A 132894-nucleotide genomic window follows, 5' to 3' on the forward strand; every position below is an offset into this window, starting at 1 on the left:
TCCTCAACTTATCATCGTTAGTGCTCTCGTTAGCAAATTGGACTTGATGAGTGGGGATTTGCAGCTCGACTGGGACTACGGCCTCTGTGCCAAAAGCGAGTGCAAAGGGCGTTTCCTTAGTGGACGTTCTGGGGGTAGTTCGGAGTGCCCACAGGATGCTGTTGAGCTCTTCCGCCCAGTTCACCTTTGCCCCATCCAGCCGTTTCTTCAATCCCTGGAGGATAGCTCTGTTGGTGACCTCTGTTTGGCCGTTGGTCTGAGGATGGGCCACTGAGGAGAACTTGTGTCATATGCCCATGTTGGCCGTAAATGTTCTGAAGGCGTTGCAGTCGAATTGCCTGCCGTTGTCTGAAACGAGCACCCTAGGTATGCCAAATCTGCAGATGATGTGCCCCCATACGAAATCTATCATCTGGCGGGCTGTGATTGTAGGAATTGCCTCCGCCTCTGGCCATTTTGAGAAGTACTCTACAGCCACTACCACGAATTTTCTCTGCCCTGTGGTCTTGGGAAAGGGCCTTAGGATGTCTATTCCCCATTGTGAGAACGGCCACGGGCTGGATATGCTGGATTGAGGAGTGGCCGGGATATTGATGGCGTTAGCAAACCTCTGGCATACATCACATTTCCGGACGAACTCCTCTGCCTCTTTTTTGGCAGTGGGCCAGTAGTATCCTTGCCTGAATATTTTATTAGCCAGTGTTCCTGCCCCTTCGTGAGCTCCGCATATTCCTCTGTGTATCTCTTTCATCACCCTCATTGCTTCCTCCAGGCTTACACACCGGAGCCAGGGGCTGGACTTCCCTCTTCTGTATAATGTCCCCCTTACTGCTTGGTAGTTAGCGGCTCGAGCTGCTATCTTTCTCGCTTCATCCTTGTCTTCAGGGAGCTTTCCTTTTTCTAGATACTCCAGGTATGGGGTCATCCAGGTCTGGCCTTGTTCTACCTGCAACACAGCGGCTGTTTTATTAAAAGCAGGTGTGTTGACATGCTGTATGTATACTTCGTCAGGGAGCTGTTCTAATTCTTTCTTAGACAATCGACTAAGCAGGTCCGCTTCCTCATTTCTCTCTCAAGGTATTCTTTGGTATTTGATGATGGTTCCCCGTCCCTTGAGTTCGGCTTCTATGGCTTTTACCTTTGCTAAATAATCCTGCATGGTTGGATCTCTGGCCTGATATACCCCAGTTACCTGATTGATCACCAGCTGGGAGTCACTATTCACTTCGAGGTCGGTTACCCCTACCTCCATTGCAACCAGCATCCCATTTATTAAAGCTTCATACTCTGCCACGTTATTGGAGGCCTTGAATTCCAGGCATAGGGCGTAGCAGACCTTAAACTCTCCAGGTCCTTTAAGCATTATCCCGGCGCCACTGCTCCCGGCGCTTGATGCCCCGTCTACATACAACTTCCAGTCAAATTCTTGGAGAGGCTCTTCTTTTCTCCCACTCCCCGACGCTTCAGAAGATGGCTCTCCCTGTTCCTCGTTGAACGAGCATTCCGCTATGAAGTCAGCAAGGGCCTGAGATTTTATAGAGGTCCGAGGTCGATATTCTAGGCAGTAAGGGCTGATTTCCATGGACCAAGCGAGCATCCGACCTGATGTTTCTGGCCTACATAGAACCTTCTTCAGAGGTTGGTCCGTCATCACTATACCTTGATGGCTTTCCAAATAGACCCTAAACTTCCGGACTGCTAGCAGTAGAGCATACGCCACCTTTTCAATGTTCAGGTATCTGGTCTCGGCACCCTTAAGTACCTTGCTGACATAAAATACCGGCTTTTGTTCTCCTTCATCTACTCTTACCAATACTGCACTGATCGCTTGTTCAGAGGCTGCCAAGTATATCAAAAGTTCCTCTCCTTCCAAGGGGCTACTGAGTACATGGGGGGAGCTGAGGTAGCCTATAAGCTCTTCGAAAGCCTCTCGGCAGTCTTCCGTCCATTCAAAGTTTGGTACCTTCCTCAACTTCTTAAAGAATGGCAAGCATTTCTCTGCCCTGGACATAAAGCGATTTAACGCCACTACTCTCCCAGTTAATCTCTGAACATCCCTTACACAGGTTGGCTCTGGCATATTCAGTATAGCTTCTATTTTCTCTGGATTGGACTCGATGCCTTTCCCACTCACCATGTATCCCAGGAACTTTCCTCCTCTGATGAAGAAAGCACACTTTGCTGGGTTCAGCCTCATTCTATACTGTTCTAACACATCAAATACTTCCCTCAGATTTATCATATGCTGTTGGAAAGTGGGGCTTTTGACCACCATATCATCTACATACACCTCTACATTTCTGCCGATCTGATCTTTGAAGACCTTGTTCATCAGTCTTTGATATGTTGCCCCAGCGTTTTTCTGCCCGAAAGGCATGGCTTTATAGCTGTAATACCCGGCTAGACTCCGGTATCGGAATTCCTACCGTCCGGTGGAATCTCGGATGCCGGAGACCTCTAGAAGGATAGAATCATGTTTTATAAAAATGTTTTAATGTGTTTTATGGTTTTAAGTATGAAATTAAATGAGTTTTTGCATGAAAAGTCCTTGGAGGAAAACCCAGGTTTGGCCGCCGAAAGTCAAGTTCGGCCGCCGAACATGCATGCGTTTTGGAGACACGTTAGGCCCCCGAAAGCATGAGTTAGGGAAGTCCAGTTTCGGCCGCCGAAAGTCAAGTTCGGCCGCCGAACATTGCATGGATGCAGAAGCGCATTCGGCCCTCGAACGTGGCCTGGCCAGCCACCTATAAAAGGGGCACTTAGCCGAAATGGGCGAGTTTTCTCCCATTTTCGGCCACAGCAAGCTTCCGACCTTCCCTTTGCAACTCTTGTGTTCTTCCTCCAAATCTCTTCCATTTTTCTTGAGTTTTAAACTCACATTGCAAGTTTTGAGCATTTAAACCAAGTTTTGGAGCTTTGGGAACTCAGGAGCTCATTTTCGTGGATTTCCAAGTTTAGGTCGTCTCCCTCTCGATCTTCAAGAGGTAAGAGCCGATCTTAAGCTCCTTATGTGTTTTTAAATAAGTTTTATGCAAGATCTATGGGTAGAAATGGATGTTAGGTTATATGTTGAGTTATGGGTTAATATTGATATTTTGAACAATGTGTGTTGATTGTGTGTGTTTGAAGTGTTGTAGTTGGGGTATATGACTGTTTGAGACCCCTAGGAACTTGTATGCATGTTTTGGTTGAGATTTATGCATGATTTGAGGTTTTGGGAGGCAAGGGGTTCATGTGAACCAAGTTTCTGCCCTTCTGGTAGAAACCAGGTTCGGCCGCCGAAGGGAGTTTCGGCCGCCGAACCCCCCTTGTGGAGGCAGCATTCGGCTGCCGAAGCTTGCCCCCGAAAGAAGACTTTCGGATCTGTCTGGGAGGTTCGGCCGCCGAAGGTGCCGCAGAACCTGCCTGACTTTCGGCTCTGGAGGGACTTTCGGCCGCCGAACCTGCCGCCGAAAGTGCCCTGTTCAGCCATTTGTTGCATGTTTTTATGTGATGTTTTCAGGATGTTTTAGGGGGTTTTTGGGGAGTATTTTAGAGTTATGTTCAAGTATGTTTGGTCCCTCATTTGAGTCCACATGTGTAGGTTCGGACCCGAGGAACCGAGGACCCCAGCAGTGAGGTCAGCTGCTTCGGTGTTGTCAGAGTCAGCCAGAGGTGAGTGGAACTAAACTTAATCTTTTAAATTAAATGTTTTATCATGTTTCATGCATCATGATCATGCAATAGGGTGATTGCATTAGTTTCACGAATATGCCGCATTGCATCATGTGTTGTTGATGTGGGTGAATGTTGGATGACCCAATTAGTCCATGACAGGAAGACCAGGACCCCATTCTACGGCCTGGCACGGAAATGAAAGACCAGGACCCCATTCTACGGCCTGGCACGATTGTGGACTCGAAGACCAGGAGCCCAGAGGAGGCCTTGGAATAATGGTAAGTAATATATGTATGACAGGAAGACCAGGACCCCATGCTACGGCCTGACACCATGTTAGCTTGGACTAATTGGTGACAAGTTCACCCAACCCTTATGTGAATTGTCTGTGTTATGATGCATTTCATTAAAGCATAGTGTTAAAATGTTTTATAGTTCAGCTCACTGGGCTTTTAGCTCACCCCTCTCCCTTTACCCCCAGGCTTGCAGGTACAGTATAGTGCGGGAGTCCGGATAGAGTAAAGAAGTCATGCTTATGTAATAGCTAGCAATGGACATGATCAAATTGTAATGTAAAAGTACAGTATAGTTATGTAATGAGGTTTATGGATGTTAGTGTGTGCTTGACCATAGATTGTGCTATCCCTTTAACACATGATCTTAGAGATTTTTACGATGTTTATGTAAACCAACTCAACGTATGTTATGTCACCCCTTGGGGGCACTGATGAGATCCCACAGAGGGATCAATGTTATGTTAATGTTTATGCACAGGTTGAGTTTGGTTGATGTTCATGTAAAGAAAAGTTTTAATTTTTATGTATGTTGTGGATCATGTATGCGATTATACAGGTTTACAGGTTATATGTCAGGCTTGCTACGGGTCCCGGCGGCCTTAAGCCGATCTGGATCCTAGCGCCGGTAGCGGTCCGATTTTCGGGTCGTTACAGAATGGTATCAGAGCCCTAGGTTCATATGGTCGGACCTAGAGTGTCGGGCTCATAGGTGTTATAGAAGGTCAAGCACAATAGGAAAGATCATGTCCACTAGGATAGGATGTGGAGTCCTGTCTTGCATGATGAAGTGAAATGCCATGATTTTATGCATGTGCATTAATGATATGCTATGATATGTGATGTATGTGATGCGGGTTCATGTGTGCCCACATGAACCATATGATGCTAATGTTTGTCCTATGTGTACTGTTTTTCAGAAAAAAGGATGAGGGGAACTCGTCGATCAGCGAGATTGACTGGAGTGCCACCTGAGGATGAGGGCATGAGCGCCCGTCCTCCTACATTGCCTAGGGCAATGTCAAGCAGGTCCAACCGGGACAGAGCAGTAAGAGACCCTAGAAGGTCTCTGGATCTGGGTAGAAGCAGATCAGTCAGAGGAACAGTTCAGGGAGGAGCGTCAGAGGATATGGGGGATGATATGGATGTAGAGCAGAGAAGGGATGGCAGTCTGGGAGTTGGCATGTCAGAAGAGGGAATGGGAGAGTCCCAAGGAGGCACTCAGGCCTCGGGATTTGTACAGCCACCTCACTACCCACACTTCTCACAACACCCCGGGTATTCGATGGGAGGTACATCGGATTACCCTAGCTTTACCCCTTATCCCACACAGATGCCGTACCCACCTTACTACCCACCATACTCTCAGTACCCAATGTATCCACCTCCGCCCTACTATCCAAATCCAGCAAACCCTACCTCAGAAAATGTTGCACCATCTCCACCACCAGCAGAACCAGCAGCCCCAGTTACTCAACCTTCTAGACCTAGCTCAGCCAGTGGGAGCAAGGTCAAGATGACTGACTACATGAAACTGGGTGCTCCTCAGTATGAAAAAGGGGATGACCCATTTGTGTATCTTGAAAGGGTTAAAGTAATCACAGATGAGATTGGGGCTGATGATAGTAGAGCCATTCAGATGGCTGGGTTCACGCTTAAGTGCAAGAAGGCACGAGAGTGGTTCAAGAATTATGTGAACCCGAGAGTGGACAGCATGACTTGGGAAGAGTTTGCAAACGAGTTTGCAGGATGGACTTTTCCCGATAGTTCAAGGGAGCTGAAGATGATAGAGTTTGAGCAGTTGAGGCAGACGGAGGAAATGAGTGTAGAGGAGTACACCGACAGATTTATGGAGCTGTTGCCTTTTTCTGGACAGAGTCTGGACACAGATTCAAAGAGGTCAAGGAGGTATGTCATGAAACTCCATTCCAGGTATTCCTCCTTGATTCAGTCAGTGGACAGGGAGAGCTTCCATGCCATAGTAGATATGGCCAGGAAAATGGAGGCCAGTGCCATTGTTCAGGGGACAGTTAAGCAGTCAGTGGCACAGTCTTCCGGTTCTAAAACTCCGGGTGGGGGAAGATTAAATCCCTCTACCTTGAGTGCAGCAGCTTCAGGCAGTAAGAAATGGGGTAAGCCCAAGGGTAAGAAGAATAAGTTCTGGAATAAAGTCAAGTCTAGTCTGGGATTTGGGAGTGGCTCAAGCTCTGGTGCGGATAATGCAGTTTGTGCGAGGTGTGGTAAGCCACACAGGGGAGTATGTCGGTTTGGGACGAACACCTGTTTCAGATGTGGTCAAGAGGGGCATATGGCTCGAGATTGTCCAAGAGCAGTCCCGATGGCTCAGTCCCAGCAGACAGCTTCAGGCAGTGTAGCGCAACCAGCAGCTCCAGCCATGACTCAGGCCAGTGGCAGAGGCAGAGGGAGAGGGGCAGCCTCTTCCTCAGCGGGTTTCAGAGGTGAAGGTCCATCAGCTCCAGCACGGATCTTCACAATGACTCAGCAGGAGGCAGATGCATCTAACACCGTGGTGGCAGGTAACTTAATCATTGGTTGTTCAGATGTGTATGCCTTGATGGACCCTGGTGCATCTCATTCTTTTATTGCTCCGAGAGCCGTGGGGAGGTTAGGTCTGATGACTTCTGGGTTAGAGTGTCCTCTCTGGGTCAGTGGACCCAAGTGTGATCCATCAGTGGCAGAGTCAGTCTGCCAGTGTAGTCCTGTGTTTGTTGAGGGAAGATGCTTGTCCGCCGACCTAGTGATTCTAGATTTGACAGATTTTGACGTTATTCTAGGGATGGACTGGTTATCTACCCATGGTGCTACCTTGGACTGCAGGGACAAGGTAGTCAGGTTCAGAGGTCAGGATGGGTCTGAGGTTGTCTTCAGAGGAGACAGGAGGGGTACACCTAGAGGTCTGATATCAGCTCTTCAGGCTCGTAGGTTGCTTAGGAAGGGATGTCAGGGGTATTTGGCTCATGTGAGAGAGCTTAGCAGTCAGGTTAGAGAGCCCGCCTCGGTGCCAGTGGTGAGAGAGTTCTTAGATGTGTTCCCAGACGAACTGCCAGGTTTACCACCTGCTAGGGAGATAGAGTTCGAGATAGAACTGATGCCTGGAACCCGACCGATCTCTATCCCTCCCTACAGGATGGCGCCAGCAGAATTGAAAGAGTTGGAGCAGTTGCAGGAGCTGGTAGACAAGGGCTTCATCCGACCGAGTACCTCACCCTGAGGTGCTCCCGTTTTGTTTGTGAGAAAGAAGGATGGATCCCTTAGACTTTGTATCGACTACAGGCAGTTGAACAAAGTCACTACCAAGAACAAGTACCCATTGCCAAGGATCGACGATCTGTTCGACCAGCTAGCAGGAGCAGGTTGTTTCTCCAAAATAGATCTGAGATCTGGGTACCATCAGCTGAGGATCAGAGAAGAAGATGTGCCAAAGACAGCTTTCAGGACCAGATATGGGCATTTTGAGTTCCTTGTGATGCCGTTCGGGTTAACCAACGCCCCTGCAGCATTCATGGACCTCATGAACAGAGTGTTTAGTCAGTACTTGGATTACTTCGTTATTGTCTTCATAGATGATATCCTAGTGTATTCCAGGAATGCAGAGGAGCATGCCCATCATCTGAGGTTGGTTCTACAGATCTTGAGGGAACATGGCTTGTATGCCAAGTTCTCTAAGTGTGAGTTCTGGCTGAGGAGCATTTCGTTCTTGGGGCATGTAGTGTCAGAGAATGGAATTGAGGTAGACCCCAAGAAGATAGAAGCTGTGGCTAACTGGCCTAGACCCACTTCAGTGACGGAGGTCAGGAGTTTCTTGGGTTTAGCAGGTTACTACAGGAGGTCCGTTCAGGACTTCTCGAAAATTGCAGCTCCTCTGACCAGACTGACCAGGAAGAATCAGAAGTTTGTGTGGACCGACCAGTGCGAAGAGAGTTTCGAAGAGCTTAAGAAGAGGTTGACTTCAGCACCAGTTTTAGCTCTGCCATCTAGTGATGAGGACTTTACCGTCTTTTGTGACGCGTCCCGAGTGGGACTGGGTTGTGTACTGATGCAGAATGAGAGGGTGATTGCTTATGCTTCTAGACAGCTAAAGAAGCATGAGTTGAATTACCCCACACATGACCTAGAGATGGCAGCAGTGATTTTTGCGCTCAAGATGTGGAGGCACTACCTCTATGGGGTAAAATGTGAGATCTTCACAGATCATAAAAGCTTGCAGTACATCTTGAGTCAGAGGGATTTGAACTTGAGGCAGAGGAGATGGGTGGAGCTGCTAAGTGACTATGATTGCAAGATTCAGTATCATCCGGGTAAGGCGAATGTCGTGGCAGACGCCCTAAGCCGGAAGTCACTAGGCAGTCTATCCCACATCACGGCAGAGAGGAGACCAGTGGTGAAGGAGTTTTACAAGCTCATTGAGGAAGGTCTACAGTTGGAGTTGTCTGGTACAGGTGCCTTGGTCGCTCAGATGAAAGTGACACCCGTGTTTCTGGAGCAGGTGGCTCAGAAACAGCATGAGGACCCAGAGTTAGTGAAGATTGCCAGGACTGTTCAGTCAGGCAAGGACAGTGAGTTCAGATTTGACAATAGGGGGATCCTCCGCTATGGGAGTCGATTGTGTGTACCAGATGACATTGGGCTAAAAGGAGACATTATGAGATAGGCTCATAATGCAAGATACAACATTCACCCCGAAGCCACCAAGATGTATCAAGATATGAAGAAAGTTTACTGGTGGCCAGCTATGAAGAAAGAAGTGGCACAGTTTGTGTCAGCCTGCGAAGTTTGTCAGAGGGTGAAGCTGGAACATCAGAAGCCGGCTGGAATGCTTAACCCGCTACCTATTCCAGAGTGGAAATGGGAGAATATAGCTATGGACTTCGTAGTGGGGTTACCGGCAGCGTCCAACAGATTGGACTCCATATGGGTGATTGTGGACAGACTCACCAAATCTGCTCACTTCATCCCTGTCAGGAGTGGCTACTCTGTGGACAAGTTGGCGCAGGTGTATGTAGATGAGATAGTCAGACTGCATGGGGTTCCTGTTTCTATAGTGTCAGATAGAGGACCCCAGTTCACCTCTAGGTTTTGGCGGAGTCTACAAAATGCCATGGGTACTAGGTTGGATTTCAGCACTGCCTTCCACCCCCAGACGGACGGACAGTCGGAGAGGACCATCCAGACTATCGAGGATATGCTTAGAATGTGTGTGTTGGACTTTGGCTGTTCTTGGAGGCAGCATCTACCTTTGGTGGAGTTTGCCTACAATAACAGCCATCATGCTAGCATCGGGATGGCTCCATATGAAGCTTTGTACGGGAGGAAGTGCAGGTCACCTGTTTGCTGGGAGGAAGTTGGAGAAAGGGCCTTGGCAGGGCCTGAGCTAGTAGAGATCACCAGCAGGGTGGTACCCATAATCAGAGAGAGAATTAAGACGGCTGCAAGCAGACAGAAGAGTTATGCAGACATCCGCAGAAGACTAGTAGAGTTTCAGGAGGGGGATCTGGTATTGCTCAAGGTGTCTCCAATGAAAGGAGTGGTTCGGTTCGGGAGGAAGGGTAAGCTGGCTCCGCGGTACATCGGACCCTTTGAAGTCTTGCAAAAGATTGGGAATGTATCGTACAACCTAGATTTGCCTGCTTCAATGGAGAGAATCCATCCGGTTTTCCATGTTTCTATGTTGAGAAAGTTCGTGTCAGATCCGGGCAAGGTTCTTAGTGAGCCTGATGTGGAGATCCAAGAGAATCTCACCTATGTTGAGCAGCCAGTACGGATCATAGACACCCAGATCAGAAAGCTAAGGAACAAGGAAATCCCGATGGTGAAAGTCCTTTGGAACCACCACAATTTGGAAGAATGTACTTGGGAGACACGGGAGTCTATGCTCCGGCAATATCCTCATCTCTTTTAAGGTTAGTCTCTATGTATTTCATGTATGTATGCTATGTTGTTTGCTATGTATGTACTAGTTGAGGAACATTCGGGGACGAATGTTCTTAAGGGGGGAGAATGTAATACCCGGCTAGACTCCGGTATCGGAATTCCTACCGTCCGGTGGAATCTCGGATGCCGGAGACCTCTAGAATGGTAGAATCATGTTTTATAAAAATGTTTTAATGTGTTTTATGGTTTTAAGTATGAAATTAAATGAGTTTTTGCATGAAAAGTCCTTGGAGGAAAACCCAGGTTCGGCCGCCGAAAGTCAAGTTCGGCCGCCGAACATGCATGCGTTTTGGAGGCACGTTAGGCCCCCGAAAGCATGAGTTAGGGAAGTCCAGTTTCGGCCGCCGAAAGTCAAGTTCGGCCGCCGAACATTGCATGGATGCGGAAGCGCATTCGGCCCCCGAACGTGGCCTGGCCAGCCACCTATAAAAGGGGCACTTAGCCGAAATGGGCGAGTTTTCTCCCATTTTCGGCCACAGCAAGCTTCCGACCTTCCCTTTGCAACTCTTGTGTTCTTCCTCCAAATCTCTTCCATTTTTCTTGAGTTTTAAACTCACATTGCAAGTTTTGAGCATTTAAACCAAGTTTTGGAGCTTTGGGAACTCAGGAGCTCATTTTCGTGGATCTCCAAGTTTAGGTCGTCTCCCTCTCGATCTTCAAGAGGTAAGAGCCGATCTTAAGCTCCTTATGTGTTTTTAAATAAGTTTTATGCAAGATCTATGGGTAGAAATGCATGTTAGGTTATATGTTGAGTTATGGGTTAATATTGATGTTTTGAACAATGTGTGTTGATTGTGTGTGTTTGAAGTGTTGTAGTTGGGGTATATGACTGTTTGAGACCCCTAGGAACTTGTATGCATGTTTTGGTTGAGATTTATGCATGATTTGAGGTTTTGGGAGGCAAGGGGTTCATGTGAACCAAATTTCTGCCCTTCTGGCAGAAACCAGGTTCGGCCGCCGAAGGGAGTTTCGGCCGCCGAAGGGAGTTTCGGCCGCCGAACCCCCCTTGTGGAGGCAGCATTCGGCTACCGAAGCTTGCCCCCGAAAGAAGACTTTCGGATCTGTCTGGGAGGTTCGGCCGCCGAAGGTGCCGCCGAACCTGCCTGACTTTCGGCTCTGGAGGGACTTTCGGCCGCCGAACCTGCCGCCGAAAGTGCCATGTTCAGCCATTTCTTGCATGTTTTTATGTGATGTTTTCAGGATGTTTTAGGGGGTTTTTGGGGAGTATTTTAGAGTTATGTTCAAGTATGTTTGGTCCCTCATTTGAGTCCACATGTGTAGGTTCGGACCCGAGGAACCGAGGACCCCAGCAGTGAGGTCAGCTGCTTCGGTGTTGTCAGAGTCAGCCAGAGGTGAGTGGAACTAAACTTAATCTTTTAAATTAAATGTTTTATCATGTTTCATGCATCATGATCATGCAATAGGGTGATTGCATTAGTTTCACGAATATGCCGCATTGCATCATGTGTTGTTGATGTGGGTGAATGTTGGATGACCCAATTAGTCCATGACAGGAAGACCAGGACCCCATTCTACGGCCTGGCACGGAAATGAAAGACCAGGACCCCATTCTACGGCCTGGCACGATTGTGGACTCGAAGACCAGGAGCCCAGAGGAGGCCTTGGAATAATGGTAAGTAATATATGTATGACAGGAAGACCAGGACCCCATGCTACGGCCTGGCACCATGTTAGCTTGGACTAATTGGTGACAAGTTCACCCAACCCTTATGTGAATTGTCTGTGTTATGATGCATTTCATTAAAGCATAGTGTTAAAATGTTTTATAGTTCAGCTCACTGGGCTTTTAGCTCACCCCTCTCCCTTTACCCCCAGGCTTGCAGGTACAGTATAGTGCGGGAGTCCGGATAGAGTAAAGAAGTCATGCTTATGTAATAGCTAGCAATGGACATGATCAAATTGTAATGTAAAAGTACAGTATAGTTATGTAAGAGGTTTATGGATGTTAGTGTGTGCTTGACCATAGATTGTGCTATCCCTTTAACACATGATCTTAGAGATTTTTACGATGTTTATGTAAACCAACTCAACGTATGTTATGTCACCCCTTGGGGGCACTGATGAGATCCCACAGAGGGATCAATGTTATGTTAATGTTTATGCACAGGTTGAGTTTGGTTGATGTTCATGTAAAGAAAAGTTTTAATTTTTATGTATGTTGTGGATCATGTATGGGATTATACAGGTTTACAGGTTATATGTCAGGCTTGCTACGGGTCCCGGCGGCCTTAAGCCGATCTGGATCCTAGCGCCGGTAGCGGTCCGATTTTCGGGTCGTTACAATAGCAATAGGTCCCCTCTTCTGTTATGAACGAAGTCTTTTCTTCATCTGACCTGTCCATTGGAATTTGGTGATAGCCAGACATAGCATCCAAAGAAGACATGTAATCAAAACCGGCCGTAGAGTCGAGCATTTTATTAATATCGGGGAGGGGGTAACAATCTTTTGGACAGGCCTGATTCAGGTCGGTAAAATCTATGCACATCCTATATTTGCCATTGGCTTTTTTGACTAATACAGGATTTGCTAACCACTGCGGGTACATGACTTCCCTAATAAAGCCTGCCTCTTCTAACTTCTGTACTTCTTCCCTAATGGCCTGTTGCTTCTCCCTTCCTACCACCCTCTTCTTCTGCTTTACTGGTCTGGCGTCGGAGAGAACGTTCAGCTTATGGGTCATCACCTCAAGGTCAATCCCGGGCATGTCAGAGGGCTTCCAGGCGAAGCTCGATGCGTGGCCTCGGATCAAGGTCATGACTTCAGTTTTTTATTCTTCAGTGAGGCTAGCATTGAGACTGAAGATTTTATCTGCTTCTGCTTCTGATAAAGGAAAAGTCTCCAGTTTTCCGACCGGCTCTGTTCTGGTTTCTTTTTCCTCGTCCCTGACCTCTAACACCTCTGAGTCGAGTCTCTCTGCCGCCGGGCTCGGCTCCGCCACTGTGGCTAAGTATACTGCTCTCGCCTCCTCCTGGCTTTCCCGGACTACTCCTACTCCTGCCTCAGTGGGAAACTTCAACGCCAGATATCTGATACTGATGACCGCCTCGAAGTCAAACAAGGTAGGCCTCCCCAAGATGGCGTTGTAGCTCAATGGGAGTTTGACCACTAAGAACACCGCATAATGGGTGCGAATTCTTGGTGCTTCGCCTAGGGTGAGAGCCAGCTTCACTTTTCCTTCTACGGGTACTGGTACCCCTCCAATCCCCTTGACCGGTGCCTGATCTCGAACTAGCTGTTCTTTGGGGATTCCCATCTGTTGGAAAACCCGGTAGGGTAATAAGTTCACCTTGCTCCCATCATCCACTAAAATCTTCTTGACTCGATAGTTGTGAATGATGGCTTCAATGACAAGGGCGTCGTCATGAGGCATCTAAACACCCTGGGCATCCTCCGGAGAGAAGGTGATGGTTACTGGAGAGTGCTCGACTACCTGCATGACCTCGGCGCTGCTGCTCTCTCCCTCTCGACTCCTCTTTTTTCCCCTACGGCTCATCCGACCTCCTATTCCCCCAACAATCATGTTGATGGTCCCATTAGTCCCATCATTCACCGGTCCAGTTCCTGTCTTTCTTGGCACTTGTGCTGCCGGATTGGACTGGGGCCTCTGTCCCTATGGTTTCCTCACGAAGTTCTTGAGGTGTCCTCTTTTTATCAACCTTTCGATCTCCGTAATCAACTGGAAGCAGTTATTGGTGTCGTGGCCGTGTGTGCGATGGTATTGACAATATTTGTCAGGATCTCGCTGACTTGCTTCCGTTTTCATAGGCCTAGACCATTGGAGGAACTCCTTGTCCTGGACAGCCATGAGTACTTCAGCTCTAGAGACGTTGAGGGGGTCGATGTTTTCGGAACCCACGGGGGGAGTGACCCTTGTTCTGAGGCCCGAGGAGGGAGAGGTCTTTGGTCCCTGCGCTCCCAGGGTTGTCTATACGGCTCCAGTCTCTTGCTATGTTTTTTCTCGTGCCTCTCCGGCCTTCCTTCCTCCAGTGCTTTCCCTGTATCTGTCGCTCCTTTGGCGAACCTGCTTGTCACTAAGGCATCGTCCTGCCTTATGTATTTTTCAGCCCGCTTCATTAGCTCGGCCAGTGAGGTCGGAGGCTTCCTGCTCAATGAACCAAAGAACTCGGCTGAGGTCGTCCCCTTCTGCATGGCTTCTACAGCCCTTCCCTCATCGAGCTCGAAAATTTGCAAGGCCTCCGTGTTGAAACGAGCGACGTACTCCCTGAGCGATTCGTCTCTCCTCTGCCTGATTGTTTTCAGGTAGCTCGTCTTTCTGTCTGCGGGCACTCCGGCTATAAACCGGCTGATGAAGCGAGTGGCCAGATCTCCAAAGCTACTAATACTTCCAGCCTCGAGGCTGTTGAACCACGCCCGTGCTGACCCCGAGAGCGTCGTAGGGAATACCTTGCACATCAGGGCATCTGACAAAGTTTGCAGCTCCATGAAGGTCTTGTAGTTCAAGACATGCTCCCTGGGGTTCCCGGCCCCATCGTATGCGGCCATAGACGGCATCATAAACTTCTTGGGGACGGTCTCTTGCTGCACCCACTTCGAGAATGGTGAAGAGGTGGGTAGGAGGGCCTGGTTCTGGTCCTTCATTCCTAGTTCGGCCAAGAGTTGCTCTCTCATCTTTTGCAACTTCTGGTCTACACTTTCTTCTTCCCGCCTGGGCTTCCTTTCCTGGCGGCCCTCCTCTTCCCACGTCTCGCTCCCAGCTCTTCCGGTGGTTCCGGCGGAGTAGCTATCGACTTCATCATTCTCTATCAGCTCCCTCACTCTCCTTCCGTGAACTCGAGCTTCCGGCTCTTCCTCTTCTCCGGCTCTCCTCCTCCCATCTCCGGTTTCTTGGCTGACAGTTCTGGGGTGGTTGAAGGTAAGCTGCGGTTCATTAGTCTGGGGTTCTTCTACCACTGGTGACACGTTTGTGGGGGTGCTAAGGCCCCGCTGCTGCATTATCTGCCCCAACCAGTGGGTGGTGTTTTGTAATTGGAGGGTCATAGTTTGAAGGTCTTAGTTGGATAAGGTAACGGTGGAAGCGTTCCCCACCATGCTTGGCGAGGAGTTGAAAGGGATGGGTGTTTGGTTGTTTGGTGTTGTAGGACTAGAAAAAGAGAACTGCTGCCCCTCTTGGGCAGAGCTCAGGTCATTCAGGGTGTTAAGGTTGTTATTTTCATTGTGATTAGCCATCGTGGATCTCAGTGGGTGTTGTAAAAGTGGAACTCCAGTGATGAAAAGATCTCCTTCGTTCCCACAGACGGCACCAATTGATGATCTGAGATCCAGAAAATAGGGTTTTACAATGGGTTCTGTAAAACTGGAAAAACTTAGACCTAGAGGAGAGTATTTCTCCTTTTATATGTTTCCTTTTGTCTGCTAGTGACGTGTTAACAGAACGTGTATTATTGGACCACCTATCCCTGCTACGTTGATACGGACGTACGAGGGAATCAGATCTTTGTCCCGTGCGTAACGGTCCCTGATTCTCCCCGGGAGTGCATGCGGATGGTCCCATAAGGCGAAGGGGTTGGACTCCTTCCTGATTCTGCACTGGGCCGGCAGATGAAATTGAGACTAGGCCCAAAGAGGATCTGTCCATCGGGCCGGAAGAGCTAAGCCGGCCTGTTTTGAAGAAACGGACTGAAACCCGGTCTTTGAACGGAATGGAGTGGACCTGATTCTTGGAGGGGGCCTAGAAACCTTCTTAATGGGCCTGGTCTTAGACCGGGGCGAAGAAACCCAGTCAATTTTATAATTTTATTTAAATTTGTATAAAAACTTAAATATTAAAAGAAATTTTTATCCGAAGAATATAGTGATTGATCAGCTGTGATGGAACAGAAAGAGATAATATTCTTAATTTTTAATTAAGTTTTTTTCCTATTATATAGATTAAAAAATAGTATTTTATAGATAAAATAAAAATAATATAAATATTAATGTAGCTACAGTTAATAATTACTGTACGTTTTATATATTTTATTTTTTATATAATGTAATCTACATTCATTTAATTAGTTACAAATATATAATTAAAATTGAATTATTTAAATTAATTGAAAGTTAATAAAATTTAAAATTTATATATATTTAAACTTATAAGTGAATGATAATTTTATAATTAAAATTAGCTTTTAAAATAGATAATAATTTTATTATTTAAATTAATTTATCATTAACAAAAATTCAAATTTTGAATTGTATATAAGGAATAAAAAGTTAAATTTATGGCATAAAATTATTAAAATAATAAATTTAAACATTAAATAATATTAAAAATAAGAAGTGACTATAAAAATATTAGATAATTATATATATATATATATATATATATATATATATATAATAAAACAATGTACTAAATTAATAATAATAATAAAGTGAAATATTTCTTTTCATAATAAAAAATATAATAATATTATTATTAATTTTAAATATTTTATTATATTTATCATAAGAAATATTATATGTTTATATTTTTATAGTGTTATTATAATTTTTTTAATTTAATATTTTCAATAAAATAATTACTTTATGAAAATATGTCATTTTACAATACATTTACAAATATAGCCTAATTCTTGCCTACGCTGAATCTGCATTAACCCATAATATAAATAAATAGGATTTCATGTGAACCCCACTAGCAGTTTAGACTAACACACACAGAAGATCTCCTAATCAGAGTTTAAGCAGACGTTAATACTACAATATGTTTGTTCAGAGAACTTACAGCAACTGAGTCGGTAAATTTGATCCTCGATGGCGCTTAGGAAGATCAAACAGCTGATTCTACATCATCAGTTTTCATTTCTTCTCTGTATAACTTAGTGTGCAGATGCCGGGTAAAGCTAGTAGTCGTGTCTAAGAAATAAAGAATAAATGACATCGTGCAGCAGCACACAAACATGGGTATTGGCCCGAAGATCCATAGAAACAGAGGGAACGACAGATAGAAAGCGCGTAAACCAAGGGACCAGAAGAAACTTCCTCTATTCAAGTTTCTGGCAACATACTCAATGGAATCCTTTTTGCCTACTGATGTAGGTACAGTAGCCAAGAAACTAACATGAGCATAGTATCTAATTGACTGCACATTGCAAAGAAAGGCGACAAGGAAGCATAGCAGAATAGAGAAGTACTTAATTGAGGAAACAATGGAGTTCTTATTTCCATATACTAGTTGTGAGGCTGTGTTCCCGGAGTTTGATGTGCTGCTTACAAACACACTGATCAATGAGCTGAGAGTGATTGCTGTTGTTGCTAAAAGTGTAGATGCCATTATGTTGTTACGTATTGTTTGAACCGCCAAAACTCCATTCTTCAGGGGATCCTGAAATTTACAGTCAATATTGTCAAATTGGAAGTTTTATCTGTAACAAATTCTAAAACAAAATTTCAGGTAAAAAGAAAAAAAGTAGTGTATGACGAACTATAAACCACTACTTGCTCAAACAACAAGTAACCAAGCCTTACATATGGATTATGGGCTAATCTCCTCGCTATGCATCAACTCTAGTCTGTGTCATGCATACAAAGTTGATACAATCATTGGTTTTGCATACATGCCAAGCATGTATTTCAATTGAAAAGAAAGGAGAGCTTGAGCACTTCAAAAACTATGGTTCATTTGTTTTTCCAAGAAAACCTTAACAATGAGTTCAGTGACAATGCTAGATTCTTGTTATCAACCATAAGCAATCAACAGTCGATGAATGCAGCAGCTTTAATTCTAACCAATGGAAGTTAAGCAATAACTTCTTCAACCTAAGGAAACTGAAGAAGTTGAAGTTACAAAAGGTGATAAAGAAGATGTTATATAAGAGTTCCATTGCAGAACAATCAGGATTGGAGGAAAGCAAATCGAGAAACCCAAAACTGAATCCATATAGAGATGTAGTTTACAGGCTACAGCCGTTAGCCTTTACATAGACTTTACTGAATCAAAATTACAACCCAATTGTAAGATAAACATATGTAAAATTTTCACCCAAGGATGCTTCTAGTTCTACATAATGATTAAAACAATTAATCCTGATTGCCTACAAAATTAGCAAGGAACTTCACAAACTCTCTTTCAGGACTCGGAATGAAAGAATCAACCTAGCTGAGCTTCTAGCAAGCGCCCACAAAAGGGGTTTAATATCTCTAACACATGCAGCTTGGAAATACACAGCCCTGCCACACCTCATGTTCACATATAGTAATAAGAAGAAACTCTAAAATCATGTCAAGAAACAACTCAACCGGTGAGATAAAATTTGCAAATAAAGGGATAAAAGTAGGTTTTAGCATATTTAACCCTTTCAATAATTAACCATACAGCTCTAACCCCCACTTAGTCATCATCATGACCGCCAAAAGAAAACCACCCAAAAAAAATAAAGATAAAACACAACTACATATCCATATTCTATCAAAAAAATTCTCATGAATCAACCTTCTGTCCGAGGTGAACCTCCATTACCAACTGTCATGAACACTAATGGAGATGAGATTCACTTTGCACAAATAACTTGGTCAAAGTTCTCTTCTGTTTTGTTCATGACACCTAAATATTGTTCAATTCTTATAAAATCTGGCCATGGGCTATAGCCAATCTCTACTCCTTAACATACTGTCTTGAAATACCACAGTTGGTCTGCAAGGCACCATTGACTGACGTAACATGACACATCTCCAAACATAACACAACAAACTGATATGACATACTCAACCTTCAAAACACAGATGTATCCTCAAGATAATACAACCAATCTATATAATATATATAGAGAGAGAGTGATCACAATAGATTAAAACATACTAACCAACATAAAGGGTGGCAATGGGGTGGAAGTTCCCCATTCCGTATAGATATCTGCTCCAAAATGGTAGGAAACCTCAGTTTTTTCTCTCATGCGCCCTACGCACAGGAAACCATAAACACTGGAAACACAATACCTATACAACTCTTGTTTAGACTTTAATGAGTATTATATTTCAATATAGCTAAATTAAAAAAATTATAATGAAAAATCATGAAAAAGAAATGGGGAATAGGGATCCCTGCAGAGACAAATATGGGGATCCCACTAGAGGAACACTGGGGAGACATGAATTACGACTGTACACTGCCAAACTAATCTACTTTAGTAAACAGTGACCCCTGGTCACCAAGCAAACACTGCACAAGAAAATAAATTAGCCTAAAGCAGTAGGCTTCTTACGGCTCACTCGCACAGTTATGATAATATGTTGGTTTAGTATTCAAAGATCAACTCTTGAACCACATTCCTTGTCACATAAAATTTCCTATCCAAAACCCACCTGTCACCCTTCTCTTCTTTCTTAAAAAATAAAATAATAAAATAAGGTAAAATTAAATCAATAAATATTCAATCACAAGGATTCTTCCTGGTATTAGAAATGTATTCTTGCTAGCTGAAACACACAATTAACTGTTAAAATACACGTAGAAAGAAAAAAAAAAGGGAGAAAAATCAGAAACTCCTTAGAAACAGCCAAAAGTATTTATATAGGCAAACGACAGCAGATGCTATTGGACAAGTCCAAAGAAGTATTCTTCCAAAGTTCAAAACATGTAATTAGTAAAATCACAGTGGAAGGAAAAATTAAGAACAGATTCTAAGGCATAATATAAAGTAACTAAAATTAAACAGGAAAGGGTTTACATTTCCACTAATAATTAATGAAAGGAGAATGATCCAAAAGGATTCCTGGAAGATCATGATAACCAACTTTTTGGGAAATCAAGAATTCCTCTGAGAGGAGGAAAAAAGAAGAAGAAAATGAAAGAAAAGCGGAGAGATGGAAAAGGGAAGTTACAGTCATAATAGAAAGGACCCATTGATGACGGGAATCAGCATTGATGCCAATGACAGTGCGGCGAGGGTATCTGAGAATGGTGAAAAGAAGCCAAGAATGGTATAATCCCATCACCAACATGCCCAAGGGCACCAGCACATAGTCTAAACTCTGCTCCTCCATCGTCATCATCTCTCTCTCTCTCTCTATCTCTCTCTTACAGGAGAAAACAGAGTCGGTTCCATTAGATGAAATCGTTATAAGTGGTAATAAATAAATAAAAGAATGGAAGCTGTCGGGGCCCACACGCTCTTTCCCTTTTCCTTTATTGGTCAATTCGTTTTAAAACCCAACTAAATTAAATTAATTTAAAAATAATAACATAATCAATCAAATTAAAGTACGAATTATATTAAATTAAATTAAATTGTTGAAATTATACAAAGAATTGAATTATTAAAAGTTTTATTCAATTGTGCGTAAACCCTCCTCCTCCCCTTCCTCTGATGTACATCTACGTATTTGAAACTGTATATGGTTTTTTCACACACTGACATGTTTTTTCCTGAAATCCCTACATGCATTGAATTGGGTTGTTGTTTTAATTTATATTTATAGAATTGCATATGAATTCCTTAACCTGTGAACTATGAGATTTGAATTTGATATTATTTTTAAATAAACTTCAATTAAATTGATTGTAGTTGTGTAGTTGTATAGTTGTGAAGTTGTACAATTGAATTGATGAATTCCCTAACCTTCAGTTAAATGTAGTTGTGAATTGGATTGATTGTATACTAGTATTAGGGTTTATGGTTCTTGATTGGGGTTTAAATTGGGATTTATGCTTAATTGCTTATTTTATATCGTTATTAATTAAGCTTATATTCAATTGATTAAATTAAATTCAATGGTATAATTAATTATTATTAGGTGAATTATGGAGTCACAAAATAATCGGCTACTCCTAAAGAATACTAGTGGTTCTAATCAAACTGGTAATACACTTCAACAGAAACAACTACATCATTAATAGCGAAAGAGCAAACCAATAAGGGCAAGGTCTCTAGTTCGGGATGACTTCACCAAATTCAAGAATGACAAAGTGAATTAAAAGGCTAGTATAATTACTATAAAAAGGAATTTTATTGTGACCAAAAAAGAAATGGAACCACTGCACTTACGAATCATATGAATTTATGCAAAAAGTACCCACAGTCCATTAAGACTAGACACGCATAATTATCATTTCAAAAAAATACAAGTGAGAAAAATGTGGATGATTTAGACACATTTACTACTTGGACATTTTTCTACTTGAAGTATGATGAAAATGCAATTAGAGAAGCTATTATCCATATGATAATCATTGATGAATTATCTTTTAGATATATAGAAAGAAAAGGTTTTAAAAGATTAATGAGAGTAATTTGTCTAAGATTTAGGATTCCCTCTTGGTGGATAATTTCACGTGATTATTATCATTTGTTTGTTGAGGAGAGATCAAAATTGAAGTCTTTCTTTAAGAAAAATTATCAAAGAGTGAGTCTTACTATAGATACTTGGACATCATTTCAACAAATTAATTTCATGTGCATCATTGCTCATTTTATTGATAATGATTGGAAGTTGCATAAGAGAATCATTAATTTTGATCCTTTTTCAAGTTATAAAAGTGAAGCAGTAGGTAGGACAATTAAGACTTGCTTGCTAGAGTAAGGGTTAGATAAAATATTCATTGTTACAGTTGATAATGTTAATTCTAACGTAGTCATGTCTTATTTGAAAAAGTAGTTTGCAAATTGGAGTGCTAGTGTTGCTAACTCTACTTACTTGCACTTGATATATATGACACATATCATCAATTTAGTTATCTAGGATGGCTTGAAAGATGTGAATGATTCAATAATGAAAGTAAGGGAAGTAGTAAGTTATATCAGAAGTTTCTAGCTAGGTTGAAAAGGTTTAATGAATATGTGCTTCATGAAAAAATTGAAAGCAAATATTTATTATATTTAAATGTGCCAACTAGATGGAATTCAATTTGATATTGAATACAACTAAAAAATATAAAAGGGCATTTAGGAGGTACGAATCATAAAATCACATGCTTAAGATTGATATGGAAAGGATGCACTACAAAAAACTTTCGAATTACGAATGGAATTTTCCGTTGTTAATCCAGTAAAAATGTGTTGGTAAAAGAATTACCAATGGATTATAATCCGTTGTTAAAAAGCTCATTATTAAATTTTTACCAACGGCTTTCAACTCCGTTAGTAATACTAACGCATTTACTAATGGGGTTTCTGTTATTATTACTAAAAAATTTAAAATCCATTAGTAAATTGAGAGAAAAATAATTTATTAACATATGTGAAATCCGTTGATAAATCCGTTAGTAATTTACTAACGGAACGGATTGCAATCCGTTAGTAAATCCATTAAAAATTTAAATAATTTTAAAATAATTATTATTTTGATTAAATAATAAATTTTATTAGTAATATTTTTTTATTAATTCAATAAAATTTAAAATTATATTATTATTGTTATTGAATTTTTAATTTATGTCCAATATTTATTAGAAATACATAGAAAGTGAAAATAAGAGAAAAGTAAATGAGAGAAAATAATAAAAAAAGAAAGGAAAAAGAGAAAAATAAATAAAATAATAGAAAAATAAAAATTATGCAAATGAAGGAAGAATGAGGGTAGAGTAAAAGCTTATTAGAGAAATGAGAAAAAAGAAAAATGATTAGAGAAGAAAATAAATAAAGGGAAATAATAAAAAAATATAAATAAAAAGAAAATGATAAAAGAAAATAATATGAGAGAAAATAACATGAATGAAAATTATAGAGGAAATGGAAGAAAATTAGAGGAAATGGAAGAAAATGATGGAAAAAAAATGGAGAAAGTGAAAGGAAAACTATGGAGAGAAATGGAGAAAAATGAAGAAAATAATAGAAGAGGGACGAGAATGAGAAAAAATGATCGGAGATAGAAAGAAAAATAATAAAAAAATGATTTAAAAAAATTGTGAGATATAAAAGTGAAATGAAAGAAAGTCATAAAAAAAAGAACGAAAATGAGAGAAAGGAAAAGAAAGTGGAAGAAAAGTAAATGATAAAATGAATGAATGATTAAAGAAGAGAATTGTTATTATATTTATAAATGTGGATTACTAACGGATTCACAATCCGTTGCTAAATTTAAAAAAAAATTGGGTTTTTTCCTCCAAGAATTATCGACGGATTTGAAATCCGTTAATAAATCCGTTGGTAATCGAAAAATATGGATTTTTAAAAAGAGAACGCGGAACTTTTACGGGAGATTTCATTTTAAATTTACCAATAGATTTACTAATAGATGACATCTGTTGGTAAATTCAACACTTTTTTTACTTACTAATTTAATGATAAAATTTAGTAATGAATTTTCAAATGCGTTAGTAATTTTTTAACATATTACTAACGAATTTGGAGTCTGTTAGAAATTTAAACATGTTTTTAATTTTACTAACGGATTGAAATCCATTAATGAATTACCAATAAATTTTAAGTCCGTAAATAAATTTTAATACTAATTATTTTATATAGGGAAAATTACTTCTTAGTCCCTGAGGTTTAACGTAATTAACACTTCTGTCCCTCTATTTTGGCGACCCAACACTTAAGTCCCTCACTTTCTCTTCCGTCCAAATTCGTAGTCCTTCCATCCATTTAAACTGTTTGGTCAAAGAGTCAAAAGTGAGAGGTGATAATTTTTTCCAGAAATACCTTTCTCTTAATGTGAAATTCCTTTTTTTTTTCTCTTTCATGTTTTCTCTAGAAGCAGAAGAAGAAGAAGAAGAAGAAGAAGAAGAAGAAGAAGAAGTTGCAGAAAAGGGTAGGAAGAAGAAGGAGAAGAAGAAGAAGAAGAAGAAGAAGAAGAAGTTGCAGAAAAGGGTAGGAAGAAGAAGGAGAAGAAGAAGAAGAAGAAGAAGAAGAAGAAGAAGTTGCAGAAAGGAGGGTAGGAAGAAGAAGAAGAAGAAGAAAGAAGAAGAAGAAGAAGAAGAAGAAGAAGAAGGAGAAAGAAGAAGAAGAAGAAGTTGCAGAAAAGGAGAAGAAGAAGAAGAAAGAAGAAGAAGAAGAAGAAGAAGAAGAAGGAGAAAGAAGAAGAAGAAGAAGAAGAAGAAGGAGAAAGAAGAAGTTGCAGAAAAGGAGAAGAAGAAGAAGGAGAAGAAGAAGAAGAAGGAGAAGAAGAAGAATGGGCATTTGGGTTTAGGTTTAGTGAGGGTTAATTTTGTCAATTCACGTGTCCCAAACGGCTATTTTGGACGGAAGGACTACGAATTTGGACGGAAGAGAAAGTGAGGGACTTAAGTGTTGGGTCGCCAAAATAGAGGGACAAAAGTGTTAATTACATTAAACCTCAGGGACTAAAAAGTAATTTTCCCTTTTATATATTATAAATTACCAACGAATTTTGAAATCCGTTAGTAATATCAATAGATTACCAACGAATTTCAAATCTGTTGGTAAATTTTTACACAATTTTTTATATTAAGAATTACTAATGAATTTTTTAATCCGTTAGCAAATCCATTAAAATTACTGATGGAAATAAAATTCGTTAGTAATTCGAAACTTTCTTGTAGTGATGGCATACTTAACTATTATAATTGGTCACTGGTTAGGAAGATGGCAGATGTGTCGGCTCATTTTTATGAGCTTTCTTTGTATATCTCAGGTTCCAAGTATATTACATTAAATCTATTCTTTAGTGAGGTAAGTGACTTGGCCCTTATAGTAAATCAATGGATTAGTAGTAATGATCTTGAGATAAAATCTATGAAATAAGGGTTAAATTTGAGAAGTATTAAGGAAATGTGGATAAATAAATAAATTTATCTATTTTATTATTGTTCTTGACTCTCGTGACAAATTTAAGTTTATGGAGTATATTTCTCTTAAATATATGATAAAGAGAAGGGTGTAGAGTTTCAATAAGGTCAAAAGTAGTTTGGTTAACTTATTTAATGAATATAAAAAAAATGTATAACCTCATATTGAGTAATTCAGTTATAGTAGTTCATAACAATCAAGTAGGAGTTGCACTACTACCGATTCAATAAATCTCAAGTCTAAATTCTCTTTTGAAGCATCACTACAATAAGCAGGAATTGAAAGAATCTGGTGGATTTGATTCAAAGATTGAGTTGAAAGTATATCTAAGTGAAACAATTCAAGAGGACAACGAGAATTTTGATGTTCTGAAACGGTGGAAAATAAATTCTAAAAGATTTTCTATTCTAAAAAAAATTGCTAGAGATATATTAGTAATTTCAATTTCTACCCTTGTCTTAAAGAGTGTTTTAGTACTAGTGGAAGAGTGTTAAATTGCTTCAGGAGTTCCTGACTCCTAAAATTATTGAGGAACTTGAAAAGTTTAAAGAGAGTATGTTTTATAAATTTTTATGTTTAGTTTAATTTTAATATTTTCATATTATATATATATTAATTTTTTAGCTTATTATTATTTACGGGATTACTAATGGTTAGAATTACTTATGGTTTAGCAGAATCATGTTATTTTATGAGATTTTTTTTTTTGAGAACTTAAATTTATTTAATGACGAGAAATCTGTGATTTTTATTTATATTTTATTTGTGCAGATTTCAGTCTTTCAGGGTATGCTCCAAAACTTTATGAGATCAAATATAATGTTAAAAGTTGTTATGAATTGATACGTTGTTGTGGATTTGTTATCATGGATTTGATATGTTGTGGTGGATTTATTATGTGGAATTGTGATTTTTATATGTACTTTTAAATTTTATATGGATTTATATATATTTTTTTGGCATTGTTATTATGTGTGGAATGCTTATGGAATTATTATACTGCAATTGGAAGTTGAAAATTAAAAAATTTGTAAACTTTGGTTTGTTCCTTATGTTCGGTTTAATTCAATCTGTGTTAAATATTTATTCATTTTTTCAATTTTTCTGAACAGAATCAAATGAATGCTATGCCCTATTATGATGTGGCCTTCCAATCTATAGAATGTGAAACTGATTCTGCAATTACGCATGCTACTCTTCGAAGTACACCAACTGTAGCTATTTTTGATATTTTTTCACAAATTCGATATGTATTCTTCCATCGGATCCCACATCAGGTCAATGTTCTTATTAATATGGTAGCTAAGTTTTGTTTAAGAAACTTATTACCTCCAAATTGGCATCAGTATAAGTAAGCGATTTGCGATCATTTTTATAATTATGAATTTGTTGTGTAAGACAGTCACATGCATGCAATGCAATGTTTTTATTTTTTCAAAAAACAAACAATTGGATGTATTAATTTAAGCCCATTTTTATCCGAAATTTTAATTTAAGGAGATTTATAATTTAGTTTCTGAATATTGCCATCATTAATAAGTTAGTCCCTTTATTTTTAAAAATTTATTAAAACGTCCTTATCTTATCTTTTCTCTCCGTCAACAAAATAATCGTTCCGTTTATTTTTGTTGTTAAAAATATAGCAAAAAATCAAATTATCCCTTGTTTTTCCTCTTTCTCATTTTTTTCTTCTTTTCTCTTCTTTTTTTCCTTTTTCTTTTTATCCTTCATCATCATAATTTTCTTTTTTTTCTTCCTTTTTGAGAAGAGGAAGAGAGACTATTTTATTGACGAACAAAATGATATTTTAATAGATATGAGAAAAGATAAAAATATTTTAATAAATTTCTAAAACTATAGGGACCGACGTGTAAATAATAGTAATATCTAATGAATAAATAAAAGGTTTTATTTAAGAGTAAAATTAGATTTTAAAATTTTTTTTTTATTATTTATTTTTTTTAACGAAAAAGAAGATAGAAGGACTATTTTGTTAATTGGGAAAAAAATATTTTAATAAATTTAAAAAATTATAGAAACTTAAAGTTCGTTGATCTATCCACTTTTAGTTTATTAAAAACTTCATAAATAAATATAGATTATTTCGAGAGTTCATAAAACTTGGAAGGGGATGGACTGTGAAAGGGAGATGGACGAAATAAGGTCAGAGTGTCAAGATGATTTTTCATCCTATTAGAAAGCATATGGTTTTTTGATTGACACAGCTTCTCAATAGGGACAGTGAATTAATCACGTGAACCGGGATGAATTGATGGAGCAGTGTGCTTGTGGTTGAAGGTCCTGTAACAAAGATGGATTTGACATCTGCTTTGTTTGTCTTTCCTTTTTGTTTTTTTAGTTTGTGTGTATAGTCTGTTGGAGTTTATAGTTCGATTCTGTTTTGGCCTTGCATGTTGGGTAGCAAGTAAGCTATTATTTCTGATGTCTACCACCTGTTCGTTGTAATGTCACAATGACATTTTCTGGCCTTTCCAGCTTTTTTAGTCTATTTTTATGTGCCATCTTCACCAATGTATATATCTTTGGCCACGTTTGCCCCCTTTTGGTAAGTTTATGGGCTGAGCATGTGAAATAATACAAACTGCTTCTTGTGTTTAGTTTGAAAGTTTGAGTTTTCTGTTTTTGAGCCTTTCGTATGAATTAGTTTGATATTTCTTGAGCCATGATATCCTTAGTTTGGAACAGCCAGGGAATTGGGCAACCGCGGACAGTGCGAGCCCTACGTGAGCTCCTTTGTGAATATCGCCCTTGTATAGTTTTCCTTATATAAACTAAATAGAGACGGGAGTATATCACAATATTGCAATGCAGTGTGGATATCCTCACTCATTATTTGTTGATCCTGTTAGTATTAAAGGTGGTTTATCTCTTTGGTGGGCTAATTAGATTGACTTGGATCCTCTCTATTTATACCAAAATTTTATAGACTGTTTTATCACTCTGCGGATACTAAGTAGTGTTGGAAAATGATTTGTTTATAGGTGTGCTGATAAAGTACATAGGGATGGCTTATAGGATGATTTAGCTGCTTTAAACCAATTATGTCTCTGCCGTGGTGTTGCACCGGTGATTTTGATGCTATTCGCTCCTCTACAGATAAATTGGGCAGGTGTACCATGATTGCTTCCTAGATATTGAGCTTTAATACTTTTGTCTCGGATTGTGCTTTATTGGATTTGCCATGTACTAAGCCTTCATTCACTTGGTTTAATAAGCGTTTTGGCACCCATTCTATACAAGAGACATTGGATAGAGCCTTGGTATCAATAGAGTGTCAACGATGTTTTCCGTGAGCTCACCTTATAAACAAAGCTCTAGTCGGGTCAGATCACATGCCTCTAATTTTGTTTTTGGATCCACCTCCAGCTAAGCATAATTTTTTATTTCGCTTTAAAGCTAAGTGGTTACTCCATTCTCAGTATTCTGGTTCTTTGATACTCTTTTGTGCAACGTTTGAAGGCTAGTCGGTCCTCTCTGAGCTAGTAACGTAGTAGCGTCTTTAGAGGTGATAATTTAAGGATGCAGTCTATTCAGCAATAGTTGGAGAATCTTTATTCCAAGCCTTTTGATGCTCAGAATGCAGTTTTAGAATCTTTTTTATTGTCTGCTCTCCTTGACTTGCAACAATGAGATGAACTTCACTGGAAATAGAGATCTCAGTATAATGGTTGCAAGAAAGTGATCGCAATTCTAATTTGATCACCCTACATAAACGTCAATGTAATACTACATTGCAGAGTACCCTGATTTGTGGATTGAAGGTGATTTTGCGATACAATCTTTAGTGCGCAATTTTTTTCAACAGCTGTATATTGTTGGACAACTTTCTGGCAGTAGTGACATGGTCAGACTCATTCCCCACCTAGTCATGGATGAGATTAATGCTACACTTTTGACGTCTATTTCAGATGATGAGGTTAAGAAGGCTGTCTTTTGAGTTAAGCAGCACTAAAGCTCCTGGTCCCGATTGTTTTTCAGGTTCATTTTATCAAAGTAACTGGGATTTAATTACACTTGATTTGTATAATGTGGTGCGCAATTTTTATATCAAGGGATATCTAGTGAATGAATTTAATAGAATCAATATTGTTCTCATTTCAAAGTGTGTCAATCCAATTGCTTTCTCTCAATATAGGCCTATTAGCCTTTGTAATTTTATTTACAAAGTTATTTCCAAGTCTCTGAACAATCAGTTGAAGCTGTGGATGACTTCTCTTATCTCACAGACCAAGCTGTTTTCATTTCACATTGTGCCATTTAGGATAACATTATTATTACTTATGAAGTGTTTAATTACCTTAAAACTTCTCACAGTAAATTTTATGCCATGGCAATAAAGCTGGATATTCACAAAGCATATGAGAAAGTGGAGTGGTCTTTTTTGCAACAGGTCCTACAACATATGGGTTTCGCTGATCAAGTTGTGTAGTTATTAATACAGTGTGTCACTACAATTTATTTTTCTATTCTCGTGAATGGAGTTCCTACTCCACCTTTTTCTCCATCCAGGGGATCAAACAAAGGGATCATTTATCTTCATACCTTTTTTTGTTTGTATCTCAAGCTTTTTCTTATTTGATTATGACTGTCGGGGCATATGGTCGTCTTTAGGGTTTGTAGATTTCTCACTATGCTCCTCTTTCTAATATTTTGTTTGCTGATAATACTTTGCTTTTTGCTAAGGCGACTAGAAGAGAGACTGGTTATTTATTGGATATTATAAAATCCTACTCTTCAACTTCTAGTCAATGCGTTAACTTAAGTCTCATATTTATTTTAGTCGGCTAACACCATTGTCTCTCAAACTTGATCTTTCCCAGGTTTGCATGCCAACAATAAGAGGGTATGATTAACTTGCTTTCGATGTAGGAAACTTATCCTTTCTATAACCAGTGTAGATCTTTCTGGAGGTGGCTTTATTGCGCCCAAATGGTGGTGGCAAGGAGCGACTGAGGAAGCTTCATCCTCCCTTTCTATGAGCTGCTTCTTTCTCAGCTTCATCTTCCCTTTCTATGAGCTGCTTCTTTCTCAGCTTCATCTTCCCTTTCTATGAGCTGCTTCTTTCTCCATTGATCTACTAGATCCGGAGCTTGCATGCGATTTTCTCACCGATTTCATCTCCTCTTCGTTTCTGAAATCTTTAGGTTCAATGTTGAAATTGGTTTGCTCCTTGCTCTTCAATTGGTTTTAATTTTAACTAATATGATAGATTAAAATATATTGAATTTTAATGAGCTTCTCATGAATAATATGAGCAGCCAAAAACGTAGATTAATATGTAGAACAATGTTGTGGTCTCCGTTGCCACAAGTAACATTCCTCTTTTAAGTTTCATTTTGGTTAAGAGCAAAGAAGAAACCAAAATCAAGAAGGGCTTCCTTAGATTTGCCTGTAGACAATACCATGATAGTGACCTACCACCTCGATTATTCCCAGGTCACTTTCTTTCAGTAGCACCAAATCTTTGTGTACAAGCATCAACAGCAGAAGGAAATGGAAACCAGACTAGAATAAGCTTTCAATGTTAATATTTATAAATTATAATAAATGGGGAGATTTCCAAATTCAAGATTTATTAACTATTAGGATGCAATTACAAATAGGGGTTTTTTCCTTTTAATTCTGTCCCAATACATAACAATAATAATAATTGAAAAAAAAAAACCCTGAGACTAGTTGCTCTAGGTGATACTAGACCTCCCTTTATGTGCTTCTGCCACTGGCTTTACCTAAAGAAGTGAAGTTCAACCTGCCAGTACATAGAAAACAAAAATATATCCAATTGCCATGTGAAAACTGAGAAGAAAATAATAGTAAAACGTGGTCAAAGACAAGGACGTATACTCTTAACATTTAATAGCAACACAAATTTCTTTTTTAATTATAACTAGCTCACATTGAGAATCAAACTCGAGAACTCATGGTACTTGAGGTGTGGCAGTTATTGCCACATGAATGACCTTCGCTCATTGGTTAATTGCAACACAATTTTTATTGCTGTTTTCCCGTACTAAAGTAATGTAAGTTACCTGATAAGCGGCTTCGGCTGTGCCACTGAAGCAGCAGAACGGAACCCATTGGACAATGGTGCCACAAGTTCAGCAGGCTTAAATACAGAAAATAGGAACACCGTCAACTCAGAAGTATCGGAAAGTTTAGCTAAACCTATAACAATATGCAACAAAACTAAGCTACTTTAATTAAGAGAAGATACCAAGTAATTGTAATTGGCCCAGTGAAACCTGTTGATGTTAAGTTAGAATTTTGATTCTAGATGTCTCTAAATAACCCATATAAAAGCCTCAAACTTTTAGTACCAAAGAAGTAATTATAATTGGCCCAGTGAAACCTCTTGATGTTAAGTTAGTATTTTGATTCTAGATGTCTCTAAATAACCCATATAGAAGCCTCAACTTTTAGCTTAACACTTGTTTAGAATTGAAAATTTTAGAAGGATTCAATTCAATTGGTTTTATTTTTGTTTATTCGTGTGTGGAATACAAGCATTCAATTCTTTTAACTTCAAAAAAAAAATCATTTTAAAAGAAATAAAAACCGTGCATGCTTGTATAAGAATTCAATTGAATTGTATTCTTTTTTTGCAAATAATTTATTCCAAGCCAAAGGGTAAAACTAAAAAAAAGAAAAGAAAAGAAAGAAAAAACAAATATTACATATATATTTTTAATTTTGACCTATTGAGTTCTTGAAGTATCCTTGATCCTAAGGTCCATATACATGCATAAAAGGTTAAATGACAAATGTAACCCAGAAAAAAAAAATTGATACAACACATCATCATGGTTTGTTAGCATATACAATTAACAGAACGTGAAATAAAATTGATTATATTTCAACAAACATATTTCTACCAATCCTTGGAATCTTGGTATCCTCATCTCAATAGGTAAAACAGTCCTCCTTCGCCTTATGATTTTTTATTCATTTGTAATAAAATATTTAACAATCTATCACTAATTTTAAACAGAGAACTTGGTAGGTCAAAATAAAAATTGAACAGCTTTTAGTTATTTTGCTGCTTTGAAGTTCAAGGTTTGGATTACTCCTTGCCTTAAACTACATAGTTCAACTTTGGGACATTAATATTATCATTGTCATGGTACAACAACTTGGTAAATACTAACACTCTACAACCTGAAATTGATCCTTTTTCTTTATAAAAATTGTTACAATAGCAGAAACCAGCAGGTAAACAGATACTGAACATCTTATATTAAAGGAGTATTGGCATTAAAAATCCAAACCTTTTCGCATTTTGCATTTTAATCCAAACTTTTTTTTTCTTGTCATAATAATCCAAATTTTGAAAACATTTTGCAATTTTATCCAAATTTGAATTTGAGATGGGTGAGTGTGTCGTTGAGTGACGTGGCATGCTTTGCTTTGTGTATTTTTTTTAAATACTTTTTTATGGGACCCACGAGACATGTAGGATTGCCAGAGTGACTGAACCTCTTCCTCCTTTGCTCATCTATCTTCTCTTTCTATTCTCTGTTTTCCCTTTAACATCTCCTATCACTATCACCATCCTCTCTCTCCCACCACCAAACAATATCTTCTTCAGATCCATGGAAAATCCTTCAATCATCTTTCTTCCCTCTCTCTCCAAAGCCCACCATCTAAAGTTTCCCGATTCCATCTCCTCTCTCATTTAAACACCTCTCTTCTCTCGCAGCTATGGTGGGTATTCAATGTCTTTGAGCTTCGGTACTCCTCCGCACACCGTCAACTTCATTTTTTACACTGGGAGTACTCGTCTAGTTTCCCAGTACCTCTCGCTATCTTTGTTTCGGATGTAACTTCCCAAACGTTGATATAACAAAAATTCCCAAGTTTATCCCAAAGTTATCATATTCTTCCAAGCTTCTTGGCTGCAAAAATCCCAAATGTCCTTAGATTTTTGGATCCAATGTGCAGTCTCAATGCCAAGATTGCGAATCCAGTAGCCAAAATTGTACTCAGACATGTCCTCCGTATATAATTCAGTATGGGTTAGGCTCCACAGCAGGACATTTACTATTAGAATCTCTTGGTTTTCCAAATAAAATCGTCCCTGACTTGTTGTGGTTGCTCCATCATCTCCACTTGCTGACCTGAAGGAATTGTTGGGAAGGATTTCCATGGATCCGAAGAAGAAGGGTATTGTTTGGTGAAGGGAGAGAGGGATGGTGATAGTGGCTGGAGATGTTAAAAGGAAAACAGAAAATAGAAAGAGAAGAAGGAGGAGGAGTGAGGTTCAGCCACTCCGGTTACCAGCTATGACACCTTGTGGTCCCATCAAAAAGTATTAAAAAAAAAACACAATGCAACCCAACGACACAAGCTCACCCATCTCGAATTTAAATTTGGATAAAATTGCAAAATGTTTTCAAAATTCGGATTATTATGCCAAGAAAAAAAAGGTTTGGATTAAAACGCAAAAAGATTTGGATTTTTAATGTCAATACCCCTATATTAAACAGAATGAAATATTTATCAGAAACTCCCCTGTAAACTGGGGGGGGGGGGGGGGGGGGAAATGAACTTTCCCTCAAATTCTAATGGTATACTCTTAAGTTTCTACTTTTCCTCATGCCTCCTCAAATTCTAATGGTAGAATCTTCAGTTTCTACTTTTTCTTCATGCTTCACAAGAAGAGTGTAGGACACATGCAACATAGCAGAAGACATATGGCACACAAGTATATGCAAGCTAAGTAACCACCCAAAAACTTGGAAAAAAAATAAAAATAAAAACATATAACATGATCTTATCTAGGATCCTAGTAAAGCAACAATCTAAAACTACTAGTTAGAGCAGAAAAGACCTCAAGCTCCTCCAAGCCTCCACTAGGACATAAAGTAGATGGACCAGCTCCACTGCTGGATGTTAGTGGTGGTGATTCAGGTGCATTAGCAAATGATGTTGCTGTCATAGTTGCCAATGTAGATTCCACTGTACTGTCTTTTGCATTTGCCCCCAAATCTTTGACCTGATTTCTACATTCAAAATCATCTTCAAGATCATCAAGCTCTTGTGGTAAAGTATGGTTAGTAACATAAGGACCAGACATTATTTTTTCAATTGCCAGCTTCTCAGCCTCCTTAGAGAAAGGGGCATCATTGGAGGCAGACAAATCTTTATTTTGTGAACTAAGCTCCCCATTTTGAGCAAGATTCCCACCTAAGCTTCTTGAATTGTTTATGCTGTCTGTTATATTGCACACTGTTTTTCCTTCCCTTGGCTCCCCTATCACATTTGTACTAGCAAGGACACCTCCTACAGAAACATTGCCAACAGAAGGACTTCCCTTATTATCTTCCCCATTCAAAGAAGAAGCAGCAAAGGAATTGGCACCTTTCAGGGTATTTGCTCCATTAGCATCCATTCGCTTTCTCTTCCTTCCATCATCCAACCCATCTGAAACTCCTTTACATTCAGATGATTTTTCAGCTGAACTTCGCCTGCTATCCCAAGTTGCTTTTGATGGACGAGGAGGACGAATACCACCAGGAAAAACAAAGCTAGGTATGTTCCTCCGTTTTACATGGGTTACATGAATCTCCATTCCAGGCTTCCACAAGGTATACATATTAACAGAGTGTTTAAATTCCTCAACAGTTAACCTTATATCAAACTGTTCACCTTCACTTGCAGGGACCCCTTGTTTACGTTGCAATCCCATAAAGAAAGAACAATGTAGAGGTCTAGATTTGTCTGTAAATTCACCTGGATGAGGATGGCACTGAAGCATATTGAAAGTGTGCCTCTCGATCTAGTTTAGAAAATAAATAACTGGATTGAGTGTCGCAATACACTAAAAATATAAATACATCACACATTAGAGAGCTGAAAACTGGCAAAATATCAACTTTTTCAGAAGAGGAAGGGGAAGAGGGGCGCGAGAAAAAGGAACTTCACCTTCAACGTAAGCTGACGGAGACGGGATTCAACCCACCCTTTCCAGTTTCTTAAATCATCTTCATTTTCTGCATTAATATCTATTTGTAGATAATTCTTGTATGCTTCAAAGAAAGAAAAAGGCTCAAAAAGTGTATCCCAATCAGCCTTGTTTGCCTCCATAGCCTGCAAGTACCAGTAAGCATGAAATTCATGCGAATGATGATGATGGAAAAAGTAATGTAACAATGCCTAATGAAATACATGCCACATAAAACATAAACCACGAAACGAACTGACCCTTCTCTTTTATAAGTCTCCAAAAATAAATAGACAAATAAGAAGGGCTCGCTTGTCCACCCTTGACCAATAATAGAAAGCAAAAGAAAGAATTATACTCTAATTGGATCCATTTGGGAAATCAGCAACCGCCTAGTTGTTAGAGATAAAGATTTTAACACCCTCAATTACTAAGACTGGGAAACAAGCCCAAAGTTTAAAGCATAAAAAAAGAGCATAATGCACAGGTTGATATATATATAATAGTTCAATATGAAAAACATATACGCACAACCACTGGTAAAAAGTTTTAGCAATGAAGAAAGTCAAGATTCCATGAGAAATTAATTGGAAAAAAAAATGGGAAGGGAAAAAAGAAACAAGAAAAGGGAAACAAAGAAAGAAGACAGTAGAATACTTTTTGAAACCTAATTTCCATGTTATTTACTCTGAATGGAGACACAAGATATTATAAATCACAAAATCATACCTCACAAATCTCATTCCCCCTTTGAAACTCTTCTGTCATTATGCGCAAAGTGCTTGATGAAACATTGTAGCTAGAATTCATGCAAGGATACGCAGGAGTAATAATGGGCATCAAATGGAACCTATCTTTTGGATTTCTTCTAGGGTCCCAGACCTGAAGACCAAGAGATTTTTCTTCAATGGCACAGAGCATGACAGGATTTGGCCAACGCCACTGAGTATATACCCTGAAGAACCGAGATACTAACATATTTGGCAACGCATTGGGGAATAGCTGGCATATACGAGCAACTAGTAATGCCCAATTTATGCCACCAAGAAATCCTGCAACCTGAACATAAGAAAAAGATGACCAATTTCACAAACATTAAACAAAATGGCAACACACAGCATAACAATCAACATCTGAATATGGAACCATACATTTGAATAAACACCACGTCGTTTTGCCCAAAACCTCATGCATCGCAATGTTGTTCGGAAATTCTGCAACTCAGGAAAAGAAACAAAGTTAGAAACAAGAAATATGATACAGGATCAAACTGGAAAAGCAAAAGAGAGTGTAAAATACAAATCAATGTCAAAACCTTAATATTTGGCACCAAACGTAAAATCTGATCAGTAACTCTGCAACCATTAAGACTGCGGACGGTTTGTTCATCAGCATTTTGCAGTATTGAGTCCTGTGAAATATCTAGATCCTGTAAAAGATAATCAAGTTGAAAAAAAGAATACGTCAAAATCTAAGTTTGAAAAATTTACAAAAAAAAAAAAAAAAAGAAACAAAAAAGAAAAGGGCAAGAGATGCTTATAACAAGACATCAAACAAAGAAATTGACAAAATGGTGTCTCGGAAGGCAACTATCAGCCAACAAGCATGCAAAACCTTTATGCTTTGAACTTGAATATTTCATTATATATACTCCTCAACAAACAAGGAAAGAAGCCTGTGCCAACATTCTCATGAAGCACAAATAACTCCCTGGTTCTAATATTAAGAGAATAAAAAAAAAACACAATAATTTTGTTATTAATTGAAATTTTTTATTAAATACAGGTGTCAGGAAATGCAAGGAGAAAAGGAGACAAGGACTAATAAGGAGCTCTCTAGAACCTAGTAGAAGGAGAGGAAAAAACTATAAAAAATAATATTGAAATTACAGGAGGATTAAAAAGTTGGTCTGTTGGGAACATTCCACAGAGAGCAGGTCCTCCTTGACACAAAAAAGGACAGAGCAGAAGAGAAAATTGGTCAGCTCAACCTTTTCCCAGCCAAAAATTCCAGTAATTCTCCCTTGGAAAATCCCCATCTAGTCCTCCTTTCTCCAATGCCCAGCTGAATTTTCTTGTTTTTCCAAAATTATGGGTCAAAGAATCAAGTCTTTGTACTGCTGTTCTCACCACTACAGCCTCTCTGACGTCACCCACTCACTGGATTCTTTCATTACCTTTTGATAATGCTTGCATGCAGTAACTACATTGAGTTTGCATTTGACTTTCTTAGGTATATTCTGTTTCATAATGGTAGACCTTAGCCATGTATTCCAGTTTTTGGTACATATACACATGTTTCATTCCCGACTTTGTTTTCTGCCTTGATGCTTTGGTGTTTCTTGTGCCTTCAAATTCAGGATACTTGTTGAGTTTTAAGTTGCAGCAGTTTCTATAATCTTGTTTTGGAGATGTGCTTAAGTTTTGCACTGCTAAATTGGGGTTCAGTTTGTACCATGTTACAACTGTATGTATTTCTTTCTTTCCTTTTCTTTTTGGAAAATTTTCTTCTACGACCCCCTTTTTTCTAATTTAATTTGTAGTTAAAACCATTTCATTTGTATACAAATTAAATTATTGATTGAAGCGGCTTGATGCAAGTTTAACATGGATGTAGATTGCACTAATCATTTGTGGTGGGTTGCTCAATGATACTTTTGATTATTTATTTATTTATCTATTTTTCATTTGATGTGCAATGTGGAAAACAATTATAATATATTTATCCCTACAATGAAGATATGATATTTACTTGGCTTAAATGTTTCTTAGCACTTTCATTTATTTTGTTTTTATTAAATGGCTGCAGTAGTACTTGATATTATTTTGGGAAATAAATTTCCTTTCAGTTGCCAAACGTAAAAAGATCCAAATATTTGCTGCAGTTACTACTTTCATAAAGTTAAAAAATCAGATTTTTTCTTTTATTGGCTTCAGTATAAACAACCTTTTCCTTTTTTTGGCTACTCACTATGATTCTAGCATTCATGTCACTCTGAAGATTACCTGTTTTTATGTTTTGATCAAGGTTTGGTGTTTAAAAAATTTTATAGCATGTATCCTGAAAACTATCTAAATTGATACGTTCCCCTTTTTTATAAATAAACAAGGAAAACTTACATTCGTGTATATGACAATTTACACGAAGTTTAAAACTTTAAATCTGTGCAAATAGTAATCTGGAACCCATATATATAAGCTGATATGAATTTATGAATACGTTTGTCTAAATCTGAAATATGATTAAACTATAAAAATATATATGTACATATATATATCACTGGGATTTAAATGGTCTATACTTGTGACAAAAGCTTAAATTGAAATACATAAGCTGTGCAAGTAGAAAAAGATATATCTGTATGCTTGTAAAAGTGTAATGAATTTACAATTCTGAGTTGTATGATGAGGAACAAAAAGCTTTTTATATTGGAAGCTCAAGTTTCAAATATTAAATAAATGAACTGACATTGTTGTGGTCCCATAGAGGGATGTGGTATATGTACAAGTATTTGTTTGGCTTTAGAAGGGAGGAAATGCCCTTTTTTAAGGGAATTGCCAAATGTTTGGTAATCTTTCTAGAGTTACGAGGACCTAATCCTCCTTCCTCGGAGATTTGTACCAAAGTAGGTAATTTTATTTTCCATGTTTTCTGTATTCTTCTTTATGGTTTTCTTTTAATTTTTCCCTTCTATACATTGTGGTTGGAGGTACATTTCACTCTTGGGATTTTGTTTTCTAGAAACATTGTCCGCATTATTGAAGGTGAGTGTCTCGTTGCAAGCAACAGGGGACAGGGAGTCGGGGACTGCCTGTTCTGGTCAGAGGCAGGTGATATCAAATAGGCACACCTCAGTTATGCCAGCTCAAAAAGAGCCAGTGACCCATACAATTTCCCATAAGTCATGACCCATATAGAGCCAAAAGAAACAAAGACACAAATAAAGAGAGAGAGAGAGAGAGAAGGAGGAGGATGAGGAGGATATATGTGAGCCACCATGACCTGGTCCTCAAAGACTAAGAAGAAGAAGAGGAAATAAGATCTTATCTACTTGCTTCATCTCTCTAACATAGTACCCAACTTCATTTGATCCTGGGCTTGAATTTTCCTTTTGTTTTCGTTCCTTCATGCTCCTTCCCTCCACCCACTTGGTTTTCTTCTCTCTCTCTCTCTCTCTCTCTCTCTCTCTCTCTCTCTCTTGCATGAATTCATGCTGTCATGCTGCCCTTTTTTTATACCGAACCTGGAAATATTTATGTGCCAATCCTTTTTGTATGCTGTTTCTTCAATTAATCCTAAGGAACTACAGGATTGGTGTATTCTTATATTCCCTAGTTTCAGTCATGGGTCAAGTCTAGTATCACAACATGCTTTTTTTTTATGTCAAGAATTATGCACAAGTTGCTCTTTTTTCTGTGATTCAAACTTTTAGGATTTAAATTATTGTTTTAACAGAAATTTCTTGTCTCTACCATTGTATCAGATGGCAGATTCTATAACTATGAAAGTAAACCAAATATATATACATAATTTGTTACTGCCATTAAATTAACTATTATATTGTTTAAAAATAATACATATAAGTTTTAATTAAATGTATGATTTATAATAAAACTTTATGATACCCCTAAAATTCTATAAATACGGAAGTAGATAAATACTTATGTTATTTGAATTTTAATAAATTACTCTTTTTTCTTTTTTCTTTTTTTGTGCCTCACTCTGCTCAGGCACGCACCAAATGCTTGTGCCTTGTAGAACCCCTTGAAGCCTTAAAGCACTTTTAGCCTTTAATAATTATAATACTGTTTATATAGAAAATGCCAATTATTAATTACATACTTTTATTTGTTTCTATGTCTTCCATATGCTTAATGGTTGATTTTGATTATTGGTTTCTTAGAGAAATTTTCAGGAATTGCTTAAATTATATGTATATATAATAGAAGAATATTTAGGAAATCAGGAATATGTGATGACATATCCAGATTGCTCTTTTCATAAGTATTAAAGATTTCACTGTTAGTGCCTTAATAGTTAATATGTATTGATTTATTCATCCAACTCGTTTGTGAAATCTAGATTCTCCAGTAGATCCTTGTGTGTAACAAGTCCATTCTTCTGGGAAACTCTACGAGTCTAACTTCAAATTATCATACTCCACTAGGGGAGATGAAGTGTAACAACAGAGCTAGCTACCTACCTGCCTACCACTCTCTCTCTCCTTTTCCTTTCCTTTTTTCTTTCTGTTATTCCAAATCCAAGCAACAAAGCAGCACATATCATGGAAAATTAATAATAATATTATTAGGAAGCCATCAGTACATGAAATAGGGAAAAAATCAATCAATGCACACCTATTTTGTAACTTCTGCACGTACCATGGCAGCAACAAAACAGCAAGTCAAGCATGTCATTGGTGTACATTAAAAGGAAACAAAAGAAGTAACTGAGAGAAAGAAAATAAAGTGCATCTAAAAGGAAAACAGGAAATTTCCAACATAAAGTGCATAGGAAAAGGGAGGGGAAAAAAGAAAGATGTCAAGTTAAACCAACACTTACTTCAGGAATTACCCAAAGGGACAACTTTGCATAAAGAAGATCTATAGAAACACCTTTAAACTTGAATTTCATTACTGGAACATGAGCATCAGGAACGGGATGCAACTCTGTCACTTCAGGCATCTCCAAAAGCATTCTATATAGCTCGCCGAAAAAATCATCCTGCAACCAACATTAGAAGCATTATTTAATTCATTAAATATCACCACAGCTGAAACTAAAATTTGCTGCACCATAAAGAGGCAGGAAATCGCACTTCTCGTGTTGCATGTCTAGGTCCCACACAGAGCGTGTCTATATCTGCTCCAGGGCCATGCACCTAAAGAAAAACAGAGAGAGAAAGCTAATCTGAGAGCCAACCACAATCAATAAGAAATTCACTAAACTCATATGGTTGCAAGTTACGAATGCACAATCAAAACTATACTTCCATATGTATTAACAATTAAACATTTCTTCCAGTGTTCTCTTTTCTCTCTATTGTTCCCCTTTTAGATCTTTTTCTCATTTAACAATAGATTGCATAGTTTGCTAGCTTCTTAGACCAAAAACATGCTTCTTTCGTCCATTCAATTCCACATATAAATTTCATAAATAGACCATCACCTTATCTTGAAACAATCAAATACTCTGATCCCTTCATCTACCAAAATTCAATAACAGGAAAAATAATTGCCTACTACTCTACTCGAATACTCAACCAGAACATTTCCTATAGTCTCACCATTACCTAGTCAACCTCTTGAGAGAAAAATATTAAAAAGTTTAAAACAGAAGGAAGATGATGACAGCACAAATGCTTCCACTTAAAGGAAAAATCCCAAAATTTATGATCTAGAGAAAACCCAACTGTGAAGGTAAAGAGGTCAATAGCAGAACCTCAACCTTTTTTTTTGTCAGAGATAAAACACACACACACTAAGCTCAGGGACAGGACCTCAACCTTTACATGTCAAAGGTGCAGGAATCGCATTAACATTGACATGGTAGCTTAACAAACTGTTAAAATAATGACCATGAATCCACTTAGTGCACATTCCCTAGATATGATTTCAATCTCTCACATTTATATATTGCAGTTACCTTTCAGAAACAGGGATTTATAAGAGATTGAATTACACACATCTCAAAAATATGTCAAATGGAAGTTCACAATCTTAAGGCTTGAAGATGGAATAAGGGAAAATGAAAATGATATTAACAGTATCACTAAAAAACTACACAACCAGCTGACATCGTGAGCAGATTGCATGACAATAGCTTTCTATCTAATCCATATACATACAAACAAAGGTGAAATAAATCAGCTAGCTCAATATAGAGCATCAAATGACAGCATCCTTCTTTTCTCCCCCTCAAGATCCAAGCCAGAATTCATGTATAAGAAAATTGACAATTGGAAATGATTTCTGAGAATGAAAAGAGTGGAAGAATACCCCTAGCCGATAAGAACCAAAGGTGAAAATCTTAGCATTTGCTTCTTGTACTAGTTGCTCATTCAAACATTTTGAGCGGCTAATCGCTTTGACCCAATTCTTCACAATCTGTTCCATTTTATATTATCAACAGAACATATTTTAGAAAGCAGAAAAGAGACAAATTAAAAGTTGCTTTATTAAATTCCCAAGAGAACATAGTGAACTTCAACAAACGAAGAACTATATATATATATATTTCAACCTGGTCCAGCCTCCCAAGCACTTCCTCTCTACTCACAGCTTCCTCCCTACTCTCATACAGTCCCACATCCTGCAAAAACTGGACAGGCAAAACATACTCAAATATTTTTAGAACTACTACTTTGAAAAGATCACAATAAGGAAACAAAATAAAACAAACCACAAATGAACCTTTTCAAGTTCTCGGGTCTTTATCTCATCGTACTCTGTTGGACCACCCAAGGAAATGGGTTCTGTAATGCCTAATCGCTGTTGCTGTCCACCATTATTTCCAGTGCTTAATCCTGGACTCCCCATACGCAACTCTTTTCACAAGTTTTGTTACTCTTCTGTTTTTCCCTTTTTCTTTTTCTTTTAATTTTCTACTTTTCTCTCTTTCTCTTAGCTTTTGAATATGTGTATATCAGGCACAAAATTTATTCATGATATCTTCCACACACATGTTAAAAGAAAAGGAGAAACAAAATAAGAAAGGGGACAAAAAACTAAGAATGAAAAAATAATTGTTGACTGTACAGTACTTGGGAGAAGACTGCTACCATAATTTTGGACCATAACACAAGCAACCCCGAAACTCTCTTAAAGCATACACAAAAAAAGAAAACAGCAAACCCTAAATTCAATTGTATTATAAATATAATATAACCATAAGAACAGAATACAGCAGAATTTAGGGCGTCCCGAATGGGGAAGAAAACCCTAAACCTAATTTAATTTAAACAGCAGAGCTCAAATATACACAGAAAAGGGGGCGAAACTAGCGCTGTCACTTTATTAAGGATCTGTTCCTGTTCTGGTGAAATTTTCCGACCATGGCGAACAATTGAGTCTCAGAGCTTCAAATGGAACCTGAAAATGATACACTGTCAGATACACATACACCTATCCATAACACGCAGAGAAAGGGGGAGACGCTCACTCTGAGACGCGGAAAGAAATAGCCAATGAGTTGATCGGGAGAGGTTGCCCTTAATGATTTTTCCTTTTCTTTGGGCAAGTATAAAAAACTCTTGGTTTCTTTGGTTTTTTAAGTAAGGTATGTGTTCAAATTGAAATGCTTATAATCACTAGCATCTATTTTAATATAATTTTTGCCTTTCTAATTAACAGTATTACTATTTTTTTTATAGCATTTAAAAATTATTATTATTCATTAAAAGTGTACTATTTCATATAAATTTAACTAAATATATATATATATATACAATATAATAAGTCTTACTGTTACGAGCGAGCATTATTCAGTTCAAATCGAAAAATTGACCAAATCAAATTGATTTGAAAATTTGGTTAGAATTTTATATATTTCGATTCGGTTTGATTTTTAATTTCAGAAATTTTAATTATTTCGGTTTGATTCGGTTTTGATCAGAAAAAAATCGAAAAAATTGAACCAAACCGATTAGTGATAATAATATATTTTTTCAATGAGAAATTAAATCATATTAAAATTAAAATATTTTAATTAAATTTTAAAATATTAAAAATAAAGTGTAAAAAATAAAAAAATATTAAAAATTAAAACCGATCAAACCGAACCGAATCGAACCGAATCAGACCGATTTGATTCTATTCGATTCCTGACCAAAATCGATTCGATTCGATTTTCATAAATACTAAAATTTTAATTTTCAGTTTATTCAATTCAATTCAATTTTGACCGAACCGACCAAATGGTCATCCTGCTTACCATTTCAGAAAATATATATATATATATTATAAGTCAATTACTACAGTTGCAAAAGTAGCAATCGATAACAGTGTTTTGACTCCTTTACCCTCTACCTGCATCTCCTCTCAGGTATCTTTAGCTTCTGCCTTAATTGATTTGAAGTTTCTAAAATTACCCTTCCACTAGCCTTTTCACAGTGTCCTTTTGTCCGGTTCAATCTTCTTTTCCTTTCACCGAAACGGCAATGTTTCATAGAAACTATTTCAGAGCTTTTTGCTTCTTCTCTCGGCGGTGCATGGCCATTCTCTCGCGGTTCTGTCATCTCTCCGTGGGAACTATGGTCGCGTCCTTGCGCAGGTCTATCCGTTGCGCAGGTCTACCCGTCAGCGTCCGCCTCTACAATGTCTCACCTTTGCGCCTTCTGAAACCCCCTTTTCTCACTTCTCCCCGTCCAAGTATTTCAACGTCTTTGCGCGCGTCTACATGGAATTCTCCTTTGCAATATCTCACTATTGTGCCTTCAAAAACCCATTTCGTGCTCGCTACCCCAGATTCAGCCCGTACCATGTTTCTTTCTTCTTTTCATTAATCTATTTTAGCGTTTTCACGCGCGTTTGTCCGCGCGGTGTTCTTCTCAGTGGTGTCTCGTTGTTCCGCCCTTGAAAGTCTCTTTCTTGCTCGCCGCCACAACTTTCAGCCAACATGTTTTTCTTTTCTCCCCGTCTATGTGTGAGAGCGTGGCTGACTTCGTCTATGCACTGACGTGAATTTGTGAGGGCGTGGCTGTCTACGAGTCTATATTTTGCCGTCCATTGTTTTAATGACTACATATTTCAGTTCTTTTATATTCTTTCTTGCTTTAACCATTTCGAACGAAACTAGTTTTATAATAAAAATAAGTGAATCCACCCAAATCAAATAAATAAAACTATACACAAACCATGTTGAGAGATTGTGATGACTTGCATAATCTCCTGCAAGCCAACAAAACATAGAGGAAATCTAAAAAAACGCTTGGACTGAAACTCAAATTGAGAAAATCACTTGCAAACTAAGAAAGGATTTTCTCGCTCTAGCAGATTAAAGAGAGTCTTCTTATTTTTTATATGTTAAATCAGTCAAATGGTTGTTTGGGTTTTCTTTGTTCATGGCTTGATGAGAATCTCACTGTATTTATAAAATTTTAAAATTGTTGGATTGTTATTTCTTCTTTTCTTTTGGCTCTATGAACAATGATTGTGTTAATTTGGTAGGGGAATGGACAGAGTGACTAGGTGTGGGATCACTAAGCATTGTTTGGGGAAGTAGAGACTATGACTGGGAATTAGGAAGAGGAAATGGAGTCTAGAATGACATCTTAGTAATAGTTGACCAGGAACTTTCCAGAATCATGTCCACCACTCCAACAATCCATGGGCACCAATAGCCAACAAGACAGCAATAGAAAGGAAAGAGCCATTGTCGGCAACCAAGCTTTTCTAAGACCAAAATCCAGGTACCAACTATCACAACTAATAAAGAGAAAATTCCAAAATCAAAGCTCAAGGAAGCAACAGGGAAAGCAAGAGAAAAAAAAAAAGAACAAATCAAAACAAAACTAACCCAAAGCAACCCAAACTAAAGCCTACAGCTCCAGTATCCGCAATTGAGATCAGAAATGAAAATACGATACTATGATATTTTCAGTTTCATATAGTCATCTGCAATTTTAAAGAGATATCTTGCACTTTGGTATGGAATTATCCATATTTCTCATTATTTCTAACAAAATTAACTATGGGAGAATTGAGAAACAATTCATATAAATCAGAATATCAACACTTCATACTTAAAAGTTTAATAAAATCAAACTATTTGTGAATTATTTGATACTCGACTTAATAAAAAATTTAATCGAGCTCAGTTTATTTTTTTAAAAAATTGAGTTTAAATTTAATTTTTAAACTCGTTTAGTAAATAAGCAAAATTTAAATTTAATAATATTCGATTCGTTAATACGTGTGAGCTCGACTCATTACTAAATTTATAAGTAAATTCATTGAAAAAAGTCATGATTGTAAACAAATTCAATTATATGCTCAAACTCAATAAATAAGCTTGTGGGTTTGGGTTAAATTATCTGTAATTGACCCAAATATTCATATTTGTTTTTATTTTATAAATTTGAATTATATTTATTATAAATATGATTTTTATAAAGATAATACAATCTAAATGATAATAGTTAGTGAATAAAATTATTTCTAATTTAATTTTAAATTTATTCTAAAAAAATTAAGTTAATGTCATGACGATACAAGGAATAACTCTAATATACTAAATAATAAATATGTTCTTAATAATAAAATAATAAATACCATATAGAACATTATAAATACTCTTTGATAGAAAAAGTATAAATACTTCCTTATAATTATAATATAGGTAATATTATCTTAAATATTCAATCAATTTTAATATATATATATATTGTTGATTTATATATTTCTAACCTTGATGCAGTAACTATAATATTAGTCTATATAGTTTTCTCCCATAATATATTTTTTTACTTTCACACTCTTTTTGTATTTTTAAATTAATTTTTTAAAAAATTTCTTTCTTATTTTGCTATCGTTAATATATTTAAATATGTAACTTTTGATTATTTCATATTTGTTATTGTTCAATTAAATTTCATAAAATTAAAATGTACCTATAATTTAGATATAAATCAATATAATAAAATTTATATATGATTTATGTAATTAAATTTATTATACTTATATGAATATATTTATTCCACATATAATATTTTGTAATTGTATTATATATATAGTAATTTTTTTAACATATATAATAATTTAATATAAATAATATATTTGAATTAAAAGTAAATGATAATATATTAATAATTTAATAATTACTAATTGAACTTGTTATTAAATTCAGTTGATTTGTATTATTTAATGGAATTATTTATTATTTAGACGAGGCCGAACCCAAGAGAATAATGCTGGCCCAAAACCCATGAAACATCTCTTTAGCCGACTAGTCCAGCATCTCAAGCCTTGACCTAGATACGCAGGGCAGGCTGGATCCACCCCAAGCCCAAGTCTGACGGGAGATAATCCAGTCCGGTGATATGACGTGAGGAAAAATAGCTGGCCCAATCACTTCTTAGCCCTACTCGCATGCGCGCTAAGGGAATTAAATGATCGCCTGGCGTGGAAAGGGGCTCTAACACACCCGTATGTACGGATCTGAATGACAGAGACAGGTGACACTGTAGCAGAGAGACGGTTAGACGTCACTAGCAGGCAAAAGGGAAAGAGATAAAAAGGAAGGAACATCTTCCTCTCCAATTAAACTTACACAATCACTGTAAAACCCTTTTTCTGGATTTTAGAACATCAATTGCTTCTGAGGGTTTCCCGCTCCATCGTACATTGCCATGGATAGCATCATGAACTTCTTGGGATGGTCTCCTGGAGATCCACCCTGAAAAAAGGTGAAGATGTTGGCAGGAGGGCCTGACTGTGGTCTTTTGCCCCCAGCTCAGCCAAGAGTTGCTCTTTCATCTTCAGCAACTTCTGATCTACATCTACCTCCTCTTGCCTCGGCCTCTTCTCCAGGCGATACCCATCCCTCCATTCTTCACTCTTCGTCCTCCTTGCTGTTCTTGCAGAGTAGCTCTCTGCCTCATCATTCTCAATGAGCTCTCTCACCCTTCTCCCTCGAGCCCTGGCTGCTGGCTCTTCTTCTCTATCAGCTCCTCCGCTCCCTTTTCCAGTCCTCCAGCTACTTTGCTGAGGGATTTGATGGTTGAAGATGGGTTGAGACTCGGTGGTGTGGACCCCTTCAGCTACAGGGGTATACTTAGTGGGGTATTAAGACCCCTCTGCTGCATTATTTGCCATAGCCAGTGGGCAGTATTCTGTAGTTAAAGTGACATGGTCTAAAGCTCTTTGTTGGACATGGTGGTTCTAGGTACATTCCCTGCGAGTTCGGCGAGGGATTAAACAGCACTAGTGGTTGGTTGAAAGGGGTTGTAGGACTCGAAAAGAAGAACTGCTGCCCTTCTTGAGCAGAGTTCATGTCGTTTAGGGTGTTAATGATGTGGTTTTCGTTATTGTTTGCCATGTGGATCTCAGTCGGTATTGCAAGAATGGAACTTCGATGATGAAAAGATCTTCTTCATTCCTACAGACGGCGCCAATTGATGTGCTAAGATCCAGAAAAAGGGTTTTACAGTGGTTGTGTAAGCTTGATTGGAGAGGAAGATATTCCTTCCTTTTTATCCCTTTCCCTTTTGTCTGCTACTGCTACTGATGTCTAACTGCCTCTATGCTATAGTGACACCTGTCTCTGTCGTTCAGATTTGTATGTATAGGGTGTTAAAGCCCCTCTCCACGCCAAACGACCATTTAATTCTCCTCAGCACGTATGCGAGCAGGGCTGCGAAGTGACTGAGCCAACTATTCTCCCTCACATCACATCACCGGGTTGGATTATCTCCCGTTGGACTTGGGCTTGGGGTGGATCCAGCTTGCCCCGCGTGTTCAGGTCAAGACTTGAAATGCTGAACCCATCAGCTAAAGGGAGGTTTCATGAACTTTGGGCCGGCGTTATTCTCTTGGACCCGGTCTCGTCCAAAGTAAAAGAAGTCCGGCGATCATCACATTATAAAAATAATTCGATTTAATTTTCAAACGAATCTTAATTTTTATATTATAACTCGAAATCAACCATTTTAATAAATTCATTTTTGAGTTTAAATGAATTTTAAAAGAATTAAATTTAAATTGAATTTAAACTTAATAAAATTTAATTGAATCAACGTAAGTAAAATTCGTATAAAATTTCATGAATTAAACTTAAACTTTCTAAATCAGCTTGATTTAATTACATCTCTATCTATACCATACGCAAGATCCTAAAAAACAAACACCGGAGAGACACTCCCACACACACAATCAATATTACGTAAACAATCATTTCATAATGTTCCAAGACAACAGTGAATTAGTAGGCTTCTGTAACAGTCCGGACGTGATCCCCGACACTGTTACCGCTCACGGCCCAGGGCTATCCCTCGCCTGGCCCTCTCGCCACCTCGGGCTTTCCACTGGCATCATGAGCAGCTCTTAACATCCCTTCACCCTCACGGGTTCCAGGCAGGATTTGTCCCCTTGGGTTCTCGTCAAACGCATCCTTCCCCAAGTGGATTTGGCCCAAATTTCCCTTTGGAAATTAGGTCGCCTCCCCCACTACTCGAACCCTTGACCTCCCACTTTAAGGGAATAGTCTGGTGAGAGTGAGTACCAATTGTTCCATTCTAAAACTACTAAACTGTAACGTAAACATAAACTACCACATTACAAACATACGTCACTTAATCTTTACCCTGCTGACTTCTGAGCTCTGACTTAAACCTGCAAACCTGGGGTTAGGGGAGAGGGGTGAGCTAAAAAGCCCAGTGAGTAGAAACATAGAAAACAGTTCATTTAACACCATAAAATCAGTAAAAACCTTTTAGAAAACACATTTTACCCCTCTAGAAGCCTCTGGCATCTTCAGAAATCCAGATTCCAACGGAGATTCCGCCGGAAGGTAGGGATTCCGATGCTGGAATCTAGCCGGGTATTACAGCTTCAGGCATTTGGGGAATTAAACAATAGCTAACCCTTAACCTTAAATCAGATGAAATCAATCATATTGATCTTTTTTGGCTATTAAGCTCAAATTTTTAGGTCTCAATTTCCCTCTCACACCTTCTACCTCTAGTTTATCATCTTTTATAATACGACATTTGATGCTTAATGTTAGACATGAACTCAATTGATTTTTAACTAAATATATATTTCCAGCTTTAAATTTTTCTAAAAAAAGTTTATAACACTTTAAATTTTGAAAACTGATAAACTTTAATTATTTAAAAATGTAAATAAAATAATTTCGTAATGTTAATATAAGATATTGTAAACTACAACCGCGTTGATATATATCTACAATTCTCAAATGACTGCTTAAATTCACCATTAACAATTAATAACTTAACAATAGTAATCATATACAATGTATAAAATTTCAAATTAAAATTCATTCTATATTTTCTGTAATAAAAAATCATTCAAATTGATTTAAGAATATTTCAGAGATCCATACTACTTGCTAAAGATTTTAGTTTCACTTTTAAATTATTTAGGTGCATCATGAGACATCTTCTACAACCCTTTTAACAAAATTCATGTGTGAAAATGTCTTCATAGTCCATTTGTGCTACATGTATTTCCTGTCGCATACTATCATTCATATCCTTACACATTATCTTGATACTAAATATCCATCTTAACATCCACATTTCTGCCACTTCATTTAGGGTAAAATCAAGAAAATAAAATCATCCAGTTTGCAACTAAAATAATTGGTATTAAGGCATTTGTTCACGTATCATGCAATTGCCTATAATGAACTACTACTCTAACCATACAGCACAAAGATCCAGTGGCCAAAACCATTAAGAAAAATAAGAGAAAAATAAAAGAAAAAGCTTCATTTGAGATCATATAAATTACAAGTTAGAAGTTACAGACTTATTGACAATGCAAAAGCAGCCTGGAGTACCAAATTTTCCCCCAAGTACAATGCCAACTAGTGTGGTACTAAATCTTTTTACAAGCATTCCAGGCATGCCGCTACAAACAATACTATCCCATTTACCTGACACAATTTATACATACAACCATGTCATGTTCAGAAGCTTGAAAGCGAATTTTAAGGTTAAAAATACCAGTACTATGCCATCTCAGTGAATTCTGCTGCTACATAATTTTACAATCAACTGAGAGTACCTAAATTGTAGAAGCTCATGCTGTGGATTCACCGTCCTTCCTAAGTAATTCCTACAGAAAAACAACTTCAATGAGTATCAATTTTGATCGTGCCCCCAGAAAGAAAAGAGGAAAAGAATGGGTAATCACGATTCATTAAGGCGGTTATGTCACAGAATTAGACAGTTATGTCTCACCACTTGATGGAAAAATGATTTACTTTCAGCTAACAACAAAAATCATCAGCTACTAAAAGCCATTGTCCTAAATACTAACAGTTAAATCATTGTGTAACAAAAGAGTTGATTCTTCCATGCCAGAGAAATTACAAGTCATGAAATGCAATTTGATCTTTGAAGTATGTTGTGTGTGCACTTAACTCAGAGGGAAAAAAACCATCCTGGGAGGGAATAATATGATCTTTTGTACAGATAAATATGAACGAGTACTCGAACCAATCTCCACACAGGTCCCTTAAGAGCAACCCATGCAGTGTCCAAGGAGCATACTTTTAAGCTTCATTCAATAAATTACTTTTTTGTTTGCACGCTATGACAACTTGAATAAAGCAACATACTTTATTGAAATCATATTTGTCAAATAAGCAACATAAACTATCCTGAATTCCACAGAAGGTAGTTTTTTTTAGATAAATATATATATATGTATAGAGAGAGAGGGGGGGGGGGGGGAACTGGGGAGAAAATTACTGATTTGGCAGAAGCAATGGACAGCCGTTGCCTTTCTTTCTTCTCTCGCAAGCACTCTCCACACCAATTAGAGAAATCCTTTTGATATTTCTTCATTTCCCTAAAAACTGAACTGGAAAAAGACAACACAAACGTATGTGTAAAGCCAGTAAAAAATTCTAAGCTTGCAAGTTCAAGATGAGTTCAATATGGAAGGCTTATCAGTCTGTTCTGTGAAAAAAATTACAAGATAAATAACTAAGACATCAATAGGATTCCTATCAAATAACAGGCAAAAAGAAATAGAGGTAAGTATGAAAATTAATTTTAACACTCCACACATATTGACCTAGTTTTCTGAAAATTTAATTAAAGGGAAAGGCTCTTGCTGACAGGAGTAGCAAATAAAAAACAGAAAAATTACAATTGCACCAAGTGGTCAACCAATCAAATGGTTGGGAAATCCAAAAAGAAAAACGATGTAAAGAAACTAGAAAATTTTGAAAAATGGACCAAAGTTAACTTTTTGCCTAGAATCAGAACAAACAGCAACTTTATTAATTGATTAGCAAGTAGTGCAGGACAAACATGAAAAATCTACCTTCTACACCAAAGGAGTAGATTGATCCTATGACCAGAAGTAGTAGCCCTAGCACCATGCCTGTGACGACCACGATGAAGCACAGCTCCGCCAGGGACGTGAGAATAGTCAAAGATCTCCTATTTCACAGAAAATACTTCAAAAAAAGTGAATGCTACAAAATTTATATGCAAAAGAGAAAATTATCAATAAGTCTAGATTGCATAAACTACATGTAAAAACCATGCAGTTTTACCAAACAAGTTAAAATAGCAATGCTGTTCCATAATCGTAGATTGTGATCTGATGAAACACTGATTTTGAGAAAAAGCAAAACAATCAACACTTGTCTGCTTATCAAGTTTTTACACAATCAAGGGTTCAAGCAGCCTCATGCACAAATGACATTTTCAAGTTTTCCAAAAAGGGGAAAGGAACTTTTGAAAACAAAAGGCAAAACCTTTTGCTGTCTTCTTGAGTTGATAGTTCTACAGAGAAACAAGTTTTTACTCTGGTTGCACCCATTAATTGTTCATGGAAATGAGTGAAATAGCATGAGAATAGAGTTGTTATTCCCCATATGGAATAGCTATCTTAAATGCAATAGATATTCCACATTCACAGAATCAAATTCTACTTGAAATTTGTAAATGTGAAATATTTAGTACAAAGAATAGATATTTCACAAAATTATGGAATACAAATTCTACACCAAAAAAAGAAAGAAAGAAAAGAAAAGCTATTTAACAGCCATGGAGTGGCTATACCATCTTTACCCTATTCTATTTTGCAAACCAAATGAAGCCATAAAGCCGTTACAGAAAGACATTACTAAACCATTTAACCAATATTGACAGACAACCAACGTCCGCAATAATACTATTAGAAACAACACAATTATCCACTCTCATGACTAAATGATTATTTCATAAGAATATTCACAATTAAATTAGAATACATTGGCTGTACACGTTGTAAGTATACTAGAAAAAAACTTTCTTCAAAAATAGTAACAATATAAGTCTTGGCTTTGTCTTCTGCTTGAGAAAGCTCCACCTTAGAGACTAACATACCTCTGACTGACTTCCAGTATTTACATGTTTATCACATCGTGTTCCCCGGAAAAACAATTCTCCACCAGAAAATTGCTTACCCAAGCAAACGTTCAAAGTTACTTCTGAATCATCCACATGAAAGCCTACAAATGCAAAATTACTTAGACCATCATTTTGATACAACATGAAATTCAAATAAACATATTTTGTGAATGAAAATTATATCTTGCAGATGTTATACTATTATTGTATAGAAAAATCATAGAAATTTTGAGAAGGATGGAGCATATTTGTGAAATTACCATCAATAAATAATTGAAGAAGCATACATACTGTTATGAACTAATTAATATTATATTTGATAATTAATTTTCAAAGAATCATCATGCCCAAATTTGATTGGGAGTTGCTAGTTGAAAATTAAGTACAAGCTAATAACTTCCTACTACACAAAATAAATTAGAAGGGATTTTTCTATTTTTATTTTTACTTGATATATTGGTACTTTGATTCAATTCACCATCAGGATATCCAAACCGGATGCAGGGGCAAGGATACATAAAATATATCCGGATCTTACATCCTAAACTGAATCCGTAACACCCTGGCTCATGCGAAGTCCTAACTGAACCGCAAGAAGTCCGGGACAAATTAACAATAAGGATTCAAGCAATAAACCCGAATCTCGCATGCGGTAAAAAGGGGGAAAGAGGAGTATTTGGATCCAATGACAGTACCCCCAACATATATGGGACCAAACAGCTAGACAATCCCAGAATTTAAGGAATCCTACACCAATTCAACTACTAACGAAGAGAGGACATCAAATCCTACTCAGGTTGGGTGTCCACACCAACAAAGGACTCCTAGTTCATCTCCCATTAAGACAATCCAAGACCAAGATGGGTTCCACAATCTAGTCCTACAAGTATTTAACTAATACAAGTATTGGAGAGGCCCACAATGAATCACCCGATGTTCTCTTATCTTGCAAATCCAAACTCCAAGGAGATCAGGACAGCATCACTGCTATCTCCCATGGATAAATGTTCTTTTTTTCTTTCTCCTCTTCTCATTTTGCTTCCTCTTCTTCATTTCATCATATTAAAATATCATTTTATTTACATATCTTTAAGTAGATAAAATTAGTGATCTCAATCCTACTATAAATTTTGGATTGATCAATTTAAATATACCTATATGATATATTTATTTGATTATTTTACTAATCTTCAATCTTTTATATCCTTTTAGTGATTATTATTACTTTTTTCTAATTTTATGCTATTAGCTACTGCTATTTGGAGTTAATATCTATTTTTTGGCTTCTGAACCTATGATTATGCAAATATTTGATATAATAATTTGATATTGACCTCTTTTAAAATAATATAATTTGTACTAAGAAGTTAACAATAATCAAAACTATAATTTTATAATAATTATATTTATTATAGACATTTGCAAATAATTTTTTAAACCGACTAAATATTCTGATATTTGATATACACTGTTATATATATGCGTAATCATTTTATTGATGTATTATCATTGGCCTCCTTATGAAAATTTTCTAGCTTTACACCTGTATGACCAGCTGACTAGCATAAGTTAGGTGGCATACCAGGTCAACCAAAGAAATCTAGGCCTAGGTCATCCCCGTGGGTCAATCAGGATCCATGTCTTCTATATTTGTGACATATTAAAATAAAAATAAAAAAGAAAAAGAAGAAAGATCCAATGGTACGTAATTGCATAGTAGTTACGTGCCATGCAAGCATATTAAAGGCCAAATGGCCATTTCTTTGACGACGAAAAGAAAATTAAAAGAAAAGAAAAAAAAAAGCTCAAAACATATTAAAAATACACGGTGAAGAAGAGGCATTTGTGGGTGATTTTTTTTGTGCATTTATTGGTTTTTGTTTTTAAGGAAACTCTCAATTTCCACCAAGAGAAGGAGTAATCAAATTCTACAAGGTATATTTATATTGTGGTAATATTTTCCATGTTAATTATGTGATTGCATTAAGGCTGATGGAACAAGTATAGTTATTAGAGTTTTGGTATGATCATGGATTAGAATTCATTTCTTTAACACTATGTTTCAATTCTAGTTCTTAAAATTTTGTAAAATTCAATGGAATTTCATGTTGTGTGTTTGGTTTGAATAGAAATTAGAATTCAATTCTAGGAATTGAATTCCATGGAATTGGCTATGACTAAAACCAATTCCTTTCAAATTTGATAGAATTTGAAATGATTTCCACATAAATTACATAATAATATTTTTGGACTAAAATGCTCTTATCAAACAATTATCTCAATCATCCATTTTCTTATCTTTAAATAAATTATATTAATTTAAAAAGATAAAAACCTGTTGACCAACATAGAAGATTCTTAATTAGGAGGATTCATATTTTTTGCATCCTAATTAGGCTTGATTATAGGAATTTTATTTTTATTATAAATATTCCTAAATTAGATTGATTTTTTATATATAAATACTCAAAACCCTGTAAAAATCAATTCAATTGAAATAAAATTAAAAAATCCTTCCAAATTTCTTCATGGTATCAAAGCTTTTGCTTGATTTAGGATTCCAATTCAATTTTAGACTTTCAAAACCCTGGACAACCAAATTTGATACTCACCTACGTAGACCCATTTTTCTGCATCACCGCCTACCCCATTAGACTCGCAGCCTCTTCACTGGCCATCCGCCATCCTCCGATGACCGAGATCTTGGCTTGTGTGACTCACGCGCCACCCTCCCTCTGCGCATGAGCTTGTTTCCTGCGTAGATCTTCACGCCCGAACTTCGTTGCTGCCTTTGGACCTCTCTTTCCTTGGTGTTGATTATATGTTTTATTGGTGTGGGCAGCCTCCAACCGTTTGGGTATTCCTTGGCTTTGTTGTTGATCTCTATTATGGCAGAAGCAAAAAGGATTTTTTGCTAAGAAGAGTATTGATTGAGTGTTTGTTTTAGTTGGACAATCTCTTTCCCATTGTTGTGGTTGCTTTGTTGTTGTTTTCTAACATGTTGTCTCTTGATAGTGCTCCATATATTATTGATTCTGGTGCAAACAAACATATGACGGGCTTCTCTAAACGCTTCCTTAATCACCTTCCGTGTTTACAAAATGATACAATCTAGCTTATGGTTCTTCCGTTCCTGTCTCTGGAATTGAATCGATTGTTTGTACTTTCAATATTAAGCTATCCTCTGTTCTCCATATTCCTTATTTTCCTATTAATCTTTTATATGTGCTCTTAGCAAAGCTCTTAATCCTAAAATTGAGTTTTTTTTTTCTAACCATTGTGTTATTCATGACCTTCAAACTAGGAAAATGATTGGTTATGATAGACTGCACGATAGCTTATATATGTTGGAAGGGAATATGAGTTTGAATTCAACTGAGCTCTTTTTAAAAGAAATTAGAATGTCAACCAGAAAATCATATAGTGGCATCGACGGTCAGGACACCCAAAATTTATCCTGATTTATTATTCAAGACCCAATATGGTTCTTTAGTTTGTGATGCTTGTGAGTATGCTAAGTATACAAGAACCTATGATCCCTTTTGTGACCTACTCAAACGGTCTCACTATCTGATAATCGTTTATTACTTTTATTAATTGATGCACTCAGCATGACTTGGGTTTATTTGATAGAGGCAAAGAGTGATATGGTTTTTTACTTTCAATCTTTTTAGAAGATGATTTATACTTAATTTGATACTAAGATAAAAGTTTTGAGAACTAATAATGGCACAGAGTAGTACATAGATGGTTGTTTTTTCTGCTTATATGGAGTCTAATGGAATACTACATCAAACTAGTTGTCTTTATATTAGTGCTCAAAATGGTAATACTGAAAGAAAAAATAGGCACTTGTTGAAAGTAGCCCGATCTCTCTTTTTCATCATGAATCTTCCAAAAACTTATTAGGGACATAGAGTCTTAGCAGCAGCTTATCTCATTAATAAAATGTCTCTCAAAACTCTTGCCTTTAAAAGCCCTTTAAAGGTTCTACAAGAGGAAAATACTTATAATGTTCCACCAAAGGTATTTAGGTGCACGTGTTTTGTTCATATTAGGATAGGTGGGAAGCTCGATCTGAGTGCTCTTAAATGTGTGTTTGTTAGGTACTCTCCCACATAGAAAGATTATCATCCCCCATCTAAAAAAAGTATAGATGTTACGTTTAGAGAGACTAAACCTTACTTCAATATTATCACATTACCTCTTCAGGGGGAGGATAATAGGGGAGGACAATAGAAGAGAAGAGATTATTCCTCAGACTCTAGAGCGTTTTACTCACTACTATACACGGGGAGACTATTGGAGATCAGGAAAAGATAATTGGGCATTTGAATAAATTAAATTTAAGGAAATACTCAAGAAGAGACACAACAGAAGCAGAAAAAGCTATTGTACAACAGTCTACTCAGTGTCATGAATCTTCCTCATCTCCATCTGGTGAGTCAACTCTAAACCTTAAGCCCATTGATGATATAGATAAAGCAATTGCTAAAAAAAAAAAAAGTTATGTCTTGCACAAAACACTCTATTTCTAACTTTCTCTCTTATAATTCTTTGTCTTTATCCTACAGAGCAATCGTCTTGTCTATTTTCTCTATCTCTATCTCGCAGGATTGGATGTAAGCTTTTAAAGGTTCTAATCGAAAGGAACCAATGATTGAAGAAATTTCTTAGCTGAAAATGAAAATGAGACTTGGGAGTTGGTGCCTCTTCTACCTTAAAAAAAAAAAACAGTTGGCTACAAATGGGTATTCACTGTGAAACACAAAGCAGATGGGTCAATTGAAAGATTCAAAGACCGACTAGTTGTCAAGGGATACATTCAAACTTATGGAGTAAATTATCAAGAGACATTTGTCCCCTATTGCCAAAATGAATTCAATTAGAGTGTTACTATCTTACGCTGCCAATCTTGACGGAGACCTATAGCAATTTGATGTGAAATATGCATTCCTCCATAGAGATTTAGAGGAGAAAATATAAATGGAAATCTTTTCTAGATTTGCTGATGAAAAATACAAAGGTGTGCAAGCTAAAGAAACCTTTATGTGGGTTAAAACAGTCGCCCAAAACTTGATTTGATCAATTCAGCAGAGCTATGATTTTCTTTGGCTATCAACAGAGCAATGCTCACTAGACTCTATTTATCGGACATTATAAGGGTAAATTAATCTTCTCATAGTCTATGTTGATGATATAGTAATGAAAGAGGATGACATTGAGATGACTCGACTGAAAAAACTTTTGGCTAAGAGTTTGAAATTAAAAATCTAAAAAAACTTTAATATTTTCTGGGAATCGAGGTTGCCAGATCAAAGAAGAAATTTTTTATTTCTTAGAGGAAATACATTCTAAATTTTTTGGAAGAAACTGATATGTTAAGCTACAACTGCAGAAACTCTTATTGAGAGCAATCACAAGCTACAAGCAGGGATTGGAGAATAAGTGAATATTAGCAGATATCAGAGGTTGGTAGGCAGATTAATTTATTTTCAGCATACTTTACCAGACATAACATATGCAATCAGCTTAGTCGGTCAGTTTATGGATAATCCTCGTGAGCCTCACATGCAAGCAGTTTTTGCATCTTGTGATACTTGAAGTCTACTACTGAAAAAGGTCTCCTATTCTTTAAACAAGGTTATCTCCGCATATACATATTTAAAAATGCATCTTGGGATAGATTTATGATAGGAGGTCGACTAGTGATTACTACACACTTGTAGAAAGAAACCTTGTCACTTGGAGAAGTAAGAAGCAAAGCGTTGTTGTTGTTGTTCGATCAGATCAAGTGTTGAAGTGGGATATAGAGTGATGGCACAAAGTATTTGTGAACTCCTGTTTATTGAAATTGAAACAGTTGGAGAGGGACAAACTGCTTTTGTACTGTGATAACAAAGCTGTCATCAGTATGGCTCACAATCTGGTTCAACATGACCCAACGAAGCATAGAGATTGATTGACACTTCATTAAAGAGAAGTTAATAAATGGTGTCTTGAGATTAAAACATGTGACTTCGGATGAACAGCTAGCTAGCTTATGTATTTTTCAAATGGCTCAGCAATAAGACCTACCTATCAAACCTTAATTTGTAAGTTGGCATGTGTAATATCTATTCACCAACTTGAGGAACAGTGTTGTCCAACATAGAAGATTCCTATTTAGGAGAATCAATATATTTGATATCCTCATTAAGCTTGACTATAGAGATTTTATTTTTATTATAAATATTCTTAAATTAGGTTAATTCTTTATGTTTAAATACTCAATCCTTATAAAACTCAATTCAATTGGAATAGAATTAAAAATTCATTCCAAAATTCTTCGAAACCATGAAACTAGTTTTCTAGTTATTTACTATTTATATATTTAGACAATAATATAAAATATTTTTTTCCTAACTTTATAATATCTAAGCTCATTGTACTCTTAGTGATAAGACTATTTATTTTGTTACATAAATTTTCAAGACATGTAAATTTATTTAATATTTATTAATATATTGTCAATGAATATATATATATGTTTGTAAATTATTATAAATTTATTAAATATAAATTTTTTGACAGCTTATAAATTAATTTTTTTTATACCAAACAAGAGTTAAGCGAAATTCGATTGAATTCTACATTTTAAGTTTTGTCATATAAAAAATGGAATTCATTTCAAATGAATTCTATCCAAAATTCAATTGAATTCTACGTAACTTTATCGAGTAGAGTTGAACCAAATGCTATGTTAAAAAGAAAAGTTCTTCATAAAAAATTATAATGTCCCTTGCAAAAAAAAATTGGAGCAGATCATTACTAAATCACTAATTTCTCTCTCACTCTTCCCCCATATCCCCAAATCAAAAACTTAAAATTAAATCAGAAGTATTACAAGATGAACATAAGCAAAAATTCTCTTTCCTAAGAAAGTCTTTTCTTGTTCCTCGCTTGTCATGTGTAGATTGTAGGGTTTGACATGGAGATATCAACAGAATATAAAAGGTTGCAATTTTATTGGAGGGAGGTGCTCAAGATTATGGTTTATGGATGATGGTTTACAAATGGATCAAAAGGAAGATTTAAGATCTTGTTGCAATATTGTTGGGATTCACATGGATGCCTTCTCCTTTGGTTAATCACAATGCTTAATGCAAACTCAGTGTGTTAGGCAATGAAACATGGTTGTTTCTCCTTTTGCAATTAACAAAATTTCAACTTCTTGACAATCTTTTATGATAAAGCCTTTTGCCCCAAGACGTTGATGTTTAATGCAAAATTTCACTATTTTTTCTCAATGAGATTTATGCTATTGGAAATGAATCTTGCCATCTAATTGATATTTAAGTAGTTTTTTCTTTCTATTCCTTTTTTTTTTTTTGTGGGATGTATGGAAATGGGTTTACTGATTAATATAGTAAAACTTTCCCATGTTTTCTTTTTCTATTAGTTGCCAATTTCTACAAATTATTACTCATAATCCAAATACATCAATTAACCCTTAAACTATTTAGGGAAAGTCCAATGCACCCCTAACATTTATTTTACCTATACACTCTTGCTCAAATTATGCTTATTGGTTAGGGTGCAAAAGATCAAAATTAAAATGGTTGTATTATGCCGATGCTTGTATAAACTATTGGAAGACATTTTATGCTAAGGCTACCACAGTGCAATTCATGATCAAGAATTGTTTAGGGTCTCAAGGCTCTAGGCTGTTCCACGAAGCTACAATTTATAAGCACTTGAAAATATACAAAAATTTTAGCAAAAGAATGCAGTAAGCTAGAACTTACCCAAGTCAACATCCCTATCTTTACCATATTCAACAACAAAACCATGATGAGAATCCAGAGTTGATCCACCAACTTCAGGAAAGAAAACTGCACCATAGAAAGAAATACATGCATAATATGCACACGTATATGCATAGGTATCTTCTAATGAAACAATAAACCAGACAACCTAATATGAAGATGTATATATCACCTTTAGATATAGGACGAACAAAGCCATCCATAAGCTTGTCAAGCATGGTTTCAAGACCAAAGTCATCAAGCACAGCACCATACTTGTTCATTGTATTTGGTCGCATGATTCGAAATTTTGCGTCATTAACCCACTTCTCAAAATTTTCCACCTAGGAAATCAAATTAACATAAGAGCATTTAAAACCATGAGACACATATATCTATCCAATTGTATAAAATATATACAAACAATTTTATCTGATTGTAATGGCACATGACAAATAGAAACTACAATGTTACCTCGGATAATAGTAAGTTACAGAATTGTGGCTGAAGCATTTCAAATGTAAACACTCCAGGAGAGGGTTCGGACATTATACTTCTAAAACTTTCCTCTGTGTTATCACTGATTGCTTTTATAAAGGAAGGAACAAAGAAGGTCGAAGGGTGCATTGCATACAATTCTCTATTCAAAGGCTGCACAAACATCACAAAGAATATTAGACAACTGGTTCATGGAAGCAACTCCTCAGCCTCAATCCTTTGTAAGACAAATGACATACACTCTGGAGAAAAATCCAGCAAATATATGAATGTAAAAATGTCATCCATTTCTTTTGACTATTACACTTTCAAGAGATGACCACCACCAAATTTCCACCCCATTCATAAATTTGTTTGCACAGAGCACGCTCCTTCGTACGGAGGAAAAGATATCATAAATTTTCCAACTATTAAAATAGGAAGAACCAATGAAAATATATTATTTCTTGGAACATAATAAAAGCCATCATATATCACATATCCATACCTGATAATTTGATATTATCTTCTGCCTGTATTCTCTATGTCTTTGAACCTGATAGAAGCCATTAAGGAAGAACGTTATGAAAAAATTCCAGAAGCCCATATAATTAATACCACATAAGCAGTTATGTACCTCATCTCTCTTCCTCCTTCCTCTCTCTACATAAAGAGGGAGAAGGAAGGGAACTTGAAGTGCTAGTACTACAAAAGTTGAGAAGCTTCAATTAAGAGGGTATAATTGGAAATAAAAATGATTAAATAATAGCAACCAAGTCAGTTTGGTTTAAATTTAAACAAAAACAAGGTGAATGTTCTTAATTATCTAGTTTAAAATATGATTTGATATCATATTTTAAGCACAATAGTGATAAATAAAAATAAACTTGCATAAATATTCTTTTATCCCTTCCTCTTCCTATCTCTACCTCCCTAACCTGGGGAGGAGGGGGTTAACATTTGACTAGCTTGGAGGTTAACCACCTTCAATAATGCCGTACATGGGCAAAAGAGGTATTTGTTAACCCTCTTAGGGTCATAAGAGTTAACAGTACAAAAATGTTAGGCTTAATACATAAATTTGTCCCTACACTAAAAAGGAAAATTTATTGCACTCTTTAATCTCTTATGTTTTGAAATGGCAAAAAAAAAAGATAAATAAAGTGGTATATTTAATCCATTTTCATTGAAGATTCAGCAAGCCTATTGATAAAATAAAAAACAAAAAAAATAAGGGTGTAATAGGTCTGTTTTTTTCCCAACAACCAGGGTGCAATAGGGCAGAATTTCAAAAATGCAATGGACTTTTCCTGATCATTTTAAGAGGCAAATTGCCTAGATTTTAGGGGTGTTTATCCCGTTCATTCAATTTTACAAGCATATTAATCTGCAGCTCAGGTCCAAAATCACCTTCATCCAAGCAGGAATACTTCTCAAGACCCAGATTCATCAATTCATTACAAAAGAACACAGAAGGCTAAGGTACTCCTCACCAGTACTCATCAGTACTCACAGACCCATACGAGCGATGGACTAGCCAAAGAAAGTTCTTTGCTTGAATAGATCTTTAATATTTTTCCCCACATACACAAAAATCAAAACCCACTGACTTCTGAAAATCCATATAAAAGATTACTTTCTGCAATTCGCCGTCAGTTTTTGTATCTTACATCAATTTGGTATCCAAGCAAGCACAGAAAGTTAAATACCACAACTTGCATTTGCACTGACCTAAGAAGGAATCAGAAAACACAAAAGAGCAAACAGAGAATCAGAACTGCAAGTTCATGTGCTTGGTGGACAGATAAGTATGAAGGCATTATTCATTGTTGTAGAAAATTTTGATTCATCAAGAAGTTAATTTATGATATATAGAAGATGCAAAGCTGCTGAACATTTTTCCAAGATTATTATCTATGTAGTACAAATAAAAGTCACTTAACCATTAAAAACATCCAATTGTTTAAAAAGTAGCATGCAACAATGCTTGTTCCAGTAGAATTTGATCTAGAATTGATAAGAGAAGGCACTTTGTTCATTGAGCCTTCTTCCAATTATGCTTGTTTGTTAACCATTTCAAACATCAAAGCTATTGTTGACAACTGATAAAGGAAACGGTAAAGTTAGTGCAACTGGATAGAGTTTGATCAAAAGCAAGGCCACAAAAAAAAAAAAAAGCAAAAGAGACAAAGAGAGAAAAAGATCCTTGATCATCATCATAAACACAAATGTCAATAACTGATGAAAAAGAGTGAACTGGAAGCAAACAGAACAAGAAGATAGGTGTTCTGCCATTGCACAACATACAAATCAAAGGAAATCTGATCTTCTGCATACGAATCAAAGAAAGCTGAATCTTCTGCATATATTGCTTCAACATTACTGTTCAATAATTCGATGGTCATATTGAAAATATCAATACTATGAAATCTCATTGCTGCTGTCATAAAAAAGGACAAAATGGAACCAAGAAACTCTTTTAATTCCAAGTCAAGCATGGAATGACTTGATTGAGGCTCATTATGGTGTTTCAACTTTCAGCACAAGTTCTCCAACCATGAGAGCATGATGTTGAACACAGGAGACCCTAAGAAGCAAAAGCTTAAGCACATGCTTAAGCATTAAATACAAGGCCATTTAACATATCTCACTTGGGAGTATCTAATTCCTGCCAAATAAGTATAGTGTTGTTATTATATTTACCTCACTAGCTCTAACTCTTACTAAGTTTTCTTCTTATCAAGTAACTATGTATATTTAGGTAATTTCGGGTTTTTTTATGGAAGTTGCATGTGGGTCTTAAATTAAACCCCATTAAAAATTTTAATTCTTGGTTAGATTATGTTGAGACCCTAATTCATCCTCCAGCAATGCATTTCAGAAGCACAAGAAAAAGCACCAAGATGTAGTTCACAAACTATACTAACCAAATACATATTTATGAACTATTTGACCTGTGAAGCTCCACAACTAAGCAAGCACATATTTATGAACTTTTTTACCTTTGGAATTCCACGCAGAAGCAACCAAAAGGACACTCCACCCTACAGCAATTTTAGTAATATGATTAATCCATTTTAGCTTTCCTGCTCAAATGTCCAAAAGTACATGCCTGATTAGGCTTTCTCAAGCATTAAGTGATTCATACATCGACAAAGAGATCTGTAAAGTGAAACTTTTAGCATCCTAAAGGGTGACAATTTCATGTTGTTGCTAGCAAACTTCTCCATCATGGTAATCAACATCCAAATCCATCTCACTATTATTTCTCCAAGTCCCACTGATCAAACTCATCTCTTCCTGTCTTTGATCAATTGCCTCAATCAACCAGTACCTGGATAATTATTTGGCTGCCAAACTGGATGATCAGCTGGAATTTAGATTTTAACTTGTAAGGAGTTGCAAGGGCGTAACTTATATGCAAAAGGCACATAGAGAAGAAGCCCCTAACTGAACTAATTAACTAAAAGCATTAAAAGGCAAAGAAGTCCTTAGCTCCTAAATAAACTAATTAACTAAAAGCGTAAAAAGCCATGAAATTTAGCTTATCCAAAAGCAAAATCCTTTACAAAATACAAAAGAAATAAAAGTTTAGGTGGATAATGCTTCATAAGGGAATGAGACTGTTGAGAAAAGAATTTGAGCTTTAATCAAAGGTTGCTCACACTCCTCACTCTTCCAAGTTCTGTCTATGCCTTTTCCACACGTCTATCAGCACCATCTTCGCATTCTCCTATATTCTCATCTAAACAAAAAATTAATGCGCCCTCACTGCAGTGCAGACCTTGGTATTAAAAAAAATTCTTCAAGGATTGAGAAATTCAACGAGTTAGACATGAGTCTATGTTACAGTAAATAACAACACGAGAACACTCGCTGAAAACAGAAAGCAGGGCCTAAGGACACTTTCGTCATTTCACTTTCAACGAAAAAACACGTATCCGTTGGAGCTTCAAACCAGCAAAAACAAAACCCTAAAAGAGAAATTCGCAATCCTCCCATATCATCCGCTCCGTTTGGCTGTTACATAAACACCAAACGCGAAAAGGGAAACCATAATTCAAAGGGAAGAGCTTGAGGGTGATTATTTTTTTTTTCCTTTGTGAAAAAAGGAGAGAAAATCCGATTAATTTTCAGTGATTTTCTCCAAATTACCATACATTGTAAACAATTAACAAAAAAATCCGTCTCTGAAAAAATCCGATTAATTTTCAGTTATTTTCTCCAAATTATCATACATTGTAAACAATTAACAAAAAAATCCGTCTCTGAACGTACCCTGGTTCCCTCTCCATGAGGCAAGTACTTCAACAGAATTTCCCTCATGAACTTCATCTTATCATCTCTACTCACACTAAGCATACTCGGCGGCAAGTACTGTTCCAACGAGCTAAAGACCGAAGGACTAAAATCCAATTGCAGATCCTCATAGCTCTCCGGCTTATGATCTTTATTAGGATTCAGCCTAAGCCTCTGACTCGGCGTCACAGAAACAACCGGAGTTGCCTGCTTCCCGGAGTTCGCAGCTGCCACAGTACCGTTACCATCTCCGGCGACCGGAGGCACATCCCGGCGATCACCAGACATGATGAAGGTCACAGTATGTATGGGAAAGCAAAGGCTATCTTAAAGCATTGGCAGTGAATGGAAATGGCTGAGGATGAAATGGGAATTTCGGGAGAGAATTAGGGTTTCTGCAGCGGAGCTGAGCTAAAGCTAAGAGGTTCTTGCTGTGGAACGTGAAGTGAGGGGGTTTGTTGCCCGTTTCAGTTAGGGTTTGGCAAAATTTGGTAGTTTTTGCGCTGCTTTATAGAAGCATGACATTTGACACTCGTTTGTTTAGCGCGTGAATGTAACACTACTTATCAATTGGGTGTTGTCTAGGACCCCACGTTGAATATGGCCATTGTAATGGGGAGTATTTAAGGATGGCGTGTGAGTGTTCTAGGATTTTCTTATGGCTATACGGTACAAAACTATCTGCGTTATCTAGGCAACTGGATATTGAGCAATAAATGTAAAGAAATTATTTTTCCTAATATTTTTAAAATCCACATTTACAGTCTTTTTTACCTTTTTCTTATTAATTAAACAGGTGAATTTTAAAGGAAAATTTAATTAATCTATTTTAATTTTTAGTTTGAAAAATAATTAATTAATCTTTAAGTTTTTATTTCGTCTACCTGTTAGTCTTTATGTGAAATTTAAATCAAGTTTTATATTCGTCAATGTATTTAAATGAATCAGCAACTATTATTATATTAAAAATTTTGGCTTACCAAAGACTGGTCGTTCTCTTTCCTCTCTCGTCTTTTCTTTTTTTCTTGGAGAGCAGTTCCCTTGTCCTCTGTTATCCACAGTCTCTCCCTCCACCTTCCACGCAATGGAGGCTTCCTTCCATGCCGGAGAGTGAGTCTTTTCCTCCCACCTCTAGGCAAAGTTTGATATATATTTTTGAGTAATTTTGGTGACAGATTCCATTGTTATTGGAGTTGATTTGTTTAGATCTATTTGCTAAGTAGTTTGGTTTTCTAGGTCTTGAGTCTTTCTTCTCGGTGTTTTTATTGTGCATGCAAGCTTCTAAACCTTTCCGGACTAAGCTTCAAAGAGAAATTTTCTTTCGCTACACGTCTTGGTGGACAAGATCCAGAAGGTTTTCGCTTTTGTTTATTGGTAGTCGTTTAGATTCACTTCGTCGAGCCACTTCCCTTTGCTTGCTAGTGCCTTGACCATCATCATTCCTAGTTCTCTCATCCTTTGGTACCCAAAGCTAATAATTTTGGATCCTCACTGCCAGCGAAGACCGCCGACAGTTGGTCGCTTTGGACTCTATTTGAAAAGCGTGAGGTTATATCTGTTGGTCCCTTTAGTCTTGGATAACGGCGACTGTTGAGATGTGATGCTTCTCCTGCCATGACCAGCTAGGTTAGATTTGGATGTGATTGGGCTTGTGTTAGACCTTCATATTTTAGTTAGGCCGGGGTTTTCTTTTAATTGGCTTTTTTATGTTCTTGTATTTGGATTCTTAGGCCTATCTTTACCAATCAATCTTATTTTTGACAAAAAAAATACTATTATATTTACATAATAGTTCATAATTTTAGAAAATATAATGACTATAGTTATTTTTTTCAATAAATTTAACCTTTAAAATGACTAAAGGCATTAGAGAGTAAACAAAGAACAGATAATGGCTAACTACTCTATTTTTTAAAAATAGATAATTAAGTTATTAATTTCATTAAAATAAATACTCTAAAAAGTAAGTCTTCAATTTTAAATTCCATTTATTTTTTCAAGGATTAAAACAAAAAAATAGAAATGAAGGAGAATTTATGCCATTAATGTTCAGAGTTTAACATTCATGAAAAGGGAGGTTATCTGATTATGGAACTAATATTCAAAAATATAAATTTTTTTTTTTTTTTTAAATGGCGATCAAGATTAGGAGAGTAGAATTTGAAATCTCTCACATTTACTCTAATAAACTTTCTACCAGATTAAGTGTGTAAATTCAAAAAAAAAAGTTAAATAATAAAATTAATTGATTGTGAATTGCAACATAAATAAAAGTTTTACACAAAAACCATATGCTTGTGAGAACTTTGTGATTTTAAATTAATATTTATTCTCTACTCCTTAAAAAAAATTTTAACAAAAGTTTCTCTTTTTTAAAAAAGAAAATTCAAAAATGATAAATATAAGTAAATATATTTTATATCTTTTAATTTTTAAACTCATAATTTTAGTGATATTGCTCTGAATTTTTTCAGCGAATATTGGTTTGGTTAGATATGGATTTATAAAATAAGGGAACACTAGGTGGTTAGCTACGAATAATTACTCTACTATTTAAGTTAATAATAAATCTCAAATAGATATTCTGAAAAATGATTCAGATCAAATTTAGAGTGTCTTATTATAGATTTTGAGTTGGTGGTGTCTTACTAAGATTAGGATTCCTTTCATTTTTCTCCATTGAAAACCATCTTGGTACTATCCCTTAGAGTTATGCTAGAAATTTCCTTCTTATACCTCAAAAAAATTTCAATTGTGTAGGAATTAAACATTTTAACTGACTGGTTCTAACGTGATCCAAGTGGTTTACCTTGAGGTTAAAGGACCTTGTTTAAGGGGTCTTGATCTAAATAAATTGATTCTCAAATCTTTCAAGTTAGAATTCGGTATCCAAAGTCAAATCTCCCTATGTGGAATCTGGACTTGAAGACTAAATTTTAAGTGTTCAGTCTTTTTTTGTGTTGATGTGGTCTATAAAAATCGAATTTCTTAATACAGATTAACCTTTAAAGTTGAATGAGTCTTGATTTGATTTCTGAAAATCAAAATTTAAAGAGTATTTGCATCATTAGTTTTTGAGTATAAATCTTTAAGTTCGATTTGAAAAAATTTAATATGGTTTGATTAGATTTCATATAAAAAAATTGTTTAGTTTAACTCATTTAATAGTATAAACGAAGTATCATTCTGCATTTCTATTTTTCTTTATAAGTGTTTACATATATACACAAGGCAACAGAATTTCTATTTTTCTTTATAAGAGTTTATATATATACACAAGGCAACGGAGTTTTCGGCTTTTACTACCGAATCCTTTTTAAAAGTAATAATAATAATAATTTTGTGAAGAAGGGCAACATGAATTCGGCATTTATTGTTGAATCTCCTCCCTCTTTTTTTATTAAAAAACAAAATGAATGCTTGCTTTCGTGAATATAGACAACTGGAGCTAGACATTTATTGCCAAATCCCTTCAGTAATTCAACATTTATTATCAATTTTTTTTTTTAAATAAATGCTTAATAAAGGCATTGGGATCTGGCTTTTTATTGCTGAATCCCTTTTTATTTTTCTCTCTTTTGCGACTTCAAAGCCTTTATTTAAAGTTTGGATTGTTTGCATCGGGATTTTTTGACATGCAAAGGCTTAGGATTTCAAATTGTTTATTCCAAGATCGTGGTTCAGATTTCAAAATTAATTTTTGACATCACCATATTTGAAGAGAATTTTTAGATAATATAGCAAAAATTTGTAATAAGAGATTTTAGATTTTAGTCCTTCAAACCAATTTTAGTTTTAAGCATACATCTTTTTAAGCATTTGCATTGACGCTTTAATATTTTTTGGCTGTTCATTTCTTTGGACTTGTTCTCCTTGTCAACGTATTATGCTTGAATTTCTCCTCTTAACAAACTTTGGATTTTAGCAACAGCTTGTCTTTTAACTTTTTCTCTTGGGATTCTAGCAAAGAATTGTCCTTAATTTTCGTTAAATGATCTTGTCGCCTTATGGGATTCTGACAACAAAATGTCTTTAATTTTTTCCGTAACGATCTTGTCGTCTTATGGGATTCTTGGTGATAAATCACCAACTTATTCCCTTTGATGAACTTATTACCTTGTAGAATTCTTGATGATGAATTACCTTAATAGTTCTCTTTAACGAATTTATCGCTTTGTAGGATTCTTTATTATTAATAGCCTAAGTGGTTCTCTTTGACGAACTTGTCATCTTGTGGGACTCTTAGCGATGAATCGCCTCAGTAGTTCTCTTTGATGAATTTATCGTTTTGTGAGATTCTTAGTGATGCATCGCTTTAGTGGTTCTCTTTGATGAACTTGTGTCTTATAGGATTCTTAGCAATAAGTTGCCTTAATGGTTTCCATTAGCGATAAGTTGCCTTAATGGTTTCCTTTTACGAACTTATCACTTTATGGAATTCTTAGCGATGAGTCGCCTTAATAGTTATCATTGATAAATTTATCGCCCTATGGGATTCTTGGCGATGAATTACCTTATGGTTTCCTTTGATGAACTTATCATCTTGTAGGATTTTAGGGATGAGTCGCACTGGTAGTTCTTTTTAATGAACTTGTTGCCTTGTGAGATTTTGATGACGAATTATTTTCGTGCTTTTCTTAACGAACTTATCACCTTATGAGATTTTTAATGGCGAATCTCATTAGTGCTTCAGTCAATGCTTGAAGGATCATACTCAAGGCTTTAAATAAACAATAGTAATTAAGAGTTTGTGTACATACTATTGATAAAATATCCTTAAATAGAAAATATTTCAAGTGCTACGTGTTACAGGTTATATAGAAAATAAATATATTAATATAGAAAATAAATATTGATAGATGGATTAGTTACTTAATCTCAAGGATTGTATAATCATAGGCTTGATTTTCTTTCCTGTTTAGATACCGTCTCTCATGTATAAATAAATTGTAATCTCTATTGTGAAAAACAACAAATATTATCCTTCTACATGGTATCAGAGTCATTCTCGTAGAGTTTTAATTTTTTCTCTTTCGTCAAATTTTAAAATTTTTGGAGACTTAGGGTTCCTGTTCTTTTGTGTTACCCATCTAGGATAATATTTGTCTCTTATCGTCCACCTAGAGAGGATGCCGAAGTTGCCTTGCAACCCGCTTGTCAGATCTGTGGTTCCTTTGTCGTTTGAGTGTTGGGTGGAGGCGTTTAGTTGCCTTGCAACCCGCTTGTCAGATCTATGGTTTGTTTGCCATTTGGGTGTTGGGTTATCTTCCTTTAATTTGTTTGAAGGTAAAGGATTATAAAGTTTTGGTTGAAATGGTTTTTGACAGTAAGACCCATATTATCCCAACGTCTTCAGTAGCGGCTAAGACATATAAAACGTGTCTTATTTTCTCTTCATATAAATTGGTCATTGATTTTGGTGCCACATATTACATGACGGATAATCATCATATTTTTACTAGCTTTCGATATCATAGAGCACCTTCTCCTGTTATTATAGCTGATGGGTCAACCTATAATGTTGAAGATTATGGGACTGTTAAACCTACTCCTTCTATTACCATATCATCTGTGCTAAGTTTACCTAATCTTGCATTTAATTTAATCTTTGTGAGTAAACTTACCGAAGACCTAAATTGTTGTGTTTCATTTTTTCGTGATCATTGTCTCATTCAAGATCTTGTGACGAAGCAGATTATTAGTAAAGGACATGTATCTGGGAGTCTCTACATTTTGGATGTATGGGTGCCACAGCCTGTTGCCCGCTCCAGTGTCGTATCTCCATTTGAAGCACATTGTCGGTTGGGATACCCTTCTTTATCGGTTTTGAAGAAGTTATGCCTTCAATTTCATGAGGTATCTTTACTGAAATGTGAGTCATGTCATTTTTCAAAACATCATCGAATCTTTTTAAGTCCTAGAGTCAATAAACGAGCTAAGTCTGCTTTTGAATTAGTTTATTCAGATGTTTGGAACTCATGTCCGATTGGATCTAATACTGAATTCAGATATTTTATCACTTTTGTGGATGATTACTCTAGAATGACTTTAATTTATTTTATGAAGTATCGTTCAGAAGTGTTTTCTCATTTTTCTGCCTTTTGCGCTGAAATCAAGGTTCAATTTAATGTTTTTGTGAAAATTTTGCTGAGCGACAATGCTAAAGAATATATGTCAAAATCATTCCAAGCTTATATGATTCAATATGGTATTCTTCACCAATCGTCATGTGTTGATACACCCACTCAAAATGGGGTAACTGAAAGGAAGAATCAATATTTTTTGAGACTGCTAGAACTCTATTGTTTCAAATGCAAGTTCCTAAACAATTTTGGGCTGATGTTGTCTTTACTGAGGAGGGCATGCTTTCTCATTAATCGCATGCCCTCCTTAGTACTAAACGGTAATACTCCTTATAATGTCCTATTTCCTAAGAAGCTATTATTTCCTCTCGAACCACGACTGTTAGGCAGTACTTGCTATGTTCGGGATGTCAGACCTCATGTAACTAAACTTGATCCTAAAGCTTTGAAGAGTGTTTTCTTAAGCTATTCTCGCCTTCAGAAGGGGTATCGGTGTTACTCTCCAGACCTCAATAAGTATCTGGTCTCAACATATGTAGTCTTTTCCGAGAAAGTTCCTTTTTATTCTGTTGCACAAATCTCTCCTGATCAAAAGGATGATGATGAGTGGCTCATCTATAGAATCATATCTGATGGCGGGACCTCTTCGAATATGCCTTCTGCTGCACAATCTGATGGTAACATTCCTCCTAATACTCAGCCTCCTATTAACCCGTCAGTTGTTCAAGTTTACTCTCGGAGGCCAGTACCTGATGATACATGTCCTGCACCAGAATCTTCTTTGCCAATAAATCCACCACCGAGTGACCTTGACCTCCCAATTAGTCTTCGTAAAGGTAAACGACAGTGTAAATCTATCTATTCTGTTGCTAATTTTCTGTCTTATGATCACCTGTCTCCTTCTTTTACCTCCTTAATTGTCTCTCTAGATTCCATTTCTTTGCCTAAGACAGTTAAAGAGGCCCTAGCTCATTCTGGATGGCGTGATACAATGTTTGAGGAGATTAAGGCTCTAGATGAAAATTATACTTGGAAACTAGTTGATTTACCCTGTGGCAAGAAGGCTGTGGACTGTAAATGGGTTTTTGCCGTCAAAGTCAATCCAGATGGCTCCATAGCGAGGCTTAAGGCCCGTCTTGTCGCCAAAGGTTATGCCCAAACCTATGGCGTTGACTATTCTGATACTTTTTCTCCTGTGGTAAAAAAGACCTCAGTCAGCTTGTTTAGCTCCCTAGCTGCTTCTCAACATTGGCCTTTACACCAATTAGATATCAAGAATGCATTTTTATATGGTGACCTTCAAGAGGAGGTGTATATGGAGCAACCACTAGGGTTTATTGCTCAGGGGGAGTATGGGAAAGTCTGCCATTTAAAGAAATCTTTGTATGGTTTGAAGTAGAGTCCCCGTGCATGGTTTGGAAAGTTCAATGAAGTTGTTTAAAAATTTGGGTTGAAAAAAGCAAGTGTGACCATTTAGTCTTCTATAGAAATTCAGATACTGGTATTATTCTCCTTGTTATATATGTTGATGATATTGTTATTACAGGGAATGATAGTACAGGGATCTCTTCTCTCAAAAACTACTTGCATGCGAGTTTTCATACCAAAGACTTGGATTAGCTTAAGTATTTCTTAGGAGTCGAAGTCTTGAGAAGTAAAAAGGGAATTTCCTATTTCAAAGGAAGTATGTCATTGACTTACTTGTAGAAACTAGGAAGATGGGAGCTAAACCATGTAGCACACTAGTGATTCCTAATATATGTCTTACAAAAGATGACGGAGACCCTTATGATAATCCAGAGAGGTACAGGAGATTGGTTGGAAAGCTGAACTACCTTATGGTGATGACTCGGCCATATATTACTTTTGCAGTAAGTATTGTAAGACAGTTCATGTCTGCACCTACGGTGAAACATTGGGCCGCTCTAGAACAAATTCTATGTTATCTAAAAGGGATTCCTGGACTCGGTATACTCTATAAAGATCATGTGCATACTGCACTTGAGTGTTTTTCTGATGCTGACTGGGCAGGATCAGAAGGTCGACCACAGGCTACTGTGTATTTGTTGGAGGAAGCCTAGTGTCTTGAAAAAGTAAGAAGCAAAATGTGGTATCCAGATCCAGTGCTGAGTCAAAATATAGGGCCATGGCTCAATCGACTTGTGAGATTTTATGGATAAATCATCTACCGAAAGAAATTGGTATGGATGTTGCATCACCCGTGAAACTTTGGTATGATAATCAGGCTGCTCTTCACATTGCTTTCAATCCAGTATACCATGAACGGACTAAGCATATTGAAGTTGACTGTCATTTCATCCGTGAGAAGATTCAAGAAAATTTAATCTCCACTAGTTATGTGAAGACATGAGAGCAATTGGGTGATCTATTCACCAAAACTTTAAATGTGCCTCGAATAGAATATTTTTCTAACAAATTGGGCATGATAAATATTTATGATCCAACTTGAGGGGGAGTGTTACAGGTTATGTAGGAAGTAAATATGTTAACATAGAAAATAAATATTGATAGATGGGTTAGTTACTTAATCTCAGGTATTATATAATCATAGGCTTGATTTTCCTTCCTGTTTAGATATCATCTCTCATGTATAAATAAGTTGTAATCTCTATTGTGAAAAATAACAAATGTTATCCTTCTACACTATGTTTTGTTTACCCTATCCCCTTATCTTTCTCAATTGAGATTCCTCTTTTTTTTAAGCTAAACTTTCTCCTCATTCCTTTCAATTTTTAGGGACCGCCTCTCAGTACCTATCATAATATATTTTTTTTCCCTTTCTATTAATTGAAAATAATCTCTTATTGGGTTTTTAATTAAGAATTCTACGAATTTGGTATTCTGGCATCTCTTCTTTATTGCTTCACAAGTAATTTCAATATTTAGGTTGGCAACCTAAATGGCTTCGGCATTGAATTTGTCAATATATCTGCATAGAGACTCGTGTTCATCTTGCCTGACTTTCTACAAATCTGAAGACAGCTTCTTTAGAGGAATATAATTGATGAATCATTGTTTGAAATTTTGAGTCAACTGCTTGAAATCATGGATTAATGAGATGAGAGGTGTTGGTACCATTTTTTAGCCAATCCTGTTAAAGTGGAAGGGAAAACACGACATAAGATCATGTCATTGACATCTTGGAGTAACATTGTTATTTGAAAATTGGCCAGATGACTTCTAGGATCAGATTTTTCATCATACTTATCCAGATTTGGGAGATTGAATTTGGGTGGGAAGAGTTCAGCCATTATTTCGATTGAAAGAGGAGAAGCATCGCAATGCTAAAATCATCATCTTAGTACTCATTTTGTATACTTTTGATTGCATCTAAAAGTTTGGCATTCAATTGAGCATGTCCTCTAGTAATGAGGAGAAGCCTAGGAGTTAGTCCTCTACTTTTTGCTAATATTTTTAGTGTGCTTTTCGCTTGCAATCTTCATGTTTCCCCTTAAATTCTGGCTTTCTTAAGGGTTTCCTGAACCATGGCACCTTCTGAGTTCAGCTTGCATTTATTTCAACTTTTCTTAGAGTTGCTCCTTGGTCAAGAAATAATCAAGAGGCATGTCTTCTTAGTTTTCTCTTTGATTAGTGAACTTCTTAGTGATGGTTGTTTGGTTATTGTTGGCTTGGTTTAAGTTGCTTGCAATCATGTCAATAGGGTTAGATGCTATGGGAGAAGAAAAAATAGAACAACAATCACGAATTTATTTTCTCGTGAAATATCTTGAGAAAATTCTCTTAGACGGCGCCAATGATACTGCTCTAAACTTCTCTGTGGGTATAGGTCATTGGATATGGATCTACAAAATAAGAGAATATCCGGTAGTTGGTTTGGCATGCATGTTGTTTTGCAAGTTTTCTCCATTGTCTTGGGCATCAATAACTTCAGATCTAGTTTTTTGTTTTAGGGATCGAGATTTGTGATTGAGGTAGAGCATCTTGAGGTCTTTAGCCACTTCTCCTCCCGCACAGCTGACCTTCAAGACGCAATAGAACGTGTGGAATATTCGTTGGCTCTCTCGTTGCAACACTGACAAGGGTTCTGACTTGGATTGCTACTCGGGTTAGACCTCCTTTATACAAAGTATGCCTTGATCTATGTTTGGTGGACGCTCCTTGCTCTTCAGTATGTTGTTAGTTCCGACTTCAAAAATGAGCGCTTCCCTTCCCCTGGTGATTTAGCTTGGACACTGTTGTTAGACTTTTGGATATGATTGAAAGCAAATCTAATGTTGCATGTGTGTTTTCTGCTAATATAAATCTTCTAGAGAGGTTCTTGCTCTTCTCTCAGCCTTTCTAAAGGCTGATGAGATTAATCCTTGGCCGGAGTTTAGTGGCAACAATGATGTTGCTTCCTTAATTGCTAAAGCTTTCTATTTGCATGGATTTGAGCTGGATTCAATTGCTTTGGGTCTTTATTTTCTCTTGCCTGTGACGCTAGAGTCATTTTAATGAAATGCTTCAATCTTCAGGGAAAAAAATAAAGCCCCAATTAAGATGTAGATGGCTTTTCTTAAAGGCAAAACTAGATAACATTAGTTTCAAAAATTACTTTTTAATCCTTTAAATATAGCATAAATAATAAATTTATCCTTTTATCCATCCGACGTCCCTCCCTAACATCCTTCTATAAAAAATATTAAATATACTGTTAGTGAAAAGAGAATTGACCAAATTACTATTTTTAAACATCACACTTTAATATCTAAAGTTCTTCCCTCAAAGAATCAAACCAATAAAATTTATTCACAAATCCCAGCAATAAATTAAAATTTTTAAATTTAATCTCCACAAACAAAAAAAAAAATAAATTCAAGATTTAAATTCCATAAATCCAGCACAAATCAAAATAGATAAATCTAAATTATCAAAAATTAAAAATCAAAATTCAACTGAATTTCTTCGCCGTTTGTCACTACTCACTGTCACCTGTCGCTTGCATCACCCGGTCGTTACCAGCCGCTCGTATCTCTCCCTGTTCGTCATCACATGCAGCTTGCGTCGCTTGTCATCGCTAGTGACTCGCGCCGTTCACCATCGTGTGCTGTTGCTTGCCATTTCACATTGCTAGCCGTCGACCGCTGCTTGCTGTCACCCTCTGCTTGCTACTTCTTGTAGTTGTCCGCACCTCCATCCCCTTTGACCATACATGAATAATGAATATGATTCGAGAATTTGAAGAGGATGAAGTTAATTTAAAATTTCAGAAGGATGAAAGGGATTTAAAGATATTTTTGAAACTATATTTTCACTTTTTTTAATCAAATTTAAATCATAATTATTAGATGAAAAAATCCCTAATTTTAATGAAAAATTAAATCGTTAAATGTTAAAAATAGAGTGATAAATTTGTTATTATACTCCACATGTAAAAATAAAAAAAGTAACTTTTCAAAAAAAAATTCATAAAAATTGTAGAAAGAGAAGGCTTGTATTTCCGAATTTCTATTTAAAACACTATTTCAAAAAAAATTATTAGAAAGTTTTTAATTTAATTTTAATTTAGTAGGCATATTTTAATTATATGAATGTCAAGTTAATAAAAAAATTTTTTAATTTACTTTTTTTTTCATCATTTAAATATATATTTTTGAAAATAGCTTTATAAGATCCCAACTACAAATTGCAACAGAATAAGAGTAAAAGGAGAAGAGTAATTAAAATGCCTTATATTTTAATTCAATCCAAACAATTCATGTTAATGAAAAATGCAATTTCTCTACAGTTTTCTCTGCAAACTGAACTGAATGGAGCTAGTCTGTGTAATAGATTGGCATTGCAAAAGAGTAAGAATTGTTGGCTTCAAATTTCTAACACAAACAGTAAAAAACCAAATTACAAGCAAACAATAAAATTCAAGTTTTAAACAAGTTTAAGAATGGTTTGCATCAGAACCTCTTCCTCAGCATGAACAACCAGAGAAGCTAACACAAACATGTTCTTCAGCATCACCGTGTTACTCTATAACCCTACACATTCAAATAACATATAACAAGCAACAATCAGTTTTAAGATAAGAGAAACAAAAACAAGGCAATCAAAATTTATGCACATGTCAATCCTGCCGTTTCCCCTCACTCTTATCTCTTTTTTTTTTTAAACAAAAAATTTGAAGTCGATAATGGATCCATTTGATCGAGACTTGTGCTAAAAGCCCAATCGTACTTTTCTTTCTCAACCTGTCCCAGTTTTTTCCTTCACAATCTCTCTATTTCTCACTCAAGTTACTACAATTTTCTCCCCTTAAGCTTCATCAAGCAATATCTAGCTAGTTCTTATAAAAAGTGAGTTTTTTTTTGGCTTTTCTTTTCATTACTCACTGTTTTTTGTTTTTTTTTTTTTTTTCGTACTTCTTGATTAAAAATCTTGTTGACGATAGTTTTGTTGTTACATTTAATCTTTAAATCTTTGCTTTCATTATTTGTTGTTTTTAATCTTTAGCTTATTTGCTATCTATATAATTATTTTAACTATGATGTTTAAGAATGATAGATTTATAGTATTTATTTGATGTATTTAAGCTTATTACATAGTTGTGTATCTTAGCTTTACTTGTATCTAGCAGTATCTAATCATTTTATGAACTTAGCAAACTTTCAAAAGAATTTGCATGCAGCCAAGCCTTTACTATCATGACTCATGTTACGGTCGTCATAGGCTTATTTCCCTCACCTGCGACCGCAAACGTGATTTAAAACCACGTTCCAGGCTGGTTCCAGTTCAAGTCCAAAAAAGGGGCACTGAAACCCGCCACTCTATACCACTATTTCAGACTGTTTCACGAATCAGAACAGTTGATCAGATCCGTTTCACAATTCGAACCAGCCTATGGCAGGATCTACTCCAATTTACCCCATGCTTAGCCAAATTGTTATAGTTTCTTATTTCCTAAACCAAGATTAATCCACCCTGAGTTCACATAAAGATCAACCTGAATTTTTTAAGTTGACAAACTAGGCGTCAAGCTAGCTCGACTCAGTTAACAGTCATCTTACAAAATAACAAAGCGTAGAAAGCACACAAACCTTAACCCGTTTCAACAGATCCTTAGCATTAGCATCATTGTTGAAATGATCACGTACAGGCTGCAGAATATATTGAGGACACAATTAGCTTGTTAACTTTAAGAAATTGTACACCACGCATCACATAATAAAAGCAAGATGGACAATCAATCATGTAGACAGTAGACACAATTATCTTTAAAATACAACCACAACATCAAGAACAATAATAATATATACCATGTAACTAAACTGCAGGATGAGGCATTAATATCGATACAAAAAGATGGCAGTTAAGAACAATCACAGTAACATGTTTGGTGGAAAGATTTAAGTCATTCATTCATCTAAATTAACAAAATATAGAATTCATTTATGTAAACAGACTCTACAAAAAAGCAAATGCAGTATTAGGAATTCAATTGTGAATGACTGATTATATTTGGTAATATAAAATGAGAAACCAGCTTACAAACCTTCCTGGTTATTTAACAGCCACCATCAGAAACTCCACCCTTCAAACCTTGGCCTTCAACTTAACATAAATATCCATGTCAATCATGGTAAGTTTCAGGCCAAGCCACATGAGACGCATTTTTATCTTAATAGATCCAAGATAGTAGTATATAGGCCTATCAAGATGAATACTATAAGCAGGGGTAGAAATGGATTACCTGCAGTATCTTATTTAATGCTCTAGCCAGAGAAGGTTTCAGGTCACCAGGATGCAGTTCACCACTTTCATATTCAGCAACAACTTCTTCAAAGCTTTTAAAGATCCTAAATCAATACAAGAATGCATAACCATCAAGATACAGCTTATTGAAGTTGAACTACACAGTAATCAAGCATTTGTTACAATCATAAGTTCATGATCAATAAGACTTAACATAAGAATGAAGTGATTAGGAGGAACTGCCAAACTTGAGAAAGTGTAGGCAAATTTTAGACTCAGAAAAGGGGGAGAAAAAGAGGAAAAGGTGAACAGAACACAACACACTTCCTTTTTTCCCCCTCCCCTTTGCTCAGTCAGTCAGTCTCAAATCATTGCCAAAGCTGAAGCCAAAACAGTAAACGCTGAAGTAACTAGAAGGTAAGAGAACTTACTTTTCTCCACCATTTTCAACACTGCGCTCCACCTTAAATTCATTAAACCATGGGAAGATAATGAATTTGATGTAGTCCAGACAAGGATTCCCATCAACAATTTTTGGGGGACAATATGCCTTCTTTATCTTCACATTTACTTCTGCCTATGACAACCATTGAAAAGAATAATGAAGTAGCAGGTAAGAGAGATTTGTTCCCAGGCATTTTTACATTATTTATTTTTCTCCATATAAAAGAAAAACACACCTCTTCGTCCTCCATAAAGATGGAAGAAGATGGATCACTTTTAGACATCTTTTCTTGCCCTTGTTGTAAACCCGGGAGCATGTCTGCATTCACAGCAGTCAGAATCAAGGATTAACCCAGAAAATAAAAGCTCATTATATCACTTTGAAATCTAAATAAAGGAATTAGGAAAATACGATGAGATAAAATGATGGGCTTGTTTTTCCTCTTGATGTCATCACAGTATTCTCTTGCAAGAACATTCACTTTCCGTTGATCCATGCCCAGCTGACAAATGTCAGCCTGTTGAAAAGAAAACATTGGAAAAGATGTAAACTATTATAACACAAAGCATATGGTGATGGAAGATAAAATATATCGAGAAAATCAGTCCTAACTCCTAAGCAATTATACAATATGAACACACTCTTCTACGCAACCTATGCCATTAGCATAACAACAAATAGATTGCACGGTCATATCAAGTCCAACGGATTCCACTCCAGCAGAGATTATATATATATATATATATATATATATATATATATATATATATGAGAGAGAGAGAGAGAGAGAGAGAGAGAGAGTTGAGATAAAGAGATGGACACCAGAGTTACTGGCTATTCAGATTTCGAAAGAGCACAAAGTTGTCATTAACATATGTGCTGAGATACAAGGTGTTATTTTTAGGCTATTTACATAAAAAAATCCAAAATTTTTCGCTGTTTTATAATTTAATCCAAAACTTTAAAAGTTTGGTAAATTTGTCTAAAATTGCAAACTTTGTTGCAACCATATTCAAGCTTAAAACTTGAATTGGAGAGAGTGTTTTGCTGACGTGATACGGATTATTTTAGTATACTCATATACCACGTAGATAAATATTATCGATATAAAAAATCCAAAACTCTTAGCTATTTTGCAATTTAATTCAAAAATTTAAATTTTAATATAATTCAACTCAAAATCTCTAAATTTATACTATTTTACCACTAAATTTCTAAAACCTTATTATTATACTTCATTCCCGTTTGTTTGGTGCAAAAAACCATAGCAATACTTCTTTCTATTTTTAAATTTTGATTCTTTTAATTCTTTTGGGTTTTAATCATGTCTCTCTCAATGCAATATTTGTGCTTGTACATTTAAGATTCTGTAGACAGTAAGATTATAATTTCTATTTTTTATTAAATTGACATGTTTTCTTATAACGAATACAGTGAAATTTATTGTGATAGACACCTGACAAAGTATTTAGAAAATAAGAAACTAATAAATATGAGATCCATTGCAATTTCTCTTGGAACTAGTGGCAAATAAAAGAAGTTAAAGTTGTATTTTTTTGCACCAGGTCAAAGGGGATGAAGAAAAATAAATTGGGATTTTGAGATGAATTACACTAATTTTTAAAGATTTGGACTAAATTGGAAGATAAGAAAAAGTTTTGAATTTTTTGTATCAATATCATTTATCTGTGTCATATGAGTATAATAAAATAATTAACGTCATATTGTCACGTCAGCAAAACACACTCTTTTCAATTCAAGTTTTAAGCTTGGATATAATTGCAAACAAGTTTGCAATTTTGAACAATTTTACCAACTTTTAAGGTTTTGGATTAAATTACAAAATAGCGAAAAGTTTTAGATTTTTCATGTAAATAGGCCTTATTTTTATTTCAAGATTAATATTACTTATAACCTAAGTTCATGATTACAGTGTAGCCAGTTCAGAAGTAGAAGTACAATATCTAAACAAATTTCAGCCCTTTTCAAGTTCAATTTGAGCTAAACTGGTAATCTATTCTACAGAAAGAAGAATTAAGGAATTTTGTTGGGGAACAGCCAAAGTCAGTGACAGGCAATCAATAACAGAGATGGAGAAAGCAATCCATCGAATATTTTTTAAGTATTACTAATGGGACAGATAAAAAATGGGCAAATTTTAGCACACTAAACTTGATACTGCCCAGTGCTTACAGAATTAAATCACTTAAAAGTGCCTACTTCGATTTAACCCAAACACATATGACTCATGAAAAAGTTAACATTGGAACCTTTTCAAAGGTTCTATGTAGTTACTACGACCATGTAAGAAATTCATAAGAATTTGTTTATTTTGGAAAACTAGCAAGATAATTAATTCCATTGCAATGATGCAAATACCTTGAGAAAAAATATGTCAGCACACTGCATGCATGGATACAGAATCTGGGCTGCTGTCAGCTCGTCTTGCTCACTACGACCCATTATTTGAACACACCTAATGAAAAGAAAATAAATTTTAGTTCACTAATGATTATGGTGATTGCAGAAGAGAAAAGGAAAAATTTCAATCTGTACTCTGGTACCTCATTATCCTGGGAAGCTTGTTCCTGCGCGCAATGTCCATTACAAGAGGCCAGTACTCAAATGCCCGAGAGTTAATTTCCTCTGAAGACCAGAGAAATTCCACTTTATCTCCTTCAAGATCCATCCCAACTGCCTTCCATATCTCAATCAAATAACGTCCTACCGTTTGAATTTTCTTCAAGTCTCCTCCCATTTTGTTGTTTAGCTGGGCAAACCAATCAGCAATCCAAATTTTCACTTTGCAACCAGCAGACGTCAGTTTATTCACATTTATAGTCTTCATAACTCCCTGTTTGACATTCAAGTCGCAGAAAGGAAAACAAAATCAGCAATGGGTACCAAAAACGTAGAAAAAGAAGTGCTAGCTGATCAGTGATCAGCAAACTTCAAATCTTGGGTGATATAGCGGAATTTAAAGGCACTCAACCTTACAAGAGCATGGAAATTGCAATTATAATGTAGTTAAACAGTGTTCAACAGCAATCTGGTGAGCAACTACGAGGCCAATTCTATCAGAACAGCTTGGGATATGACTATGTAGTTCATCAACAAAAATAAGTGCGGAAGCAAGAAGTGAGTACCTGGGCAATGTGCATTCTCCCAGAAGGCTCGAAGCCATCATAGCAAATGGGTTGGGGCTTTTTGGAAAGAAGATTGAAGAGTTCATCCTCTTGTATACACTCTTCTCCAACGCTCCTTACAATCCGAAACCTCTCCTCTGCACTCAGCCTGACTTTCAATAATCAACAACATCATTACACAAATTAAAGAACTACCCATTAGAATCGAATCAATAATTAGATTAGAGGGAGTGAGCTCACTGGGAAGAGGAAGAAGAGGAGGCAGGAATAGAATTTGAATAGGAAGAATTGACCGAGAGGGACTGCATCTCTTGGGACGGTGGTGCTTGCTCCTCTGTTGACATAGTTAAACAGAGATGAAATGGAGGCAGATTAATGAAGGATTGATGAGGAGGAAGAAGATCTAAGGGGGTTTGATCTAGGTTTTGGAAGATTGTTTTTTTGTGGCCATGGCCGTTGAGTCCAGCCCAGATCAAAAAAGCTTAAACAGCCCAAATCAGAGTATACCCAAATGCCCAACGCAACGAAAGCGACACAACCATTTATGCTTTGTGGGAAGAGGAGAGGATAGAAAAAGAATAAAAATTCGATTTTTGTAAATTTTTTTGTTTAAACATTAATGCTTTTGTTTGGATCGGGGAAGATAGTGAAAAGAGAAGAAATTTGATGTATCAAACTTTTCTTATTTTGACATTAAATAGAGGCAGAAGTGGAAGAATTTATATTTCTCAAATTTTTATATTCAATTTAAAAAAATTTACTAGTTTTTAAATATTATTATTATTAAATATTTTTAAAAATTTATTAAAATATTCTTATATTTTTTCTCCGTTCATTTTATTTCTGCCGTTAAAAGTATAGCAAAACATCAAATTAGCCCATTCTTCTGTTTCTTCTCCTCCTTTTTCGATTCTTCTTCTTTAATTCTTTCTCTTTTTCTCTTTTTTATTTTTATTTTTATTTTGAAAATAAGAAATTATTTTATTAATGGAGAGAAACAATAATAAAATTTTAATAAATATGAGAAAAAATAAATATACTTTAATAGATTAAAAAATGATAAGAATATTTTAATAAATTTTTAAAAATATAGATAATAACTTGTTAATAATGTGAATAGTCAGAGACTAAATAATAGATTTTATTTGAGGGCAAAATTAAATTTAAAAAATTTTTTTCTCTCATATTTCATCTATTCTAACATAAAAGAGTACGAAAAAATATTTCATTTAAATAAAATATAATGACGTTTTAATAAATTTCTGAAAATATAAAAATTAATTTACGTTTTAATAAATTTTTAAAAATATAGGAATTGATTTATTAATAATAGTAAATTTAAAGACTAAATAGTAAATCTCTCTTTAATTTAAAATATTTCTTTTCAACTCTGTGAAAAATAGAGAAAAATAAACATTAATTGTATGAAAATAATTGAAGATCCTATTTTTTTATATTTCTGTTTTTTCACTTTTGAGAATATATAATTATTTATCCTATTTTTATTCAACAGTATATTTAAATAGTGTCTGGTCCAGAGTTGATATGATTTCTTTTAGTATAGGGTTTTATGAGTGGGTACTGTTGAAGCTTCGGGTTTCAGTGGTGGGGTTTGGATCTTCTAGAGTTCGGCAATTAGATCTCTCTCTGTCCTTCATACCAATTCTCAGTTTATTCATTGTATGGTTCACGGTGACAATCAGATAAATTGGGAATTCACAGCTTGTGTATGGTAGTCCGTGTGAACAATATCGCAACCTCTTTTTCCAAAACCTTTCACAGTATGGCTCTTGTTATATCTAATCCTTGGCTGCTGGTTGGTGATTTTAATACTGTTATGGAGCTGGATGAAACTACTGCTACAGGCCACCATGTGGCCTCTAAATGTTCGATTTTTTGGTAATGGATTAATCGACTGGCGTTAATGGATCTGGGCTTCATGGGGACAAAGTTTACTTGGTGGCGAGGATTGGCGGTTAATGGGATGAAAATATATTTTTAAAATCATGCAGGATCCGAAAATATTTTCGGATCCTGTGTGTCAACTTTGCGAGTTCGGCAGTCATAATGCCGAACTCGCTAGTTCGGCACCTATGGCGCCGAACTGTTGCAAGTTCGGCACCAAGAGTGCCGAACTTTGGAAATTGAGGCTTGTTCGGCACTATGAGTGCCGAACAAGCCTCGTCCATGCCACGGGAGCAGTGAACTGCTCCCGTGGCCACGCTCGCTTCCTCAGGAATGTGGGACGAAGCGTTGAAAGAAAAGGTTCGGCACTATAAGTGCCGAACCCTTTCTGCATGCATGCAGGCCACGCGGGAACATGCATGTGGCCTGCATGCAAAATTTTTTATTTTATTTATTTTACTTTTAATTTTAATATTTATAAGTAAAATATATTTGAAATATTTATATATAATTGTAAAAATTTTTATTTTTTAAATATAAAAAATAAATATTTTTGATAAAAAAATTTAAATTTATATTAACTTATTTTTAGGAAAATTTGAAAAGTCAAACAATATAAAATATGTTTTCCTAAATAAATAGAGCTTAAAATATCGTTAATATTTTTATTAATTAATTATTTTATTATAATAAATAATTCAATTTTTATATTTAAATTTTAATTAAAAAATAAAATATATTAATAAATATATTTATAAAAGTCTTAATATAATTTTGTGAAAAATTACTTGTATGTTTTAAAAAAAATAATTATTTGAAGATTATATCAAAAATATTTATTTTTTATATTTAAAAAATAAAATTTTTTACAATTATATATAAATATTTCAAATATATTTTACTTATAAATATTAAAATTAAAAGTAAAATAAATAAAATAAAAAATTTTGCATGCAGGCCACATGCATGTTCCCGCGTGGCCTGCATGCATGAAAGGGTTCGGCACTTATAGTGCCGAACCTTTTCTTTCAACGCTTCGTCACACATTCCTGAGGAAGCGAGCGTGGCCACGGGAGCAGTTCACTGCTCCCGTGGCATGGACGAGGCTTGTTCGGCACTCATAGTGCCGAACAAGCCTCAATTTCCACAGTTCGGCACTCTTGGTGCCGAACTTGCAACAGTTCGGCGCCATAGGTGCCGAACTAGCGAGTTCGGCATTATGACTGCCGAACTCGCAAAGTTGACACACAGGATCCGAAAATATTTTCGGATCCTGCATGATTTTAAAAATATATTTTTATTTTAGCATGATTTAAAAAATTGCTCAAGTTTACTTGGTGGCGAGGATTGGCGGTTAATGGGTGTAGGGTTGCTCGTTCGTGCATTATGTAATATACAATGGAGGCTCATTTTTTCCTTGGCTCACGTGTCTCACCTTGAGGGGTCACTTCGAATCATTGTCCTCTACTCATTCAATTCTTTGGTGGTGAGCGTGGTCCATCAAGAGTCTCTTAGCCTCGTCTTTTCTCTTCCGATCGACATAGCTTCCATACCCGAAGTATTTATCGTATGTGAGGTCTAAGTGGCATGATTCCTCTAACCTCTCCTCCACTTTAACCGAGATGAGAGTAGCATTGCAGCAAAAGAAGTTTTTGGCATATAAAATGGAAAAAACGTCGTCTTTTAGCCCGCGTCAAGGGCATCCAATCAAAGCTATCTACTAACTTTCACGGTGGCCTCGCCCGACTGAAAGCTAAGCTGCGAAAGGAATTGGATATGGTGTTAGATCAGGAGGAATTGCTTTGGTTTCAAAAATCTAGGGAGAAGTGTATCCTGGAGGGAGACAGAAATACTTCTTATTGTCATACTAATGCCGTGGTGAAAAGAAACAAAAAAATTATTCGGGGCATAAAACTACAGGATGAGATATGGTGTTTAGATTAGATTGTTTTGGCTTCTGCTGGTCCGGACTTTTATAAAAAATTATATACGAAAGATGCTCCATTTAAAGGGGTTTGTTCTTTCCCTTCGACCTTTCCCCCTCTATCTGAGTTTAATAGGGTGGCGCTTAAAGCCCCGTTTATGAATGAGGAGGTCAAATAGGCTCTATTTGCAATGGACCCTTATAAAGCATTAGGTCCAGATGGTTTTCATGCTGTGTTCTATCAAAAATCTTGGGAAGTTGTAGGCCCACATGTTTGTTCTTTTGCCCTTAATTTTCTTAATGATGGAATTCTGCCTGAGGGGGTTTGTGACATTCTGGTGACCTTGCTACCAAAAGTGGCTAATCCAGAATATATCACTCAGTTTCGTCCTATCTCGGCGTGCAACGTTATGTTTAAAATCTTAACCAAGGCACTCACATGTCGGTTATAGAAGGTTCTGCCTGCTTTGGTCTCTCCTGTGTAAAATAGTTTCGTCCCTGGTCGCCACTTACATGATAAAGTCATTATTCTACAGGAAGTCATACATTCCATGAACTTGAAATCTAGGTCTAGTGGTTGATGATTCTCAAGATTGATTTAGAAAAAGCATATGGTCGACTCCGTTGGGACTGTATATTGGATTCTGTTCAGCAATCGGGTTTTTTCGTCTAAATGGGGCAACATTATTTCGAAGCGTTTACATGCCTGTTCAATGCGAGTTCTATGGAATGGTGAAGTTTCAATGGACTTTAAGCCTACTCATGGTGTTAGACAAGGACACCCACTTAGCCCTTATCTGTTTGTTTTGGGAATGGAATGTTTGAATCATTGTATTGCACAAACTATTCAGGAAGGCTGGTGGCATCCTTTTCCCATCACTCGATGGGGACCGTTGTTGTCTCACCTTTTTTTTGCCAATGACTTGTTGCTTTTTGCTGAAGCATCTCTTTCCCAATTACAGATGATTCTTGACTGCTTGCATCACTATTTCTCTGGACAAAGAATCAACATGAGCAAACTTTGGGAATTTCTCTGGACAAAGAATCAACATGAGCAAGTCTAAGATTTTTTTCTCCCCCAATGTAGACTTGGATATGCAAACTTCTATCTGTAATGCGGCGGGTATGACTATGGTGAATGATCAGGGTGTGTACTTAGGAGTTCCTCTACTACACAACAGACCCTCTAAGGCCCTCTTTGATCCACTTTTATCAAAGATTGACAGACATCTTGCAAACTGAAAAATGCACTGAAAGTTCCACAGCGAATTCTATCATTCCTTTGGCTGGTCTTTCATGACCGTTTGATGACAAATTTAGAAAGGTATCGAAGGGGTTTTACTTCGTATCAAGACTGCTCAGTTTGTGGTGCAGCTGAAGAATCAATGTTGCATATTCTACGGGATTGTCCTCTCGCACAACAGGTCTGGGCGTGTATCTGGGACAGGGATTCGATGTTGCGCTTTATGCTTCTCCCCAAGCAGGATTGGTTTGCTTAGGGATCGTCATTGTCTTCTTTCCTTTTTCTGAATACTAAAGGTATTTCAATCTTGTGTATAACTGTATGGTGGATCTGGCGTTAGAGGAACGAGTATATTTTTTGCAATAACAATATTGCATTGAGATCTAAAATTGCATGCCTCAGGGCCTAAGTTAGTGCAAATGACTCTGTATGGCTACACCACTTGCTCACTTGAAACGTACAGTCATGGATGTTTCATGGATCCCTTTGGAGGATGGTTGGTGTAAGCTTAACACTGATGGGGCATGTAAGGGGAACCTAGGATATGGAGGGCTGGTGGTGTCCTTCGAGATCAATTTGATGTTTAGAAATGTGGGTTTCGGGGAAAGCTAAGTATCTGTTCGAGCACTCCTGCATGGGCTGCATATGGCATGGGAATATGGGTGTCGGCGGTTGATTATTGAAATGGATTCACAGGCGGCTCTCACGCTGTTGGCCTCTATGGAAGATGTACATTTATGACTACGGTGTCTTCTAGTTTAGTGTAAGTCTCTCTAGCTTCGTGATTGGCACTGTCAACTTCGGCATTGTTATCGAGAGGCAAATAAGGTGGCTGACTATTTGGCCAATCAAGCTGTTTCTTCTTGGGCTTATTTGGAGATCTTGCTGCAATCTCCTGCTGCGGTGGCAAGCTTGTTGCTATGGGATCAACAAGTTTTAGCTAGTCCTCGAATTGTTGGTTTTTCTTAATACTCTCTGGGTCTCTCCCCTCCCTTATAACCAGAAAAAAAGTATATTTATAAGGATAAAAAAATATTACCTAATTTTTATGATTTTCACTTTTTGAATTTTGATTTAATTTGTGTTAAAATAGTATTTTGTAGTTATAATATATGATTTAATTTATATCAAAATAATATATCGTAGTATTATATTATTAGTAAAATCTTAATATTTTAACACAAATTCATATTATGATATACAGATTTTAATACAAATCAAACTACAAATTCTGAATAAAGCTAACTGAATAAAAAAAAAATCAGCACAAAGGCAAGAAAAATAAAGAAGAAGTGGAAAGCAGGCCCAACGAGGGCATGATGAGAGCACAACATTTAAACACATATACCCTTGGTAAATAAATTCCAGGGGGAAGCCACTCTTTATACTTTTAGGCACGGTTAACGACTAATTTTGATTTAAAATCTACCATTCAATTTGATTTGATAATTCAAACTGAAATCAGCTAAAATGGTTTGAAATGGTTTTATTATTTGATTGTTTCGATTCAATTTTAAATTTATTTTAAAGTAATTAACATTACAGTTTCAATCTGATTTCAGTTAAACCTAAATTTTAAATAATTTCTGAAAAAAATAAAAAAACACCTCCTTATCTCTTCAATGCAAAGCTCCTCAATTCTTCAACTTCGAAGCAAGTTAACTCTAGGAATTATTTGTGTTTGTTGAAATTTTACATATTTGTTTATAATATTTTATAAGTTTATAAATTCAATTTATAGGCTAAAAGAAACTAAAATGAAAGTGATCAATTTTTTATTTTTTATTTATAAACACTAAATTTATAAATTGATTTAACCAAATAAATTACTGTATTATTCTTATTTAATTTATAAATACTAAACTTATAAATTGATTTAACCAAAATTGATTTAACCAAATAAATGAAAGCGATCATTTCAACTTTTTGATGTGCAGCATCAATTGCAGTAACCATTTCAAACTCTTAAATTTTGTTATTAAACGTGCAGAGTTTTAAAAAAAAAATCATATAAAGAGCTTCCGAATACCAAATCAACTGAACCAGAAAAAAGGGGTTGGTGTACCAGGCAGGCACATGACCAATTTCAATTGTATTATTTTACCTCGCAAATGAGTAAAATTGGCTACAAGATGACATTATTAAAGCCAGATTCAACAAATGATGAAAAATGCATATGCATGGGGATAAAATTTTTAGGATGGAAGTTGCTTATGTTAGACAAACTTGATCATGGGAGTATCATGGCTCAGGTTGCATATTCTCACACTCTTCTCGAATGGACTGGAAAAGAACAGAGGTCAAGTATCGCTCGCCGAAGCTCGGGAATATAACCTGAGAGAATCCAAGTTAGTGAAACAGTTGACTGTGATATATTGCAAAAGTTGAAATTAACTTTAGATTTGTAGAAGGTATAATTGATGATTATAGGGCAACAGAAGAGTCATTCTCAAGACAAAAAGACCAAAAACCATCAGAGTATGCGCATAGATAATCTACTATGCAACCTTTTTTTCTCCTAATGAAATCTGCTAATCTCTGAAAGGGTTAAAATTGCTTTTATTGTCATGGATCTTAGGCCTTCTTATCCTAAAGCACCTATTTGATTTATTCAAAGCTATTAAAGTGGAAACTAAATATGAAAACTAGGCATAACAGTTGTATTTCCAGTGGCTTATCTTTCACAGGCTACGGAGAAAAATAAGACAATCTTCCACCTTAAAGTAAATCATATTGTTTTTACCCCACCAGTCCCTAAAGAAGTCTTATCTTATAAGGGAGAAAAAAAGACACTGCTTAGCAAATTAGAAAAAATCAAGTCCTTAAATTGTCAGCTCAAATTATAGGTTCATAAGGTTCCTACTGCATTAGACAATTCAATGTCCAGAAATGTTTACTCCAATTGTAACTTCACGATTCATAATTTGTTAAAGCTGCTCAAAGAAATTGGTTTTCTCCCATGGTTGATTGGAAAAAGTTAATGAAAGTGGATGTCATCGCTTCTGTAACCCCTGGGCTTGTTTAAATTAAGTGGTTTAAACTCCAAAGCCTTGTAAAATTTTCTCCCTCGATAGATTAAAGTAAAAAAGTTCTATGAAACCTAATTCTACAAACTGATGGTTGGACTAGATAAAATTGATCAAATTACAAATACCAGCCAAGGCTTGTTATTTTTGTTTGCCCATTGTAAAAACATGTTCTAAACAGAGCAATGGTAGCCACTATTCTGGTTCTAGTTTGGAAACGCCAGTTCCAGTTTCTGGGACTATTGGCTCAGGACCAAACCTCAAGGTCCTCTGTTTCCGGTTCAATTTGGTTTGAGACAATCCAATTGTAGGAACTTTTTTTCTTTTTTATAAAGAAAAAAAAATCCTTTATGAACTGGATTGGACCTGTTCTAGATTAAACCTGTGGAACTCTGATCTGGTTCTAGTTTGGGTTAGACTGGCCCGTGCCTGACCTGGACTGTAGATGGGTCCGGCTATTGCATTCAGGTATCATATTGGGCCAACTTCTACTAGACTACTTACACCTTCGGATAAGAAGCAAGCCGTCCACACTACGATTAAGAAAGATTCAGGAGGCTCCAAAGAGCTTGGCCTTGAAATTAAACCACCGACTAATAATAGGGAAAACCCACTAGTTGAAGACAACTTGCAGTATTGCATCACTTCGACACAGTAATTGAAAATCACAACCCTCATATAACTTTACTTCCAAGGAAACAAGCACCAAAAGGAAATTGTGGGTTAGACAGAGCACTAAGAAAACAGATCAGATAGGTCTTAAACTAGATGCATTGGCATGGATTGAACAGAGCACAAAAACAAGTTCATTTTACTGGGACAACACAAATACAAGTGAAACAAATGCTATAATTGCAGCTACTACCATGCACGTGAAACTCTGTGGACAGGGTCCCTGCCCACAAAGAAAAACTGGGGAAATACAATTGGGAGAATGACTCATATTTACATTTCTTTATCAAGCTACAGTTGTAAAAGTCACCTGCTAGCTTGGAATCGTCCCACATCGGGAAATTACGGCAATTCCGAATTGTATATAATAGTTAGCACAAAATTACTAAATAACTTGGGTTAACCATTTTGGGTCAAGTGAAAAATGGGCTCAAATAACATTTAGGCCCGGCTGTTTCAACAGTAATGTTCATGCCAGGTACTATTTAGCATTGAAATTGAAACAGTGTGTTAAGGGGGGAAAGACCTCTTTCGACACTGCTGTAAAATGGAGTTGATTCAGTTGTTTTTTAATTGTTTTTGGAGATTTTACATGTCAAATCCACCTCAAAAACAATATTTATGCCTTTTATTTAGCATATTTAAGATGATAAATTTTTCAACAATGCCCTTAATACCAATAATGCTAGACTTTTTTTGTATTACAGATGAGCCTTCAAATTCATTTATTTATTTCGATCTGATGTTCTGCACTTGTAGAACAAAGCCTTTCATTTTTCAATGCTTCAGATTACCATGTTAAACTGTACAGTTGGTTTCATCATAAAATTGGATGTACTTACTGCAATCAGCTTCCCTGCATTTTCTGCTCTCTTTCCAACCTTAATTGCAGCAGCAGCAGCAGCTCCAGAAGATATTCCAACCTGGAATTAATTATTTATTGAAAAGAGTGAAAATGAAACAAGAATAAAATGAGAGAAAGAGAATACAAATATGGGTTGGGGGGGGGGGGGGGGGGAAGAGAGAGACACTGCAGCAAACATTTGCCATTAATAGGGTAAGTACCAGATACTATCCCATGTTCAGTTGATAGATCGCACAATTCAATATAATTAAAAGAAGGAACTAAATGATGATTAGCATATCAATTGATTCACAAGGTTTAGCGCACTAAAAAAGAAAAAACAAACAAAAAAAAGAGATGCAGCACATCACAAGTGGTAAATAAATAGTTATAATTAATTAATTGCTCAACTTGGATGGTAAAATCATATATCAGGTTGTCAAATACAATGATGGAGAATTTATAAAAATAAAAGCAATATTTTCTAGCCTGAACTTATTCCTGTAAGCATTACATTTACATATGTACCCCACCCCCCACACCCTCCCCAATGCCCACGCAATTAGGTTCTGTTGTGTAGTACTTTAAAATGGTTGAAGGTATGACTGAAAACACTGACCAGTAAACCTTCCTGGAGTGCTAATTGCTTTGCAGTTTCAACAGCTTCATCACTGGATATCTGCCAAACATTCAAAATGTGAAATTTGAGATATGGTACACATTATAACCTGTAATTTTCAAACTACACATTTAGAACACAAGCATATCATGAGCGCGATAAATAAGATGGCTGTGCCTGTCGCTGAGAAAGATAAAGGATGTACCGAGCGCTAAAAGATTCAGATACAAGTTCATAGAGCCAATAGATAAAGTGATATGAAAAAGCTTAATGTAGAAACTAGAAAGAAAAATAATTTATATTCACATCCAGGTTACATTCTCTAATTTCCATCATCACGATGCCAATTGCCAAAATAATGAAACCAGTGCAACTGATGGTAATCACAGTGAATGGTATTCAAAGGAAACATACAAAAGCTTTTTTTAAAAAATAAAGGTCAATGTTATACAACAAAAACATACAAAAATATTTTAAAAAGTAAAGGTTATGTTCAAGGAAAGGCTATCATTTGCAAATCACATTTCAAGAAAAATAAAATAAGCTAGGTCCAAAGAAGCATGCTTGTGCAATACAACTGCAAATGTCTCGAGATTCCACAAGCAACCAACTTCACATGGATAGAAAAATTCAAGTGACTTGAGTAAACAACTATCTAAGAAGACTTCAAAATTTTCCTTACTTTCATTTACTTCAAAATTTTAATAAGCAGGGAATCTGCAGTTTTGTGCAGAGCAAAAATCAACAGTTACAAAGGTGATAAGAGGTGGACCTCTATGACTTCATCAATGACATCTTGATCCAAATTCCTGGGCACAAAACCAGCTCCGATCCCTTGAATCTTGTGAGGACCTGCATTTTCAGTTGGAAAAAGATATAGTATTGCTATATTTGGACGAAAGGGTTTTCACATGAAAGAATTATAAGTTTTTTTTTTTTGGTTTAAATTGTTTGAACAAAAGTTAGCCAAATCTCCAATTAATTAGATTCATGGATATTGATGAAAATTTTTCTCCAAACAGATTTGAGATTACCACTTTATCGGTATTTCATCAAAGAATAACATACTAGAAGCTAGAAGTTGGATCTCATAATTTCAAATCCTTCCATCCAAATGCAAGGTGTAGAAATTGCTATGAAGAAAAGAAGACATAATGCATTGCACTAAAACTAATGCATCACAACAATGTTGATTCTTACCAGGCTTTCCACCTGAAAGTATGTTGCTTTCTGTAGGTTCTATACCAATAACCTGATCCATTCAGACGTCAAATAGGAAAACCAGAGATAAAAATAAAAAAGGAATGAAACTTTCTTTAAAGTTCCAAGTCTTCTATTATAACCCAGGGGAATCAATCTCGGAATAGAACGGTTGACCAGCATGTGACATGGCATAGAAATAGAATAGGTGTACAGAGTTGGCAAACCCTAACAGAAAACAAGTACCTTAATATTAGGATTCTTCTCCTTGAGGAATCGACCAACTCCAGTAATGGTTCCACCAGTTCCAATACCTGCAACAAAGATATCCACTTTCCCTCTTGTATCTTCCCAGATTTCTGGTCCAGTTGTCTCATAGTGTATCTGAAAAATAGACATGGATTTAGTAAATCCAAATTCATTGGTTCCTCAATCTCTATGACCATTGAATAAGCTACAATTTATGAGTTCTAAGGAGCAAAAGTAATATGCATCAATTAGGTAACTGGATGGTAAGCAAAAAAGAATTGCTCAACAAAACTCAGCCTGATGAACATCATTAAAATTCAGAAAATAAGATTGCCTAACAATGTTATAAACATCATACTGAATCTTATCAGGTTTTAGGCCAAAAAAATAGAGTTTCGGATAACTAGACAATGTAGGAATGTGTTCACGAGAGAAAATTTTGCCAAGAAAATTGTCTGTTCAGTTATAAACTACATAAACCAAAGGATCTCACTAAAACTCTAATGTAAAAAGGATGTATCAGCCACATCTATCAGTTAGAGATATGGTATCCTTCTCGACAGGATCTTTCTCATTCTACAGGCAGGTGCCACATAAAACCCACATCATACCAGAAGAAAACAGCATTTGACCAAATAGGACAGAATAAATTAATTCTAAAAATAATCACCAGAACATTAAGGTAATACTATTGAGAGAATGTAACATGTGACAACAAGCAACTGACCTTAGGGTTCGAAGGATTATCAAACTGTTGAAGCATAAAGGAATTGGGTGTGCTTTTCAAAATTTCTTCTGCTTTCTGAACTGCACCCTTCATGCCTTTTGCTGAATCAGTTACAACAAGTTCAGCCCCAAATGCTTTTAAGAGAACCCTTCTTTCCAGACTCATTGATGCTGGCATAGTCAGGATAAGTTTATATCCTTTTGAAGCAGCTATAAACGCAAGGCCAATGCCTGTGTTTCCACTCGTAGGTTCCACAAGAATACTCTAGTTATGGATAAAAAGCTCAGTTAAATTGAATGAAAATCTATATAAAGCTACTAAATGGATGTTGCATTTTTTATGGCAGAGCTACACTGCTACAGTCTACAATAATGATGCATGGAAATAATCTAGTGGCAATTTTTTAGCCATCTTAAATGTGAAACCTATGCATAAAAAGATTTTAAAAAAATAAAAAAATACATGAAGAAATGGTGGACAACAGAACTGATCATTATACTCAAATCAGCTAGACTTCAGTTCCAAATGGACCTGTTCATTAGGCAGCATGGAGCAGGGTTGAGCTGCACCTGAAAGCCCAGCCCAATCCATAAAAATTATTTTTAAAATTATAAAATACATTTTAACATAAAAAATTTGTATATGAAATCTTTATATATAGGGTGAATTATCCTGAGATCCCTAGATTACCATTATTCTCCAGTTTGTCCTTCTGTTTTGACAACTACATTAAAAAGTCCCCAAGTTCTCATTATGTTTATGAAAAAGTTCATCTGTCTAATATCAAAGGCTTGTTTCCGTTACTTGAAATTAAGACTAAATTACCCTCACGATCAGTTTAAGAAATAAGCACCAAATTAAATTATTTGATTAAGCCCTAACCCTATTATCAATTTCCCCTGTCTCAAGTCTCAATCCAAAATCATGCATACCTTTAACGTCCTTTTCCATTATCCCAGCAGCACATCCCTTCTGATGCACAATAATATGGTAGCTTGAGCTCAAGTTATCCACTACTAACTGTTCATTGGTGTTGTACCTCACTGATCTATCCCCATTCCCCATGCCTAGCATAAACAACATTGAGTTTGCTGCAAAGGGTTACTTATTTGAGTTGTAATACACCATTGTTGCCGGGTGCTGGTTATTCCCAATCTAGCATAAGCACATATCAGTAAGCAAATAACTCCATGAGACACCAAAGACATAGGCTGAAGCCAACTTGTGAAGGTTATGAAGAAGAAAATCCTTTGATGGCAATATGAGGTCAATTTTTTTGAAGGAGATAATGGTTTGACAAAAGCTAAGGCGAGCGGTGAGCACAGAAAGGTTTCAACTCAAAACTTAATCGAACCAATTTAATTTGATATTTTTCAATTAGGTTACTTCCATGAAAAAAACTAATTAGCTGGATTGAACCTAACTTTATAAATTACACAATTTTATTTATGCATACACAAGAATATAACCCTATCCTTAACTCCTTGCTTAGTACCTTAACAGCAAAAGTCAAGTTTCTCCGATTTCCGTTTCATGATTAAACATCCATGAGTACCCATCCAACTGCTAAAGCCCCTTCCCCTTCATTCACCCATGCCACAAAGCCAAAGCCTTAAACTTCCTCATCTCTCTCTCTTTCTCATCCATGGAAAGAAATCATGATTTTTTTTTGTTCACAATGACAATACCCCTCTTCTCTCCTCAATCGTTTTCCACCAATTCTTTGATCCACCAAGTTGTTTTGTGCACTGGCATCACAGATCACCTCTTTGCCTTGCAATTTTGTTGGGGCTATTGGGTCTTCTCTCTTCATGCAAGTTGAAAGGGGTTTTCTGTTTTGTTTATTGTATTTTGTCCTCTCATCTTGTTTGTACATCTCTTCAACTTGTAGATTTTGTTATTGTTGCTTAATTTCCAATCTATAGTCACGGAAATTAGAGGATATTTGTTGTACAATATGCCTTTATGTGAATAATCGTTTAGGGTCCAAATGAATTGGTAGGGAAGTGAGGACTTATTTCCTGATTCTAGTGACATGATTTGATTACGGATTCTAGATATAAATTAAAATCTTTGATTATCTATGTAATTATTCTTTGATTATTTGCTTCCTATTCAGTTGTAATTATTTGTGTATAAACAATCATGTAAATCACTTGTAAAAATCAAGAGTGAAATACAATAATACTCTAAAATTTTCTAAAATTCTTCATGGCATCAGAACATTTTTCTGATTTTAGGGTTTAAATTAAATTTTTTTCCTCTTTAGAGTTTCAAAACCCTAGATCTACCTTTTTGGTACTACCCTGTCTAGAGACTTTTTCACAGCTCACCGCCGGCACTAGGAGGATCGTCGGACTGTCGCTGGCCAAACCGCCCAGCTCCGACACTGGAAAGTCAAGCGCGTGAGGCTCACGCGCCCTCCCTTCCCAGCGTGTGAGACACAATTCGACGCTGCTTCACCGCTCCAATCACTCCAATGTCGATTCCGACCCTCTTTCCGGCTTTCCTATGCCGCTACCTGGTCTTTTGGTGATTCGATTGGGCTCTCTTCTGTGTACAACCTTGGGTACCTCCTATTCTTTCACAGTTCATTTGTTTTTTACTATGGCAAAAGATAAAAAAAAAGTCTCGCTTTCTAACTCTGATAATTCTTCCTTGCAAATTAGTCCCGTAAAAATTGATGGAACCAATTATCTTGCTTGGTCAAGGTCTTGTTTGTTGTTTATCAAGGCTAGAGGACTGCAAGACTATATCACCGGTAATAAGTAGCAATCTCATGAGAGTGATCCAAATTTTCCTCAATGCGACTCAGATAATTGTCTTGTTATGATATAGTTATTTAACTCTATGCAACCTCATATCTGCTGCAAAAATATAGAAGGTTTTCTCCTTGTTGAATCCCATATCAGTTTGAGAAAGGGGTAATGTACCCCTTATATGCGCCATAGGCAATCCTTCCCTTCAACTAACTTTTAGGGTGAGTTAGACCTAACCCAAATTTAACATGGCATTAGAGCCAAGCATCTTGACCTATATGTGAGTGACAGATTGCCACCTTCACTTGGAGGTTTTCTGGAAGTCAGTTAATCTCACCACTCAGGCCACTAGCCTCGCCCGTCTCCGATTGACACCTCCCTGAAGCGCCGTCACTAAAAACGCCATCGCGCTGCCGCTCTGTTTCTACATCTGATACACGCACCAGCACATGACCCTTATTCTGGCGAACTTTTCATGCCGGCGATCCTTCCCCCAAACTCCCCAAACTCTAGTCCACCAGCTCTGGTCATCGACCCAACTCTCCTTCACTTATCCGTGGTGAACAATAACTTCGGGTTCACGTCCTGCAACAGATTCTTTTCCTCTTCAAACTCTCTCAAAACATGTCTGAAAAGCAGATAACCCTAAATACAATTCACATGGCCTAATCAAATAGAGCAGACTCACATTCCAAACTGAATTCAAGCAGTCTAAATAATGCAGAATACAAAGAATATCTACTGTTCCGAGCTACTCAACAACATTCTTCTTCAAATATTGTTCATTCTGATAATTCTTTTACTTATCTAACCAAGTCTTTATCCATTGGTTCATTGGTCCTCGACTTTGGTACTTCTAATCATATCTTTGGTAATTCCAATATTTTCTCTACTTTTGTTTCACCTTCTACACCATCTAAAGTCACTTTAGCTAATGGTTCACAAGCTCAAGTTAAAGGGATCGGTAATGTATATCTTCTTCTATCCCCCTTGACTAATGTTTTATTTAACCCTAAATGTCCATACAACCTAATCTCTATTAGCAAATTGACTAAAGATTTTTACCGTTCAGTTATCTTTACTGAATCTCCAGTTGTGCAAGACCGGCTGGAAAAATAATTAGAGTAGGATATGAGTCACAAGGATTGTACTATTTTTTCACTTCTAACTCTCCAACTGCTTTGGTGTCTACGGTCTACCACTCCCGTTGAACTCATTCATAGTCGTTGGGGACATCTAAGTCTAAATAAGTTACGAAACTGGTTCCTAGACTCTCTTCCTTGCCTTCTTTAGAATGTGAGTCTTGTCAACTTGGGAAGCAAACTCGAGCTTCTTTTTCCAAGCGGGTCAATAATAGGGCCACTTCTATATTTAACATTGTTCATTTATATATTTAGGGTCCAAGTCGGGTTAGTACAACTCTGGAATTTTAATATTTTATTATCTTTATTGATGACTATTCTCATTGCACTTGGCTTTTTCTGATGAAGAATCGTTCTGAGTTGTTTTTTTATTTTTCAGAAGTTTTATGCTGAAATCCATAATCAATTTGGTGTTTGCATTAAAATATTGTGATGTGACAATGCAAGAGGATATTTATCTTTCTCATTCACTCATTTCTTGTTTACTTAGGATATTACTCACCAAACTTTTGTTCTCATACCCCACAAAAAAATGAAATTGCCGAGTGGAAAAATCGACATTTGATTGAAATAGCCCACACCTTACTCCTACATCACAATGTTCCATTGCGTATTTGGAGGGAAGTTGTCCTTACTGCCTGTTACTTGATTAACCGAATGCCTTCCTCTATTTTGCAACATCAAAATTCTCATTTTGTTCTATTTTCTAACCAAAATTCCACCCAATTGTCTCTGCATGTTTTCAGATTGTTCATGATCATACTCCTGGCAAAGACAAACTCCAGCCCAAATCAGTTAAATATGTCTTTCTCCGCTATTCACAGCTTCAAAAAGGTTATAAATGCTATGATCCTACTACTAACAGATATTGTGTCTGCAGATTTCACATTTTTTAAAACCTCTCCTTACTTTTCTTCTAATCCAGCACACAAAACTTTTATTCCTAGAGCTTTGCTTATACCTCCGACTCTTATTTCTCCTTTACCTCAAGTGTGTCAATCTCCCACTTCTATACCACCTCTTCAGATCTACACACGTCGGCCTCACCCATTTGCTAATAACAATATCTCTCTAATGCAGATACTTCTAATGACTCACCTACCGTTTCATCACCACCCACTTCGGTCATGCCTTCAGCAGCAATAGCTACTCCTCCTCTTGCTCTCCGAAAAGGTATCCGCTCTTCTCGAAATCCTCATCCCATTTATAATTTTGTGAGTTACCATTGTTTGTCGCCTTCCAATTATACTTTTGTTTCCACCGTGTTTGCTGTTTCTATACCCAAGACAATTAGAGAAACATTGGATCATCCTAGTTGGTGTAACGCCATGGTTGAGAAAATGACTGCTCTTAACAATAATGGAACTTAGAGATAGTTACAATGATACTTTTTCTCCAGTTGCCAAAATAGCTTTGGTTCGCCTCCTTATCTCATTGGCTGCAATTAATCACTAGACCCTTCATCAACTAAGGCATTAAAGATGTCTTTTTTCATGGTGAACTCGCCGAAAAAGTCTATATGGAGCAACCTCTAGAATTTGTTTCTCAGGGGGGTCAGACATAGTATGTCGTCTTCGATGCTCCTTGAATAGTCTAAAACAGTCTCCAAGAGCATGGTTGAGAAAATGACTGCTCTTAACAATAATGGAACTTAGAGATAGTTACAATGATACTTTTTCTCCAGTTGCCAAAATAGCTTTGGTTCGCCTCCTTATCTCATTGGCTGCAATTAATCACTAGACCCTTCATCAACTAAGGCATTAAAGATGCCTTTTTTCATGGTGAACTCGCCGAAAAAGTCTATATGGAGCAACCTCTAGAATTTGTTTCTCAGGGGGGTCAGACATAGTATGTCGTCTTCGATGCTCCTTGAATAGTCTAAAACAGTCTCCAAGAGCATGGTTTGGACGATTCAGCACTGTAGTTTAACAGTTTAGAATGTCTCGAAGTAATTCTGATCATTCCATATTTTTTCGTCGTAATGGTTACTTGGTGGTCTATGTTGATGATATTATCATTATAAGAAATAGTTATGATGGAATCTCTCAGCTTAAACAACATTTGTTAAGTCATTTCCAAACTAAGGACTTGGGGAAATTAAAGTATTTCTTATGGATTGAAGTGGCACAGTCTAAAACAGGTATTGCGATTTCTCAATAGAAATATGCTTTGAATATATTGGAAAAAACAGGCATGTTAAACTATAGACATGTGGACACTCCTATGAATCCAAATGTCAAACTTGTTCCTGATAAGAGAAAGCCACTTAAAGATCCTGCTAGATATAGAAGATTAGTTGACAAGCTCATTTATATTGTCTTTCTAATACATCCTCCACTCACATTGCTTCGTTATTAAATTATAATCTAATAAATTTTACATTTTTAATGCATATTAATTAGAAAGATAATCAATAAATTACTATCTCAAAAAAAGGAAAACATATGAAAAAAAGGAAAACAAGCGTATAATAATAATGAAGACAGAAACTTGTGATTGTGTTTCTTGCTTTCTAATGTTTACAAAGATAGGAATAATGAAGACGATTAGAGAGTAATAATAATGAAGACAGAGAAAAACTTGTGATGATATTGCTTGCTTTCTAATGTTTATGAAGATAGAAATATATGGTCTTACAACAAAATCTTATCTAAAAGAACAAAGTACAAACTCAGGTAGAAAAACAGAGATTACATCAAGTTACGCAACATTCACAATCGAAGTTTTGTCAGAAATCAGGTTAAAATTAAGGTTGAATCAGGGTTGAAATCTAAGCTGAATTAGCGGTAAAATACAGGAGGAAATCTCAAATTCCAACAACATGATAATAATGATAATAATAATAATAATAATAATAAGCAATATCAACTACTAGATAGTGCAGTAAATCAATAATTGCAGAAGAAAAATCATTTATCAGGCTTAAATTCGCAAATGATCCAATAACCACCACCACCCCTCCCCAATTTCTGATAAGATTCCAACTAGGAGCATACATGTACTGCAATGTGCTTCCCCATGGGTGTCTGGTAACTATGTATGTAAGAATATAATCGGTAAACTTGATGGTCTTGATTTGTGTTTTCCTTTTTCTTATTAGGTATATGATTATTAAAAAAATTACTTTGTCCTAAGAAGGTGGGTCAGGGATACCCATTCCCCAATGAAGTTACTAGGATAATATTTTATCCCCGTTGGCACCATCCAGGAGTGCAACCAAACCAGTTGAATAATGTGTACAAGTGGCAGTGTGGGCCAAAAAAGGCCTCAACCATCGCATTAAGAGTACTGCATAAAGAACTGATACAAGCACCCCATATAAAACATTCCACATCACTGATACGAATTTAAGTGCAATGGAAGAGCAGCATGCCATTTATGAAAACAGGTGATAGTCCCACACTTGCACACCACATATGAATGCAAAGTATATTGGGCATAGATTTATAAATCACTTTCTCCAGATAAAACCTTCCAAGGTATTCATGCATATAATATTTGCACACAGCAATAAATTAGATTGCCCTTTAACTCAATATCGTTGTTATTTCAATAAAGGAAAAGATAATTTTCAACAAGATGTCCAAATTTGAGTTAAAAATTCAAAAATGGAAAACAGCATACCAAAGCCACTAGAGGACTGAAACATATTATAATATTATTGCAATTTCCACCACATGCATGAGATGTTATTACCTTTCCAGGTGTTATAACTCCTCTTTCCTCAGCATCAGCTATCATATTATAACCTATCCTGCAACCAAATAGCAAAAACGGTCATGAAAATATTCCACTTATTTCCTCAAGCAACCTTGAAACAGAAATCAATTATTAACTTCACATACACATAATAACACTTGGTAAAAAGTAATTAACTATCAGACTGCAAATTAACAGCTAGTTTCCATTTAAGAAAACTGTCAAAAGCAGCCCTTAGATTAGGGTTTCTACTGATAAGAATTAGGATAAAGAAGAAAAAAGAGACAACAGAAGAAGGTAGAAGAAGTTAGAAGAGTAAGGCACAGAAATAGAAGAGAGAAAGTGTTACAAAGGCAGCAATAGAAAAGGGACCAAAACCATTTATGGTTTATTCTAGAAGGCTAAAAGGAAATAACAGAATTGATGACTCAGCAGGGGGCACGTGAGATAGGTTAGTAGCAGTGATAGGTATTAATTATAAATAAGAGCGTATAGAATGACAAAGGCATGGCTGGTCAGATTTCTTTCCTTGGCTATTTGGCCATTGATATCAATAAAGAAACACCAATTCATCTCTTTTGGGCTGTTTGTCTATTAATTGTTACTTACTCTGCCAAAGTGGTCCAACCTGCCGGCGTTAGTCCATGCCCAACACCAGAATAGAGTCGTGTGTCGATCAGGTGGAGAGGAACACGACAGCCCTGGAAGATGTCCTTGAATCATTTCAGCTGGAACAAGCTACTCAGCAATCTGAACAAGACCAGCATTTCACCAAACTGAAATCTCTCTTGACTTCCTTCCTCCAAGGTAAATCTATCGCTCTAGATGATTCCAGAGCTACCCAAATACCCACTATTGATACATCCCTTTCCCCTCTTCTTCCCCAATCATCAACACCACCTTCTAGTACTTCCCTTACTAAAAAATTGAGATGCCATTGTTCAACGGGTAAATCCGGTGGGTTGGATTGCTCATGCTAAGCAATATTTTCAGATAAATAACATAGTCGCTCATCTCAAAGTGTCCCTTGCAATGGTTGCCATGGATGGAGCTCCACTCCATTGGCTTCATTGGCTGTGGCAACACAAACCTGATCTCACATGGCCACAACTCACCTCTAAATTGCTTCTTCGGTATCGTAGGGATGCCATGGATAATCCTTTTGAATATTTGGCTGCAGTGCGCCAAATGGGATCTGTTGCTAAGTACATCAACGAATCTGTGATGAGAGTTGCTCAGGTACCCCTTCTCCCTGATGCTCACTCTTTAGGTTATTTTTTAAATGGGTTACGAGTTGAAATTCGTGTTAGACTGCATTCCCATAAAGCACAAGATCTTCATTCCACAATGAAGATTAGAGAAGTAGAAAGGGAACTACAATACCAGTTGGGCTCTCCACATTCTCCTCAGCTTATTCCTTCAAATACTCGGTTGGGCCCTCAAACCTTCTCCTTCAATTTTTTCTCCCCAACCTTTAGCCACTTCAGATCCAAATAAAAGCCCCAAACAGACCCTCCATTACTCCAAAGATTCTCATCCTTCTCGACCACCCGATAAAAATTAGGTCCCAACCATGGCCAAAACACTCTGACCTCCACCGCCTGTCAAAACATCCTCTGCCCCACCTCGCCAGCGTTCCCTCCATCATTTTTCCCACCAAGAATACCAAGAGCTACGTTATAAGGACCTCTATTTCCAGTGTAAATAGCCTCTATTTCCGGTGTAACATCCTCTGCGGAAGATGAACCGGCCTTAACTAAGAGTAAATTGGATAACCTAATGGTCGATTCTTCTGAGGTTTTTCCTCTTTATATTGACGAAGGCTATTTTTCTATGATTGAACTTTCTTTCTTTGTTGTTAGGAGTATTATACATTCCAAGTCTATGAAATTTTAAGGCTCAGCAGAATCTCTTCTCGTGATTATCATGGTCGATAGTGGTAATTCTCACAATTTCATCTCCCAATGATTTGTTGAAACTTGGAAATTGCCTATACAATCAACTTCTCCTTTCTCTATGATAGCCACAGGGTATCTTCTGCTAGTGTTTGTCGTAATCTTCAATTAAAGGCTCAATCCCTATCCTTCATTGTCGATTATTATATTGGGCGTATCATGGCTTGAGAAATTGGGAGATGTCCAGATTAATTGGCCGCATATGACGATGTCGTTTCTTTGTGGGGACACTTAAATCACTATCAAAGGCGATTCTTCTCTCTGCCAAACACCTCTGTCTCTTTAGGCAATACACAAGACAACTGATATATCTTGTGTTGCCCCTGCTATCGCAAGTTACTTCTTTCTCAGTTCCAGAAATTACACTACCACCTACTCCTGCTGATACTCACACCGATATCACAACTCTCCTGTTTGAAGTTTTTTCAGAGCCCATTACTCTGCCTTCCCAATGCCATTCGAACCACCGTATTCCTCAGGAACTAGGAACGAATCCCATTAATGTTAATCCGTATTGGTATGGGCACACCCAAAAGGATGAAATTGACATGCTTTCGGCGATTTTGTGTCGACTGCCGCCAATTGAACGCCAAGGCCACTATACCGGATAAGTATTCAATTTTAAAAAATATCGAGCTCCATGTAGCTAATCAAGCATCTCCTATAGTTAGAATATCACCAGATCGGGTAGCTTTGGAGAATGTTCATAAGACGGCTTTTCAAACGCATTCGGGTCATTATGAATCCTTGTAATGCCCTTCGGCCTAACAAATGCTCCAGCCACTTTTCAATCAGTTATGAATGATGTATTTTGCCCATATCTTCGCCGCTTTGTGCTCATTTTTTTTTATGATATTCTGGATTATAGTCCCAACTAGAAATCTCATTTGAAGCACCTTCGGATAGTCTTACGGCTTCTCGCCTCTCATCAATGTTTTTGCCAACCAGAAGAAATGTAGTTTGGGTAAGACTTCAATTGAGTATCTGAGTCATATAATTTCTACCCACAACATTGCCATGGATCCCTCCAAAATTTCGAGTGTCTTACAGTGGCCACAGCCAAAAACTACCACTGCCATCAGGGAGTTTTTGGGCTTAACAGGTTATTACCGGCGTTTTATTCGCAATTTGATCAGTTGAAGCAGCCATTACCTCTTCCCCAGTATTGTAGATGCCTGATTTCACAAAGCAATTTGTCTTGGAATATGATGCCTCCGGTTCTGGTATTGGCGTCGTATTAATGCAAGAGGCACATTCCAAACATTGGCCACTTCAGCCTATGAAAGAGAGCTGATGGTGTTGGTACTTGAAGTGAATCATTTGCAACCTTACTTAATTGGACAAGTTTTTGTTGTCAGAACATATCAACTGAGCCTTCGTTACTTATTGGAACAACCCATTACAACTTCGGCTCAATAACAATGGCTCCCTAAGCTTTTGGAGTACGGTTTCACTATTGAATACAAGTCTGAATCACGCAACTGATGCCCTTTCTCGAAAGGAAGAGGAGTTGTTAACTCTGTCAGTTATTTCTTTTCCTACCTAGTTGGATTGAGACTTACTGGCAGATGATATATCCAAGGATTCTTTCCTCCAACAGATTATCACTGACTTGGGTAAAGATCCTTCCCTTCATACCCATTATATTCTCATAAATAAGTACCAGTGTTTCAAGGGCCGTTTGGTACTTCCTGCTACATCTCCATGGATTCCCAAACTTATTTCGAAATTTCATTCTACATTATTGGAAGGTCATTCGGGTGCCCATCGCACCTATAGGCGGATAGCTGCCTCTTTTTATTGGTTAGGGATGATGAAAATGGTAACTCAATTCATGGCCGCTTGTTTGATTTGTCAACGTGTTAAGCATGACACTCAATCTCATGCTGGTCTTCTACAGCCGCGGCCTATTCCACAAAATATCTGAGAGGATATTGCTCTTAACTTCATCACCAATGATATTGATTGCATCTTGATCATTGTTGATAGACTATCAAAATATGGCCATTTTATTCCCCTGAAGCACCCATTTACAGCCAAGAGCATAGCTGAAATTTTTACAAAGGAGATTATCCGCTTGCATGTTATTCCTTGAACCATGGTAAGCGACAGAGATCCCATCTTCCTTAGCTCCTTTTGGACTGAAATTAGCTTCGTTTTAGTTCTGCATACCATCCGCAAACAGATGGAAAAACAAAGGTTCTTAACAGGACCATTTAAACATAATGGCGCTGTTTTTCCAGTGAAAAACCGAAGACTTGGGCTAAATGGTTAAGCGGGCAGAATACTGGTATAATACAGCCTTTCAAAGTGTTGTGGGCAAGATCCCTTTTGAGATTGTGTATGGTCGTTCCCCTTCCTCTCTTACTCCTGGTGAAACACGAGTTGATTTAGTTGCTCATTCCTTAGCTGATCGAGACGAAATATTAAGGCAATTAAAATTTAACTTACATAAGGCCCAACAACAAAGGAAAAACACAGCAGACAAGAAACGTCGTGATCTGGAATTCTATGTTGGTGACCAAGTTTTCCTTAAGCTATGTCCTCATCGACAATAATCTATTTCTTCAAGAGTTAATTAGAAATTAGCTGCCCAATTTTATGGTATGGTCCTTTTCAAATATTGGCCAGGGTGGGAGTGGTTGCATACAAGTTAGCATTGCCGGCCTCTTCTCGAATTCACTCGGTTTTCCATGTGACCCAACTTAAACGTGTCGTTGCAAATCATACTCCTGTTTTGAATACACGCACCATTCATAAACAAGAACTTCCAATCCAACAACTCTTAGTTCATTGGGTGGGCCAATCGAATGAGAATGCTACTTGGATTGACGCAGCTGACTTCAAGGGCCAATTTCCTTTGTTTAGCCTAGTGGAGAAGGCTTCTTCTTCAGGGGGATGTGATGTTACAAAGGCAGCAATAGAAAAGGGACCAAAACCATTTATGGTTTATTCTAAAAGGCTAGAAGGGAATAACAGAATTGATGACTCAACAGGGGGCATGTGAGAGAGGCTAGTAATTGTGATAGATATCAATTATAAATAAGAGAGCATAGAATGAGAAAGGCATGTTTTGATTTCCTTGTATGTGGTGACTCCTTGTGAGTGGCTGGTTATACTCTACTATAATCAGATTTCTTTCCTTGGCTATTTGGCCATTGATATCAGTAAAGAAACACCCATTCATCTCCTTCAGGTTGTTTGTTCATTAATTGTTCCTTACTCTACCAGAAAGACTCGAGAGAAAGAAGATATTCTTGTATTACTTGGTGGAATGAAAATCTCAGTTACAGGGTACTTTTATACTCACTTAGCTAGTAAGTGTCATTAACTTTCTCTATCAAATCTAAGAAATTCTCTAACTACTAATGCAATTCCCTCCAAAAGCTAACTGATTCTTTTCCCTCCAACAATATCAAGTACGTGACAAAAATTTAATTCCACTTAACTATACAGTTATAATCTCATAGAAGTTAACAATGAAGCCAGCTCAACATTTTAGCTTTTTTGCATGAGTATGAGACTTTTCATTGACAAAACAAGGTGCTCATAAAAGTTAAAGCACTGACACTATCAGATTTATTATTCTCACCTGTCCTTGACACTGCAACACGGTTCCATGCTCTCAAGTTTTGCAGCAATGTTTGCAACAGATCCCTTTGCAATGTTGTTTAGGTAAACCATAGGTGTTTTTCCAATAAGCTGTATTACAAAGAAAGCGAAGAAACAAACAAATAACCATTAACACAAGTGCTTTCAGTTGGTTAACAGACTAAGTTACTGATAACTTAGTATAATGAGAAACACAGTAGAAATTGAGAGAGAATCAATATAGTCAGTTCATAAACACCTTTCTGATTATATATGAAACCAACTATCTATGTGGTAATTATAGAAAGATACTGGTAGGTTAATTTCACAAAAAATTAGACTGTTTAGATAAAAAAATTTTGGTTATTTCCTAATGGGAAATATTTGCCCGGACGCGGTCCACCATAGACCAAGGCACGCTAAGGCACAAACAAGTGGATCCTGCAAAAAAATATATAAGACTCACTTTAATATCTCTTGGTACGTGGGTACAGGGTAGACCAGGTCCCCTAAAACTTTCCCATTGCTAATTGAATGTTGAGAAAGGCATATATAACTGCAGCAGTATACAGTTGGCTTGATAATATAATATCTACTAATTACTTGATAGCATTTATTCAAAAAAAAAAATTACATGATAGCAATGAACTATACGACAACTGAACGCAGATGGCTTACTTGTTAGGTTCTGTTTGGACAGTATGAGGGAATGGTAATTAATGGAAGGGAAAATGAGGGAAGGGTAAACAGGATTATAATTAAAAAAAAAAATTGCATCTTTGGAAATAAGTGAATTAATGGAAAGGTAAAGGAAACGTATTGTATATTAACAAAAAAGTATAAAGAAAAAAAAGGGAGAAGAAAAAAAAAATACAAAACTACCCTCACCTCCCCCTCCTTGAAGATTTGAGATTTGAGGGAGAAGAGGCAAGGCTTACCCCTCCTCCTTAACCCTCATCCAAACAGAGTGTTAGGAACGACATGATCACAGTCGTGAAATATCAATATCATCAAATTCTCAATTATTAAACTAAACCCACTTGAGCAATCCATTAAACTCTTCCATAAATGTTTCAGCTATCCATTACAGACTAAGAAACAAACAAAAACTCCAAAATTCTCCACAATGAAACTGACAAATTCAGAATTCTGACAAAAGAATGCGAGAAACCAACCTGAGTGACATCCTCAGCAATATTGAGGCCTTCAACCTCAGTTTGTGGCTTAACGGACACTTTGCACACGACAGACGAAGCAGAGGAACCATAATTGCACTTCTTGTACTTGAGACTCAAGTGAGATGTGGATATATCAGGAGCCACCAGGCACTGTTTGAAGAAAGGCTCAGATGAAGAGGAGGAGAGCAAAAAAAGCTCCGATTTTGGGGATTTCAAGACTGGAGATGTCAACCGATTCATCATTAGAGAAGCTGATGTTGCCATTCGTGCGCCGACCAAAAATGGGGGCCTTTCCCCTCTTTCCTTCAAGCAAAGCTCTTCCAAAAACGATAGCAGCTTCCTGATAATGTAATTTTTAAAGGGATTTTATGTTTATTTTTTCAGGTTTTTTCCGCAAAATTACCATCAAATCCTTAATTTTTTAAAAAAATCACTATTTTATTCATATTTCAAAATCATTCTATTTTATAAAATTAAATTTATATTTTTATAAAAAATTAAATAGTATAAATATTTAAAATTATAATAATTAAATAATATTAATAATTATTTAATATAAATATTTAACACTAATTAATTTATTTTTAATATAAAAATTAAAAAATTAAATTTTATAAAATATAGAAATATTTTAATTTAATAATTTTAAAATATGAATGTAAATTTTTTAAAAATTCGAGAATGTTCAACAATTTTTTTTTAAAGGAAAGATTTTATGTTTAGACATGTATTTAAAGATATGGTTAATATAATTAAAATTAAATTTTATATTTTTTTAATTAAAATTAAAAATTGAAAGAATAAAATTTAAAATTTAAAATGTACTTATTATTATATTAAGTTTGTAAGTGTAAAATTAAATTTTATATTATTTTTTAATATATTTTTCATATTAATATTCCATCATTAATTTATTAATATATTTTATTTCTAAATTAAAATTAAAAAAATATTTTCATTCATAGAAAAATATTTTTCATACAATTTATTTTACATAAACAGACAAGCCTGAAGGGAAAAGAAGAGTGAGAAGAAAGAAAAACACCGGACGGAATAGCGTCCCAATTCATTCCCAGCAAGACTGCAACCACGCACACAGCGCCAAATGATTGTGGTCCACTTCAACAAGTACCACTCATTTTCCGAATAAAGAATTCACAATTCAAGCCATTGAATTAAATAATGCAATTAACAAAAACATACCCAATTAAAAAATAATAATAATTATCTAAACTTGGAATGGCCAAGGCCAGTTCTTCATCTCCTCTTCTTGATATTTCCCACCGGCGGCCAAAGAACCACCACCAGCACCGCCACTTCCTTCCACAAAAGCGTAGTATCTGAGCAAAAATGCCAGAGTCAAAACAACCCATTCCAAGCAAAATATCAACACACAAAGCCCACCAGCCAGCTTCAATATCACAGCTCCATCTTCTTCCCTAACATAAGATTTCAAGTACCCCAAGAAATCTCCAGTCTGTGTGAAGATCAACACCGATACTGACCCTTGAAATATTGCAGTGAGTGAAATAGTCACCATGTGAGCTGCATACCATTTGCTGGACCCAGATGTGGCGACGGCACTGCCGGAGACGGCGCCGATGATGGTGAGAATGTGGAGGAGAATGAGGAAGAAGCCACAGAGAGATGGAAATAAACGCAGAGAGAGTGTAAGGAAGATGCAACTGGAGGCCGCACTTAGTAGAATGTAGTTGCAGATTAAGAAGAATTTGTGCATCCGATGGTGAGATTGAACCACCGGTGAAGATTGATTATGGCGAATGAAGACACCCATTTTTGAATTTGTAACGTGGGAAAATTTTCAGGCGAGGAAGAAGAAGGAGAAGAAGAAATTTTCGGTTTCTTGAACAAGATGAGGAATCGAATGCTTAACGGTAGGATTATATAGGAGTTCAAAATACCAACGGCTAGTTCTTTTATCATATTGTGATTTGAGATCTGCATTATTGTAACGGCTAGTCGATCGGCTAGTTCTCCCTTTTTCCGTTACCTTTAATTATTAATGGGCGAAAGGTTCTTTGACAGAGAATTTATAGATTTTAGAAGGGAATGAGAAAGAGTAATATGATTGAAATTCAGTTCAAAAAAAAATTATGGAAATTTCTTTTAAATTTTAAATAGATGCTGATACGAAAATAACAAAACAAATAATTTAAATAATGAGTATAAAAAAGGGGTGAAATTCACGCTTTTATTTTCAATTTTTTTTAAATAATGTTTAAAAATAATATATATTTTTTTTAAAGCATAACCATTTTTCTTTTCTTCAATAAATATTTTATTATATTTTGCAAGACTTAGTATATTAATGTCATTTCCAATGCTGTAAAATATTAAAATAGTTTAAAATCATCTTTAATTTTTTTCATTATTTTTAATATTAAAAAAATATTTTATTTATATTTTTCTCTCTTCTTAATATTATATTATTTATTTTATTTTAAATTTATTTATCCATTTCACTTTAAAATTTCATATAATTTTATATATTCACCTTAAATATTTATATATTTTATATTTTCATTCAATATTCAAATATTCAATTATATTATATAGATAAATAAAAATATATTAATTATAAAAAATTATTAATTAAATATTAATTATAAAAATATATTAATTAAACATTAATTATAAATATACACTATTTAAATATTAATTAGCAAATTAAAAATAAAATAGGTTCATACATACTAAATTATCAATAAAAAAATACAAGCTAATTTAGATTATCATTTGAATTTATATATTGCTCCCACAAATATTCATTACGAAGTGCGAAATGGACATCTTTATCCTTAATTTTTTTGTGTCAGAGCAAAAATGTAACATCTCTTACCCGTCTATATAATAGCTCAGTAAAAGATGCCTAATACTATATTATATGCAATTATATATATGGACTTAAGTTAGCTTTTACATTATAAATTGTTATTTAGTTTGTTTAAATACATGTTAATTCACCAAATAATTTTAAATGGTGAAACTGCAAAAGTCTCCCCTATTTATTACCAATTATTCTTATGAAAAATAGTCATAAAATCTCAATATTTGTTCATTTCACATTATTAAATCCATAAATAGAACAAAATAACTTAAAATAGTAAACACATTTATTTATATTCGTACTATTTTCAACACTCATTTATAGACTCTTGGTAGACTACTAATGTACATGCCAAACATAAACAACCTCTGTACAAAACTTATGAATAACTGGTTATGATGATGTCTCTCTGCTGATGCAGAACCAGACCTCCTAACTGTTGCTTCCTCTATGCATGGAAAAGTCCAATGCGCTGAGCTTATGTCTAGTGGGTGAATAACAATATATATACATTCAAATATAAGTAGAAATATTCATGATAGTTACAATAAAATCCTTTTAGAAAATGAGTAAAAACTTTATGTGTTAGTGGGTGAAAAGTGGACAAATTAGGTCATGAAATTTTATAACTGTAAGGTCATTTATATTTTGGTAACCATCTTGTGTGCATGCTAGCAAGGCATTAACAAGTCATATAATTAAATCTTAGCCCCTATAAACTCTTCATAGGATCAACTAGCTAGATAAGGGAAAACTGTATCTATATAGCACAAAGTGTCAAACTGTATGGCCTGGGGGCCGAATGCCGTGCCTGTATGGCTAAAAAGCCGGGAAACTATATGACACGTAATGTGTCGAAAATATCATATCATGTAGCCCATTAGGGCACAGTAATGCTAAACTGTATATGGCATGCCATACCCTTATGCTATCTATGACTGCCACTGAAGTTTACTAGGGCCAAGAATGCATATTCACATGTTAATATTTATTGGTATTAAAATTATTCATTTAGATGCTTAACATGTTGAAACAAGCAAATATGTCGAACAATACATTCATAAGCAAGCACATCAATAAAAAGAGTCCGTAAGAGCATACATATGTGTGTAATAGACCATATTCTCTCATGAGTATATTATTCAGCCATAAACATATTACTATTTCATCAAGAATATGTGTGTAAAGTTTTAGTCTACTAAGCTAGCACGTGCGTAAAGCAGGCATGTCAAGCTAGCATGTGCGTAATTTGACCGCAAAGTTAGCATGTCAATCCCTTTTAGGTCAACATTTACATTTAGGTTTATTTCTGCCTGAGATTGTATCACATTTTTAAGTATCTTTTGTACATAATTAGACTCACCTTTCTCATGAACTTTGTGTATTTATGTTTTATCTTTCTAACAAGATATATTACATATAATTCTGACCTTCCTAACTTAAGTTATGAATTTTTTTTTGCAAGCTGCCCAATCAGATTTTAACCAGTACAGTTTTGGTATCTATTTTTAATCTAATAAAACATATCATATGCATACATTTGCATACAGATTCAAGCTTAACTTTCTTCTACAAAGTTTTACGAATACTTCTCAGGGTTCATTTGGCACTGGTCTTAATTCATTTCATTAAGTAAATCATTAGTTATAGTCTAAGTGATACAGACTGTTCCGTATGCACAATCCCCTATGACCAGCTTAGGTTCACTAGTAATTTGCATATAATTAGCTACAGATTTAGAATTTGGTCACTTCAGGAAAGTTTTAGCTTTTTGTCTTAGCTTTTATTTGGTATATATTAGGCTTAATTTCAATGATTACATAATAAGTTATGAGACTTCCAACACAGACTGTCCTGTTAGAACCTATTCTGTCAGTTTTATATTTTTGGCTCCCATGTTGTATCTATATGCTTTAAGCCTTCCAATCATCATTTCAACATTCATATTACATATCCATACAATCAAAACCAATCCTTAATTTTACATATTCATGAAAAAATCAAAGGAAAAACAGAACTTCATACAATCACCAAACCTTTTGCAAATTCTTTTCAAAATCTTTAGGTACACCTTAGTTACTCTTTTTTCTTGCCTTTCCCCTTTGATGTACCTTCCTCCTTTTGAGTTTGTTCTTTGAAAAGAATAAAAAAAACATGAGTTTTAATTCATTTAACAACATATAATTGATTGAAAACATATAAGAATATGTTTACCTAACCTAGTTTTCAATTTCTATCACTTACCACTTAAGCACCTTAACTTCTCTCCTTCTTTCCTCATTTTCTATGGTTCCTTTGCTGGTTATTACACCTTGGAACAGATTTTGCATGGATGAAGGCTTTTTGTCTTTATGGTGAAATATGGTGGAGATGAAAGATAAGAAGGCAAACTAATTTTCTCTTTCTTTTGGTGTAGGTACGGCAAACATTGAACAAATGGAAGATAACCCTTTTTCTTTCAAGCTTGGTCATCTCTTCATGTATGGCTAGGTGACACATGGTAGGTTTAGGTGAAAAAATAGAAAAAGATGGAGGCCAAACTTGGAATTTACTTTTAAACTTTCCATATTCACACTTTCACCTACTAAACTTTTCCACATGTTTCAATTTAGTTTTTAAACTTTCAATACTCATAGATTGACCTACTAAACTTATATTTTTAACCTTTAGAAGTTCATTTCATTTAAGCAAGCACGTCAGTTTTAGTAAGCACCTCAAGCTAACATGTCGAGAAACCCTCAAGCACCTCCCGATAGCAACTTGATTCCGACCTGCTTATCATATTAAATGCTTTATTTTAAGATATGTCTGCTTTGTTATTTGAGCTTCATATGATTCGGTTATTACAGCTTAAAGATATTAAAATACTATTACTGGTCATTCTTATTTTAACTCTGTCTTTGGATGTATAACTCTATATAAAATGCAAGTTGAACCTTTAAACACAACTTTTAGTGCTCTATTTATAGGCAAATTTTGTGTTAAACGGCTATGGATAAGCTAGCACCTCCCCTATTTAGCTCGAGGTTAAGCTAGTACCTCCCCTGAAGCTAATTACTCTAACTTTGGAATTGTACAATTTAAATCTAATAGTTGCTTTATTTCTATCTGTAGGTTTTGGAATGTGACAATAAACTTGTTCAAATCAGATAGTTTTATCGACAACCATTTCAACACTTGGAGCCGAAAATTCTCTACCATCTTCAATAGGTGCACTAAGGTCCCGTTCATCCTCGATTATTATATTATACATGATAATACATGTAGTTAATGTAACAGCCCGAACGTGATCCCCGGCACTGTTACCGTTCACACCCAGGGCTATCCCTCGCCTGGCCTCTTGCCACCTCGGGCTTTCCACTGGCGTATGAACAGCTCTTAACATCCCTTCACCCTCACGGGTTCCGGGCAGGATTTGTCCCCTTGGGTTCTCGACGTCGCATCCTTCCCCAAGTGGATTTGGCCCAAATTTCCCTTAGGAAATTAGGTCGCCTCCCCCACTGCTCGAACCCTTGACCTCCCACTTTAAGGGAATAGTCTGGTGAGAGTGAGTACCAATTGTTCCATTTGAGAGGGAAGGTATGGACACCTTTCCCCCTGCTCTGCCAAGAGCGCAGTCGTGGGGAGTCAGCAGATGGGGAACATCAAGGGACCCGGGGAGGTCTTTTGATGCAAGCAGAGAAGGCATGGCTCCAAGAAGGATGTCAGCTAGTGTGAGGGAAGTGGAGATGGATGTTCAGAGAAGGGATGTCAGTTTGGGAGATTTTCAGGAGGATGCTCAGACTCGGGATTCCAGAATCTCAGGTTCAAGAGGGATTGATCCCTCCACTTTGAGTACAGCCTCCACGAAAAGCAAGAAGTGGGGCAGAACCCTGAGGGGGAAGAAGAAGAAGTTGTGGAGTCGGTTGAAGTCTAGTCTGGGATTAGGTGGTGGTTCGAGCTCTGGCTCAGGCAGTTCCAAATGCTTGAGGTGCGGAAGGCCGCACAAGGGAGTCTGCCATTATGGGACTAATCTATGTTACAGGTGCGGACAGGAGGGGCACATAGCACGTGAGTGTCCCACTGTGCCCAGGTTGGCTCCGTCCCAGCCAGCAGCTCCAGGTAGAACAGCTCAGCCAGTAGCTCCAACCATGTTTCAGGTTGGTGGTCGAGGCAGAGGAAGAGGGTCAGCCCCTCATTCCTCAGGTTTCCGTGGAGAAGGTCTGTCAGCTCCAGCTCGGATCTTCACCCAAGCTCAGCAGGAGGCAAACACATCGAACATGGTGGTGTCAGGTACGCTCACTTTTGAAAGTTCTGATGTGTATGTTTTTGTGAACCCTAGTGTTTTTCTCTTTCTTTAGTTGCTCTAGGAGCCATCGAGAGGTTGAGTTGATAGCTTCTAGGCTAGAGTGTTCTCTTTGGATCAGTGGACCCGAGTGTGATCCATCTGTGGCAGAGTCAGTCTGCCGGTCCAGTTCTGTGACAGTTGAGGGTAGATGCCTTCCACCCGAATTTGAGGTCTTAGATTTGACTGTCTGGACGTCAGTTTAGGGTTGGACTGGGTTTTTCTACTTGTAGTGCTATCTTGGTCCGCAGAGACAAGGTAGTCAGGTTCATAGGACAGGATGGGTCAGAGATAGTTTTTTGAGGGGACACAGTAGGGATGCCTAGAGGTTTGATGTCAGCCTGTCAGGTTCGTAGGGTACGTAGGAGGGGTTGTCTGAGGGTTCGAGCTCTTGTTTGAGAGTTTTGCAGTCAGGTCCGGGAACCAGCCTCAGTGTTAGTAGTTAGAGAGTTCTTAGATGTCTTCCCAGACGAGTTGTCAGGTTTACCATCTGTTAGGGAGTTAGAGTTTGGTATAGGAGTGGTGTCTGGACGCAGAACCATTTATGTCCTTCCCTATAGGATGGCACCTGTAGTTGAGGGTTGTCAGAATAGAGGTGAGGCTTGGTAGACAGGGGTTTTATCCGACCTAGTACCTCACCCTGGAGTGTTCCAGTGTTGTTGTGGGAAACGAAGGATGAATCCTTGAGACTTTGTAACGACTGTAAGCAGTTGACCAAGGTCACTACTAAGGGCAGGTATTCCCGTGCAGGATGGATGATCTATTGGGACAGCTAGTAGGAGCTGTTTGTTTTCCAAGATAGATCTGAAATCCGGGTACTACCTATGAGAGTTAGAGTTAGTTTTGGGTTAGCAGTGAGAAGAAGCCAGTTGGTTAAGATGAAGAGAAGAGTAAGGATCAGAGTAGCGCAGTAGAAGCGTGTGGAGTTCAGGAGAAGGTTGGGGTATTGTTAAGGTGTTTCTTTTGGGAAAAGGTGTGCCCAGAAGACCCGGGAGTTCTTACTCCAGCAGTACCTGTGTCTCTCTTTTAGGAGAGAGGTTTTTAAGTTTTGCTTGCTTGTTCATGTATGATTGATGTTATGTTCTATGCTATGCCTGTTTGTTTGTGGAACATTCGGGGACGAATGTTCTTAAAGGGGGGAAGAATGTAATACCCGGCTAGATTCCGGCATCGGAATCCCTACCTTCCGGCGGAACCTCCGTTGGAATATGGAATTCTGAAGATGCCAGAGGCGTCTAGAGGGGTAAAATGTGTTTTCTAAAATGTTTTTACTGATTTCATGGTTTTAAATGGAAAGGAAATGAGTTTTGGAAAGAAAAGACCAAGGAGGCGTTTGCCAGGTTCGGCCGCCGAAAATGAAGTTCGGCCGCCGAACATGGGAAGGCTTCGGGAGCGCCTTTGGCCTCCGAAAGTCTTGTTTGAACGAGCCAAGGTTCGGCCGCCGAAAGTCAAGTTCGGCCGCCGAACATGCATGAGTTTAGGGGGCACGTTAGGCCGCCGAAGGTCTTCGACCAGGCCACCTATAAAGGGCCCTCAGATCGGAAATGGGCGAGTTTTCTCCCCATTCTCGAGCTCAGGTGAGTTTTTGTCCTCCCTTGGCCGTTTTCATGTTCTTTCTTCATCTCCTTCATGTTTTCATGAGTTCCATGGTGGTTTTGAAGAGTTTTCAAGCTTAGATCAAGTTTTGGGAGCTTGGAGCTTTTGGAGCTTGGATTCTCCACACCTCCGAGTCAGGGATCACTCCACCCTCGATCTTCAAGAGGTAAGTATAGATCTTTGCTTCCCTAGTGTTTTTATAAAGTTTTATGAAGGTTTTAATGGTAGAGTATGGGTAGATATGCATGTTAGGATTTATGTGGGTTTTATGCCCAATGTATGTTATGTGATGTTTGTGTTGAGGAGTTTATGTTAGTTTATGCTCCTTTATGCTTGTGGGAGTGAGTATGCATGATTGGGAAAGAGTATGTAAGGTTTGGGGTTGTTTTGATGGTTTTGGCCTTTGTGGGTCATAAACTATCTAGGTATGTTTTGATGTTGTTTTTTTGGAGTTTAATCTAGTTGTTAAGCTCCTTTGTGGATGGTTAAGGGTTTATGCATGTTTTGGTAAAGTTGGGTGCTTGTTTTGGGGTGTTTGGAAGGTTTGGGAGGCTTGAATGCATGAGAAGCTAAGTTCTACCCTTCTGGGAAGAACTCAGGTTCGGCCGCCGAACCTGCCTTTGAATGCATGGTTTGGTCGCCTAACCTTGCCCCCGAAAGCTGAGTTTTGGCTTGAAAGCAGACTTTCGGCCGCCGAAGGAAGGATTCGGCCGCCGAAAGTGCCTGACTTTCGTCTCTGAAGTGGGACTTTCGGCCGCCGAAGGTGCCGCCGAAAGTGCCCGAGTTTCGTCTCTGGAGGGAGGGTTCGACCGCCGAAGGTGCCGCCGAAAGTGCCCTGTCCAGCCTTTTCATGGGTGTTTTCTATGCATGTTTAAGTGATGTTTTTAGGGGTTTTTGGGGAGTTGTTTATGAGTTGTTTAGAGTGTGTTTGGCACCTCATTCGAGTCCACCTGTGTTGGACCGGACCCGAGGGATCGAGGAGGCCATCAGTGTTAGCAGTTGCAGAGTCAGTTCAACGTCTGCCAGAGGTGAGTAGAACTAACTTAATCTTTTATTTTAATAAAATCAAATGCCTAAAGCATGCTCATGCATCATGTTTATATGTAATAGGATGATTGCACTAGTTTCACGAATGTGATGCATTGCATAAATTGTTGATTATATGATGAGATGGGTGGACCAAGGCGACCTCAATAGCCCGTAAGTCTGTCATTGAGTCCTTGTTGGTCGGGCGAGTACATGTAGGAAAGCCCAATGAGAGCTCCTTCGGAGCCGAGTTATGACAGAGGGAATGTTGGGGTCATGTCTAACCCTGAGGGGAAGGACGTTTCGAGAACCCTCTAAAATCACCCGCGAGAGGAAGAGATTGCTAGCGTGAACTCAAGCGGGAGTGAAAAGGATTGTTGTGTAATAGTTGTGATATGGCGCATTTCATGAAAGCATGTAATTAATGAACTGTTTTCTCTGTTTCTACTCACTGGGCTTTTTAGCTCATCCCTTTCCCCTAATCCCAGTTTTGCAGGGCTAAAGTCAAGTCAGAGTGATCTATGGGAAGTATCAGAGTATAAGCATGGGCTTGGTTGTAATAGCTTAGCTTAGTTTTGTTATAGTGGTATGTATATGTTTATGGATATAAAGAGATGTTATGCTTCGTTTTGTATGCTTGACTAGTTTAGTTAATGGACATGATTGTAAAGAGAAAGTCATGATGTATATAAAGATTATGAATGGAAAAAAACTATGTTGAATAGAGATAGAGTAAAGTTAAGAAGAGCTTAGTAATGTCATGTGAATGTCATGAATGGATAGAGTAGTGCTTTGCCCTAGTGTTGGTTGAATCCCTTGGTTTATGCATGATCATTCTAAAACGATTTATGAAAGGTTTTCATGATGTGAATTGTTTTATGCTATGAGTTTGAACGGCCGTGAGGGAAGATAGGGTTTCAATCCCTTGACCCAAGCGGACGTGATTTTAAGGTTAGCTTGATGACCCATCGGGTATGAGGTTCTATGTTCTCGCGCATAGATCAAGCCAAGTTAGGTAAAACAAGTTTTAAAGATTAGTATGAAAAGTTTAAGTTTTCTCGAAAAGTTTGATCATGTATGGGATTAGACCCGAGGTTTAGCATGTTTAGTGGCTTGCTACGGGTCCCGGCGGCCTTAAGCCGATCTGGATCCTAGCGCCGAACAGTTTAGAGCCGTTACGGTAGGGTATCGGTTTCCGGGCTGTTACAGTTAATATATAATGCAATATTTTTTTTTTCAAAAATGCGATGGCCTTGCAACTGTTACAAAATATGACTGCAACACTTCGAAAGTACGTTCAACATCTTTTCGACATGATTATTGTTTCATTACAAAATATATTTTCTTCATTATTTGTGGCTCACAAATAGTTTGCACAATAGTTAACCATTTCGAATATATACTATCCGTTTCTAATGTATATGGTTAATATCTCAATAATATTACTGAATTCAAGTCCGACCTACCGGAATATTTAGTGTACTAATTGTATTTTCAATTAATATATATTGTTCAATTATAATATATGTAATTCTACTTATTCTATTTAATACATTATAAATAAATTAATTTATTATAAATACTATTTATAATTGAGAATATATTAATTTAAATTAAATTTTTATAATTATAAAAATATAAAATAAATTAAAAATATAATATATTACGAGAATATAAAAAATAAAGATCTAATTAAAAATTTTTAAATATTCAAATAATAAAAAAAGATTTTTATAAAAAAAATTATAAAATTTTAAATTATATTATAAATTAACAAAAAAAAATTAACGTTGTTGTAATGTCACACAAGCACAGCACCAAAATCCCAAGTTGAAAGTTATCTCCGACACTAAAATAAAATAGTATCGGAAATCGTCTAAACACATATTATAATAAAAAAAAAGTAAAAAATATAATGTCCACTTCAGAAAAAGCCCACAACCAATAGAAGTTGATCGCCTTCGACAACTCCATCAATTCCAACAAGCGGGAGAAGAAGCAATAGTCAGATGCTTAAAATAAATTCATGCACTCCGAGAATAGCTAGATCTGAGCAACAATTACAATCTCTAAGCATGTAAAAGAAAAAACACCAAATCAAAGCACGAGGGACAAACGATTGTCAATAAGCCCAAAACCAGCAATATAACCCAAAAGCACAAGAACCTAAGAACCCAACCATCAACGTTAAGGCATGATAACAACTACCACCGTATGCTCCGACCATGCAAATAGCCACTAAATGGACGAAACTGAATCATGACAGTTGCAGTCTATATAATCATAGAATAGCTCAAAAGAGTTAAAAATAGTTTTGATACCAACAATTTATCCGTCTTCATCCCATTAAGCGAACTTAATCTGATTTGACAAAAAAATAAAATCATCACATCAAATTCAAACAAAATATATATAAGAAAAACACAAATTAAAGAGACTATATAGAATTAATGACATTGGATTCTTTCTGCCTAAAAATAAAGAGGCTCGATCCTGATAACTACAAAGTTGTTCATGAAATTTTTCTCTTTGTTCTCTCTAGTAGATTTGATGAACTTTTTTTACCTGTTTTCAATTGATGTTATGTATTACTAAATAATACATTAGTTAAATAAAGAATTCAAAAAAATGAAATTGTATTTTTTTTTTCTTTTAAATATACATAAAAATATCTTTTAACTTGTACACTTTATTTTTTGTTTAAAGCAAACCCAATGGAAATTACAGAATCATGCATTATTCAAGAATGATTGAGATAAGGAGTTTCACTTACTCACATTAGACAAAGAATCAACAACCCAAATTAATTTTGATTCACTGATTTATAAACTAGAAAGGAAATAGCAACAAAAACGGGAAAAGAAAGTTCAGCATGTTCCACTTCCGCACATTAGTGGATGTAATTTTTTTTTTTTCAAAGGTAAAAATTCATTAATGCAAGAATAAATACAATTAAGTCCAAAGGGCTGAAGATATGGCAAACAAATAAAGGAGCTAGTACAAGCAAACCAACCCAATAACATCAAAAGCCTAAAGATCAATCCAGAACCATCTGCCCAACTAAAACCCTAAAATATTGAGTCTAACACGAGTCAGAGAGAAAATCCGGCCTCATGAGAAGGGGAAAGTAAGAGGCGCTGCCAGTGAAAGTACTATCTGCAGAAAAAACTGTTACAAGGACAGTGTCGTTTCAAGGAGAGAAACATAAAAGAAAAATTATACAAAATCGATTTCTTTAGACCTCCACAAGGACCGGGAAGGCCTCCATCTCCCACAAACTCAATGAACTCAGAAGACCAAAACTCAAGAAAGTTGCAGTTTGAAAGAAGCTTGAGAAGAAACCAACATGCAAGTGAGAGACCAGATCAACCCAAGGGCGGTTATCGTGAGCATCCTAGAAATAGACCCACCATCAGACGCTAGAAAGTATATAGATCCATTGATAAACTGCCGTCTTATTGCCATCAGCAAATTTGCAAGAAAATGAGCAACCACAATATAATCAAGCAAAACACATATTAAAAGGATTCCTCTCTCTTCTCAAACATAAATCTATCCAAAAAAGAAGAAACAAACAAAAAAAAAACAGACATATACAACCCATCCCATCCGATAGATTATCTAATCCTATTCCATAAACTAAAGTCCGACTCACAAGTTTACAGGCATGTATTAGAACATGCTTCGCAATACCACAAATCCGCAGACAAGCACATATGATCATTAGAAATTTGACATTTCAACAAAAGTAATACAGCATTATCAGTAAAGAAGTCAAAGTTAGCCAAAAACTACAGGAGGAATACAATCTATTCAACAAATTTGCTGGGTACAGATACACAGGCCTCCAAAATATTCTCATTGCTAATATTAATTCCGTTTACACACTGCTAACAAGGAAATCAGATCTCCCCAAGATAAATCTGCTTATCACTACTGCAAGATCCGACAATAGGCTCAGTAGGGTGGAAGACACACTCATTGACAGATCCTGTGTGGCCAGGAAGCTTATACAATATACGTCGAGAAGTTGTGTCCCATACATAGACCATCCGATCTGAACTACCAGCAGTAACCTTGCTTCCATCAGGTGACCAGCTACATTTCAACAAGTTCTTTTCAAAGTTGTGTTGGTGCCCTTCCAGTACCTTAACGCAGCGATTTTGTGGCGCATAGGGGCGCATATCCCAAATGCAGAGCTTGCAGTCCATACCATTAGTAAGAAGGTATGAGCCATCAGGACTCAACTGCATACTAGTTATCATATCTTGATGGCCTTCGAGTTTCATGGTTACTTCACCTTTCCGCAGGTCCCAAACCTTAACATCATTGTCTATACCACCTGTGAAGATCTTATCTGATGCATCAGAAAAGCCGACTGCTGTGATTTGGTACTTATCTGGAAATGTTTGGATGGCACCCCTCTGTCGCATATCCCAAAGTTTTGCAGTTCCATCATCAGAGCCACTGACAATGAGTGGAGGCCCCCTCCTTGAAGGACAACATGAATTTACAAAAGATGAATGCTCTGCCATTTTCTTAATCTGTTTCCCTGTCTCAATATCCCATGCCCTGACTGTTTTATCAGGACTAGCTGATATTATCTGGTATCCATCAGTAGTCCAGTGAAGATCCAGTACTGCATTCTTGTGCCCTTTCAAAACCATGAAATTTTTGCACTCCCCATGTACATACCATAGAAAGATCTCTTTGTCATGAGATCCAGATGCAATCAGATTGCCAGCTGGATTGAACTTCATTGTATACACAGCACTTTGATGACCAGTGAGTAACATGATGGGCGATTCCAAGCTCGATGTACGTTGCTTTCCATTTGGCCCAGGTCCTTGTGGCCCAGTATAAGGAACAGTAGACCATTCCATTGGCCTTGGACCAGAGACAGACAAAGGATTATCACCCTCTCTAGGAACAACTTGCATCTTGGCCTCTGCTATTTGAAAGAAGGGTTCCTATTATTTGTTCTTGTCACTATCCTGAATTAAAACCAACACCAAAGAATTAAGCAGGTAAAATAAAATATAAACATGATGAAAAATGAGGAATACTTTATTAAGCTACAAACTAGGCAAGCCTAGAACTATAATTTACAAGCAAAATCATTCTGAAGTCAACATAGAAGGGGTCCCATCCAAACAAAGAAGTAGAATACATACTTGTACCAATTCCAAACATAGAAGTAGAACACATAATTGTACCAATTCCAAGCAAATAAATCTCATACTGAAGTCAAATTTTCTGAAAGGTGAGGTGAGCAAGCCCTAATGTCACATCCTATACATACCGTTGAGATAGCTAAAAAGAAAAACTGAAATTGCATAACATAAACGAATCCCACAAAAAGCAAAGACGCCAGGATCCACAGGAAAAGCAATTCAAAGAGTAAGGGTGGTACTGGGTATTGTCCCAGCGAAATTTTAAGTATCCAAACCCGAATCTATTTACAAATACACTATCCAAAACCGTTTAGAAATTGGATTTCACAACCCTATCCATCCCATACCCGTCTACCATTACCTATTTACTACCCTAACCCGATTAAATCATAATCAAAGGGGAAAAAAAAATCAGAAATTCACATAAAATCTCACATTCGAATTTCAATAAATTCAGAAAAATATTTCAATAATCTCACAGAAACAACTCTCAATTCATTCACAGTAGCCTTTATATCACAATTATAACCCTCGCGACATTTACATAAATCTTAGCATTTACACAAATTTCAGAAATCTAAGATTAACATTTCAATAAAATTCTGAAACCCATTTCAACAACCTCACAAAAAAAAACTCTCAATCCATTCACAATAGTCTTCATTTCGACAAATTTTCAATAGATCTCACAGATACAGCTCCAAGCACATTCATATAAATCTTAATATTTCCACAAATTTCAGAAACACACATCAATAAATCTCACAAATCTTAGAATGCACACATCTGAAACCACAATCTCAGAACCCATTAAAACCTGCCGTGACCGAGGACTAGACTAGAGTGGAGAGGAGCAGAAGAGGCGTGATTGAGGACGAGGACCAGCGGCGAGGATTAGCACCGGACGGTAGAAGGACTGGACCAGCGGATGCAGCGACGAGGACCAGAGGGAGCGGCGGAGGAGAGCGAAGAAGCAACCAGGACCAGCGGACGCAGCAACGACGTTGACAGCGTGAAGAGCAGAGGGACGATCGGGGGGGCGGGGGGAGGCGTGCGGCTGTACTAGAGAGAGAGGCGTCGAGGCGGAAGTGGGGAAGGGGAGGGGACGGGCGGCTGTGTCGAGAGAGAGAAATGTCAAGGATGTGGATTTGAGGGTTTTTTTCTTTTTTTTTTTTTTTGGCTTTTTTTATGAAGGGCTTTAAGGGTTTAGATCCTTCGAAAGGAAACAGAGGTTTAGTTCTTTAGTTGTTTAGTTTTTTTTTTTTTTTTTTTTTTTTTCACTTTAATTAACTTTTTTTATTGTTTTTAAATCAATTAACAATTTTTTTTGACACTGCCCAGGAGTGCGGACTTTAATTATACCGTTATCAATTTTATTAATAAAAAATAAAATTTTAAATAAATTATATTTTAATCTTTAAATTTTAAATTAATTAATTAATGAATTTTTATATTTTTAAAATTAAATATTTAAATCTTTATATTTTCATTAGATTAAATATACACTCATTTTATTTATTTTTTTATTAATTTAAAAAAAATTAGCTGACCAAACTTTTAAAAATTAATTTTTTTTACAATACTTATACACCATACAATGTATATAAAAAAATCTTTCTTTTCAAAATATTCATATATCAAGCATAATTAAAAAATTTAAATATTTATTTTTAAAAATATAACAAAAGCGTTTCGTCAATTATGCTAAAATTCAAAAATTAAAATATAATTTACCTTAAATTTTTTTATGATCAAGAGATATACATAGTTTTAATTTTTTTTTATGCCGATAGAAATTACAATAAAAATAAAAGGATTTAAATTTCTCTTATAAAATTTAAAATTAGAATTCCAACTTTCATTGGGCTGCTTCAATAAATACAGTAACTTTTGATGGAAAGAGAATAAATCGAGTGAAAATTTAATAGAATTCTATTACCATTGATTCGAAAATTCAACAATGAAATAAATTGAAAAGCATGATTAACATTTTTTACTCTCTTCTTTTACGTTTTCCGCACTGATGTCATAACAGTGAACACAATCTTGTACTCATTCAAGATTGGTTGATACTGATGAGTACTGTGCATAACTTTGAAATTTTTTATATAAAATATAAATTCTTTAATTATCAAATATTTATACTTAGTTAACTTAAATTCTTAATAGCACTTACAGGTTTAATATAATAATAAGTACATCTGACTAAATATGAAAAGTCTCATCTTCTACTCCTTAATTCTCAATTCTATTTTTTTAAAAAAAAAACCTAATTCTTCCTAATAATTAGGGGTGAGCAGTATTCAGTTCAAACCGAAAAAACCGATCGAATCGAACTGATTTGAAAATTTAATTTGGTTTTTATACATTTTGGTTCGGTTCGATTTTTAATTTTAAAAATTTCAATTATTTCGGTTCGGTTCGGTTTTGATAAGAAAAAACCGAATCGAACCGATTAGTGAAAATAATATATTTTTTTAATAATATAGAAAAATTAAATCATACTAAGATTAAAATATTTTAATTAAATTTTAAAATACTAAAAATAAAGTGTAAAAAATAAAAAAATTTATTAAAAATCAAAACCGATCAAACTGAACCGAACCGAATTGGATCGGTTCGATTCGATCAAAATCGGTTCGATTTTATAAACACTAAAATTTCGGTTTTCAGTTTATTCAATTCGGTTCAATTTTAAACCGAACCAACCGAATGATCAACCCTACTAATAATTATATAAGTAAACTAAATCAATAATGTAACTAAAATAAAATACACTAAAAATTAACATAATCAAAATTTATAAACTAATAAAGTATATTTTTTGGGTTTTTATCTTCTCATCGATCGGGACTATATCCAAACTAATTAATTTTGAATTGTTTTTAAGATTAACAGAATTTAAAATATAACATATTCGAATCCGTATGATCCAATTTTCTCTTCTTCCATCAAGTTCATGATGTAACATATACCCATGATAGTAAACTACTATTAGTAAACCTTGAGAATAATAATTTTAATTATAAAAAGTAGAATAATGATAAGACAAACATGTGTGGAGATATACAATGGTGGCTGTATATATTGTTTTATTCATTACCAAAATGTATTTAATTAAAAAATATTATTAAAGCTTTTTCATTTTAAAAAATATATTAAAATATTTTTAATATTTTAAAAAATTAATCTCTCTATTAATTTTTTTATTAAATATTTTACGATTTAATTTATATAATTTAAAAATATTAACCATTAACAAAAGGCAACTTTCTCTCTATAGAATGAGAGAGAAATCGTCAGCTTGTAGGAGCGAGCAGTATTCAATTCAAACAAAAAAAATTGACCGAATCGAATTAATTTTAAAATTTGATTCGATTTTTTTATTCGCTTCGGTTCAGTTCGGTTTTTTATTTTAAAAATTTCAGTTATTTCGGTTCGATTCGATTTTAATAAAAAAAATCTAAAAAAATCAAACCGAACCGATGAATGATAATAATATGTGATTTTCAATAATATAGAGAAATTAAATTATATTAAGATTAAAATATTTTAATTAAAATTTAAAATATTAAAAATAAAGCGTGAAAAATAAAAAATTTATTAAAAATTGAAACCGATCAAATCGAATCGAACCGAACCGAATCATATCGGTTTGATTCGAATCGATTTTTGACCAAAATTGATTCGGTTCAGTTTTCATAAATATTAAAATTTCAATTTTTGGTTTATTCAATTCGATTTGATTTTAAACCGAACCGACCGAATGCTCACTCTATTAGCATGCAAATGAAAGACATTTGATTTTTTTTTTAAATAATAAACAAGATTACATTATAGAAAAGCTTCCCCCATTAAGATTCTGTAGATAAAAAATAGCGAATAAAATTTATATATTGACAGAATTGATAGATTATAATTAAAGTAATTATCACCAATATCAAAGTTATGATTTTAGTTGTTCAATATTTAAATATTAAAATATAAACATAATTTCTCGAAAAAATTTAAATTAATTTATGCAATAGGTTAAAATATATAGCTAATTAAAATATATATATATATATAAAATGAAATAGTAAGTGTCAAATTTATATTTTAACTAAAATTAATTTGAGATCATAGTTAAAATTATAAAGATAAAATTTAATTGATTTGTGAGATAAACATGAATTTTGCGAAAAAAATTTAAATTATTTTTGCAATATATGTGATAAAGCATACACAAATTGAAACTAAATTAATTTCTTAAATGTTAACTATCATAAATTATAAAATAATATTACATATGAAATCTACTAATAATATTATTCATTGATTTATTTCTTTTCTTTATTAATAATATTATTGATCACAATATATGTAATAATATACTGATTACAGTATTGTTTTCGATAAGGAAAATTATGATAGTCTGTTATATATTATTAATTCAATTTATTTTTTTTATTAATAATCGATGTTGTTTTGATTATTTTTTTTTATAATAGATATGCAAAATAATAAAAATATCAATGATTTGGTGGGTAAAATCTCTAAAACTAAATCAATAAGAGATTTAAGATGAAGTTAGAGAAAACATTCGCTAATAAGATAGTCATTACCTCAAAATTGCCCTTTTAAATAGTTTGTCAATAATTTTATTCTCGTGGAACTCGTATTTTGTGGTTAAGTTTTGATAGGACAAAAATTTATACTATTTAAGACTCTAAACTGGAATGAGTCTTGGAAAAACTCATTTGGATTTTATTTAGAGATGGATCATAGAAAGACCCACTCAAGTTTTTGGACCATTTTCTCCAATGGTTCCTAAATTAATATCATTAGTCCCTCCTCTTATCCACAAATCTTTAGGTTCAATTATTTTTTTTACGTGTTAGTACATTGCGAGTATTATATTGTGAAAAATGAATGGTAGTTCCTTCGCTCCCTTTACTCATTTTCATTATAAATAGGTGTGTGGGGTTCATTTGCCCCACACCTCCTTTCAAAACTCCTTATTCTCTCTTGTTTCTCTTCGTTTCTAAAGTTTTAGCTTTTCCAATCACCGGATTTTGAAACTTTCGTTCTTTGTTTTTCCTTTATTCAAGGTATTTTTCTTAAAATTTACTTTGTTTGTGGTTCTTATTTGGTTGTTTATGATTTTTTGATCTTGAGTTATTGGAAGTTATTTAGTTTGGCTTTTTGGTTTTCAATAAGAGCTAGTCAGGTTTTCGGCCATAATCATGGAGGTTTTCGACTAGTTGCTTCCCCATTTGGGTTTTAGTTTTCGGCAAGTAACTTCCCCCATTCAATTTTTTATTTTCGGTTTATGCCAAATGGCTTCCCCCATTCGGGTTTCGATTTTCAGAAGTAATTCCACCCTTTCAGGTTTGTGCCTTTCGGTTACGATTTTTCGACAAGCAACTTCTCCCACTCGGATTTCGATTTTTGAAAAGTGATTCCCCCTTTTCGAGTTTCGACTTTTCGACAAGTGGCTTCCTCCACACAGGTTTCGATTTTCAGCTAGTTGTTTCTCCCATTCGGGTTTTTGACTGTTCAGCAAGGAATTCCCCCTTCGACGCATAGCCTAACTTGACCGGTTTACCATCTTCTAGTTTCACTGTAGTTACCTCGTCCACTTGTTCTGAAAAAAAGTATGTTCAAGTTTATCCATAAGATCTATAGGTAGAGAAGCCTGAAAAATCACCTTTGTGGACTATTTGTAATATTCTTGGGTCGATTTCTGGTTCCCTCTTGCGACTGCTATGCCTCCGATGGTAGGAAGTTTCAGGTACAGGTACTCCATATTAATGATTACTCCATGTTGTTCAGGATGGATCATCCTAGTATCACGTTATACAATAAAAGGATGTTAATCACTACAAACTCAACATAGATCTCCCTTTTGAACTACTCATCCCTCAAGAGGATGGTTAGGTTCATGACACTCAACATTGGTACTAATTTATCTCCCAATCCCACCAAGGGGTAGGGAACCCGTGATAGGTCCTTCTTATCCAAGCTAGTTTGTTGAATACTTATAACATTATTAGGTTCATGGAACTCCTGTACCATCAAAATTCACTTTAATATGAACCTATTCATCCTTGCTGAGATCACTAAAGAGTCAAAGTGTGGGGATAAAACTTTATTGTCTACTTCTGACTTGAAGTTTATTGGATGTCGTGATAAGCCCTCTTCTACCATAACGTTTACTTCCTTTGTCTTCCTCTCTTTCATTCGTCTCTCTATAATTTATAGCCACCAACAATCATATTAATTGTCCCCAGAGTCTCAAAATCATCTTTCTCGCTTATGTCTCTTTCTTTGGGAGCTATCTTAGTCTTTCTTCTTTTATAACCTGCCCTTTCATTTTTGTTTTGACGGGTGAATTTATTCAAAGCTCCCTTCTTTACCATATTTTCAATTTCATCCTTTAGGTTTCAGCATTCATTTGTGGTGTGGCCATAACCACCATGGAATCAACAAAATTTGTTTTTGTCTCTTCTATTTGAAGTGTCAAGGTTCATTCTTCAGGAGTACTTAATGTGCTCACCATTCTTCTAAATCCACATGAGGATGCGGGACCTACTTTCAGTAAAAGGGGTATAGCTTCAAAACCTCTCTCTTCTCTTGTCGCTTGGTATCCCCCTTCCCTGTCTCTAGATGCCCCCCTTCTATCCATGAACTTATTCTCATCTCTCCTTTTTGCTTTCTAGGCTTGCTTCTCATCATCTAATCGTATGTACTTTTGGACCCTCTCCATCAACTGGCGGCAATCTCTAGTTGGATTCTTCATTAAAAATTCCACAAACCTTGTGCTATGTGACCCCTTATTGATGGCTTCGTATGTTGTTTTATGGTTCAGGTTGTCTACCTAAATGGCCTCCACATTGAATCTATCTACGTAGCTTCTAAATGATTCCTCCTCTCTTTATCTTACCTTTTGAAGATTAGATGATAAGTTTTTGGGAGGAATACATGTGATGAATCACAGTTTAAAGGCGTAAGCTAATTCTTTGAAGTCATTAATGGAATTAGATGGGAGGTGTTGGTACCACTTTTGAGTTAATCCAATAAGAGTAGAAGGAAAAACCCTGCAAAGAACTATGTCAATAACGTTCTAGAGAAGCATTGTTGTGCAGAAGTTTGCCAGGTGACTACGTGAGTCAGTCTTCCTATCATACTTATCCAAATAAATTTGTGTAGAAAAAATTATGCTAATATCTTAGCAGAAAGGGGAGAAACCTCCCTAAGGGGAGAAACCTCCCTAATTTTGAAGTCGTCTTCCAACTGCTTCTTTTGAAACAACATCCATCAGTCTCGCGTTCAGATGCTTGCTTTCTTGGTTTTCAGACTTCATTTCAAACAGTTTCATGATTTTCCGCTGTCCTCTCCCATGCGTCGTCCTCATTTTTTCTAATACGGATTCTATGGGATCCTTGGGGATGGCATCCCCCTCTCGTTTTTTCAGTAGTTCCGTTGTAATACCCGGCTAGACTCCGGTATCGGAATTCCTACCGTCCGGTGGAATCTAGGATGTCGGAAGCCTCTAGTAGGGTAAAACCATGTTTTTATGAAATGTTTTAATGTGTTTTATGTTTTAAGCATGAAAGAAAATGAGTTTTTGCATAAAAATAGCATTGGAGGAAAACTCAGGTTCGGCCGCCGAACATGCATGCGTTGCGGGTGTGCTTTAGGCCCCCGAAAGCATAAGTGAGGGAAGTCCAGGTTCGGCCGCCGAACCCCAAGTTCGGCCGTCGAACATGGCATGCATGCGGAGGCACATTCGGCCCCCGAACGTGGTCTGGCCAGCCACTATAAAAGGGTCCCTTAGCCGAAAACGGGCGAGCTTTTTCCCCATTTTCGGCCAAGGTGAGCTCTTCGCCGTCCCTCACCCATCTTTGATGTTTTTCCTCTAAATCTTTCAAGATTTTCATTTGTTTTAACTTTGTTTTGAAGATTAAAGCTTTTGAGCAAAGTTTTGGAGCTTGGAGGTTCAAGAACCCAATCTCTCCCAACTTCGAGTTTAGGTCGTCTCCCTCTCGATCTTCAATAGGTAAGAGCCGATCTTAAGCTCATTGCATGTTTTAAGTAAGTTTTAAGTAGATCTATGGGATAGAATGCATGTTTAGGTTATAGTTATGTTTTTGGAGTTTATGGGTATAAATGTATGTTCATGAACAATGTGAGTTACTTGGTGTGTTGTAGATGAGGTTTATGTTGGTTTGAGGCCCCTAGGAACATGTATGCTTGTGTTTGTGTGTTGTAGAATAGGTTTGATGCATGTTTGATAAGTTTGGAGGCGAAATGTGTTAAGGGAGCCAAGTTTCTGCCCTTTGGCAGAAACCAGGTTCAGCAGCCGAAGGATTTTCGGCCGCCGAACATGGCTGGGGAGGCAGCCTTTCGGCTGCCGAAGCTTGCCCCCGAAAGGGAGACTTTCGTCTCTGTCTGGCAGTTTCGGCCGCCGAAAGTGCCGCCGAACATGCATGAGTTTCGTCTCTGTCTGGGAGTTTCGGCCGCCGAAGGTGCCGCCGAACCTGCCTGACTTTCGGCTCTGGAAGGACTTTCGGCCGCCGAACCTGCCGCTGAAAGTGCCCT

General features: G+C 36.2%; 7 protein-coding genes and 2 long non-coding RNA genes across 15 annotated transcripts; 2 read left to right on the forward strand and 7 right to left on the reverse strand.

Moving 5' to 3' along the window:
- Nucleotides 1–16493: 16493 nt before the first annotated feature.
- On the reverse strand, nt 16494–19964 carry LOC110619146. Its single transcript, XM_021762408.2, has 2 exons — nt 19750–19964; nt 16494–17254 (listed from the first exon to the last, which is right to left on the reverse strand). Exons 1-2 carry the CDS (start codon nt 19918–19920, stop codon nt 16700–16702), a joined length of 726 nt encoding a protein of 241 aa, XP_021618100.1. The 5' UTR covers nt 19921–19964; the 3' UTR covers nt 16494–16699.
- A 6699-nt stretch (nt 19965–26663) lies between these two features.
- On the forward strand, nt 26664–27243 carry LOC110621339. Its single transcript, XR_002488971.2, has 2 exons — nt 26664–26780; nt 26854–27243. It is a non-coding gene; the product is annotated as an uncharacterized LOC110621339 (long non-coding RNA).
- Nucleotides 27244–30194: 2951 nt separating this feature from the next.
- On the reverse strand, nt 30195–42888 carry LOC110624527 (nuclear poly(A) polymerase 1). 2 transcript variants are annotated; one of them, XR_002489436.2, is made up of 14 exons: nt 42739–42888; nt 41991–42668; nt 41821–41898; nt 41577–41684; nt 40397–40459; nt 40141–40302; nt 35894–36007; nt 35730–35792; nt 35308–35637; nt 34560–34724; nt 33822–34413; nt 33466–33637; nt 30668–30744; nt 30195–30387 (listed from the first exon to the last, which is right to left on the reverse strand). XR_002489436.2 is itself a non-coding variant. In XM_021769727.2 (13 exons), the coding sequence occupies exons 2-13, from the start codon at nt 42114–42116 to the stop codon at nt 30342–30344; spliced, it is 2280 nt and encodes a 759-aa protein (XP_021625419.1). In that variant the 5' UTR covers nt 42117–42668; nt 42739–42888; the 3' UTR covers nt 30195–30341. The 2 variants fall into 2 exon arrangements, 1 of the variants encoding a protein (XP_021625419.1); XM_021769727.2 differs by having other exon boundaries at nt 33466–34413.
- Nucleotides 42889–50011: 7123 nt separating this feature from the next.
- On the reverse strand, nt 50012–65775 carry LOC110624541 (2-oxoglutarate and iron-dependent oxygenase domain-containing protein CP2). Of its 3 annotated transcripts, XM_043953897.1 has the most exons (11): nt 65212–65349; nt 62344–62664; nt 61571–61638; nt 61442–61489; nt 60931–61107; nt 60650–60800; nt 60457–60543; nt 52646–52770; nt 51594–51712; nt 51014–51125; nt 50012–50375 (listed from the first exon to the last, which is right to left on the reverse strand). In XM_043953897.1, exons 2-11 carry the CDS (start codon nt 62381–62383, stop codon nt 50340–50342), a joined length of 963 nt encoding a protein of 320 aa, XP_043809832.1. In that variant the 5' UTR covers nt 62384–62664; nt 65212–65349; the 3' UTR covers nt 50012–50339. The 3 variants fall into 3 exon arrangements, with proteins under 3 accessions (XP_043809832.1, XP_021625439.1, XP_021625431.1); XM_021769747.2 differs by lacking the exons at nt 61571–61638; nt 62344–62664 and having other exon boundaries at nt 50012–50193; nt 50325–50375; nt 65212–65775; XM_021769739.2 differs by lacking the exons at nt 61571–61638; nt 62344–62664 and having other exon boundaries at nt 65212–65758.
- Nucleotides 65776–66212: 437 nt separating this feature from the next.
- Nucleotides 66213–66958, forward strand: LOC110624558. Its single transcript, XR_002489439.2, has 2 exons — nt 66213–66342; nt 66469–66958. It is a non-coding gene; the product is annotated as an uncharacterized LOC110624558 (long non-coding RNA).
- Nucleotides 66959–76088: 9130 nt separating this feature from the next.
- On the reverse strand, nt 76089–83094 carry LOC110624575 (tyrosine--tRNA ligase 1, cytoplasmic). Of its 3 annotated transcripts, XR_002489442.2 has the most exons (11): nt 82851–83094; nt 82611–82758; nt 82029–82318; nt 81844–81940; nt 79876–79981; nt 79700–79782; nt 79451–79596; nt 79018–79123; nt 78365–78424; nt 77235–77308; nt 76089–76476 (listed from the first exon to the last, which is right to left on the reverse strand). XR_002489442.2 is itself a non-coding variant. In XM_021769776.2 (10 exons), the coding sequence occupies exons 1-10, from the start codon at nt 82952–82954 to the stop codon at nt 77288–77290; spliced, it is 1161 nt and encodes a 386-aa protein (XP_021625468.1). In that variant the 5' UTR covers nt 82955–83094; the 3' UTR covers nt 77079–77287. The 3 variants fall into 3 exon arrangements, 2 of the variants coding, with proteins under 2 accessions (XP_021625468.1, XP_043809851.1); XM_021769776.2 differs by lacking the exon at nt 76089–76476 and having other exon boundaries at nt 77079–77308; XM_043953916.1 differs by lacking the exons at nt 76089–76476; nt 77235–77308; nt 78365–78424 and adding an exon at nt 78846–78878.
- A 6626-nt stretch (nt 83095–89720) lies between these two features.
- On the reverse strand, nt 89721–109690 carry LOC110624564 (cysteine synthase). The gene is made up of 10 exons (XM_021769764.2): nt 109341–109690; nt 108167–108276; nt 102617–102674; nt 95020–95283; nt 94290–94427; nt 94044–94095; nt 93616–93695; nt 92844–92903; nt 92223–92303; nt 89721–90016 (listed from the first exon to the last, which is right to left on the reverse strand). The coding sequence occupies exons 1-10, from the start codon at nt 109605–109607 to the stop codon at nt 89924–89926; spliced, it is 1203 nt and encodes a 400-aa protein (XP_021625456.1). The 5' UTR covers nt 109608–109690; the 3' UTR covers nt 89721–89923.
- A 685-nt stretch (nt 109691–110375) lies between these two features.
- LOC110624588 lies at nt 110376–111233 on the reverse strand. The gene has a single exon (XM_021769791.2). It carries the CDS (start codon nt 111136–111138, stop codon nt 110572–110574), a length of 567 nt encoding a protein of 188 aa, XP_021625483.1. The 5' UTR covers nt 111139–111233; the 3' UTR covers nt 110376–110571.
- Nucleotides 111234–122854: 11621 nt separating this feature from the next.
- Nucleotides 122855–125483, reverse strand: LOC110625703 (U5 small nuclear ribonucleoprotein 40 kDa protein). 2 transcript variants are annotated; one of them, XM_043953931.1, is made up of 2 exons: nt 125129–125483; nt 122855–124126 (listed from the first exon to the last, which is right to left on the reverse strand). In XM_043953931.1, the coding sequence occupies exon 2, from the start codon at nt 124075–124077 to the stop codon at nt 123040–123042; it is 1038 nt and encodes a 345-aa protein (XP_043809866.1). In that variant the 5' UTR covers nt 124078–124126; nt 125129–125483; the 3' UTR covers nt 122855–123039. The 2 variants fall into 2 exon arrangements, with proteins under 2 accessions (XP_043809866.1, XP_043809862.1); XM_043953927.1 differs by having other exon boundaries at nt 122855–124131; nt 125129–125480.
- Nucleotides 125484–132894: the final 7411 nt, after the last annotated feature.

The sequence above is a fragment of the Manihot esculenta genome, chromosome 1, assembly GCF_001659605.2.
Source record: "Manihot esculenta cultivar AM560-2 chromosome 1, M.esculenta_v8, whole genome shotgun sequence".
In the NCBI taxonomy this organism is placed as follows: Eukaryota; Viridiplantae; Streptophyta; class Magnoliopsida; order Malpighiales; family Euphorbiaceae; genus Manihot; species Manihot esculenta.

Coding starts and splice junctions, on each gene's coding strand:
- LOC110619146 (XM_021762408.2), bottom strand. CDS start 19,920: ATGATGACGATGGAGGAGCAGAGTTTAGACTATGTGCTGGTGCCCTTG. Junction 17,255..19,749: donor GGGTCCTTTCTATTATGACT/GTAACTTCCCTT, acceptor TGTAAATTTCAG/GATCCCCTGAAGAATGGAGT.
- LOC110624527 (XM_021769727.2), bottom strand. CDS start 42,116: ATGGGGAGTCCAGGATTAAGCACTGGAAATAATGGTGGACAGCAACAG. Junction 30,745..33,465: donor GAGGCTTGGAGGAGCTTGAG/GTCTTTTCTGCT, acceptor TCTGTATTTAAG/CCTGCTGAACTTGTGGCACC. Junction 30,388..30,667: donor CAGCCGAAGCCGCTTATCAG/GTAACTTACATT, acceptor ATGTACTGGCAG/GTTGAACTTCACTTCTTTAG.
- LOC110624541 (XM_021769747.2), bottom strand. CDS start 65,520: ATGTCTGGTGATCGCCGGGATGTGCCTCCGGTCGCCGGAGATGGTAAC. Junction 61,490..65,211: donor CTCATGGAGAGGGAACCAGG/GTACGTTCAGAG, acceptor GGCTTCTATCAG/GTTCAAAGACATAGAGAATA. Junction 50,376..51,013: donor CCATTGCTTCTGCCAAATCA/GTAATTTTCTCC, acceptor GTTTTTCTGTAG/GAATTACTTAGGAAGGACGG.
- LOC110624575 (XM_021769776.2), bottom strand. CDS start 82,954: ATGTCAACAGAGGAGCAAGCACCACCGTCCCAAGAGATGCAGTCCCTC. Junction 79,124..79,450: donor GTTGAAAATGGTGGAGAAAA/GTAAGTTCTCTT, acceptor GTATTGATTTAG/GATCTTTAAAAGCTTTGAAG. Junction 78,425..79,017: donor CATTAAATAAGATACTGCAG/GTAATCCATTTC, acceptor TATATTCTGCAG/CCTGTACGTGATCATTTCAA.
- LOC110624564 (XM_021769764.2), bottom strand. CDS start 109,607: ATGGCAACATCAGCTTCTCTAATGATGAATCGGTTGACATCTCCAGTC. Junction 94,428..95,019: donor ATAATCCTTCGAACCCTAAG/GTCAGTTGCTTG, acceptor TCTATTTTTCAG/ATACACTATGAGACAACTGG. Junction 92,304..92,843: donor CACTCCAGGAAGGTTTACTG/GTCAGTGTTTTC, acceptor AATTAATTCCAG/GTTGGAATATCTTCTGGAGC.
- LOC110624588 (XM_021769791.2), bottom strand. CDS start 111,138: ATGGGTGTCTTCATTCGCCATAATCAATCTTCACCGGTGGTTCAATCT.
- LOC110625703 (XM_043953931.1), bottom strand. CDS start 124,077: ATGCAAGTTGTTCCTAGAGAGGGTGATAATCCTTTGTCTGTCTCTGGT.